This window comes from Haliotis rubra, unplaced genomic scaffold (assembly GCF_003918875.1).
Source record: "Haliotis rubra isolate DU_JTF1 unplaced genomic scaffold, ASM391887v1 Scf4, whole genome shotgun sequence".
Taxonomy (NCBI): Eukaryota; Metazoa; Mollusca; class Gastropoda; order Lepetellida; family Haliotidae; genus Haliotis; species Haliotis rubra.
The window spans coordinates 2,771,556-2,915,734 of record NW_025767079.1 but is presented as its reverse complement, the minus strand read 5'-3'; the positions used below and the strand labels follow the sequence as shown (position 1 = coordinate 2,915,734).

The window sequence follows — 144,179 nt, the reverse complement described above, 5'->3', positions numbered from 1 at the left end:
TGCCTTCAGAACATGCCCCCCTCCATGATAGACCCCTGTCTATCATTAAAACTGACTAAATGGGAGAAGCAAAGGAAAACTATCTATGAGTATGTACATCATTTGCTGTTACAAGCATCATTTCACCAGTTCACCATTAACTCCATTCAAGAGGGCAGACCTTTGTGATAGGCCTTTTCAAGACTGTAGAGCCAACCTGAACATCAAGAACGCGCACGTGACCTTCCTTTCCAGGATAGGTCTTCAATACTCTGCCTAGAGGCCAAACTCCACGAGGAGTATCCGAAGATACTACAATCACAACGTCATCCACCTGTAGGTCTCGGTATGGTGTGAACCATTTCTTCCTGATGTTGAGAGATGGGAGCCACTCTCTCATCCATCTTTTCCACACGTGTCTAATGAGTTCTTGAACTCTTCCCCATCGCTTCTTAGGGCTGAAGGAGGTAGAGTCCAACTCTGGCGCAAATTCCCCACCTACCTGACCATGTAGGAAATGATCATGATTGGGCGTGAGTGGAACATCATCCTGTGGATGTGCGCTTTGATACGTCAAAGGTCTAGAATTCATAAGAACTTCCACTCCTATGACGGCTGTCATGAGTTCCTCATAACTAACATCCCCTGAACTCAAAATCGCATAAAAGCTCTTTTGGCCGACTTCACCACCGACTCAAAGACTCCTCCAAAGTATGGTGCATTTGGGGATTGAAAATCCAGTTGAAACTTTTGTTAGCCAAAGCTGATTTAACTACGCCTGAATCTAGGCCAGCAACGAGCTGTTTCAGCTCTTTTGCAGCACCAACGAAGTTAGTCCCGTTGTCCGAGATTATTTCCTTTGGCCTACCTCGTCTGTGCGCCATACGAAACAAGGCATTCAGAAACGAATCCGTGTCTAACCCAAAAGCCATTTCTAAATGTACTGCTCGTGTTGACAGACATGTGAAAAGGCAGAGATAACGTTTTTGTTGACTCCTACCTCGACCTTGTACCGTGTAAAACGGACCTGCATAATCCACACCTGTTGTCACAAATGCTTTCATTGAACATCGTACCCTAACTTTAGGGAGATCTGCCATTATCTGATGTGCTGGTTTGGCTTTTTGCCTTCTACACCATGAACACTGACTTTCCCACTGACGTATTTCCTCTCTAGCTGAAATAATCCAGAATCTAGTGGACAATGCTGACAACGTACTATTTGTACCCATGTGACTCACCTGCTCATGATAATATTTGACAATCAGTTTGGTGACCCAGGAATGTCTTTGGAGTATAATAGGATGTCTGGCATCAAAAGACAATACATCCGCAAACCTCAGTCTGCCTCCTGCTCTCATTAGCCCATTGTCATCAACAAAAGGTTGTAGGCCGACCAACTTACTGTTTGCTGACAACTCTGATTTTCTCATCAGTGAAGAATAATCATCAGGAAATTCTTCCCTTTGATTTCTTACCAGTATTGCTGTTTCTGCGTCCTCAATGTCCTCCGCATCCAGTTCACCCTTCTTTCTAAGTGAACAGGGAGCTCTAGCATTGTTAAGAAACCTATAGACCCAAGCATACACTCTGCAGAGTCTCTTCCAGCTAGAATATCTATTTGGTTCTAACCTATCAGTGTTTGAGTCAGATTTAGTAAACATGACTACGTTTACTTGAGAAGGCCTTTTCAGTTCTGGATTCTCACAGTTGTCAGAGGCAACTGTCTGTTTTGGCCACTCATCTTCATCACGAGTCAGAAATGTAGGTCCATGCAGCCATTTGTCAGTGGAAAGGGTTTCAACATCTGCACCTCTACTAAGAATGTCTGCAGCATTCTGATTGGAAGGGACGTATTTCCATTGACTGATGTTTGTATGTTCCTGTATGTATGCAATCCTGTTTGCTACAAATGGTTTAAAACATCTACTTTGTCTTCTAATCCACCAAAGGACGTTCTGACTGTCCGACCACAATGTTACACATTGTAGAGGCAACTCTAATGCATTTGCTACTGCAAGAATCAGTCTAACCCCAAGAACAGCAGCGAGAAGCTTCAACCGTGGCATACTAACTGCTTTGAGAGGGGCTACACGACACTTTGAAGCTACCAGATGACTAGTCCTTTGACAATCCCCTTGAGTTGTAACTGAGAAAACTACAGCTCCAAATGCATCTACAAATGTGTGCAACTTCATTCTTGAAGTATCTAAGTTGATCTTGAGTCCCCTTGGAACTCTAAGCGAGCACAAACTTTCAACCTCTTGGTACCAAGTCCATGCTTTTTGTTCCAGATCTGGACTAATAGTGTCATCCCAGTTAACACCCGATCTCTTTGCAGGATAACTCTAGCTCTTATGGTGAATCGACCTAGGAACCCTAGAGGATCAAACAACCTAGCAGTTTCTTTTCAAGAAGTTCCTCTTAGTCATCTTGATATCCTGCTTAGACGACATGAATGAGAACCTAAACTCATCTGAGTCAGCACTCCATAGTAAGCTCAATGCTTTTACAGATGGCAATTCACTCATTTGAATGTTTATCTCTTTAGTCTGTCTTCTTCTGGTATTTGTTGGAGGACTGGTATGGAATTAGAGACCCACTTACGAGCATGCATTCCTGCACTACTCCACAGCTGTTGCAGCTGTTTGTAGAGCTCTATAGCTTTGCTGTTTGTCTCTGCAGAATCAATGTTGTCATCCATGTAGGTTGACTTTTCTATTGTAGCTGCAGCTAATGGAAGTTCTTTCTGAAGTGATTTCGCATGTTCCTGAGTGATATACTGAGCTAAAAATGGAGAACAATTTAGTCCAAATACAACCTTTGAGAACTCAAACACATCTGGCTTTTTGTTTTGATCCATCGATCTCCAAAGAAACCTTAGATATGTACGGTCATCCTGAGCAAGTTCAATTTGGAGGTACATTTCAGCAACATCACAAATGATTGCAACAGGGTGTTTCCGAAACCGCAGCAAGATCTCAAACAGATCATTCTGTACTTTAGGGCCTTGATGAATAACATCATTCAAGGAAATGCCTTTATTCCTTGCCGACGCATCAAATACTATTCTTACCTTTGTTGTACTTCTGTCAGGTTTAATGACCGGAAAATGAGGCAAGAACCATTTACTTTGACCTATTTCAGTTTCAGGTACTTTTCTAATGTAACCCTTTTGTATGTACTGTTCTATTACGTCATTGTAGGCTTCTGAAATGGTTTGATCTTTTGACAACTTCTTTTCTATATTGACAAGACGACTGTATGCCATGTCATAATTGTTTTGCAGACTATCACGACCCTCCTTCCATGGAATGCCAACCTGATATCTGTCTTCTTTGTACACAAGAGATTGTTTTACAGCCTTAACCGCAACATCATCATCAAGACTTCTAACTGTTGTTGAACCCGAAATGCTTTCAGATTCCCAAAATGAATGAATCAAAGACTCAAGATTTGTATCTGCTTCTACCTCTGTATTCTGTATGAAGAATGAACCTGCAACATGTGTTGCATGCCTGTCTAAACCTGGTATCTGACCCACACAAGTCCAGCCTAAAGGTGTCAACCTAGCTACTGGCTCTCTTGGAAGCCCACAGATTTTTTTGAGAGAAGAATGCAGTTCTAAATAGTCCATACCTATTAGGATGTCAACTATGGGCCGAGAACTTACCTCTGGGAATTGAATATTCCTCAAATGTGGCCATTGCTTTGCATGTTTACGCCAATCAATAGCTGCCATTCTACCTGTTACTTTGGAAGTTGTCAAAGCTGTAATGGTCATGTCTACTTAACCATCCATACTCTCTAGGCCAACATCAATAAGCATACTGTCAAAGGTCTCCTGTTTATTATTCAGGACATTGACCGACACTTGTTGTGTATTACCTTGCACACCAAGTTCATATGCTACATCCTTGTTGATGTAAGTATGCGTACTAGCATCATCGAGCAATGCGTTCACTGTCATTCTGTGATTACCATTCTTAAGAACGACAGGAATTGTCCTAAGAGCAAGATAATGTGCTTCCTGTTTAGAAGTTGACAAGGTGGTTGTCTCTGATCTACTTTCATGAGACTTTGTGGTTGTATCATTAACCTCCGCAATACTAGTACTGTCAGCCCTATCGTTCCTGGCCACTTTGCTGTTGTCATGAAGTAACCTGTTATGATTTGCCTTACAGCCATCAAGCCCACATTTCACAATTCTACTGCATGATTTACCCAGATGACCGATGTCAAGACAGCGAAAGCATAAACCTAACTGTTTTGCCAAGGTAGACCAAGAGATTTGAACTGTGCACAGCCCCACGTGTCATGATCTGTTCCATGATAAACATGACATTGCCTTGCCTTAGCTCGGTTATGAGTGTTTGCGAATGTTCCTTTCTTGTAACTATCTCTCCTATCTGTTGTCTTTGATTTGTTAACTATTCCATGTTTTACCTCTGAAGCTATTGTCTGGAACTCTGCCTCTTGTAGTACCCATTCCTAAGTGTCTCAACTGACTCTTGTCTTTGGTGCTCAAACATCCATCTGTGAAACTGCGTTATCATAGCCTCATTCATCTTTTTAACCAGTAGTGAATACAAACACCCACTCCCCAATTCCTCTATCGTGTCAGATTCCCTCAAACTGACCACAGCTACATCAAGCATGTCAGCAAAATTGTCCAAATCTTTAGCACTCCCTGGTCGTATTGGCCTGAAATTATATATTTCTTCCAGTTTCAGTGCTATCTGACGTCGTTTGCCGCCATACTTTCTATCCAACCTTTCTAAGGCCACATCATAGACTGAGGCACTGTGACCTAACTTAGCTACAAGTTGTGCTGCTTCACCAGAAAGATACTGTTTAAGCTGCAGAAGCTTATACTCATTAGTGGCTGGAGCTTTATCAACACATGCCATGAAAGCAGCTTTCCAGCCTTCGTATTCTCTAGTGTCACAATGAAATACTGGGATGGATACTCGCTTCAATTGTTTCCACATGTCTTCACCTAATTTGTGCTGCCTAGATGACTTATCTGAAGAGGAATAATACCCTTCGGTGTTAAGTGGAAGCTTACTAACCACATTTGACTCTTGTGAAACACAGCCTATGTTGGGTGAACTAGGTTTGTCACCTTGACTAACGCCTGAACCATGTTGTGAACCTTTACAGTTCTCATGCGAATGACCTGCGTCAGAATGAAATAACCTTGATATTCCAGACTTAATGATCGATGCCTTTGAACTAGCAGGTGCATTGGTTCTAAGAAACCCTTCAGCATTATCAAGGGCCAGTTGAATCTCATCTTCAACAATTTCAATTTCCTTACTAGTTTTCTGAACTTGTCAGAGTCACCAATCAAGCTGTAAGCCTCTAATAACTCAACTATGATACCTATAGCCTTGCTCTGCAGGGAACTAACCTGGTCTATGGCATTCCTGATTGTTTTACGATCTGGAGTCTCAATTTCAACTAAATTCAACAATTTGTTCTTTGCTTTAGTTAAAGCCGACTTTGATACAGTCTTCTGATGCTTAAGTTTGGCTATTCTCAGTTCTATCTCGCCAGGAGCGACCTCTAACATAGACTTAGCAGTTGGCTTGGACTCAGTTGACTTATTTCACAGTACCTATTTCTATGTCTTAAACTATCTAACTGAACTAAATGCTAACACAACTATAACTGAATATTCTAACCAGAGGAACCATGCTCTGCTACCAAATGTTGCGCAGTGGAAAATAAAACGATTGGGCAGAGCTATGCAAATTAACTGAAATCCTAATCAACTAAAATTGTGAACTTACCTTTTGGTCTAAAAGAGAACTAAACGTGATAACTATTATAAGTGAGAAAACTATAGAAATTTACAAAGAACTAAACGTGATTCTCTTAAGTGATTCTAAATGAACTTTGAAATGAAATGACCCGCTAACTACCGCTAATTGCCTAACCTTCAAACATACTAATGCAAGTTCAACAATCTAACGCCACAATAGCCAATTGAACCTACACATCTAACAGGAAAGTCATTCGTAGTCTAAATGCCTAAACACGAACTGTAAGTAATAGCACCGAATGGCAGAAAGGAGCGAATGTCCCGTGTATCGCTGACCACCGTCTTATATATGCAAAACCTATTCCTTTTCCCGTGCACTTCTCCAGGTGTGTTCAGGCGATACGCCTAGTATGCACTGAGTGCGTTTGAGCAAGCAGTTTAAGTGATAAAACCAAAATGCCTTCAGAACATGGACCAATTTGGAGATTGCTAGAGTTTTTAATACTGTTATTTTACCAATAAGTGTTAACTTTCTTTTTCTCCAAGATGCTAAGAGTCTATTAATTCCCTCCATTCTCTTTCTTGTGTTGATTACCCATAAGTCTTTAAGATCTGGTGTAAATGTAATACCTAGTACATCAAATTCACCAATTACCCATTCAATTTTCAGATCATTACATATTTTATCCATAGATTTAGCTTTGGATCCAATCCAGATTGCTTTTGATTTGTCTAAATTAATTTTCAAGCCTGACATTTTGTAAAACTTATTAATTGTGTCAATAGCAGAGTACAAACTCTCTTCAGTTCCATCAAGAAATAGTTCAGTATCATCGGCATATTGATCCAATTTATATTCATTATCATTGATGACAATACCTTTGATGTTTTCATTATTTCTTATCATGCAACCAAGAATCTCAGCCACAAAAAGGATAAGATATGGGGATAGTGGGTCTCCCTGTCTACATCCCCTTTCATTTGCAAAGAATTCGGATAGATTACCATGTTTGATAACACAAGATGTTGTTTCATAGGTTAATATATTTATCCATCTTATCATTTCAGGGCCAAATTCAAGTTTATGTAAAACCAGGTTGATAAAATATTTTGAAACAGTGTCAAACGCTTTTTCAAAGTCAATCAGAATCAGCAAACCAGGAATGTTTTGTTTCTTTGTTTCAAACATTATATCATATAACAATCTTGTATTTTCACTACCCGGTATAAAACCAGTTTGTTACCAAGCTACTATGCCTCTCATCATCAGCTAATCAGCGTTGATTCTAATAAGTTCTCGGGACGAGCGGGCATAGCCTTTGAAGTTCGAGTCAAGAAAATAACATAAACAGGCATCGAAGTGGCTTGAATCCAAGCTATCATTTATGCACAAATGTTGAAAGTGTCTGGCCGATTTTTCATTGTAGATAAAGAGGAGTTAACTGGGGTATCTTGTGTCTTGAAAGCTATTTATACTACCATTGCGATTGAACAACACACGTGACTGTTACATAAAATAAGCTTTTAAGCTTCAAGAGTATGGTCGTTCTTAAAAAATAACACAATGGTTCTCATCGGTGTCTTCACCTTGTTGTTTACCTTGCAATACCTCAACGCTCAACCCATCGTCGACACCCCTTGGGGTATAGTTGAGGGGACCACGAACGTCACCGAGGACTGGACACCTTATCATGCTTTTTGGGAATCTCCTTCGCAGTACCGCCTACTGGGGGCAGGCGGTTCAAGCGACCACAGCCACATCCTGGGTTTAATCACATCTTTAAAGCCAACAGTTATGGTCCAGCTTGCGTCCAAACTCTCATGGCGTTTGGTGGATATGGTGCCACTGGGGACGAGGATTGCTTAACACTGAATGTATTCACTCCAGCCTCAATTACTGAAACCAGTAACATACCTGTAATTGTCTGGATACATGGAGGGGGGATTCGTTTCAGGAGATGCTTTCTCCTATGACCCTTCATCGATAGTTGCCCATAGACATGTCATAGTCGTCACCATCCAATACGGCTTGGGACCGCTTGGGTTCCTCAGCACAGAGGACCACGTGTCAGCGGGAAACTATGGCCTCTGGGACCAGCATCTTGCTCTGCAATGGGTCAAGAAAAACATTGCATCTTTTGGCGGGGACATCATTACCCTCATGGGACAATCAGCAGGATCCGCTAGTGTGGCATTCCAGGCCTTGTACTCATGGTCCCAAGGATTTGTTTCAAAGGACAATCATGCAGAGTGTGTCTGTTTCGTCCTCATTGGCTCACACAAGGAACCCACTGAAATATGCACGACAACTGGGTCATAAAGTAAACTGTTCCTCCCAGAGCGATTCCGCATCCATGATCGCCTGTCTGAGGACCGTGTCTGCCAAGAGGTTGGCTGCAGCCTCATGGCCAATGGGAAATGAACCCGTCACAGCATTAGCCGAGTTCTATTCTGTACCTACTATTGATGGGATATTTGTCAAAAACTACCCGTTGTTACTAATGAGCTCCCCAGGTTATCTAAAGCAGGTATCCAAGATCTGGACTGCATGGTGTCGGTGGTAAGCAAAAAAGGTGAGCTCTTCAAGAGACTTTCAAAAGCAGCTGATTATCTGTTCCAATCTTCATTATCCTCATCAGTTAAGAACAAGACATTCTACAGGAACATCTTCATCCCAGAGGTTCTTCAGGTTTATTTCGGAGCATGCTCTTCTGACATGACACAGGCCGTGGCTAAGGTGTATGCCCCCTCTCAAAGCCATACTGTTACTCTTCAGGCAGTAATGAACACTCTTGGTGATGCTGGAATGGTTGTCCCAGGGACGCTCTCTGCGAGGGCGCATTCAAATCTCACCAGCAGCTTGAAAACACATGTATGTGTTTGACCACATCCCATCCTTTATGAGCGGTCATGGCAAGGGGATAGATCATGGCGAAGACCTCTATTACTCTTTTGGTCTCAGCAAAGCCATCTTGGGTGCTTTTGCAAAGGTTTTCCCCATCAGTTCAACAGATCCAGATGAATCGGAAAGGAAGCTCTCACAAACATTGATTGGGCTGCTGACAGATTTTGCAAGATATGGGTATGGTTGGTAAAACGTTTTAACAAGAATGGTTGTAAAAATTAGGACGGACGAGTTTAGTTTGAGTGTGTCAGAATGGGAGAAAGTGACCGAGTGAGTAAGTTTAGACTCAGCAGTATTCCAGCTATATGGCGTCGGTCTGTAAATAATCGAGTCTGGGCCAGACAATCCAGTGATCAACAGCATGAGCATCGATCTGCGCAATTGGGAACCGATGACATGTGTCAACCAAGTCAGCGAGCCTGACCACCCGATCCCGTTAGTCGCCTCTTACGACAGGCATAGTCGCCTTTTGTGGCAAGCATGGGTTGTTGAAGACCTATTCTACCCCGGATCTTCACGGGTCGAATGGGAGAAAGCCATCGTTTGATTGTTTCGAACTGCTGAAAGACATCATGGGTATGTTCGCCAAATAATCTTCATAAAAATGTGTATGGAATGCGGTGAGCTTTGTTGGTATGATTCTGTCAGTAAGGTAGGATGAGAGTGCAAATGTGTTGTTAGTCAGCAAGGGATGGGCACATTGAAATACATGTATATAGTAAACTTCTTACACTTACAGAATACGCTAAACTTTCCGCAACACACAATGTATTTCTATTGCCTTGTTTTCCCATATGATTGGGATTTGGGATTACACTTTCTGACTAAAGTACAGATTTTAATAGTTTTGTCAGGTTGAGTCCCATCCGCGATTTGAACCCAGACTCCCAGAGTGAGGCACCTATCCCCAGCAGACATTCATTGCACTATTATAGTTTGTATTTCAAGCTCATTTGGTTAAAGCCAAGATTAATTTGACAAATAGCAAATAGATAGATATTTTTTATTTCCTCCATAAAATGAAGATTACATTTATCTGATAAACAACAGTACAGAAAATTGTCTATTAGTACTTGAATTATACAGTAATGTTCCATTGTGAAAGATCTGTAGGTATTTATGAACATTGCCGGAGTATGCTCATCCAACTGAGGAAGTAATGATTACGATCAGTTCTGACCAGGTGTTACAATCCAATACTAGTCCATCTCTACAGGGGTCAGGTATACCTCCAAGGAGGAATGACAGGAATACGTCATCGTCTTCCATCCACATTTTAGCAAAATGTCTTTGTCAAGGATGTCACAGATTCTTTGAAATAGGGAATCCCTTTCTACTAGGTTATACTTGCATGACATAAAAACATGTTTCATAATGTCGTGAGCAACTGTTTCGCATAGACATTCCTTTGATTCTATTGGAGTTGCACCTAGCGGTATAATTCTCGCAATGTCAGTGAAGTTCTGAGGTCGTTCCAAAGCGAGTATCCATAGTCTATGTTCTCGTCCTGATCTTATTGATAGATAACGTTGGCTGCAGTACATTGACCAACTGCATTTGGCCATATGTACTTACCTTATGCTTGACTAGTTGCGACCAAGCAATGTTCCTAATGATCAAAATTACATATTTTGTTTCACTTTTGAAATTTTTACTTCAGGCTCTTGTGTCATTAAAAGTGACATAACGCAAAGGTTATGTAGCTCACCTCAATGTTGTGAAATATTTTAGGTGAGTTGATAATTATTGAGGGCTGTTCCTACATTTCAGTGATCCAAACAACGCTGTGCAGTATGGCCTGCAGCAGAGTTGGCCTCAGTTCTCGGAGCCAGGGGAACACTATCTACTGCTGAATACCACAATGTCCGTCGGATCCAAGCCCTACAAGGACCGGGTCACCCTATGGACGCAGACACTGCCGCGTCTCCTTCAAGCTGCACAGAACCAGCATCACACGACAAAGAACCCCCACCCTAACATTGTCGGTTAGCCATGCAACGACTGCAAGATGCTGACTTTTCGAATTAAAAAAGTGGGATTTCATTTGTATTTAAATGAGTAATTGAGTTACAAATGTAAAAGCCGTCAGGACCAGATATTATTGTAAACAGTTCATATATCTGATCTCATCGGCGCTCATATGAGTTGAGTTAGTCCGGTGAAGGTCCGGTTTAGAACTGGGCCTAGATTTTCGAATCTCTCTTAGCGATAAGATAGTCGTAAGTAAATGTTAATGTATGGTACTTACGACTGTCTTCAAAAATCTAGCTTCAAAAATTTAGGCCCTGGTCTTCAGCAACCACTGGAATTTCTGGTCCGGATCGATTTTTTACAGACTGAAACCATATTACTGAGTGCGGCGTTACACAACAGACGAAACCATCTGAATTTGGGGTGAATAATTAAAGACACCCATGAAATGTTTCCAAAACCTATAACAGTATTTTACGTACGCTTCGCAAGGCTGCTCGATCAAGTTTGATATCCGTTTAAAAATATTTGTTCCATGAGTTGCGTTGTGTCAATCTGTGCACTTATGTTCGTGATAGTTGTTAAAATATTTCTGTGAACAGCCATATGTTAGTTCGGATCAATGATGATATCTACTGAACACGTCATTTCACAAATTGTGCAAAATTAAGTTGCCGTTTAAAATATACAGCTGATAAATACTCCCCTAGGGCTGATTTGCTTAACGCGGTTGGCAGCTGTCCTAATACATCGCAGTATTCTCTGCCTCAGATTCCAGGAACCGTTAGGCTTTGATTCGAACCAAGATTAGCTTCTATCAAGAGCCTTGGTTTGTTTACCCGACTTGAGGATTCTACATTCTGAAAGTGAGTGAATATGGTTTTACGTGGCTCTGAAAGGAGAGAGAGAAAAGGCACTATGAGAGAGAGAGAGAGAGAGAGAGAGAGCGAGAGAGAGAGAGAGAGAGAGAGAGAGAGATGAGAGAGAGAGAGAGAGAGAACTCCTTAGAGAGAGAGAGAGAGAGAGAGAGAGAGAGAGAGGTGTGATTATGAAACATTCTTGTAAAAATGTGAATTGCACCAAGTGGCTGGAACATTCTGCGATGCAGTCTTAGAAATCCCCTACGCAGTTCCGCCGACATGCCTCTCCCATCACACCGTGAAGAAGCCGCAACATCAGATTATCGGCAGCTATGCAACGACTGCAGCTTCAGATAATGGGTACTTGTAAACGACTGCAACATGAGATTATCGGCAGCTGTGCAACGACTGCAGCTTCAGATAATTGGCAGTTGTCAACGACTGCAACATGAGATTATCGGCAGCTGTGCAACGACTGCAGCTTCAGATTACCGGCAGTTGTGCAACGACGGCAGCTTCAGATTACCGGCAGCTGTGCAACGACTGCAGCTTCAGATTATCGGCAGTTGTGCAACGACTGCAGCTTCAGATTACCGGCAGCTGTGCAACGACTGCAATTTCAGATTACCGGCCGCTGTGCAACGACAGCACCATGAGATTATCCGTAATTGGGTTTGTTCCAGAGGATAGTCATGCAGAGTGGGTCTGCCTCTTCCTCGTGGGCTCACACAAGGAACTCTCTGAAATATGCAAGACAACTGGCTCATAAAGTAAACTGTTCCTCCCAGAGCGATTCCGCATCCATGATCGCCTGTCTGAGGACCGTGTCTGCCAAGAGGTTGACTGCAGCCTCATGGCCAATGGGAAATGAACCCGTCACAGCATTAGCCTAGTTCTATTTTGTACCTACTATTGATGGGGTGTTGGTCAAAGACGATCCACTGGTTCTAATTAACTCTGGATACATGGAGGGGGATTCGTCGCAGGGGATGCTATCATTTATGACTCTTCACTGATCGTTGCCCTTGTACAGGTCATAGTTGTGACCATCCAATATCGCTTGGGCTGCTTGGGTTCCTCAGCACAGAGGACGATGTGTCAGCGGGAAACTATGGCCTCTGGGACCAACATCTTGCTCTGCAATGGATTAAAAAAACCATTGCATCTTTTGGCGGGGACATCAAGAGTATTACCCTCATGGGAGAATCAGCAGGATCAGAGGACAGTCATGCAGAGCAGGTCTGCATCGTCTTCACTGGCTTATACAAGGAACTCTTTGAAATATGCTCGACAACTGGCTCATAAAATGAACTTCTCCTCCCAGGGCGATTCCGCATCCATGATCGCCTGTCTGAGGACCGTGTCTGCGAAGAAGTTGACTGCAGCATCATGGCCAATGGGCAATGAACCCGTCACAGCATTAGTCGATTTCATTTTGTACCAACTATTGATGGGGTGTTTGTCAAAGACGATCCTCTGACGCTAATGAACTCCCCAGGTTATTTAAAGCAGGTAGGACTTCAAAATTTGGACTGCAGTGAAGGTGGGCTGATTCAAATAGTTGCAAAAACAGCTGATAAACAGTTCCACTCCTCATTATCCTCATCAGTTCAGAACAATCGATTCTACAGAAACACCTTCATCCCAGAGATTCTACAGCTATATTTCTGAACATCTTCTTCTGACATGACACAGGCGGTGGCGAAGGTGTATGCCCCCTCTCAAAGCCATAGCGTTACTCTTCAGGCAGGAAAGAACCCTCTTGGTGATGCTGGAATGGTTGCCCCAGCGACACTCTTTGCGAGGTCACATGCAAAGCTGAGCAGAAGCTTGAAAACGGGAAAGAAGACCTACATGTATGTGTTTGACCAAGGGGATGGATCATGGTGAAGACCTCGTATACACTTTTGGTTTCAAAGAATACGTGGTTGCTATGGCAAAAGCGTTCTCATGCAATATAACTGATCCAGACCAATCGGACAAGGAGCTTGCACATACGGTGATGGGACTGCTCACAGATTTCACAAGACATGGGTAGGTATCTCAAATATTGTTTACAAGAACTATCTCGGGAATGTGGCAAACTATTTGAGATTTAATGTGTTACAAAGAGAGTCAGCACATATTTTGTTTGTAAGACTGTTGTGTGATGTACCATTCGGCAGTATTCCAGCCTGTTCATAATCAACTATGGACCAGAAATTACTAAGAAACATTGGCCTCTATTAAGGGTTGACTAGCCCTGGACAAATGAAAAACTCCAAGCAACTCAAAATGAAGTCATGCAAACCACACTTCTTTTGATATGATCAATTCGCAGTCAGGTGTAAGGCCTATTCCATGAGAAATGTCTCCATCCCCTAGGTAATACTTATAGCATTAAGGCTTAGAATGGAACTGGGCACAAAACTTATGTTTCACAAAGTCAAAAAGATGTGTCAGGATGACCATGACGTCCATGTTTTAACAAATATTCACAACAGAGTCGAACAGTCATGACGCTAAGACGGCCTTGTGGAACGGGGCTAAGAACGAAGATCATTTTGGTTGTTTTTGTTTAATGTCGCACTTTGCGATAATACTATCTGAATGTTTATAGAGTGAAAATAATCGAATCTTGTTCAGGCGATCAAGTGGTCAGAATTGTTAGCAAGCAGTTGTTCCTGTTGTGCCTCTCCTGATGTTTGTCCGAAGTGCTTCATCAGCTAATTAGCGCCTAGTCTAATTAGTTCTCGGGACGAGCGGACAGGGCCTTTGCAGTTCGAGTGAAGAAAATAACATAAACAGGCATCAAAGCGGCTTGAATCCATCCTGACTATCATTTGTGAACATTTCTAATGTTGAAAGTGTCTGGTCGATTTTTCATTGCAGATAAGGAAGAGTTAACTAGGGTATCTTGCATGAAAGCTATTTATACTGCCATTGCGATTGCACAACACACGTGACTGTTACATAAAATAATAAGCTTTAAAACTTTAAGAGTATGTTCGTTCTTCAAAACAACACAATGGTTCTCATCGGTGTCTTCACCTTGTTGTTTACCTTGCAATAACTCAACGCTCAACCCATCATCGACACCCCTTGGGGTATAGTTGAGGGGACCACGAACGTCACCGAGGACTGGACACCTTATCATGCATTTTTAGGAATCCCTTTTGCAGTTCCACCTACAGGGAGCAAACGGTTCAAGCGACCACAACCACATCCTGGGTTTAACTACACCTTCAAAGCCAACAGTTATGGTCCAGCATGCCCCCAAACTCTCAAGACGACTGTTGGATATGGTGTCACTGGAAAGGAGGATTGATTAACACTGAATGTATTCACACCAGCCTCAATTGCGGAAACCAGTAACATACCTGTAATTGTCTGGATACATGGAGGGGGATTCATTGGTGGGGATGCTTTCACCTTTGATCCTTCATCGATCGTTGCCCATGGTCAGGTAATAGTGGTGACCATCCAATATCGTTTGGGGCCGCTCGGGTTCCTCAGCACAAAGGACAAAGTGTCAGCCGGAAACTATGGCCTCTGGGACCAACATCTTGCTCTGCAATGGGTTAAGAAGAATATTGCATCTTTTGGCGGGGACATCAACAGCATTACCCTCATGGGAGAATCAGCAGGATCCGCTAGTGTGGCATTCCAGGCTTTGTACACAGGGTCCAAGGATTTGTTTCAGAGGATAATCATGCAGAGCGGGTCTGCCTCGTTCTCATGGGCTCACACAAGGAACCCTCTGAAATATGCTCGACAACTGGCTCATAAGCTTAACTGTTTCTCCCAGAGCGACCCGGCATCAATGCTCACCTGTCTGAGGAGTATTCCTGCCAAGAAGTTGGTTGCAGCATCATGGCCAATGGGAAATGAACCCGTCACAGCATTATTCCAGTTCTATTTTATACCAACTATTGATGGGGTGTTTGTCAAGGACGATCCGCTAAAGCTAATGAACTCCCCAGGTTATTTAAAGCAGGTAGGACTTCAAAATCTGGACTGCATGGTGTCGGTGGTAAGCAATGAAGGTGGACTGATTCAAATAGTTACAAAAGCAGCTGATAAACAGTTCCACTCCTCATTATCCTCATCAGTTGAGAACAATCGATTCTACAGAAACATCTTCATCCCAGCGATTCTACAGCTATATTTCGGAACATCCTCTTCTGACATGACACAGGCCGTGGCTAAGGTGTATGCCCCCTCTCAAAGTCATACTGTTACTCTTCAGGCAGGAATGAACACTCTTGGTGATGTTGGAATGGTTGCACCAGCGACACTCTTTGCCAGGGCTCATTCAAAGCTGACCAGCAGCTCCAAAACGGGGAAGAAGACCTACATGTATGTGTTTGACCACATCCCATCCTTTATCATTGGTCATGGCAAGGGGATGGATCATGGTGAAGACCTCATGTACACGTTTGGTCTCAGCAAAGCCTACCTCGCTGCTATGACAAAGGCGTTCCCCAACACAATAACAGATCCAGACCAATCCGAAAAGAAGCTTGCACATATGATGATGTGACTGCTGACAGATTTTGCAAGACATGGGTAGGTATCTCAAATATTGTTTAGAAGAAAAATCTCGGGAATGCGGTGAACTGTTTGAGCTTGAATGTGTTGATATGTTACAAGGAGAGTGAGTAAATATAATGTTTGTAAGACTGTTGTGTGATGCACCATTCGTCAGTATTACTGTCTGTTCATAATCAACTATGGACCAGAAATTACTAAGAAGCATTGGTCCTCTTTGAAGGGTTGACTGGCCCCGGACAAATTAAAAACTCCAAGCAGCTCAAAATGAAGTCCTGTAACCCCGATCTCTTTTAATATGATCTATTCGCAGTCAGGTATAAAGCCTATTTCACGTGAAATGCCTTCAATTCCCTACCTTTCTTCAACATGATAGGATGAGACCTCCGTAGGTAAGGAGGTCCCCTCAGATGAACAGCCTGATCAAGCAATCAACGTTGAGGTTTATTTGTTCTCGGTACGAGCGAGAAAATCCTTTCCAATTCTCAGTTTGGGAAAATGTACATAAACTGCCATCAGAGAGAATTTAATCCCAACTCAATTTGTGAACATGTGAATTGTCCAATCTGTCTAGTACATGTTACAATGGAGATAAAGTTGAGGTTATCTTCAGCTATTTATACAATCAGAGCGAGTGACTGGCACATAAAATAACCCGAGAGTGTGGTCGTTCCTTAAACAAACACCATGGTTCTCATCGGGGTCTTCACGTTGCTGTTCGCCTTGCAACACATTAACGCCCTGCCTGTCATCGACGCCCCGTGGGGTGTAGTTGAGGGGATCACAAACGTCACAGAAGACTGGACCCCTTATCATGCATTCTTAGGAATCCCCTTCGCTGTTCCGCCAACTGGGAGTAGACGGTTCAAGCAACCACAGCCACATCCTGGGTTTAACCATACCTTCAAAGCTTACAAGTATGGTCCAGCGTGCCTTCAGTCTCTCAACTTGATTGGCAGAAGTAGTGTTACTGGGAGCGAGGATTGCTTAACACTCAATGTTTTCACACCAGCCTCAATTACGGAAACCAGGAGCATTCCTGTAATTGTCTGGATACATGGAGGGGGATTTATCGTTGGGAATGCTATCACCTATAATCCTTCATCGATCGTTGCCCATGGACAGGTGATAGTGGTGACCATCCAATATCGTTTGGGGCCACTTGGGTTCTTCAGCACAATGGACAAAGTGTCAGCGGGAAACTATGGCCTCTGGGACCAACATCTTGCTCTGCAATGGGTTAAGAAAAACATTGCATCTTTTGGCGGGGACATCAACAGCATTACCCTCATGGGACAATCAGCAGGATCCGCTAGTGTGGCATTCCAGGCCTTGTACTCAGGGTCCAAGGGTTTGTTTCAGAGGACAATCATGCAGAGCGGGTCTGCCTCGTCCTCATGGGCTTACACAAGGAACCCTCTGAAATATGCAAGACAACTGGCTCAAAAAGTCAACTGTTCCTCCCAGAGCGATTCCGCATCCATGGTCGCCTGTCTGAGGACCGTGTCTGCCAAGAAGTTGACTGCAGCATCATGGCCAATGGGAAATGAACCCGTCACAGCATTAGCCGAGTTCTACTTTGTACCTACTATTGATGGGGTGTTTGTCAAAGACGATCCGCTAAAGCTAATGAACTCCCAAACTTACCTGAAGCAGGTAGGACTTCAAAATCTGGACTGCATGGTGTCGGTGGTAAGCAGTGAAGGTGGACGGATTCAAATAGTTACAAAAGCAGCTGATAAACAGTTCCACTCCTCATTATCCTCATCAGTTGAGAACAATCGATTCTACAGAAACAGCTTCATCCCAGAGATGCTGCGGGTTTATTTTGGAGCATCCTCTTCTGACATGACACAGGCGGTGGCTAAGGTGTATGCCCCCTCTCAAAGTCATAGCGTTACTCTTCAGGCAGTAATGAACACTCTTAGTGATGCTGGAATGGTTGCCCCGGCGACGCTCTTTGCGAGGGCTCATGCAAAGCTGACCAGCAGCTTGAAAACAAGGAAGAAGACCTACATGTATGTGTTTGACCACATCCCATCCTTCATCATTGGTCATGGCAAGGGGATGGATCATGGTGAAGACCTCATGTACACGTTTGGTCTCAGCAAAGCCTACCTCGCTGCTATGGCAAAGGCGTTCCCCAACACTTTAACAGATCCAGACCAATCCGAAAAGAAGCTGGCACATACATTGATGGGACTGCTCACAGATTTCTCAAGACATGGGTAGGTGTGTCAAATATTGTTTACAAGAACAATCTCTGGAACGCGGTGAATTATTTGAGCTTGAATGTGTTAATATGTAGGTGTGTCAAATATTGTTTACAAGAACAATCTCTGGAACGCGGTGAATTATTTGAGCTTGAATGTGTTAATATGTTACAAAGAGAGTGAGCAAATATTTTGTTTGTAAGACTGTTGTGAGATGCACCATTCGGCAGTATTCCAGCCTGTTCATAATCAACTATGGATGAGGAATTACGAAGAAGCATTGGTCCTCTTTGAAGGCTGAACTGGCTCTTGACAAATTAAAAAATCCAAGCAACTAAGAATGAATGAAGTCATGCAAACCTCACTTGTAAGATTGTTGTGTTATGCACCATTCGGCAGAAGTCCAGTCTGTTCATAATCAACTATGGACAAGAAGTTACTAAGAAGCACTGGTCCTCTTTGAAGGGTGGATTGGCTCTAGACAAATGACAGTCCGAGCAACTCAGAATGAAGTCATGCAAACCATACTTCTTTTAACATGATCAATTCGCAGTCAGGCGTGAGGCCTATTCCATGAGAAATGTCTAAATTTCCCCCTAGGTAATACTTATAGTATTGAGGCTTAGAATGGAACTGGGCACATAAATCATGTTTCACAAAGTCAAAAAGAAGTGTCAAGATGACCATGACGTCTATGTTTTAACAAATATTCACAACAGAGTCGAACAATCATGATGCTAAGGCGGTCTTGTGGAACGGGGCTAAGAACGAAGAACATTTTGGTTGTTTTTGTTTAATGTCGCACTTTGCGATAATACTATCTGGATGTTTATAGAGTGAAAATAATCGAATCTTGTTCAGGCGATCATGTGGTCAGAATTGTTAGCAAGCAGTTGTTCCTGTTGTGCCTCTCCTGGGTTTTGTCCGAAGTGCTTCATCAGCTAATCAGCGTTGATTCTAATAAGTTCTCGGGACGAGTGGGCATAGCCTTTGCAGTTCGAGTGAAGAAAATAACATAAACAGGCATCGAAGTGGTTTGAATCCAAGCTATCATTTATGCACAAATGTTGAAATTGTCTGGCCGATTTTTCATTGCAGATAAAGAGGAGTTAACTAGGGTATCTTGTATCTTGAAAGCTATTTATACTACCATTGCGATTGAACAACACACGTGACTGTTACATAAAATAATAAGCTTTAAAACTTTAAGAGTATGTTCGTTCTTCAAAACAACACAATGGTTCTCATCGGTGTCTTCACCTTGTTGTTTACCTTGCAATAACTCAACGCTCAACCCATCATCGACACCCCTTGGGGTATAGTTGAGGGGACCACGAACGTCACCGAGGACTGGACACCTTATCATGCATATTTAGGAATCCCCTTTGCAGTTCCGCCTACTGGGGGCGGACGGTTCAAGCGACCACAACCACATCCTGGGTTTAATCACATCTTTAAAGCCAACAGTTATGGTCCAGCTTGCGTCCAAACTCTCAAGGCGTTTGGTGGATATGGTGCCACTGGGGACGAGGATTGCTTAACATTGAATGCATTCACTCCAGTCTCAATTACGGAAACCAGTAACATACCTGTACTTGTCTGGATACATAGAGGGGGATTCGTTTCAGGAGATGCTTTCTCCTATGATCCTTCATCGATAGTTGCCCATGGACAGGTCATAGTCGTCACCATCCAATACCGCTTGGGGCCACTTGGGTTCCTCAGCACAAAGGACCACGTGTCAGCGGGAAACTATGGCCTCTGGGACCAGCATCTTGCTCTGAAATGGGTTAAGAAGAATATTGCATCTTTTGGCGGGGACATCAACAGCATTACCCTCATGGGACAATCAGCAGGATCCGCTAGTGTGGCATTCCAGGCCTTGTACTCAGGGTCCAAGGGTTTGTTTCAGAGGACAATCATGCAGAGCGGGTCTGCCTCGTCCTCATGGGCTTATACAAGGAACCCTCTGAAATATGCACGACAACTGGCTCAAAAAGTAAACTGTTCCTCCCAGAGCGATTCCGTATCCATGGTCGCCTGTCTGAGGACCGTGTCTGCCAAGAAGTTGACTGCATCATCATGGCCAATGGGAAATGAACCCGTCACAGCATTAGCCGAGTTCTATTTTGTACCTACTATTGATGGGATATTTGTCAAAGACGACCCGTTGTTACTAATGAGCTCCCCAGGTTATCTAAAGCAGGTATCCAAAATCTGGACTGCATGGTGTCGGTGGTAAGCAATGAAGATGGGCTGTTCAAGAGACTTTGAAAAGCAGCTGATTATCTGTTCCACTCCTCATTATCCTCATCAGTTGAGAACAAGACATTCTACAGGAACATCTTCGTCCCAGAGGTTCTTCAGGTTTATTTCGGAACATCCTCTTCTGACATGACACAGGCCGTGGTTAAGGTGTATGCCCCCTCTCAAAGCCATACCGTTACTCTTCAGGCAGTAATGGACACTCTTGGTGATGCTGGAATGGTTGCCCCAGGGACGCTCTTTGCGAGGGCCCATTCAAAGCTGACCAGCAGCTTGAAAACGGGGAAGAAGACCTACATGTATGTGTTTGACCACATCCCATCCTTTATGAGCGGTCAGGGCAAGGGGATAGATGATGGCGAAGACCTCTATTACACTTTTGGTCTCAGCAAAGCCATCTTGGGTGCTTTCGCAAAGGTTTTCCCCATCAGTTCAACAGATCCAGATAAATCGGAAAGGAAACTCTCACAAACATTGATCGGTCTGCTGACAGATTTTGCAAGATATGGGTATGTTTGGTAAAACGTTTTAACAAGAATGGTTGTAAGAATTAGGACGGACGAGTTTAGTTTGCGTGTGTCAGAATGGGAGAAAGTGAGTGAGTGAGTGAGTTTAGTTTTACGCCGATACTCAGCAGTATCCCCGCTATATGGCGTCGGTCTGTAAATAATCGAGTCTGGACCAGACAATCCAGTGATCAACAGCATGAGCATCGATCTGCGCAATTGGGAACCGATGACATGTGTCAACCAAGTCAGCGAGCCTGACCACCCGATCCCGTTAGTCGCCTCTTATGACAGGCATAGTCGCCTTTTGTGGCAAGCATGGGTTGTTGAAGACCTATTCTACCCCGGATCTTCACGGGTCGAATGGGAGAAAGCAATCGTTTGATTGCTTGTGACTTCTGAAAGACATCATGGGTATGTTCACCAAATAATCTTCTTAAAAATGTGTATGGAATGCGGTGGGCTTTGTTGGTTTGATTCTGTCAGTAAGGTAGGATGAAAGTGCAAATGTGTTGTTCGTCAGCAATTGATTGGCACATTGAAGTACATGAGTATTTTAAACTTCTTACCCTTACAGAATACGCTAAACTTTCCGCAACACACAATGTATTTCTATTGCCTTGTTTTCCCATATGATAGGGATTTGGGATTACACTTTCTGACTAAAGTTCAGATTTTAATAGTTTTGTCAGGTTGAGTCCCATCCGGGATTTGAACCCAGACTCCCAGAGTGGGGCACCTATCCCCAGCAGACAGTCATTGCACTGTTATTGTTTGTATTTCAAGCTCATTTGGTTAAAGGTATGATTCATTTGACAAATGGGAAATAGATAGATATTCTTTATTTCCTCCATAAAATGAAGATTACATTTATCTGATAAACAACAGTACAGAAATTTGTCTATTAGTACTTGAATTATACAGTGATGTTCCATTGTGGAAGATCTGTAGGTATTTATGAACATTGCCGGAGTATGCTCTCCCAACTGCGAACTGAGGAAGTAATGATTACAACCAGTTCTGACCAAATGTTACAACTAATACATCTTTACAGGGGTCAGGGATACCTCCAAGGAGGAATGACAAGAATACGTCATCGTCAGCAGTACATTGACCAACTGTATTTGATCATATGTACTTACCTTATCCTTGACTAGTTGCGACCAAAGAATGTTCCAATGATCAAAGTTACATATTTTGTTTCACTTTCGAGATTTTTACTTCAGGCTCTTGTGTCATTAAAAGTGATATAACGCAAAGGTTATGTAGCTCAGCTGAATGTTGTGAAGTATTTTAAGTGACCTGATAAGGGCTGTTTCTATATTACAGTGATCCCAACAACGCTGTACAGTATGGCCTGCACCAGACTTGGCCTCAGTTCTCGGAGCCAGGGGAACACTATCTACTGCTGAATACCACCATGTCCGTCGGATCCAAGCCCTACAAGGACCGGGTCACCTTATGGACGCAGACACTGCCGCGTCTCCTTCAAGCTGCACAGAACCAGCATCACACGACGAAGGACCCCAACCCTAACATTGTCGGTTAGCCATGCAACGACTGCAAGATGCTGACTTTTCGAATTAAAAAAAGTGGGATTTCATTTGTATTTAAATGTGTAATTGGGTTATAAATGTAAAAGCCGTCAGGAGCAGATATTATTGTAAACAGTTCATATATCTAATCTCACCGGCGCTGATATGAGTTGAGTTTTAGTCCGGTGAAGATCCGGTTTAGAACTGGTCTTCAGCAACCCACGCTTGTCGTAAGAGGTGACTAACGGGATCGGGAGGTCAGGCTCGCTGAATTGGTTGACACATGTCATCGTATCCCAGTTGGGTAGATCAATGCCATTGCTGTTGACCACAGGACTGTCTGGACTGGACTCGATTATTTACAGACTGAAACCATATTACTGGAGTATTACTGCGTGCGGCGTTACACAACAAACCAAACCATCTGAATTTGGAAAGAAACCCGTGAAATGTTTCCAAAACCTATAGCAGTATTTTACTTACGCTTCGCAAGGCTGCTCGATCAAGTTTGATATCCGTTTAAAAATATTTGATCCATGAGTTTCGTTGCGTCGATCTCTGCACTTATGTTCACCATAGTTGTTAAAATATTTATGTGAACAGCCATATGTTAGTTCGGATCAATTATGATATCTACTGAACACGTCATTTCACAAATTGTGCAAAACTAAGTTGCCGTTTAAAATATACAGCTCATAAATACTCCCTTAGGACTGATTTGCTTAACGCGGTTGGCAGCTGTCCTAATACATCACAGTATCCTCTGCCTCAGATTCCAGGAATCGTTAGGCTTTCATTCGAACCAAGATTAGCTTCTATCAAGAGCCTTGGTTTGTTTACCCGATTCTACATTCTGAAAGTGAGTGAATTTGGTTTTACGCGGCTCTGAAATGGGGACATCAGAAAAAGGCACTATGGACCCAAGAAGGGAAAAGATCCCTGGTCTTCGGCGTGACAAGCAAACGCTTTCGACCATTGGGCTACCTCAATGCCCCAACATTCTAAAAATGAACTCCTTAAACATGCACAAGTGCTATAACTGTGTATTCATTTCAAAGACAGGTGTGATTATGAAACATTCTTGTAATGTTACATCATTTGTAAAAATGTGAATTGCACCAAGTGTCATTCTGAACATTCTGCGGTGCAGTCTTAGAAATCCCTTACGCAGTTCCGCCGACATGCCTCTCCCATCACACCGTGAAGAAGCCGCAACATCAGATAATCGGCAGCTGTGCAACGAATCCAGCTTCAGATAATTGGCAGCTGTCAACGACTGCAACATGAGATTATCGGCAACTGTGCAACGACTGCAGCTCCAGATTACCGGCAGCTGTGCAACGAGAGCAGCTTCAGAATACCGGCAGCTGTGAAACGACTCCAGCTTCAGATAATTGGCAGCTGTCAACGACTGCAACATGAGATTATCGGCAGCTGTGCAACGACGGCAGCTCCAGATTACCGGCAGCTGTGCAACGACAGCAGCTTCAGATTACCAGCAGCTGTGCAATGACTGCAGCTTCAGATTATAATTACCGGCAGCTTTGCAACGACTGCAGCTTCAGATTACCGGCAGCTATGCAACGACTGCAGCTTCAGATTATCGGCAGTTGTGCAAAGACTGCAGCTTCAGATTACCGGCAGCTGTGCAACGACTGCAACATGAGATTACCGGCAGTTGTGCAACGACTGCAGCTTCAGATTACCGGCAGCTGTGCAACGACTGCAGCTTCAGATTACCGGCAGTTGTGCAACGACTGCAGCTTCAGATTACCGGCAGCTGTGCGACGACTGCACCATGAGATTATCGGTAATTGTGTTTGTTCCAGAGGATAGTCATGCAGAGCGGGCCTGTCTCTTCCTCGTGGGCTCACACAAGGAACTCTCTTAAATATGCAAGACAACTGGCTCATAAAGTAAACTGTTCCTCCCAGAGCGATTCCGCATCCATGATCGCCTGTCTGAGGACAGTGTCTGCCAAGAAGTTGACTGCAGCTTCATGGCCAATGGGAAACGAACCCGTCACAGCATTAGCCGAGTTCTAATTTGTACCTACCGTTGATGGGGTGTTGGTCAAAGACGATCCGCTAATGCTAATGAATTCCCAAACTTATCTGAAGCAGGTAGGACTTCAAAAACTGGACTGTATGGTGTCCGTGGTGAGCAATGAAGGAGGAATCTTAAAAGGCCTCGCAAATTCAGCTGATAAACAGTTCCACACGTCATTACTCTCATCGGTTCAGAAAAAGGCATTCTACAGGAACACCTTCATCCCAGAAGTTCTGCAGGCTTAATTTGGATCATCCTCTTCTGACATGACACAGGCCGTGGTTAAGGTGTATGCCCCCTCTCAAGCCATAGCGTTACTCTTCAGGCAGTAATGAACACTCTTGGTGATGCTGGAATGGTTGCCCCCGCGACATTCTTTGCGAAGGCACATGCAAAGCTGAGCAGCAACTTGAAAACGGGGAAGAAGACCTACATGTATGTGTTTGACCACATCCCATCCTTTATGAGCGGTCATGGCAAGGGGGTGGATCATGGTGAAGACCTCGTATACACTTTTGGTCTCAGCCAAAACGTGGTTGCTATGGCAAAAGCGTACTCATACAATATACCTGATCCAGACCAATCCGACAAGGAGATTGCACATACGGTGATGGGACTGCTCACAGATTTTGCAAGACATGGGTAGGTATCTCAAATATTGTTTAGAAGAAAAATCTCGGGAATGCGGTGAACTGTTTGAGCTTGAATGTGTTGATATGTTACAAGGAGAGTGAGTAAATATAATGTTTGTAAGACTGTTGTGTGATGCACCATTCGTCAGTATTACTGTCTGTTCATAATCAACTATGGACCAGAAATTACTAAGAAGCATTGGTCCTCTTTGAAGGGTTGACTGGCCCCGGACAAATTAAAAACTCCAAGCAGCTCAAAATGAAGTCCTGTTACCCCGATCTCTTTTAATATGATCTATTCGCAGTCAGGTATAAAGCCTATTTCACGTGAAATGCCTTCAATTCCCTACCTTCCTTCAACATGATAGGATGAGACCTCCGTAGGTAAGGAGGTCCCATCAGATGAACAGCCTGATCAAGCAATCAACGTTGACGGTTATTTGTTCTCGGTACGAGCGAGCAAATACTTTCCAATTCTCAGTTGGGGAAAATGTACATAAACTGCAATCAGAGAGACTTTAATCCCAACCCAATTTGTGAACATGTGAATTGTCCAATCTGTCTAGTACACGTTACAATGGAGATAAGGTTGACGTTATCTTCCGCTATTTATACAAACACAGCGAGTAACTGGCACATAAAATACCCCGAGAGTGTGGTCGTTCCTGAAACCAACACAATGGTTCTCATTGGGGTCTTTACTTTGCTGTTAACCCTGCAACACCTTAACGCCCTGCCTGTCATCGACGCCCCGTGGGGTGTAGTTGAGGGGACCACAAACGTCACAGAAGACTGGACACCTTATCATGCATTCTTAGGAATCCCCTTCGCTGTACCGCCTACTGGGAGTAGACGGTTCAAGCGACCACAGCCACATCCTGGGTTTAACCATACCTTCAAAGCTTACAAGTATGGTCCAGCATGCCTTCAGGCCTTCAACTTGATTGGCAGTAATAGTGTTACTGGGAACGAGGATTGCTTAACACTGAATGTTTTCACTCCAGCCTCAATTACGGACACCAGTAACATACCTGTAATTGTCTGGATACATGGAGGGGGATTCATCGCAGGGGCTGCTATCACTTATGACCCTTCACTGATCGTAGCCAACGAACAGGTCATAGTGGTAACCATCCAATATCGCTTGGGGCCACTTGGGTTCCTCAGCACAAAGGACGATGTGTCAGCGGGAAACTACGGCCTCTGGGACCAACATCTTGCTCTGCAATGGGTTAAGAAAAACATTGCATCTTTTGGCGGGGACATGAACAGCATCACCCTCATGGGAGAATCAGCAGGATCCGCTAGTGTGGCATTCCAGGCCTTGTACTCAGGGTCCAAGGGTTTGTTTCAGAGGACAATCATGCAGAGCGGATCTGCCTCGTCCTCGTGGGCATATACAAGGAACTCTCTGAAATATGCACGACAACTGGCTCAAAAAGTAAACTGTTCCTCCCAGAGCGATTCCGCATCCATGATCGCCTGTCTGAAGACCGTGTCTGCCAAGAGGTTGACTGCAGCATCATGGCCAATGGGAAATGAACCCGTCACAGCATTAGTCGAGTTCTACTTTGTACCTACTGTTGATGGGGTATTTGTCAAAGACGATCCACTGGTTCTAATTAACTCCCAAACTTACCTGAAGCAGGTAGAACTTCAAAATCTGGACTGCATGGTGTCCGTGGTGAGCAATGAAGGAGGAATATTTAAAAACATGGCAAAAGCAGCTGATAATCAGTTCCACACGTCATTTCCCTCATCGGTTCAGAACAAGACATTCTACATTAACACCTTCATGACAGAACTTCTTCAGGTTTATTTTGGAACATCTTCTTCTGACATGTCACAGGCCGTGGCGAAGGTGTATGCCCCCTCTCAAAGCCATGCGGTAGCTCTTCAGGCAGTAATGAACACTCTTGGTGATGCTGGAATGGTTGTCCCCGCGACACTCTTTGCGAGGGCTCATTCAAAGCTGACCAGCAGTTTGAAAACAGGGAAGAAGACCTACATGTATGTGTTTGACCACATCCCATCCTTTATCATTGGTCATGGCAAGGGGGTGGATCATGGTGATGACGTCTATTACACTTTTGGTCTCAACCAAAACGTGGTCGCTATGGCAAAAGCGTACTCATACAATATAACTGATCCAGACCAATCCGACAAGGACATTGCGCATACGGTGATGGGACTGCTCACAGATTTCACAAGACATGGGTAGGTATCTCAAATATTGTTTGGAAGAAAAATCGCGGGAATGTGGTGAACTATTTGAGATTTAATGTGTTACAAAGAGAGTGAGTAAATATTTTGTTTGTAAGACTGTTGTGTGATGCTCCGTTCGGCAGCATTCCAGCCTGTTCATAATCAACTATGGACCAGAAATTACTAAGAAACATTGGTCCCCTTTTAAGGGTTCACGGGCCCTGGACAAATAAAAAACTCCATTAACTCAGAATGAAGTCACGCAAACCACACTTCTTTTGATATGATCAATTCGCAGTCAGGTGTATGGCCTATTCCTTTGAGAAAAGTCTCCATTTCCCCCTAGGTAATACTTATAGTATTAGGGCTTAGAATGGAACTGGGCACAAAAATTATGTTTCACAAAGTGAAAAACAAGTGTTAAGATGACCATGACGTCCATGTTTTAACAAAGATTTACAACAGTCATGACGCTAAGACAGCCTCGTGGAACGGGGCTAAGAACGAAGATCATTTTGGTTGTTTTTTTGTTTAATGTCGCACTTTGCGATAATATTATCTGGATGTTTATAGAGTGAAAATAATCGAATCTTGTTCAGGCGATCATATGGTCAGAATTGTTAGCAAGCAGCTGTTCCTGTTGTGCCTCTCCTGGGTTTTGTTCGAAGTGCTTCATCAGCTAATCAGTGTCTAGTCTAATTAGTTCTCGGGACGAGCGGACAGGGCCTTTGCAGTTAAAGTGAAGAAAATAACATAAACAGGCATCAAAGCGTCTGGCCGATTTTTCATTTCAGATAAAGAGGAGTTAACTAGGGTATGTTGTATGAAAGCTATTTATACTACCATTGCGATTGCACAACACACGTGACTGTTACATTAAATATGCAATAAAGCTTCAAGACTATGGTCGTTCTTCAAAACACAATGGTTCTCATCGGTGTCTTCACCTTGTTGTTTACCTTGCAATACCTCAATGCTCAACCCATCGTCCAAGGGTTTGTTTCAGAGGACAATCATGCAGAGCGGGTCTGCCTCGTCCTCATGGGCTTATACAAGGAACTCTCTTAAATATGCAAGACAACTGGCTCAAAAAGTAAACTGTTCCTCCCAGAGCGATTCCGCATCCATGATCGCCTGTCTGAGGATCGTGTCTGCCAAGAAGTTGACTGCAGCATCATGGCCAATGGGAAATGAACCCGTCACAGCATTAGTCGAGTTCTACTTTGTACCTACTATTGATGGGATATTTGTCAAAGACGACACGTTGTTACTAATGAGCTCCCTAGGTTATCTAAAGCAGGTATCCAAAATCTGGACTGCATGGCGTCGGTGGTAAGCAATGCAGCTGATTATCTGTTCCACTCCTCATTATCCTCATCAGTTCAGAACAAGACATTCTACAGGAATATCTTCATCCTAGAGGTTCTTCAGGTTTATTTCGGAGCATCCTCTTCATGACACAGGCCGTGGCTAAGGTGTATGCCCCCTCTCAAAGCCATAGCGTTACTCTTCAGGCAGGAATGAACACTCTTGGTGATGCTGGAATGGTTGCCCCAGGGACGCTCTTTGCCAGGGCTCATTCAATGCTGAGCAGCAGCTTGAAAACAGGGAAGAAGACCTACATGTATGTGTTTGACCACGTCCCATCCTTTATGAGCGGTCATGGCAAGGGGATGGATCATGGCAAAGACCTCTATTACACTTTTGGTCTCAGCGAAGCCATCTTGGGTGATTTCGCAAAGGTTTTCCCCATCAGTTCAACAGATCCAGATGAGTCGGAAAGGAAGCTCTCACAAACATTGATGGGGCTGCTGAGAGATTTTGCAAGATATGTGTATGGTTGGTAAAACGTTTTAACAAGAATGGTTGTAAGAATTACGACGGACGAGTTTAACAAGAATGGTTGTAAGAAGTACGACGGACGAGTTTAGTTTGAGTGTGTGAGAATGGGAGAAAGTGAGTGAGTGAGTTAGTTTTACACCGATACTCAGCAGTATTCCAGCTATGTGGCGTCGGTCTGTAAATAATCACGTCTGGACCAGACAATCCAGTGATCAACAGCATGAGCATCGATCTGCGCAATTGGGAACCGATGACATGTGTCAACCAAGTCAGCGAGCCTGACCACCCGATCCCGTTAGTCGCCTCTTACGACAAGCATAGTCGCCTTTTGTGGCAACCATGGGTTGTTGAAGATCTATTCTAACCCGGATCTTCACGGGTCGAATGAGAAAAAGCAATCGTTTGATTGCTTGTGACTGCTGAAAGACATCATGGGTATGTTCGCCAAATAAGCTTCATAAAAAATTGTATGGAATGCGGTGAGCTTTGTTGGTTTGATTCTGTCAGTAAGGTAGGATGAGAGTGCAAATGTGTTGTGAGTCAGCAATGGATGGGCACATTGAAATACATGTTTATAGTAAACTTATTACACTTACAGAATACGTTAAACTTTCCGCAACACACAATGTATTTCTATTGGATTGTTTTCCCATATGAGTGGGATTTGGGATTACACTTTCTGACTAGAGTACAGATTTTAATAGTTTTGTCAGGTTGAGTTCGATCCAGGATTTGAACCCAGACTTCCAGAGTGAGGCACCTATCCCCAGCAGACAGTCATTGCACTGTTATAGTTTGTATTTCAAGCTCATTTGGTTAAAGCCAAGATTCATTTGACAAATGGGAAATAGATAGATATTCTTTATTTCCTCCATAAAATGAATATAACATTTATATGATAAACAACAGTACAGGAAATTATTAGTACTTGAATTATACAGTGATGTTCCATTGTGAAAGATCTGTAGGTATTTATGAACATTGCCGGAGAATGCTCTCCCATCTGCGAACTGAGGAACTAATGATTACCACCAGTTCTGACCAAATGTTACAACTAATACATCTTTACAGTGGTCAGGTAACCCTCCAAGGAGGAATAGATCATCGTCTTCAATCACATTTTAACAAAAATGTCTTTGTCAAGGATGTCACAGATTCTTTCAAACAGGGAAATCCCTTTCTACTAGGTTATACTTGCAGGACATAAAAACATGTTTCATAATGTCGTGAGCAACTGTTCCGCATAGACATTCCTTTGATTCTATTGGAGTTGCACCTAGCCGTGTAATTCTCGCAATGTCAATGAAGTTCTGAGGTCGTTCCAAAGCGAGTATCCATAGTCTATGTTCTCGTCCTGATCTTATTGATAAATAACCTTGGCTGCAGTACATTGACCAACTGCATTTGGTCATATGTACTTACCTTATCCTTGACTAGTTGCGACCAAGCAATGTTCCAATGATCAAAGTTACATATTTTGTTTCACTTTTGAGATTTTTACTTCAGGCTCTTGTGTCATTAAAAGTGACATAACGCAAAGGTTATGTAGCTCACCTCAATGTTGTGAAGTATTTTAAGTGACCTGATAATCATTGAGGGCTGTTTCTACATTACAGTGATCCCAACAACGCTGTACAGTATGGCCTGCACCAGACTTGGCCTCAGTTCTCGGAGCCAGGGGAACACTATCTACTGCTGAATACCACAATGTCCGTCGGATCCAAGCCCTACAAGGACCGGGTCACCTTATGGACGCAGACACTGCCGCGTCTCCTTCAAGCTGCACAGAACCAGCATCACACGACGAAGGACCCCAACCCTAACATTGTCGGTTAGCCATGCAACGACTGCAAGATGTTGACTTTTCGAATTAAAAAAGTGGGATTTCATTGGTATTTAAATGTGTAAATGAGTTACAAATGTAAAAGCCGTCAGGAGCAGATATCATTGTAAACAGTTCATATATCTGATCTCATCGGCGTTGAATTTAGTTTTAGTCGGTTAATGTTAAGATATGGCACTTACGACTATCTTAGCGCTAAGAGAGCTTCGAAAATCTAGGCCCTGGTCTTCAGCAACCCACGCTAGTCGTAAGAGGTGACTAACGGGACCGGGAGGTCAGGCTCGCTGAATTGGTTGACACATGTCATTGTTTCCCAGTTGGGTAGATCAATGCCATTGCTGTTGATCACTGGGTTGTCTGGCTCGGACTCGATTATTTACAGACTGAAACCATATTACTGGAATATTACTGAGTGTGGCGTCACACAACAGACCAAACCATCTGAATTTGGGGTGAATAATGAAAGACACCCATGAAATGTTCCCAAAACCTATAACAGTATTTTACGTACGCTTCGCAAGGCTGCTCGATCAAGTTTGATATCCGTTTAAAAATATTTGATCCATGAGTTGCGTTGTGTCGATCTGTGCACTTATGTTCACGATAGTTGTTAAATATGTTAGTTCGGATCAATGGTGATATCTACTGAACACGTCCTTTCAAAAATTGTGCAAAATTAAGTTGCCGTTTAAAATAAACAGCTCATAAATACTCCCTGATTAGGGACTGATTTGCTTAATGCGGTTGGCAGCTGTCCTAATACATCGCAGTATTCTCTGACTCAGATTCCAGGAACCGTTAGGCTTTGATTCGAACCAAAATTAGCTTCTATCAAGAGCCTTTGTTTGTGAACCCGACTTGATCATTCTACATTCTGAAAGTGAGTGAATATGGTTTTACGCGGCTCTGAAAGGGGACATCAGAAAAAAGCACTATGAACCCAAGAATGGAAAAAATCCCTGGTCTTCGGCCAATAAGCAAACGCTTTCACCATTGGGCTACCTCGATGCCCCGGCATTCTAAAAATGAACTCGAATTGCACAAAGTGTCTGGAACATTCTGCGATGCATTCTTAGAAAATCCCTACGCAGTTCCGCCGACATGCCTTTCCCATCACACTGTGAAGAAGCCGCAACATCAGATAATCGGCAGCTGTGCAACGACTGCAGCTTCAGATAATTGGCAGTTGTCAACGACTGCAACATGAGATTATCGGCAGTTGTGCAACGACTGCAGCTTCAGATTACGGTCAGCTGTACAATGACTGCAGCTTCAGATTACGGTCAGCTGTGCAACGACAGCAGCTTCAGATTACCGGCAGCTGTGCAACGACTGCACCATGAGATTATCGGCAGCTGTGCAACGACTGCAACATCAGATTATCGACAATTGGGTTAGTTCAAGAGGATAGTCATGCAGAGCGGGTCTGCCTCGTCCTCATGGGCTCACACAAGGAACTCTCTGAAATATGCACGACAACTGGCTCATAAAGTAAACTGTTCCTCCCAGAGCGATTCCGCATCCATGATCGCCTGTCTGAGGACCGTGTCTGCGAAGAAGTTGACTGCAGCATCATGGCCAATGGGAAATGAACCCGTCACAGCATTAGCCAAGTTCTAATTTGTACCTAACGTTGATGGGGTATTTGTCAAAGACGATCCACTGGTTCTAATAAACTCTGGTTCATGGAGAGGGATTCGACGCAGGGGATGCTATCTTCACTGATCGTTGCCCATGTACAGGTCATAGTTGTGACCATCCAATATTGCTTGGGCCGCTTGGGTTCCTCAGCACAGAGGACGATGTGTCAGCGAGAAACTATGGCATCTGGGACCAGCATCTTGCTCTGCAATGGATTAAAAAACCCATTGCATCTTTTGGCGGGGACATCAAGAGTATTACCCTTATGGGAGAATCAGCAGGACCAGAGGACAGTCATGCAGAGCGGGTCTGTATCGTCTTCATGAGCATATACAAGGAACTCTCTGAAATACGCGAGACAACTGGATCATAAAGTGAACTTTTCCTCCCAGGGCGATTCCGCATCCATGATCGCCTGTCTGAGGACCGTGTCTGCCAAGAAGTTGACTGCAGCATCATGGCCAATTGGCAATGAACCCGTCACAGCATTAGTTGAGTTCTTTTTTGTACCAACTATTGATGGAGTGTTTGTCAAAGACGATCCGAGAACTCCCAAACTTACCTGAAGCAGGTAGGACTTCAAAATCTGGACTGCATGGTGTCGCTGGTGGGCAATGAAGGAGAAATCTTTAAAAACATGACCAAAGCAGCTGATAAACAGTTCCACACGTCATTTCCCTCATCGGTTCAGAACAAGACATTCTACATTAACACCTTCATGACAGAACTTCTTCAGGTTTATTTTGGAACATCTTCTTCTGACATGTCACAGGCCGTGGCGAAGGTGTATGCCCCCTCTCAAAGCCATGCGGTAGCTCTTCAGGCAGTAATGAACACTCTTGGTGATGCTGGAATGGTTGTCCCCGCGACACTCTTTGCGAGGGCTCATTCAAAGCTGACCAGCAGTTTGAAAACAGGGAAGAAGACCTACATGTATGTGTTTGACCACATCCCATCCTTTATCATTGGTCATGGCAAGGGGGTGGATCATGGTGATGACGTCTATTACACTTTTGGTCTCAACCAAAACGTGGTCGCTATGGCAAAAGCGTACTCATACAATATAACTGATCCAGACCAATCCGACAAGGACATTGCGCATACGGTGATGGGACTGCTCACAGATTTCACAAGACATGGGTAGGTATCTCAAATATTGTTTGGAAGAAAAATCGCGGGAATGTGGTGAACTATTTGAGATTTAATGTGTTACAAAGAGAGTGAGTAAATATTTTGTTTGTAAGACTGTTGTGTGATGCTCCGTTCGGCAGCATTCCAGCCTGTTCATAATCAACTATGGACCAGAAATTACTAAGAAACATTGGTCCCCTTTTAAGGGTTCACGGGCCCTGGACAAATAAAAAACTCCATTAACTCAGAATGAAGTCACGCAAACCACACTTCTTTTGATATGATCAATTCGCAGTCAGGTGTATGGCCTATTCCTTGAGAAAAGTCTCCATTTCCCCCTAGGTAATACTTATAGTATTAGGGCTTAGAATGGAACTGGGCACAAAAATTATGTTTCACAAAGTGAAAAACAAGTGTTAAGATGACCATGACGTCCATGTTTTAACAAAGATTTACAACAGTCATGACGCTAAGACAGCCTCGTGGAACGGGGCTAAGAACGAAGATCATTTTGGTTGTTTTTTGTTTAATGTCGCACTTTGCGATAATATTATCTGGATGTTTATAGAGTGAAAATAATCGAATCTTGTTCAGGCGATCATATGGTCAGAATTGTTAGCAAGCAGCTGTTCCTGTTGTGCCTCTCCTGGGTTTTGTTCGAAGTGCTTCATCAGCTAATCAGTGTCTAGTCTAATTAGTTCTCGGGACGAGCGGACAGGGCCTTTGCAGTTAAAGTGAAGAAAATAACATAAACAGGCATCAAAGCCGCTGGCCGATTTTTCATTTCAGATAAAGAGGAGTTAACTAGGGTATGTTGTATGAAAGCCATTTATACTACCATTGCGATTGCACAACACACGTGACTGTTACATTAAATATGCAATAAAGCTTCAAGACTATGGTCGTTCTTCAAAACACAATGGTTCTCATCGGTGTCTTCACCTTGTTGTTTACCTTGCAATACCTCAATGCTCAACCCATCGTCCAAGGGTTTGTTTCAGAGGACAATCATGCAGAGCGGGTCTGCCTCGTCCTCATGGGCTTATACAAGGAACTCTCTTAAATATGCAAGACAACTGGCTCAAAAAGTAAACTGTTCCTCCCAGAGCGATTCCGCATCCATGATCGCCTGTCTGAGGATCGTGTCTGCCAAGAAGTTGACTGCAGCATCATGGCCAATGGGAAATGAACCCGTCACAGCATTAGTCGAGTTCTACTTTGTACCTACTATTGATGGGATATTTGTCAAAGACGACACGTTGTTACTAATGAGCTCCCTAGGTTATCTAAAGCAGGTATCCAAAATCTGGACTGCATGGCGTCGGTGGTAAGCAATGCAGCTGATTATCTGTTCCACTCCTCATTATCCTCATCAGTTCAGAACAAGACATTCTACAGGAATATCTTCATCCTAGAGGTTCTTCAGGTTTATTTCGGAGCATCCTCTTCATGACACAGGCCGTGGCTAAGGTGTATGCCCCCTCTCTCAAAGCCATAGCGTTACTCTTCAGGCAGGAATGAACACTCTTGGTGATGCTGGAATGGTTGCCCCAGGGACGCTCTTTGCCAGGGCTCATTCAATGCTGAGCAGCAGCTTGAAAACAGGGAAGAAGACCTACATGTATGTGTTTGACCACGTCCCATCCTTTATGAGCGGTCATGGCAAGGGGATGGATCATGGCAAAGACCTCTATTACACTTTTGGTCTCAGCGAAGCCATCTTGGGTGATTTCGCAAAGGTTTTCCCCATCAGTTCAACAGATCCAGATGAGTCGGAAAGGAAGCTCTCACAAACATTGATGGGGCTGCTGAGAGATTTTGCAAGATATGTGTATGGTTGGTAAAACGTTTTAACAAGAATGGTTGTAAGAATTACGACGGACGAGTTTAACAAGAATGGTTGTAAGAAGTACGACGGACGAGTTTAGTTTGAGTGTGTGAGAATGGGAGAAAGTGAGTGAGTGAGTTTAGTTTTACACCGATACTCAGCAGTATTCCAGCTATGTGGCGTCGGTCTGTAAATAATCACGTCTGGACCAGACAATCCAGTGATCAACAGCATGAGCATCGATCTGCGCAATTGGGAACCGATGACATGTGTCAACCAAGTCAGCGAGCCTGACCACCCGATCCCGTTAGTCGCCTCTTACGACAAGCATAGTCGCCTTTTGTGGCAACCATGGGTTGTTGAAGATCTATTCTAACCCGGATCTTCACGGGTCGAATGAGAAAAAGCAATCGTTTGATTGCTTGTGACTGCTGAAAGACATCATGGGTATGTTCGCCAAATAAGCTTCATAAAAAATTGTATGGAATGCGGTGAGCTTTGTTGGTTTGATTCTGTCAGTAAGGTAGGATGAGAGTGCAAATGTGTTGTGAGTCAGCAATGGATGGGCACATTGAAATACATGTTTATAGTAAACTTATTACACTTACAGAATACGTTAAACTTTCCGCAACACACAATGTATTTCTATTGGATTGTTTTCCCATATGAGTGGGATTTGGGATTACACTTTCTGACTAGAGTACAGATTTTAATAGTTTTGTCAGGTTGAGTTCGATCCAGGATTTGAACCCAGACTTCCAGAGTGAGGCACCTATCCCCAGCAGACAGTCATTGCACTGTTATAGTTTGTATTTCAAGCTCATTTGGTTAAAGCCAAGATTCATTTGACAAATGGGAAATAGATAGATATTCTTTATTTCCTCCATAAAATGAATATAACATTTATATGATAAACAACAGTACAGGAAATTATTAGTACTTGAATTATACAGTGATGTTCCATTGTGAAAGATCTGTAGGTATTTATGAACATTGCCGGAGAATGCTCTCCCATCTGCGAACTGAGGAACTAATGATTACCACCAGTTCTGACCAAATGTTACAACTAATACATCTTTACAGTGGTCAGGTAACCCTCCAAGGAGGAATAGATCATCGTCTTCAATCACATTTTAACAAAAATGTCTTTGTCAAGGATGTCACAGATTCTTTCAAACAGGGAAATCCCTTTCTACTAGGTTATACTTGCAGGACATAAAACATGTTTCATAATGTCGTGAGCAACTGTTCCGCATAGACATTCCTTTGATTCTATTGGAGTTGCACCTAGCCGTGTAATTCTCGCAATGTCAATGAAGTTCTGAGGTCGTTCCAAAGCGAGTATCCATAGTCTATGTTCTCGTCCTGATCTTATTGATAAATAACTTGGCTGCAGTACATTGACCAACTGCATTTGGTCATATGTACTTACCTTATCCTTGACTAGTTGCGACCAAGCAATGTTCCAATGATCAAAGTTACATATTTTGTTTCACTTTTGAGATTTTACTTCAGGCTCTTGTGTCATTAAAAGTGACATAACGCAAAGGTTATGTAGCTCACCTCAATGTTGTGAAGTATTTTAAGTGACCTGATAATCATTGAGGGCTGTTTCTACATTACAGTGATCCCAACAACGCTGTACAGTATGGCCTGCACCAGACTTGGCCTCAGTTCTCGGAGCCAGGGGAACACTATCTACTGCTGAATACCACAATGTCCGTCGGATCCAAGCCCTACAAGGACCGGGTCACCTTATGGACGCAGACACTGCCGCGTCTCCTTCAAGCTGCACAGAACCAGCATCACACGACGAAGGACCCCAACCCTAACATTGTCGGTTAGCCATGCAACGACTGCAAGATGTTGACTTTTCGAATTAAAAAGTGGATTTCATTGGTATTTAAATGTGTAAATGAGTTACAAATGTAAAGCCGTCAGGAGCAGATATCATTGTAAACAGTTCATATATCTGATCTCATCGGCGTTGAATTTAGTTTTAGTCGGTTAATGTTAAGATATGGCACTTACGACTATCTTAGCGCTAAGAGAGCTTCGAAAATCTAGGCCCTGGTCTTCAGCAACCCACGCTAGTCGTAAGAGGTGACTAACGGGACCGGGAGGTCAGGCTCGCTGAATTGGTTGACACATGTCATTGTTTCCCAGTTGGGTAGATCAATGCCATTGCTGTTGATCACTGGGTTGTCTGGCTCGACCGATCGATTTTTACAGACTGAAACCATATTACTGGAATATTACTGAGTGTGGCGTCACACAACAGACCAAACCATCTGAATTTGGGGTGAATAATGAAAGACACCCATGAAATGTTCCCAAAACCTATAACAGTATTTTACGTACGCTTCGCAAGGCTGCTCGATCAAGTTTGATATCCGTTTAAAAATATTTGATCCATGAGTTGCGTTGTGTCGATCTGTGCACTTATGTTCACGATAGTTGTTAAATATGTTAGTTCGGATCAATGGTGATATCTACTGAACACGTCCTTTCAAAAATTGTGCAAAATTAAGTTGCCGTTTAAAATAAACAGCTCATAAATACTCCCTGATTAGGGACTGATTTGCTTAATGCGGTTGGCAGCTGTCCTAATACATCGCAGTATTCTCTGACTCAGATTCCAGGAACCGTTAGGCTTTGATTCGAACCAAAATTAGCTTCTATCAAGAGCCTTTGTTTGTGAACCCGACTTGATCATTCTACATTCTGAAAGTGAGTGAATATGGTTTTACGCGGCTCTGAAAGGGGACATCAGAAAAAAAGCACTATGAACCCAAGAATGGAAAAAATCCCTGGTCTTCGGCCAATAAGCAAACGCTTTCACCATTGGGCTACCTCGATGCCCGGGCATTCTAAAATGAACTCGAATTGCACAAAGTGTCTGGAACATTCTGCGATGCATTCTTAGAAAATCCCTACGCAGTTCCGCCGACATGCCTTTCCCATCACACTGTGAAGAAGCCGCAACATCAGATAATCGGCAGCTGTGCAACGACTGCAGCTTCAGATAATTGGCAGTTGTCAACGACTGCAACATGAGATTATCGGCAGTTGTGCAACGACTGCAGCTTCAGATTACGGTCAGCTGTACAATGACTGCAGCTTCAGATTACGGTCAGCTGTGCAACGACAGCAGCTTCAGATTACCGGCAGCTGTGCAACGACTGCACCATGAGATTATCGGCAGCTGTGCAACGACTGCAACATCAGATTATCGACAATTGGGTTAGTTCAAGAGGATAGTCATGCAGAGCGGGTCTGCCTCGTCCTCATGGGCTCACACAAGGAACTCTCTGAAATATGCACGACAACTGGCTCATAAAGTAAACTGTTCCTCCCAGAGCGATTCCGCATCCATGATCGCCTGTCTGAGGACCGTGTCTGCGAAGAAGTTGACTGCAGCATCATGGCCAATGGGAAATGAACCCGTCACAGCATTAGCCAAGTTCTAATTTGTACCTAACGTTGATGGGGTATTTGTCAAAGACGATCCACTGGTTCTAATAAACTCTGGTTCATGGAGAGGGATTCGACGCAGGGGATGCTATCTTCACTGATCGTTGCCCATGTACAGGTCATAGTTGTGACCATCCAATATTGCTTGGGCCGCTTGGGTTCCTCAGCACAGAGGACGATGTGTCAGCGAGAAACTATGGCATCTGGGACCAGCATCTTGCTCTGCAATGGATTAAAAAACCCATTGCATCTTTTGGCGGGGACATCAAGAGTATTACCCTTATGGGAGAATCAGCAGGACCAGAGGACAGTCATGCAGAGCGGGTCTGTATCGTCTTCATGAGCATATACAGGAACTCTCTGAAATACGCGAGACAACTGGATCATAAAGTGAACTTTTCCTCCCAGGGCGATTCCGCATCCATGATCGCCTGTCTGAGGACCGTGTCTGCCAAGAAGTTGACTGCAGCATCATGGCCAATTGGCAATGAACCCGTCACAGCATTAGTTGAGTTCTTTTTTGTACCAACTATTGATGGAGTGTTTGTCAAAGACGATCCGAGAACTCCCAAACTTACCTGAAGCAGGTAGGACTTCAAAATCTGGACTGCATGGTGTCGATGGTGGGCAATGAAGGAGAAATCTTTAAAAACATGACCAAAGCAGCTGATAAACAGTTCCACACGTCATTTCCCTCATCGGTTCAGAACAAGACATTCTACATTAACACCTTCATTCCAGAGCTTCTGCAGGTTTATTTTGGAGCATCTTCTTCTGACATGACACAGGCCGTGGTGAAGGTGTATGCCCCCTCTCAAAGCCATAGCATTAATCTTCAGGCAGTAATGAACACTCTTGGTGATGCTGGAATGATTGCCCCAGCGACACTCTTTGCGAAGGCACATGCAAAGCTGAGCAGCAGCTTGAAAACAGGGAAGAAGACCTACATGTATGTGTTTGACCACGCCCTATCCTTTATCATTGGTCATGGCAAGGGGCTGGATCATGGCGAAGACCTCATGTATACGTTTGGTCTCAACAAAGACTACCTCTCTGCTATGGCAAAGGCGTTCCCCAACGGTACAACAGATACAGACCAATCCGAAAAGAACCTGGCACATACATTGATGGGACTGCTGACAGATTTTGCAAGACAGGGGTATGTTCGCTAAATATTCTTTATAAGGAAAAATGGGAATGCGTTGATTGTGTCAAAATGGTAGAATGAGAGTGTGCAAATGTGTTGTTTGTTAGACTGCCCCACCCTATAGTGTTCCTGCCTGTTTACACCAGAGTGGAGTAAGAATTGGTCCTTTTGAAAGAGAATCAAGACCTGGGATGAATGACAGTCCAAGCAGCTTAAATTGAATATATAACGCCAGTACAGAAGAATACCCAGACTTTATTACCTTTGAATATTGTTGGAATAAAGGGAAAATTGCTGTGAAAACTATATAATTGGTTCACTTCAGATCAGTAATGACACCAGGTGTTCGCAAAAAGGGTAAGCATTTCCTGTCCATCCAGTAGCGCCGGCCATTCGCAATATTTTTTCCAAAATGAAAGTATTTTTTGTCTGACAATGCTCACCAGTTCTTCTGCCATGTGAAAGTGGTCTATAAACAAACCAAACAATCAAGTGATCGATCAAACGGGAAATCCAGTTAGATAATTTGGATTTACGACTACTGTGTAGACGTACAGAGATTCCGATGCTTAAAAGTAAAGAAAAACGTTAGAGAAATACATTTGTTTTAGAACACATTCAAAGTCCTATAACTCAACTTTGTCTGCGATCGTATCGCTTCTGATATGATCACTTTCCCATTAATGTTAGCCTTCTTCCACGGGAAACTGTTTCAGTTTCCGCCTGGGTAGTACACACAACACCTGGAACTACAAAGAAATTGGGTTCTTGGTCTTTGTTTGTAACTGTTAGGCCACCCACAGCCCCTATTTGGGATTGAGGAACGCGTTATCATAAAATACTGTCAAATAAGAATATACCACCACCTAACGGAACACCTTGCAATATGAGTGTAGGTATAACTCTTTTTTGCTCAATTTTCGGAAGCAAAATGGCTGTGAAACGAGCAGGTAAATTGTCACAACTTTTGCACCAAAAGACGAACTTGATGAAGTGAAAATCGAAAGTGTCCGAAGTGTCCGAAAACGTAGGTGTCACGTGCCAATTTCCTTGCACAAAACAGATTTATGGTGTGAGTGAGTGAGTCAATGAGTTTAGTTCTGCACCGCAGCAATATTCCAGCTATATGTCGGCAGTCTGTAACAATCCAGTAATCAACATCATGAGCATCGATTTACGCAACTGAGATACGATGACATATGTCAACCAAGTCAGCAAACCTGACCATCCGATCCCGTAAGCCAAGGGGTTAAAGCGTTCGCTCGTCACGCCGAAGACCCGGGTTCGATTTCCCGTATAGGTACAATGTTTGAAGCCCGTTACTGGTGTCCCCCGCCGTAATATTGCTGATATATTGCTAAAGGCGGTGTAAAAGTAAACACACTCACTCAATGAGTGAGGGAGGGAGGATTGGATTGAAAGAATAGACAACAAACCATGAAATGGGAAAAGCCTGGTTACAAAGCCAGTGAACAATAGTGTGAGCATAAACTGATCTATTGTAGAATGACGTCATATCTGACTGGCTACAGCAACAGTAGACAGCAGTCAATCTGTTTCTCAAAGAATGTATTTCTATATTTGAGATATGTTTTGCGTCGCCGTTGCTGGTTTAAAATCACATGTTTTTCCTCGATTCAATACCTTTCTTCAACATGATTGGGGCGGTGGGGTAGCCTAGTGGTTAAAGCGTTGGCTCGTCACGCCGAAGACACGGGTTCGATTCCCCACATGGGCACAATGTGTTAAGCCCATTTCTGGTGTCCCCCGCCGTGATATTGCTGGAATATTGCTAAAAGTGGCGTAAACTAAACTCAGTCAGTCAGTCAGTCAACATGATAGGCCCAGACCTCCGTGTGGAAGGAGGTTCCGTTAAATGAATTTTCTGATCAATCAGTCAGCGTTGAGGCGTATTTGTTCTCGGTACAAGCGAGAAAATCGTTTACAGTTCTCAATTTTGGAAAATTAACATAAACTGGCATCAGTGGGGCTTTAATCCCAACTCACTATCATTTGTTTACATGTGAATTATGCAATGTGTCTGGCACATATTATATTGCAGTTTAAGTTGAGGTTATAAGTGTATCTTCCATATCTAAGCTATTTATACAACCACAGCGTGTGACTGGCACATAAAATAACCCGAGAGTGTGGTCGTTCCTGAAACAAACACCATGGTTCGCATCGGGGTCTTCTCTTTGCTGTTCGCCTTGCAACACATTAACGCCCTGCCTGTCATCGACGAATGTTTTCACTCCAGCCACAATTACGGACACCAGGAGCATTCCTGTAATTGTCTGGATACATGGAGGGGGATTTATCATTGGGGACTCTTTCACCTATAATCCTTCATCGATCGTTGCCAACGGACAGGTAATATCGTTTGGGGCCACTTGGATTCCTCAGCACAAAGGACAAAGTGTCAGCGGGAAACTATGGCCTCTGGGACCAACATCTTGCTCTGCAATGGGTCAAGAAAAACATTGCATCTTTTGGCGGGGACATCAACAGCATTACCCTCATGGGAGAATCAGCAGGATCCGCCAGTGTGGCATTCCAGGCCTTGTACTCAGGGTCCAAGGGTTTGTTTCAGAGGACTCTGCATGTCTGCCTCGTCCTCATGGGCTTATACAAGGAACTCTCTTAAATATGCACGACAACTGGCTCATAAACTAAACTGTTCCTCCCAGAGCGATTCCGCATCCATGATCGCCTGTCTAAAGAACCGTGTCTGCCAAGAAGTTGACTGCAGCATCATGGCCAATGGGAAATGAACCCGTCACAGCATCAGCCGAGTTCTATTTTGTACCTACTATTGATGGGATATTTGTCAAAGACGACACGTTGTTACTAATGAGCTCCCCAGGTTATCTAAAGCAGGTATCCAAAATCTGGACTGCATGGTGTCGGTGGTAAGCAATGAAGATGGGCTGTTCAAGAGACTTTGAAAAGCAGCTGATTATCTGTTCCACTCGTCATTATCCTCATCAGTTCAGAACAAGACATTCTACAGGAACATCTTCGTCCCAGAGGTTCTTCAGGTTTATTTCGGAACATCCTCTTCTGACATGACACAGGCCGTGGTTAAAGTGTATGCCCCCTCTCAAAGCCATACCGTTACTCTTCAGGCAGTAATAGACACTCTTGGTGATGCTGGAATGGTTGCCCCAGGGACGCTCTTTGCGAGGGCGCATTGAAAGCTGAGCAGCAGCTTGAAAACGGGGAAGAAGACCTACATGTATGTGTTTGACCCCATCCCATCCTTTATGAGCGGTCAGGGCAAGGGGATAGATGATGGCGAAGACCTCTATTACACTTTTGGTCTCAGCAAAGCCATCTTGGGTGCTTTCGCAAAGGTTTTCCCCATCAGTTCAACAGATCCAGATAAATCGGAAAGGAAGCTCTCACAAACATTGATGGGGCTGCTGACAGATTTTGCAAGATATGTGTATGTTTGGTAAAACGTTTTAACAAGAATGGTTGTAAGGAGTACGACGGACGAGTTTAGTTTGAGTGTGTCAGAATGGGAGAAAGTGAGTGAGTGAGTGAGTTTAGTTTTACGCCGATACTCAGCAGTAATCCAGCTATATGGCGTCGGTCTGTAAATAATCCTTTCCAGACAATCCAGTGATCAACAGCATGAGCATCGATCTGCGCAATTGGGAACCGATGACATGTGTCAACCAAGTCAGCGAGCCTGACCACCCGATCCCGTTAGTCGCCTCTTACGACAGGCATAGTCGCCTTTTGTGGCAAGCATGGGTTGTTGAAGACCTATTCTAACCCGGATCTTCACGGGTCGAATGGGAGAAAGCCATCGTTTGATTGCTTGTGACTTCTGAAAGACATCATGGGTATGTTCGCCAAATAAGCTTCATAAAAATGTGTATGGAATGCGGTGAGCTTTGTTGGTTTGATTCTGTCAGTAAGGTAGGATGAAAGTGCAAATGTGTTGTGAGTCAGCAATTGATGGGCACATTGAAGTACATGAATATTTTAAACCTCTTACCCTTACAGAATACGCTAAACTTTCCGCAACACACAATGTATTTCTATTGCCTTGTTTTCCCATATGATAGGGATTTGGGATTACACTTTCTGACTAAAGTACAGATTTTAATAGTTTTGTCAGGTTGAGTCCCATCCGGGATTTGAACCCAGACTCCCAGAGTGAGGCACCTATCCCCAGCAGACAGTCATTGCACTGTTATTGTTTGTATTTCAAGCTCATTTGGTTAAAGCTATGATTAATTTGACAAATGGGAAATAGATAGATATTCTTTATTTCCTCCATAAAATGAAGATTACATTTATCTGATAAACAACAGTACAGAAATTTGTCTATTAGTACTTGAAATATACAGTGATGTTCCATTGTGAAAGATCTGTAGGTATTTATGAACATTGCCGGAGCATGCTCTCCCAACTACGAACTGAGGAACTAATGATTACCTCCAGTTCTGACCAAATGTTACAACTAATACATCTTTACAGTGGTCAGGTAACCCTCCAAGGAGGAATGACAGGAATACGTCATCGTCTGCAGTACATTGTCCAACTGCATTTGGTCATATGTACTTACCTTATCCTTGACTAGTTGCGACCAAGCAATGTTCCAATGATCAAAGTTACATATTTTGTTTCACTTTTGAGATTTAAACTTCAGGCTTTTGTGTCATTAAAAGTGATATTACGCAAAGGTTATGTAGCTCACCTCAATGTTGTGAACTATTTTAAGTGACCTGATAATCATTGAGGGCTGTTTCTACTTTACAGTGATCCCAACAACGCTGTACAGTATGGCCTGCACCAGACTTGGCCTCAGTTCTCGGAGCCAGGGGAACACTATCTACTGCTGAATACCACAATGTCCGTCGGATCCAAGCCCTACAAGGACCGGGTCACCTTATGGACGCAGACACTGCCGCGTCTCCTTCAAGCTGCACAGAACCAGCATCACACGACGAAGAACCCCCACCCTAACATTGTCGGTTAGCCATGCAACGACTGCAAGATGCTGACTTTTCGAATTAAAAAAGTGGGATTTCATTTGTATTTAAATGTGTAATTGAGTTACAAATGTAAAAGCCGTCAGGAGCAGATATTATTGTAAACAGTTCATATATCTAATCTCATCGGCGCTCATATGAGTTGAGCTCTAGTCCGGTGAAGATCCGGTTTAGAACTGGTCTTCAGCAACCCACGCTTGTCGTAAGAGGTGACTAACGGGATCGGGAGGTCAGGCTCGCTGAATTGGTTGACGCATGTCATCGTATCCCAGTTGGGTAGATCAATGCTCATGCTGTTGACCAGTGGACTGTGTGGTCCGGACTCGATTATTTACAGACTGAAACCATATTACTGGAATATTACTGAGTGCGGCGTTACACAACAAACCAAACCATCTGAATTTGGGGTGAATAATTAAAGACACCCATGAAATGTTTCCAAAACCTATAACAGTATTTTACGTACGCTTCGCAAGGCTGCCCGATCAAGTTTGATATCCGTTTTAAAATATTTGATCCATGAGTTGCGTTGTGTCGATCTGTGCACTTATGTTCACGATAGTTGTTAAAATATTTCCGTGAACAGCCATATGTTAGTTCGGATCAATTATGATATCTACTGAACACGTCCTTTCAAAACTTATGCAAAACTAAGTTGCCGTTTAAAATATACAGCTGATAAATACTCCCTTAGGACTGATTTGCTTAATGCGGTTGGCAGCTGACCTAATACATCGCAGTATCCTCTGACTCAGATTTCAGGAACCGTTAGGCTATGATTCGAACCAAGATTAGCTTCTATCAAGAGCCTTGGTTTGTTTACCCGACTTGAGGATTCTACATTCTGAAAGTGAGTGAATTTGGTTTTACGCGGCTCTGAAATGGGGACATCAGAAAAAGGCACTATGGACCCAAGAAGGGAAAAGATCCCTGGTCTTCGGCGCGACAAGCAAACGCTTTCACCATTAGGCTATCTCGATGCCCCAACATTCTAAAAATGAACTCCTTAAACATGCACAAGTGCTATAACTGTGTATTCATTTCAAAGACAGGTGTGATTATGAAACATTCTTGTAATGTTACATCATTTGTAAAAATGTGAATTGCACCAAGTGGCTGGAACATTCTGCGATGCAGTCTTAGAAATCCCCTACGCAGTTCCGCCGACATGCCTCTCCCATCACACCGTGAAGAAGCCGCAACATCAGATAATCGGCAGCTGTGCAACGACTGCAGGTTTAGATAATTGGCAGTTGTCAACGACTGCAACATGAGATTATCGGCAGCTGTGCAACGACTGCAGCTTCAGATTACCGGCAGCTGTGCAACGACTGCAGCTTCAGATAATTAGCAGTTGTCAACGACTGCAACATGAGATTATCGGCAGCTGTGCAACGACGGCAGCTTCAGATTACCGGCAGCTGTGCAATGACGGCAGCTTCAGATTATCGGCAGCAGTGCAACAACTGCAGCTTCAGTTTACCGGCAGCTGTGCAACGACTGCAGCTTCAGATTACCGGCAACTGTGAAACGACTGCAGCTTCAGATTACCGGCAGCTTTGCAACGCCGGCAGCTTCAGATTACCGGCAGCTGTGCAACGACTGCAATTTCAGATTACCGGCAGCTGTGCAACGACTGCAGCTTCAGATTATAATTACCGGCAGCTTTGCAACGACTGCAGCTTCAGATTATCGGCAGTTATGCAAAGACTGCAGCTTCAGATTACCGGCAGCTGTGCAACGACTGCACCGTGAGATTATCGGCAGCTGTGCAACGACTGCAACATCAGATTATCGGTAATTGGGTTTGTTCCAGAGGATAGTCATGCAGAGCGGGTCTGCCTCTTCCTCGTGGGCTCACACAAGGAACTCTTTGAAATATGCACGACAACTGGCCCATAAAGTAAACTGTTCCTCCCAGAGCGATTCCGCATCCATGATCGCCTGTCTGAGGACCGTGTCTGCCAAGAAGTTGACTGCAGCATCATGGCCAATGGGAAATGAACCCATCACAGCATTAGCCGAGTTCTACTTTGTACCTACCGTTGATGGGATATTTGTCAAAGACGATCCGCTAACGCTAATGAACTCCCAAACTTACCTGAAGCAGGTAGGGCTTCAAAAACTGGACTGCATGGTGTCCGCGGTAAGCAATGAAGGAGGAATCTATAAATTCCTTGCACGAGCAGCTGATAATCAGTTCCATGTGTCGTCATCCTCATCGGTTCAGCACAAGGCATTCTACAGGAACACCTTTATCCCAGAAGTTCTTCAGGTTTATTTCGGAACATCCTCCTCTGACATGACACAGGCCGTGGCTAAGGTGTATGCCCCCTCTCAAAGCCATACCGTTAATCTTCAGACAGTAATGAACACTCTTGGTGATGCTGGAATGGTCGTTCCCGTGATGCAATTTGCGAGGGCTCATGCAAAGCTGAGCAGCAGCTTGAAAACGGGGAAGAAGACCTACATGTATGTGTTTGACCACATCCCATCCTTTATGAGCGGTCATGGCATGGGGCTGGATCATGGTGATGACCTCATGTGCACGTTTGGTCTCAACAAAGCCTACATGGCTGCTTTGGCAAAAACGTTCTCAAACAGTACAATGGAGCCAGACCAATCCGAAAAGGAGCTTGCACATACGGTGATGGGACTGCTCACAGATTTCGCAAGACATGGGTATGTTCGCTAAATATCCTTTACAAGAACAAATTGGAATGCGGTGAACTATTTGAGCTTGAATGTGTTGATATGTTACAAAGAGATGAGCAGATGTTTTGTTATTAAGATTGTTGTGTTATGCACCATTCCGCAATTTTCCAGCCAGTTCATAATCAACGATGGACCAGAATTTACTGAGAAGCATTTGTTGCCTTTTAAGGGTTGACTGGCTCTGGACAAGTGGAAGAAGCCAAGCAACTCAAAATGAAGTCATGCAAACCACACTTCCTTTAATATGATTAATTCGCAGTCAGGTGTAAGGCCTATTCCATGAGAAATGTCTCAAATTTTCCCCAGGTAATACTTATAGTATTAAGGCTTAGAATGGAACTGGGCACAAAAATTGTTTCACAAAGCCAAAAACAAGTGTTAAGATGACCATGACGTCCATGTTTTAAAATAGATTTACAACAGACATGACGCTAAGACAGCCTTGTGGAATGGGGCTAAGAACGAAGAATATTTTGGTTGGTTTTTGTTTAATGTCGCATTTTGCATCAATACTATCTGAATGTTTATAGAGTGAAACAATCGAATCTTGTTCAGGCGAACATGTGGTCAGAATTGCTAGCAAGCAGTTGTTCCTGTTGTGCCTCTCCTGAGGTTTGTCCGAAGTGCTTCATCAGCTAATCAGCGTCTAGTCTAATTAGTTCTCGGGACGAGAGGGCATAGCCTTTGAAGTTCGAGTGAAGAAAATAACATAAACAGGCATCGAAGTGGCTTGAATCAAGGCTGACTATCATTTGTGAGCATTTCTTATGTTGAACGTATCTGGTTGATTCTTCATTGCAGAAAGAGAAGAGTTAACTAGGGCATCTTGTATCTTGAAAGCTATTTATACTACCATTGCGATTGCACAACACGCGTGACTGTTACATAAGATAAGCTTTTAAGTTTCAAGACTATGTTCGTTCTTCATAACAACACAATGGTTCTCATCGGTGTCTTCACCTTGTTGTTTACCTTGCAATTCCTCAACGCTCAACCCATCGTCGACACCCCTTGGGGTTTAGTTGAGGGGACCACGAACGTCACCGAGGACTGGACACCTTATCATGCATTTTTAGGAATCCCCTTCGCAGTTCCGCCTACAAGGAGCAAACGGTTCAAGCGACCACAGCCACATCCTGGGCTTAATCACATCTTTAAAGCCAACAGTTATGGTCCAGCTTGCGTCCAAACTCTCAAGGCGTTTGGTGGATACGGTGCCACTGGGGACGAGGATTGCTTAACACTGAATGTATTCACTCCAGCCTCAATTACGGAAACCAGTAACATACCTGTAATTGTCTGGATACATGGAGGGGGATTCGTTTCAGGAGATGCTTTCTCCTATGATCCTTCATCGATAGTTGCCCATGGACAGGTCATAGTCGTCACCATCCAATACCGCTTGGGACCGCTTGGGTTCCTCAGCACAAAGGACCACGTGTCAGCGGGAAACTATGGCCTCTGGGACCAACATCTTGCTCTGCAATGGGTTAAGAAAAACATTGCATCTTTTGGCGGGGACATCAACAGCATTACCCTCATGGGAGAATCTGCAGGATCCGCCAGTGTGGCATTCCAGGCCTTGTACTCAGGGTCCAAGGGTTTGTTTCAGAGGACAGTCATGCAGAGTGGGTCTGCCTCGTCCTCATGGGCTTATACAAGGAACTCTCTGAAATATGCACGCCAACTGGCTCATAAACTAAACTGTTCCTCCCAGAGCAGTCCTGCATCAATGGTCACCTGTCTGAGGACTCTCCCTGCCAAGAAGTTGACTGCAGCATCATGGCCAATGGGAAATGAACCCGTTACAACATTAGCCGAGTTCTATTTTGTACCTACTGTTGATGGGATATTTGTCAAAGATGACCCACTGGTTCTAATGAGCTCCCCTGGTTACCTGAAGCAGGTAGGACTTCAAAATCTGGACTGCATGGTGTCGGTGGTAAGCAATGAAGGAGGAATCTATAAGGTCCTAGCAAGGGCTGCTGATAAGCACTTGCACTCGTCGTTTTCCTCATCGGTTCAGAATAAGACATTCTACAGGAACACCTTCGTCCCAGAGATTCTGGAGCTATATTTCGGAGCATCTTCCACTGACTTGAGACAGGCTGTAGCTAAGGTGTATGTCCCCTCTCAAAGCCATACCTTTACTCTTCAGGCAGTAATGAACACCTTTGGTGATGCTGGAATGGTTGCCCCAGCGACGCTCTTTGCGAGAGCACATGCAAAGCTGACAAGCAGCATGAAAACAGGGAAGAAGACCTACATGTATGTGTTTGACCACGTCCCATCGTTTATTAGCAGTCAAGGCAAGGGAGCGGATCATGGCCAAGACCTCATGTACACTTTTGGTCTCACCAAAGCTATCATGGCTCCTTTGGCAACACTTTTCCCCAACGGTACATCTCATCCAGACCTATCGGAAAAGGAGCTCGCACACACACTGATGGGACTGCTGACAGATTTCGCAAGATATGGGTATGTTCACCAACTATTCTTCATCAGAAAAATCTAGGCAGTGCGATGATCTATTTTAGCTTGATTGTGTCAAAATGGTAGGATATCAGAGTGCAAATGCATTGCTTGTTAGCCTGTCCAACTCGGCAATATTTTAGCCTGTTCATATTCGAGTTTGCATCAGAACGGAGTCAGAACGAATGGTCGTTTTCCAAAGGTAGGAAAGTTTCGTTAGTTGGTGGTATTCACTTGTTTAAGATTTGCTTATGATAACTCGCTGGACCCAATCCAAAATATGGTCAGCTGGGTAGCCTAGTGGTTACAACGTTACTTATCAACCGGAAGACCATGGTTCGATTCCCAAGATGGGTACAATGAGTGGCCCCTGCCTTGATATAGCTGAAACCATACTCTCTGACTCACTCGGTCCATAATATGTTGCAGGTAATATCTGTAACAATTCTTTCACTTTTCCAATGTTGATATATGGAATAATCCAACTCATCAAGTCTTTCCACCTGAGCAAACTTGATGCCTCTAATGACCAGCATAGTTTGTTGGGGACATATTCTACCCAGGAATGCCCACGAGGTGTACCCTTGATGATCCGGGTTAGAATTGATCTTCAGCAACCATGCTTGTTATAAAAGGCGACTAACGGGATTGGGTGGTCAGGCTCGCTGATTTGGTTGACACACGTCAGCGTATCCAAGTTGTGTAGATCGATGCTCATATTGTTGATCACTGGAGTGTCTGGTCCAGGCTCGATTATTGACAGACCACTGTCATATAGCTGGAATACTGCTGGGTGCGGCGTTAAACTACCAACAAACCGAGGAGGAGCGTGGAACACTGCTCTCAATGTGGGAGTAAGCCCGATGTGACCCAGGTTGCGGACACCATCGTGTCAATGTGATGACATTGACCGACCGTTGACTTTTATCACAATGAATTTGCTGCATGTTTTGGGGCAGTGGATAGTTGTTCCCTTGACGACTTCACCACATATGCTCCCCTCTTTGTGATCAATGTTTCCTGTGGACAGGTTCAACAAAACAAAGGTTTTTGTGTTGTGTTTGATAATTATACAGTAGGTCTGACATAATACGAGGATAGCAGCTCACCTGCATGGAGTGAAATATTTACAGGAACAGAGATGGGTTCATTAATGAATCCCATTCCTTCAGGTGGTCTGTCAGTCGGTTTCACAAAGAATGTTTTTTCTACGTGTGTGTTATGTTTTGCAAGGTTATTGTTGGTGAAACTTTAAAACCACATGTGTTACCATGATTCAATATCATTCTCCCTCATGATAGGACAAGCCCTCCCAAGGAGGTCCGGTCAGATGAACAGTCTGATCAACCAGTCAGCGTCGAGGCGTATTTGTTCTCGGTTTGAGAGAGCAAATCCTTTCCAGTTCTGAATCTGGAAAATTTACACAAAGGAGCCACAAAGCAGCCTTAATCTCCCTCACTATCAGTTGCTTACATGTGAATTGTGCAATGTGTCTGGCACATATTATATTGCAGTTTAAATTGAGGTTATAGGTGTATCTTGCATATCTTCAGCTATTTATACAATCACAGAAAGTGACTGGCACATAAAATAACCCGAAAGTGTGGTCGTTCCTGAATCCAACACGATGGTTGTCATCGGGGTCTTCACTTTGCTGTTAGCCTTCGAACACCTTAATGCCCTGCCTGTCATAGACGCCCCGTGGGGTGTAGTTGAGGGGACCTCAAACGTCACCGAGGACTGGACACCTTATCATGCATTCTTAGGAATCCCCTTCGCAGTTCCGCCTACTGGGAGCAGACGGTTTAAGCCACCCAAACCACATCCTGGGTTTAATCACACCTTCAAAGCCAACAAGTATGGTCCAGCTTGCGTTCAAACTCTCACGCGGACTGTTGGACATGGTGCCACTGGGGACGAGGATTGCTTAACATTGAATGTATTCACTCCAGCCTCAATTACGGAAACCACGAACATACCTGTAATTGTCTGGATACATGGAGGGGGATTCACTGGAGGGAATGCTTTCGTCTATGACCCTTCATCGATAGTTGCCCATGGACAGGTAATAATGGTGACCATCCAATATCGCTTGGGGCCACTTGGGTTCCTCAGCACAAAGGACGATGTGTCAGCCGGAAACTATGGCCTCTGGGACCAACATCTTGCTCTGCAATGGGTTAGGAAAAACATTGCATCTTTTGGCGGGGACATCAACAGCATTACCCTCATGGGAGAATCTGCAGGATCCGCCAGTGTGGCATTCCAGGCCTTGTACTCAGGGTCCAAGGGTTTGTTTCAGAGGACAATCATGCAGAGTGGGTCTGTTTCGTCCTCATGGGCTCACACAAGGAACTCTCTGAAATATGCACGACAACTGGCTCATAAAGTAAACTGTTCCTCCCAGAGCGATTCCGCATCCATGATCGCCTGTCTGAGGACCGTGCCTGCCAAAACGTTGGCTGCAGCATCATGGCCAATGGGAAATGAACCCGTCACAGCATTAGCCGAGTTCTATTTTGTACCTACTATTGATGGGATATTTGTCAAAGACGACCCGTTGTTACTAATGAGCTCCCCAGGTTATCTAAAGCAGGTAGGGCTTCAAAATCTGGACTGCATGGTGTCGGTGGTAAGCAATGAAGGTGGGCTGTTCAAGAGACTTTCAAAAGCAGCTGATTATCTGTTCCACTCCTCATTATCCTCATCAGTTCAAAACAAGACATACTACAGGAACACCTTCATCCCAGAGGTTCTTCAGGTTTATTTCGGAACATCCTCTTCTGACATGACACAGGCCGTAGCGAAGGTGTATGCCCCCTCTCAAAGTCATAGCGTTACTCTTCAGGCAGTAATGAACACTCTTGGTGATGCTGGAATGGTTGCCCCAGGGACGCTCTTTGCGAGAGCGCATTCAAAGCTGAGCAGCAACTTGAAAACGGGGAAGAAGACCTACATGTATGTGTTTGACCACATCCCATCCTTTATGAGCGGTCATGGCAAGGGGATGGATCATGGCGAAGACCTCTATTACACTTTTGGTCTCAGCAAAGCCATCTTGGGCGCTTTCGCAAAGGTTTTCCCCATCAGTTCAACAGATCCAGATGAATCGGAAAGGAAGCTCTCACAAACATTGATGGGACTGCTGACAGATTTTGCAAGATATGGGTATGTTTGGTAAAACGTTTTTACAAGAATGGTTGTAAGAAATACGACGGACGAATTTAGTTTGAAAGTGTCAGAATGGGAGAAAGACATTATCGTTTGATTGTTTGGAACTGCTGAAAGACATCATGGGTATGTTCGCCAAATAATCTTCATGAACATTTGTATGGAATGCGGTGAGCTTTGTTGGTTTGATTCTGTCAGTAAGGTAGGATGAGAGTGCAAATGTGTTGTGAGTAAGCAATGGATGGGCACATTGAAATACATGTGTATAGTAAACTTCTTACACTTACAGAATACGCTAAACTTTCCGCAACACACAATGTATTTCTATTGCATTGTTTTCCCATATGATTGGGATTTGGGATTACACTTTCTGACTAAAGTACAGATTTTAATAGTTTTGTCAGGTTGAGTCCCATCCGGGATTTGAACCCAGACTCCCAGAGTGAGGCACCTATCCCCAGCAGACAGTCATTGCACTGTTATAAAAAAAATTTCAAGCTCATTTGATTAAAGCCAAGATTCATTTGACAAATGGGAAATAGATAGATATTCTTTATTTCCTCCATAAAATGAAGATTACATTTATCTGATAAACAACAGTACAGAAAATTATTAGTACTTGAATTATACAGTGCTGTTCCATTGTGAAAGATATGTAGGTATTTATGAACATTGCCGGAGTATTCTCTCCCATCTGCGAACTGAGGAACTAATGATTACCACCAGTTCTGACCAAATGTTACAACTAATACATCTTTACAGTGGTCAGATAACCCTCCAAGGAGGAATGACAGGAATACATCATCGTCTTCCATCCACATTTTAACAAAATGTCTTTGTCAAGGTTGTCACAGATTCTTTCAAATAGGGAATCCCTTTCTACTAGGTTATACTTGCATGACATAAAAACATGTTTCATAATGTCGTGAGCAACTGTTCCGCATAGACATTCCTTTGATTCTTTTGGAGTTGCACCTAGCCGTGTAATTCTCGCAATGTCAGTGAAGTTCTGAGGTCGTTCTAAAGCGAGTATCCATAGTCTATGTTCATGTCCTGATCTTATTGATAAATAACCTTGGCTGCAGTACATTGACCAACTGCATTTGGTCATATGTACTTACCTTATCCTTGACTAGCTGCAACCAAGCAATGTTCCAATGATCAAAGTTACATATTTTGTTTCACTTTTGAAATTATTACTTCAGGCTCTTGTGTCATTATGTAGCTCACCTGAATGGTGTGAACTATACTAGCCACATAAAGAAACTGTGCATTGTCAAAATATTATCCCAGTTGATATGTACGATAACAATGTCAAAGGTACATATAAACTTTAATGGAGGGATCATGAGACCATAACAATTTGGGAGAATTTCAATTGAAAAGTCAATCACAATGACGAGTCCACAAGCGGGACAGGGGTCAAACGACCATGTCACAAGCTCAATAACGGGTATGTCCACCATCGGCATTGAGAACAGCAGTGCATCGACGACGCATAGAGCCTATCAAACGTGCAAGGAAGGCTTGTGGGATGTCACGCCAGATTCTCTCGAGTTGTGTTGCAAGGTCAAGGACGTTATCTGGCGGATGAGGAAGACGGCGTAGACGTCGATCCATCTCGTCCCAAACATACTCTATCGGGGAGAGATCCGGTGAATTTGCAGGCCAAGGCAGTAAGTCAACGTTGTGGTGTTGCAAGTAATCCATAGCAACCCTTGCCGTATGAGGGCGGGCATTGTCCTGTTGGAATGTTAACCCAGGGCCATGACGTTGCAGAAAAGGAATTGCCACAGGTCGAAGAATCTGATCCCTGTAGCCCACACCAGTTAAGTTGCCCTGAACAATCACCAAAGGAGTTCTTTGGCATGCTGTTATTCCACCCCAAATCATCACGGAACCACCACCAAAGCGATTCCTCTCCAAGACACAGGCCTGTGCATAACGTTCTCCCACGCGTCTATAGGCACGTTGACGTCCATCACTATGGGAAATGTTAAACCTGGACTCATCTGTAAAAAACAACATTTCTCCACCAAAACAAGGGTCTGCGGGCATGATTTCGGCACCACAGTCGGCGAGCTTGTCGATGACGTTGTGTCAGGATAGGCCGTATGGCGGGACGTCGTGGTCTGATCCCGTGATGACGTAAACGTTGTCAAACTGTGTTGGGGTGGATACGGCGAAGTCCTGGGATGATTCGGGCAGTCATCACTGCAGTCTGAAACCTGTGGCGAAGATAGGTCACCCTTATCCTGCCTGTCTTGGCGTTGTTACACGTGGACGTCCAGAACGTGGCCGATCGATGACGTCATTTGCATTCTGGTAGCGTCTCACCAGTGCAGAAATGGTGTTCTGGTGGCAGTGGAAATGTGCAGCCACTTGTCGTTGAGACATTCCCCCACGGACCACCCCAATGGCCTCATGACGTTGTGCAGACGTGAGCCTTGGCATGCTATGCGTTTCAATAACCGTTTAATTTTTTTGAACGATCGCAAGGGCAGGGGTTGAGCTTTCCAAAGTGACAGTATTGTGTGGCATTCATTTGCTGTTTTCTTTCGCGGAATGCACGTGCAACAACGTATTGCACGTCTCAAGGACGAACCCACTGACGTCACGGAACGTGGCACGTGCATGCATGTTGGATACATGTCACTAATCTCTGAGTTTAAATCCTTATGTGTCTACACAGGTTTGATCAGTTTAGATTTTAAATTTTTGTATGCAGTTTCTTTAAGCGCCTAGTATATTTTAAGTGACCTGATAATCATTGAGGGCTGTTTCTACTTTACAGTGATCCCAACAACGCTGTACAGTATGGCCTGCACCAGACTTGGCCTCAGTTCTCGGAGCCAGGGGAACACTATCTACTGCTGAATACCACAATGTCCGTCGGATCCAAGCCCTACAAGGACCGGGTCACCTTATGGACGCAGACACTGCCGCGTCTCCTTCAAGCTGCACAGAACCAGCATCACACGACGAAGAACCCCCACCCTAACATTGTCGGTTAGCCATGCAACGACTGCAAGATGCTGACTTTTCGAATTAAAAAAGTGGGATTTCATTTGTATTTAAATGTGTAATTGAGTAACAAATGTAAAAGCCGTCAGGAGCAGATATTATTGTAAACAGTTCATATATCTAATCTCATCGGCGTTGAGTTTTAGTTTTAGTCCGGTTAATGTTAAGGTATGGCACTTAGCGCTAAGAGAGCTTCGAAAATCTAGGCCCTGGTCTTCAGCAACCCACGCTTGTCGTAAGAGGTGACTAACGGGATCGGGAGGTCAGGCTACCTGAATTGGTTGACACATGTCATCGTATCCCATTTGGGTAGATCAATGCTCATGCTGTTGACCAGTGGATTGTCTGGTCCGGACTCGATTATTTACAGACAGAAACCATATTACTGGAATATTACTGAGTGCGGCGTTACACAACAAACCAAACCTTCTGAATTTGGGGTGAATAATTAAAGACACCCATGAAACGTTTCCAAAACCTATAGCAGTATTTTACGTACGCTTCGCAAGGCTGCTCGATCACGTTTGATATCCGTTTAAAAATATTTGATCCACGCAACGACTGCAGCTTAAGATTACCGGCAGCTGTGCAACGACTGCAGCTTCAGATTACCTGCAGCTGTGCAACGACTGCAACATCAGATTATCGGCAATTGAATTTACAAATTAAATCAATAGTTGGATTTGTTTTGTGTTGGTTCGGTGATGGCGTGGGGTGCGTTTCGTATTCCTGCCATTTGGAACTCAACACAGTTCCTGGGACACTGAGTGTTCAATGTTATCATCAGGATATTCAGGATACCGCCGTCGTATCACATTTTGATAACTATCCCATTGCCAGTCGTTAAATATACAACGATGACAACACTTGACCTCGTTGTTCTGCAGCCGTCATCGACCTTTTGCAGAAATCCATAAAATGATGAGGAATTTGGTTTTTAAAGCAAATACAACATAAATAAAAATACATAAAAAGTGAGTGGTGCTTTCACCTGATTAATGCTCATGTGTATTTAAATCCCGGTTCATGCTATAATAATAAAATATTTATTAAAAGGTGAGGTTCCTCCATTTTGCATCTCTTGTGATGAAATAATCCTGTTTGACCATATTGATTTTTCCATCACTACTTTTAATGCTACCTTTTACGTAAATGTATGATAATCTAGATCTTTTACAGTTTTTGCCAACAGATTTTAGTCTTAAAATGTATTATTTATGTATGACTTGTTCTAGTCACCGAAATATGGCTGAAATATTGCAGTCGTGACTTAACTTTTAACTCACTCACGCTTCTCTTCCACATTGGGACACAACAAAATACCATCAGATCCAAATATCATGCGCACTTTTGAAAATCACGAAGTACTAGAGAACATTTCTGGCCAAGATCATATGGCCTGCAAATTGGCAGGGATTGGGAACACATTTGGCAGTCAACTCCTTCTATATTCTGGGTTCACCTCAAGTGACCTATTACGTTGGGTTGGCGTCAGGACATCAGGGCGACACATGTGCCACACTCAAACTCAATTTCGCCAATTTCAAACGAGCTGAATGCCCTGTTTTGAGTGAGTGAGTATGGTTTTATGCTGTTTTTAACATTATTCCAGCAATATCATGGCAGGGGATACCAGAATTGGGCTTCACACATTATACCAGTGTATGAAATAAGCCAAAAACCCAGCCAGACAACAGGGCTGGTAACTTCAAACTGTTACCAGCCCAAAATGGATTTAACCAGACCAGACACCAAGATATGGTGGATTTACTCAGATGTATGGAATATCTAAAAAATTACCAGACCATCGGGCTGGCTAGCTGTAAATTTAGACCGTCCGTCAGAAATCTAGCCCGTCGGGGGCGGTCGGACGGAACTTATTTCATTCACTGATTATACCCATGAGGGGAATCGAACCCAGGTCATCGGCGCGAGTGAACGTTTTAACCACCAGGCTGCCCCATCGCCCCTGAACACCCTGATGAACACAAGGACACTGACAAGGGGGACAACTCCAAATAACCGTGCCAAACGGATGTCCCCATTACATGTTGAAACGAGTGTTTTATAATGAATACACAAGGCAAAAGATACAATAAAATATCGTGAAAAAAACACAGAACAGACCACAACTGTTTTGTTTATTGGATTTACTGATTGTCTGCAAGGAGGTATACAGTCTATCAACTTTGCACACTGTACACTGATCAAACTCAACACTTGCCGATCGGCAAAAGCCACCAAAGCAATTAATAAAATATATTTCTCAGTTATAAAGCATTAATTCAAGCCCCGTGTCCTGGGACGCATCTTTGGTTTGCAATGAAACATGATGGATGAAACTAACAAAGGGGTCATGTCAAAAGTTCTAAAGCCATTTTTCACGAAATATTGGCATTTTAATGAAATTTGTATGAAAATGTCATACATCGACACCATGTGAAGCTTAAGTTAAAAAAAAAGGCTGACAGAACTTTTGACAGTGTCCCTTAGCTTTAAGCCACCAAATAGCTTTCACAGGATTAAGCCCTTCTGGGGTATTGTTAATGGATTAAAGGAAAAAGCTAGCACCAGCATGCACTGGTTCAAATTCACAATTATCAATCAGAATTCAGTTTATTGGTTTTTATCTGAAATTACTCAATAAGACAGGAAAGATATCAATTTTGAAAATGACAAGAGGCTAACACCAAATAAGGCTTAGATAGTTCTTTTAACTTATGGAAAAACATCAACATCCATTTTGGCACTGAAGATGTGTGATGTCTTTGATAATGTTCTGAAACTGTACTTGAAACATAAAATGTGCATCACCATCATCATCATCATCATCATCATCATCATCATCATCATCATACCATCCTTTTTTCTGCTGAATCAATTAAAAATTTGTTCGAAATTAAACTAGAACACTACAAGAAGTTTAATCAGAAACAAATTGCAGCAACTTCCTTTCATAATACTAAGACGTCATAGAGAGATTTTTGAGAAATTCTAAAAATTCTATAAAAATGTTATTGATTTTTCAGCATTTCTTTCCTGCAGTGAAAATATAAAAATTTATTTTCACAAGATTCAAATTTCTAATTTTTAATCATGAATGAACAAGAAAGACATCCATCCACACAAAGGACTTCAATGCCAAAATGTCAGTATGATCAACATCCTCTTGCTTCTGGTTCCAAGACAGAACCACTGTAAATTTTTCATGGTTAAGAGTAGAGATCTACACTACGCAACAAAAATAAATGACAGATAAAACTGGTGATAACATAATGATATATATGTGTGAGACAGCGAGTTGAGTGAACATACAACCTAAGGCTAAACAGATACACCTTTTCACATACACATATCTACAGCTGCAAGTTACGGACACAAGGAGGTTTCGGTATTTGTCTTCACAACCATTCGACTTTGATACAAATATTTATCAAATCACAAGATTTGTGATTTTTTCCAAACATTTTTGGGTTAAAAACTCACTATACCAAACTATATATAAACACTACAGCCATGATGAGAGGGATGCTTAATTTGTGGAATTTTCAACAATTTAAAATTAACAACTTAATAAAACAACCGTGCTTACAATAAGACAAGTTTCTGAGCATGAATTGACCGATCGTCATAATGTTCAGGACAGAAAATACTGTATGCCTCACGCTGTCAAGAGCTCAGAATAGGTTAACTTCAGTTTAACTGGGCTTGGCTTCACAAAGCAATCTTAGCACAAAGACAACAGTAACCCCAACACTTAAACAGTCTTTAATCATAGTACTGAGATCATTTTGTGAAAAGAGGCCAAGGACCAGTTCCACAAAGTAATCACAGCCCTACGGCTGTTGTAAGTCTGTGTTCATACCATCATCTTAGTAGTAAGATAACTTTGTGATCAGGGCTCAGGGACCTTCCACAAAGTAATCAGCTCTACGACTGTCGTAAGTCTGTGTTCATACGATCATCTTAGTAGTAAGATAACTTTGTGATCTGGGCTCAGGGACCTTCCACAAAGTAATCACAGCTCTATGACGTAAGTTTGTGTTAAAATACTGGTCTTACGATCGCTTAAGCACTACGATTACTTAGTGGATCAGGGCCCAGGGACCAATTCCACAAAGTAATCACATCCCTACGATAGTCATAAGTCTGTGTTGAAAGATTGCTCTTATGATTGTCTTAGCGGTACAATTACTTTGTAATCAAGGCCCAGGGTCCAGTTCCACAAAGTAATTACAGCCCTATGACTGTTGTAAGTCTGTGTTCATACAATCATCTTAGTAGTACGATAACTTTGTAATCAGGGTCCAGTTCCACAAAGTGATTACAGCCCTATGACTGTTGTAAGTCTGTGTTGAAAGATTGCTCTTACGATCGTCTTAGCGGTACAATCAATTTGTAATCAGGGTCCAGGGTCCAGTTCCACAAAGCTATACGACTAACTGTAGCCTATGTTTTACCATGGCAATTGCACATCTCAGTGCAAAGATCAAGCTATTGAAGGGGCCCCAACCAACATGAGGCACCTTGACCAGTGTATGAAATAAGCCAAAAACCCAGCCAGACATCAGGGCTGGTAACTTTAAAATGTTACCAGCCCCAAATGGACTCAACCAGACCAGACACCAAGATATGGTGAATTTACTCAGATGTATGGAATATCTAAAAAATTACCAGACCATCGGGCTGGCTGGCTGTAAATTTAGACCGTCAGAAATCTAGCCCGTCTCGGGCAGTTGGACGGGACTTATTTCATACACTGCCTTTACTCCTTTCAATCAGAGAGGGGACATCAAAACTTAGTCGACTTTAAGGTAATGGGGAAAAATAGCTGCAGTTTGCCCATCTTATTACATGTTGTACTCATATTTCCAAACCCTACCACTTGATCCTGCCCTTCGATCCAGCCCTTAACAAAAAGAACCTTGCAACAGGACATGTTGTAAGTTGATTTCTCGATAAATATCAAACTTACAATATGTTTCAACAAAATAAGAACCAAAGATTCAAGAAAAAATGAAATACAAAATAATATTTTCATCAGTCTATTTTGGTCAAGAATTTGCGTTTTACAATTTTCAAGAAATCTAAAAAATAAACATTTTACAGTGTATGTTGGAAAACAACTAAAAAATGTATTTTGTTATCAAAAAAGAGAAAATACAACATTCATTTGGTTATCAAATGAATTCAAGCAAAATCGAGCAGGACTGCTCAATTCAGGAACTGTTAGTATTACAATTAAAAAAACCATCAACAATCCATAACTGGGATTAAAATAAACAAAAAGATTCAAATTAAACAAATTAAGCATGCCTCTTAATTGCACATTCATCTTCATTCTCATTAATTTAAATAATCATAAATAATCAAGACATTGATTTAAATCAAAGTGATCATGTTGAAGGCAGTATTACGACTGGGAATCCCTTCAGTCCAAAATAACCTCGAGCCAAAGCTACAAATATTAGTAAAAACTGCTCAAAATTTCAACCATGTACTGAAAAATACATGTTAAGATAACGCAGGAGCATCATCGTCACCAGTAGCCCGTCCCAGGGTATTTTGGCAGCTGTGGATACTTATCCCAGTCTCATAGTCAACACTGTGAAAGGAACCAAAACATGGTCAGCCATTTTCATAAACATATATATCAAGATAACCAACAATTTAAAGCCAAGGCATCATGCATATCATAAGCATTTTGAAATCCACGTGACAAAACAGTTTTCAAGTCAAAAGTAAATGCTTCAAGACTTTCCAGGTCAGATTTTGGTATACATTTCAAAATTAAATATTTGAACTGTTCATTCTTCTTGGTAATGGAACACATACAACTCACTTGTGTTACCGTAATCAATGTAGTTAGTGTACATGTTTTCAACCAAGTCGGATGACTGCGGGTAATTAACAAGATTTGCTCATACCAACACACTATTACTTTTATCCATTGATGGCTTAACTTGAACCTTCACTGACAAAGGCAAAATATCTTGAAATGATAAAATTACTATGCAAAAGCTCAGATGGCGAGTGGCAGGTTTATCTGAGGTGAAACGTATTTACTCTTAAGTAAACATAACCAAGCAAATTAAGGTTAACAAAGAACATAATTCTGCTGTAGACACATTTAAAAATGGAGGATACACCTAAATAAAAAATGTCACATTTTCTTTCAGCAACTGATAATTTAGTCCATCTTCCATATCATATGATCAGTTTGTGATCTGAGCTGAAAAAATATATATACGAGACTTAGATATAAACTGAGATGCAGAAGAATGCGATATTTTTCGACTTCAAACATTTTATTCTACTTTTGTTTAATACCAACTCAATTCTAATGCAAAAAGAATGCTATAACAGCTTAGAAATAGGACAGATTCTGGACGAGGGTAGTAGGTTGTAGGGTGTCATGGCGCTTGTATTTCAGGATGTGGTTATTTGCTTATGTACTCTAACTTCATTGACTACGGTACCATGTAAACATTATTGTCTTGTATAGAAAAACAAAACATCTGTGGTTGCCATGGTGAACTTGCATTTGGAAGATCAATGACATGAGCAGAGATGGAAAAAACGAACAAAATAAGATCTTATCTCAGCTATAGATCAATATCACAAGGTTCCATCTTTCGTCTTAAAAAAACATTGAAAAAAGTTCAATCTACAAAGTCTTTGGTATCGTCTATTAAATACATTCACACAGAGCCTTTACACAATTCTGTGCAACATTTAAGTCTCTATCACCACAAGTGCATTATACTGTATATGAAACCATGCAAGTTTAATAAATGATATGTAGTGACTATCAAATGAAAAAAGAAGTTGTGGGTGTAGTTACTGTAGAAGCTGAATTAAAATTTCTTCTGAGTAGTGACCATGCTTGGTTAATACAGGCAAATTCACTTCACCAAGAATTGACAAAAATCATTCACCTTTTATGGTATCACAAATACAGGGTTATACTCATATTTTTCAAAAAATTCAATTTCAACATTCTTCACTGATATAAAATAAAGTTTAGATTGGACATTAGGAGCATGCAAATTGTTGAAAAATGATTTTTATCAACATCTTTTCAACATCTAGCACTATGGCACAAACATTAAATAATAAATACATTTTCAGCTTTTCAATGTAGTTATCTCCCCTTAACCAGGCTTATGGCTACCTCAGTCTTTGTGATATATTAATTCTTTGCAAGCACTGAATATTCATATTTACAAACTCTTCAGAATAAATATACCAGCATTTAAAATACTTTTACATTAATTTGTAGACATCAGTACAAATCTAAATCCACAGACTGTTCTGCACTTCCAGCGATTTATTTCGCATAGTTTCAATGCAAATGATATCAAACGTGTTTCATGGGGAATAGTGATATGTTTCAATTTGCCATTAAGAAATAAGACAGGTCTTTGGTGAATTGACATCAAAATCTATGAAAAAATAACAATACTTACAACAACAAAAAGATTCAACAGGATCGTATGGTATTAGTTGGGACTCATTGTTGTACGACATACAAACAGACAGTACCCTCTCAAACTGGGATCTTATTAAAAATTACAACATAATAGGAGATCCTACAAAGCATGAATATTAACACCGTACAAAATAGAAAGTTATTATCTGCAAAATAATTTCACAGGTATGTGATTTTTCAATCTTTCCGAGCTGACAAACATTTGAATTGAAATAGTACACATTTGCTTCTTGTAAATGTTTTGTTGCAATTGTTTCACTTTGGCCAAAATAAATTGATTACCACATTTTCATACCCAGCACTAAAGCATGCAGCTCATATCAGTTTGTCCTAGATGAAGGAAAACTCTTAGCATTTTGCATTTAATTTAATTTAAATACACTGTATACCAAGTCATATAAAACGCTGATGAAGTTTTGAAATATGTGAGATGTAATAAATGCCTCAGACTACGATTTTGATTTTTCTCTTCTAAAATGTAATAATTAATTGATAAATTAATAATTAAATTATTGTGGCCTTATTGACACATATTATAATTACTAGTACACCTTACAAATGTATCTGTACATAACACCACATCTAAAATATGCGTCCCGGGAAATGTTTACAAATGTCAGTTTGAAGCTGCAGATACCTTCATACAAAAGAGTAGAAAAAGATCATCGTCTACGTCTGAAACTACGAACGTGAACTACATCTAGATACCATAAGCTGAATCCCAACTAATATCCACCATCATTTCTTAAACAACAGCTGACAGCACAGACAGCAATCAATGAGATTTGGCTTTCTTTCGATCATTATGGAATACTGTTTCGAGTTAGTGTCATAAATATAATTTATTTGTAATAATCATAAAATTTACGGCATAATTTTGGGTTCTCCAACCCACAAACAACTCTAACAATATTTAATACATACGTTGAAACACTGGGACAAAGTTTTGAAAACATTTTGGTTGACAATGGAAAAATGACCAATGACAATATACAACAATGAATGAACACACTGTTTAAAAATACAGTCTCATTTCCTCCATCGGGCAGCTGGGAGGGATTTTTGTCAAGAATTATTTTGATTTTTAAACACAGCCATATATATATATATATATCCTGTCAGGTTTCAAATGCATCCTGACGTTTAGTGTATCTCCAAACAGTCAGGTGACTATATGCAAATATTCGCAAATACGGAGAATACATCTGGCAGTCAAGAAATACCAGTTCGTGTACTCATGAAAATCCTCGTTTTCATTATCCAGCATGCCTGGTTTGGCAATACTGAAGGAATATTATCATTGTGATGGGCAAAAGAAGGGTTTACAGTCATGGGATTAAACCCAGTCTTCAGGAAGTGCTTCACCAACTGAGCCAATCAACATCCATGTACAAAGAGCACGGTTCTCTTCTCTACCAATAGTTTTCAGATACAGAATATCGATGTCTGCAAAAATATGCTTAGTGAGCAATTTTGGTAAGGCCTATACTTTCAGTGATGCAAAAAGGTTCTGATTTACAATGAGGATTTTCTGAGTTCACTTACAAGCACATTTGCAAAGTTTACTCGTTAGACACCTTGTGTCCCTCTCCTAATACTACATCAAGCTGTATCGATGAGCGTTGCCTTAACTCTCCACATTGTTTCCCAAGTCTGCAGTGGGTTGTGTACCCTTTCCCCAAGTTTTCCGTTGGATTTAGATATATGTTTGAAATTGCCCCCCTCAGCCCCCGTGATTGTCAAACAAAATATAACACTCCTGAAAATGGTCACACTGCCACAATTTCAGACATTTTTTAACATTTTCTGCAAAACTGGGCACTTCTTATTCAATGTTTGTGGGTCGTCGCCCTCATTCATAGTGTCTGTTTCATTCCTGACTAGGTGACCACTCTCGTCTCCCCCTGAACCCCCCACCATCCCTTGAGGCCATGACACTCCCAGCATGCCGTTGGCCATCTGACCAATGGGCACATGTGGCTGTAAAGGGTTTGACACAGAGCTCAATTCTGGCTGACCGATCGTAGCACTAGATACTGTTAGACTAACACCTTCTTCTGTAACCTCTGCCTGCCGAGAGGCTTTGGGGCCTGAGGCTCCTTCGACAGACGAGGAGTCCGGAGGGCGTTTCAGGCCAGAGTTCATGGGTGGCAAGTTTGGAGTGTCGGAAGCAACACTGCCTTTTGAACTAAAATGCTGCAAAGATGTAGATTCTTCAGGGAAATTGTCGCGCTGCACATTTGTATCTTCTTCCTCATTCACGATTTCATTTCTCCTGGCGATAGCGTAAAGTTCGGCCTCATTCCGGACAATCCACTGATTCTTGGCCACAGATATGATTTCAACCTCCTGATCACCAAAGAGGAGGAAATTTTTCTCATACTTAGGTTTTGAGGTCTGGCTGGCCTCTTCGGGGACTTTTTCACAAGATTTCACTTTTTCAGAGGATTTCGGTTTTTCAACAACTTTTTCAGGCAAGTTTTCCACAACCTTTTCGATAACTTTGTCAGTTATTTTTTCTTTCATAATTTTCTCTACTTTCTTTTCTTTGGTTTTCAACACTTCAGGACATCTCAAGTCTTTATGAGCTGCCGATAAATCTAATGGAGCACCTGCAGAGCCGTCGCCCCGGGATACTTTCCATCGTTGTTGCAACTGCAGTTGGTGTCCCGGGCATTCGCCAGCCAGCAGCTGCAGCTGCTGCCGCCGCTGGGAAGGGGAAGTAACCCATCATCACATTAGGTGGTGAAACTGTTGGGAAGCGAGTAACTGGAGCTGCCATTGCACCCGTTCCAAGACCGCGGTCAGGGAGATTGTAGTCATAAAGCACTGAACCGAACTTGTCATACTGAACTGCAGAGTATGCACTCGCCATTGTACCATTGGATGGGACTCGGGGCAAAGTGGGTGTTCTGGTTGTGTTCGGACGACTGGGATGAGAGGGATCAGATTTCTTTTCATGAGATTTAGGACGTCCATTCGGACTAGCAGAAGTCTTTCTGGGCGATGTCTTTGGTGATAGCTTAGAAGCTGGAGGTACAATTCCAGCACTTGAGACAGCAGCAGCTAAAGGAGACATGTCAGATCCGGGAGAGATAGCAGCCAGATCACTGGTTCGGGACAAGCTCATCAAAGTCTCGGCAATGTTAGCAGGACTTAGACTTGAGGAATTGGGAGTGGCTGATCCAGATGGTATCTCCTCCTTGATCTTTTCCACGGGTGTCTCCTCATCCTTGACCTCCTCTTTACTACCGTGGGACACCAGTCCAGCCTGAACTTGAGCAAGTTTGGAGATAATGGCCTGAAGACTTGGCTGGCTCTCCAGCTTGCCCTTCCCAGCTCTCGAGAAGCATCTACGTGTTTGACAGTTGTGTCTGGGGCATCTGATACCTCTTCCACAGCACCTGGTGGAGTTTCTGAACATGCCTTGTTTTTCTCTGGAGACACCTCTTTCACCTTCTGAGACATAACTGATGCTGAGGGCCCGTTACTGGATGCAGCAGAAGAGACAGTAGGGGAGACTTGTGATCTGGGAGTTGTCTCCCCTGGGTGACTGTCGTCTGTGGCTGTCAAGGAGGTCGTAGGGAGAACAGGTCTTCTCTGGAGACAGAAAAGTTGAAACTGATGGGCGTCCTGGACTCTCGCTCTTCACATCCTTGGATGTGATGACAGCTGGAGGGAAGCTGCTCGTGGAGGGTATCCCTGGCATCTGGACCATTAGTCTCTGCATGGTCTCTGTGTCCACCGAGATGTCTTCTGCGAGAGATGTCTGAAACCACGACAGGCATATGTAAATGCCATTTATCATAGCAACACAAAATATTGTTTACACGCTTTATTCCATCGTCTGCAATATCCTACTTATAGCATGGTGGTAATTGATTCTGGGCCAGCAAATTTGGAATCTTCAAAGGGAACAAACAGAAAAGTTGCTGTACTTTGTTGCTTATTCAATGAACAATTTAAATCAGGATTTACCAGAAGGGAGAGTGAGTGAGTTTGGTTTTACGCTGCTAGTAGCAATATTCTAGCAATATCATGGCGGGGAATACCAAAATACCTTCACCCATTGTGCCCATGTGGGGAATTAAACCCGGGTCTTTGGCGTGATGAGCGAAAGCTTTAACCACTAGGCCACCCCAGTACCTGATTCTACCCAGGCACCCCCTGCAGGGAGGTATCTAGAGCTGGGTTCGAAATATCCGATTCATAACTGCTTTTACATGACCTGGCAAAAACTATCTAGATTGTAAAACAATCTGATCACAAACACACTCAAGTTGGCTGAAGCCTTATCTTAACACAAATAGGTATCAAGTCAAAAGGAATACATGCATAGTCAGAAAGAAATGCAAACATCAGTGACTTGCAGTATCATCAAACTATAGATCACATGACTAACCAGAACCCACGACGGATACATGAGTAACTCGTCCCAGCCTCCGTAACTACTCACATCTCCATCATCATAGTTGTCGTAGCCTCGGCGGTGGAGGATGGCCTTATCGCGGATGATACGGTTGATAGAGCTAATGCTAGGAATGTTTTTCTCAGTGCAGATGCCATCAGCAATCAGTCTGGAAAGACAAACGTCAAAAACAAGTTGTAATGTTCTTTATGAGTGAGTGAGTGAGTGAGTGAGTGAGTGAGTGAGTGAGTGAGTGAGTGAGTGAGTGAGTGAGTGAGTGAGTGAGTGAGTGAGTGAGTGAGTGAGTGAGTGAGACTGACTGACTGACTGACTGACTGACTGAATTTGGTTTTACGCCGCTTTTAGCAATATTCCAGCAACATCACGGCGGGGACACCAGAAATGGGCTTCACAAATTGTACCCATGTGGGGATTCGAACCCGGGTCTTCGGCCTGACGAGCCAATGCTTTAACCACTGGGCTACCCCACCGCCCCAGTGAGTGAGAGAGAGAGAGAGAGTGACTGAGTTTAGTTTAAAGCAGCTTTTAGCAATATTCCAGCAATATCATGCTGGACACCAGAAATGGGCTTAACACATTGTACCCATGTGGGGAATCGAATCCCCGACTTCAGCTCGATGAGCGAATGCTTTAACCACTAGGCTACCCCAGCGCCCCTTGGTACTCAGTGAATGGGTGAGATGGGTTTAAGACACCAATATATGGGCTTCACATATATTATCAATGTTGAAACAAACCTGGGCCTTTGGTGTGACAAGCAAACACCTCAACCACTGGGTTTTCCCATGAGTGCGTGATGTTTAATGTCACAATCAGCAACATTCAAGCTAAACTTTCGATCGGGCAAACAAGTGACCAGAACATGAATAAGGATTGGTTGGCTGGTTTGTTGTGTAACGCACTCAGTAATATTCGATCTATATGGTAGCGGTCTGTAAATAATCGACAGACAATCCAGTGATCAACAGCATGAGCATTGATCTATGCAATTGGGATACGATGACATGTGTCAACCAAGTCAGCGAGCCTGACCACCCGATCCCGTCAGTCGCCTCTTACGACAAGCATGGGTTACTGAAGACCAATTCTAACCCGGATCTTCAAGAGTACATGAACAAAGACTCAAAGACCCAGTTGCACACTATTGAGAAAAGGAGTAGGAGTGTGGTGTGTGTGTGTGGGGATGGGTTGTGTGGGGGTGATTGGGTGTGTGTGTGGGGGGTGATGTACACACACACCCCTACCTCTCTCTCTCTCTCTCTGGATCCGCGTATGGGACATGCAGTGAGCCAAGACACAGGGTCTGACCATCTGATCTGTGATAGGTATTTAGATTTCAAATCATGGCACAGAGGAATCCCAGTAATGCCAAGCACAGTTAACAGACTCACTTTTGTGTGGAAGCTGCAGTGGCTGAGCGGGTTAGGCAGCTGACTGTGTGCTGGCGATTAGTTGCCTGGCTTTGAGGGTGTGGGTTCGAATCCCAGATTGACTCAACCCAACAAAAGTACTAGAATCTGTACTTTACTAAGAAAGTGTAATCCCAAATATAACATATGTTAGACTCACTTTTGTCGTATTTCCCATGCAAACATTTGTGGGTTTTCTGCCTTGTACTGGCGAACTCGGCTCACAACGTCAGGTGTAGTCACTTTCGGTTTGCTGCCCCCGATCTGTCCAGGGTTGATGCTTCCAGTCTTTCGGTATCTGAAACATGATAAGTAACGAAATATTTAGTCATTTAATATTCTTTCCACAATTTCCAAATTCAATTTCTCATAGAACAGCTTTCTATACCAAAAGTGGACTGAACATCTGAGTGTTCTTCTGTTTCTGCTTAATTATCATATTGTGCCAAATGATTTTCCATCCATGTGTGCCTACATGACATCCTGAACCTGAGAAAGCGATAAAGTTAGTAGAAACATGTCTTACCAGTTTTACGAGTTTGTAAACATTAAATTAATCTATGGAGAAAAATTTGCTGCTCCTGCAAAGTGACCCAGCTTGCATATTCATTGGACTGCGACACCAATTTTAACAGACTTGTTTGTTGCATATACAACACATTTACGTCACAACTGTTTTTACAAATATTCAAAATAGGTTTTCTTTAAAACTAATTTTAATTCTACCTTTGTCAAAAATTAAATAACATATTACCATTGAGCAAGCTAACTATCAACTGAAAAATATTTTCACGCACCAATTATTTTCTACACTATTTTGTCTCTTTTATCTCTCCAAAAACTGATTATGAAATAACTAATTAAACTGGTCTGGAGTGGTTAATGTGAAACGCAACCAGTAGTCAGTCTTGATTTAACAGATTAAGTCTATGATCTATGCATTAAAATGCGTCTTTTTGCCTAAAAGCAGACATTAAAAATGTTAAATTTGGTGCGACTGAAAATTGCATTTGTGTTTTGAACTGAAGGGATATTTCCATCACGCTTCACGCTCATGAAAAGCTGTCTAGACATTTAATTCTCCCTTTTATCAATGATTAACACAATAGTTGGGGACATAATGTATTACATCACGGCATTCCAGCACGGACGCCCTTCTACACATAGCTGAGGTTGTCAATCATGTATGTGGGAAGGTGATTGGGCATGACAGAGTTGTCTCCCTTCAACCAGCCACGCCATCAGGGAAGACAACACTGGTCATGTTTGTTTGTTGTTTAATGCCACACTATACTCAGTGTCAACCAAGTCAGTGAGCCTGACCACCCGATCCCATTAGTCACCTCTTACGACAAGCATGGATTGCTGAAGACCAATTCTAACCGGGATCTTCACAGATCACATTAGTCATATCTATAGGCCATTTTTGGCTTGTTGTTTATGCAGTATTTGTTGATCTTTAAAAAAACAACTCCTCTAAATTTTCACAACCCTTGTAAAAATAGTTCTGTGTAACCCTGACATGGCCAGAATCATAATTGATGAACTTCTTCTTTCAAATAGTCGCACTTCTGTGTCTATTCAGTTAACCTCATTAACATCACATAGCTATCAACATACCACTTAAAGGGGGATAATGCCTGCGTCAAATGACATGCCCAGCTAGTTTTAATCAGGTCAAGCAAACAAGCTCATATCAGGATATATCAACCTAAAACAACTCCACTTATCATAGAGAAACAGAACTTCCTTATCAAACAAGGCATGAGATCATACTTTTAAAGATCATTTAAATACTATGGTGTTCCAGACATATATTGAAAGAAACAAATAAATGATCACAGGAACATTGAAGCGCTCCTTTAATATTTCCAGTTTTCATCACCAGCTTTGTATAGAGCTGTGGTGATGAAAGCTGCAAAATAATAAAAGAATGTTTGAAGTTTAATGTGATCCTTTATTTGTTTCTCTCAGTATATTTACCTGCTGTTTCACAATAGTCAACACTGAAATACCAACACGAATACCACAGACCCTAACCGTCATACAAAAATGTTAAACAGAATGTCTCCATCACTTGTAAATACATTAAATACATACAGATACATAAATCCCATTTACGTCTCACAATGCATGACGATGCATGTCGAAACTTATTTGAAAATATTGTCCACAACTGTCAAGTATAATATTATTCCAAGCCTTCATTCAAGTGACCTGTATATAAGATATTTCAACAATACTGACAGATAACTAGGACCATAAACTATTCAGGGATTGTCGGGATTCAACTTATCCAGGGAAATGAAAACAACCCCCTGTCCCCTCACCCCCCTATTTGGCCTTTAGCACTAACACACTTTTAAAACCTTGTCAACTGAAATCATATTTCATTTAAAACTACATACAAACCATACTAATTTCAAGCACAACATATTGATCTAAAACATATACTGAATGCTTACAAATCATGTTTGCATTCCGCATCAGATATTTCCTAAAAAATTCCATTTGAAGCTCAACAATAATTGAGTACTGAAACTGAAAACTAATTCAGTTTTACTTTTTCACGTGTTAACATGAACACGATGAGAGGACAACACATTTTCCCATAATGATATTCCACTTTTGTTTGATAATAGAACAATAGCACCCCACAGACAATACGGGTTTCCAATCCCACTAATACCTAAATCCTGTTGCTAATTCCACAACTAATAAGCCAATTTGTCGCTGACTTGACATGACTAGAGCATGCTGGGAAGGTGCCTAGGGGGCCAGAGCCTGGATAGCTTCATGCTAGTTGAACTCTGGTTTGACCTGACAATGACCTAGGTTACTGTAAGAGGCCGTGGTTGGGACCATGGCGAGATTAGATAAACAGTTTATCGCTATTGTAAACCTGACCTGCATCACTGGAGCCTATGCAACACATGCTAATCGGTGCCAAATTTCTACCGCAGCCTGGCTGCTTCTTGGTATTTTCCAGCTGATGAAATATGTATTTGCGATTTGTGAAACATTACAAAATGAGAGCAGATCTATTTTGGTAAATCGCTTTGAATCTAAAACACACTAATGATGTCTATAAATATATTCTCAAATTGATTTACTCAGCATCTTAGAATATATTCTACAAATGACAACCAAAAGAGACACTGGCTTTAAAATACATTTGTTACATGAATATATTACAATTTTTATATTAAAGTCACAATCTCCCAGTAGTTACTTGAACAAGTAAACATGTCATCTCCAGTCATTTAAATAAAATTTATAAATATATTTTAAATATATATATGTTTGAATGATCCCAAAAGATTGACATTTGAATTATTTCAGCGCAACCAGAGGCCCAGATAAGCTGTGTATCCGGGTAAAATATGCATAGAAAATTTCCAATTACGCATTAAAAAAATAATTGTTGCGTACCAATTACGCATTTAAAATGTTAGATACGCAAAATGTTTAAAACAAATGCGTACGGAATATATTTATAAAAATTGCTTGCGTAATGAAAAAGACATCGATTGCTATCAAGTTGTACTGTCAGTATAGGATGAGTGATTTTTATGCAATAATTTCCATTATATTAAAGTTGGTTTTGATTAGGTATGACATAAGGCAGAACATACCTGCTTAGTAAACTTACTCAATGACATATACTTAGGTGAGTAAAATGACTGAAATACGCACATATTTGAAAGCAGTGGGTAACGGAAAATGAAATACCCACTCAACATTCATAATACCCACTCCCAAAAAATACAGTGGGTACAGTACCCACATGAGCTAAATCTTATCTGGAGCTCTGAGCGCAACTATAATGATATGCTATGAAATGAAAGTAACTACTGTATTATCTTAATTATATTGGATAAATCTTCCATGATTAAATACAGAAGTTATTTTCAAAGCTAAGATTGGTCTTGACATCTCGTGCGATGACTAACACAGCATAGAACTTGATTATGGAATACTTCAAAATATTGACTAAAGTACTTAGAAATTAACTTTACCTTCAAATAAATTGCATAATGTCAACATGTTCACATATTTATGAAACTATTTGGCTCACTGGTTTAAATAATGTGCTTCTCAAACATTAAGGATATCAAACAAAATGCAGAAACAAAACAACACACTATCTGTCTTGCTTCATTGATTAAAATATTTTTCTTACTCAGACTGATACCATTTTCTGACTAGTGAAACCAGCATATTTTTATCCATGTTATCTCATGGACTCATAAAATATTTCCAAGCTGTTCACCTGTGATTGTCAGACTCACCGATTTAGAATCTTGCTGACACAACCATGGGACACTTGCAACTGGCGACTAATCTCGCAGGGACGAATCCCTTGCAGCGCTAGTTGAAGGATCTGAACGCGAAGATGGTCGGGCAGGGGGCGGCCATTTGTAAATTCGCGGCCATATTGGTTGACGTTGTGACCACCTGCATCAAACATGGATTTCCCTTCTAAATCACATGAAAAAGGAAATAAGAATTATCCTCCTGTATTGAAAAAAACATGTTCAGCAATGTTGTTAATGCATGGGATAAAAAATGACTACATGTATATACATTGTACATCACTGTCATCGCAGGCTCTAAATAATCATGTGTCCAGAACCAGTGATGGCAATTTTTACAGACCAACGATCACCATGGCTGGTCTTCCCGCTCATGACAGACAGAAGAGCACCATCTCACTACAAGCATTAGAGTGCCGTCTTATGGCAAGCATTAGAGTGCCGTCTTATGGCAAGCATTAGAGTGCCGTCTTACGACAAGCATTAGAGCGCCGTCTTACGACAAGCATTAGAGTGCCATCTTATGACAAGCATTAGAGTGCCATCTTATGGCAAGCATTAGAGTGCCATCTTATGGCAAGCATTAGAGTGCCATCTTATGACAAGCATTAGAGTGCCGTCTTACGACAAGCATTAGAGTGCCATCTTATGACAAGCATTAGAGTGCCGTCTTATGGCAAGCATTAGAGTGCCGTCTTATGGCAAGCATTAGAGTGCCGTCTTACGACAAGCATTAGAGCCGCCTTCTTACGACAAGCATTAGAGTGCCGTCTTACGACAAGCATTAGAGTGCCATCTTATGGCAAGCATTAGAGTGCCGTCTTACGACAAGCAGTAGAGCGCCATCTTATGACAAGCATTAGAGCGCCGTCTTACGACAAGCATTAGAGTGCCATCTTATGACAAGCATTAGAGTGCCGTCTTACGACAAGCATTAGAGTGCCATCTTACGACAAGCATTAGAACGCCATCTTACGACAAGCAGTAGAGCGCCATCTTATGACAAGCAAAGCAACAGAACACTGGTAAGCATAATTTAGCATTGTTCCAATCAGGGTATACATAGTAATACACAATTACCTTTTTCCAATATCAACATTAATATTTGAAGCATAGGATTATGTCAGTTTGCACTAGCATATAGTAAAATATCACAAGCAATCACAACAAATTAACTGAGTAAGGATGTTGGGTTTTAAGTCGTCTTTAGCAATATTTCAGTCATATCACAGGAGACAGGAGAAAGGGGCTTCACACATTGTACCCATGTAGGACTTCGAACCCAGACCTTCAGTGCGACCAGCAAACACTTCAACCAAGAGGCTACCCTACTGCTGCTAAAACATATTAAGACCCCATCAGATAATATGTTGAGGTTCCTCCTAAATGTAGTTATAATGTGTGTATCATAATGTATGAGTCAAAAGTTTAACATTGTCAAAATGGTGCTCAACAAGCTTAATGCTTGGAAACATTTAACCCATTAAATATATGGTAAGAAAAGTGTTGCAGCTTAAACAAGATTATCATGCAATCCGATACAAAATAGAATTTTTTTAAATCACTTTCATTGTCGATTAAAAAGTGATAAAAAACCGAACTTCCACTTTCTTTGCATGCATTTTTCATACTAAAGATTCAGACAGCTGACCTACTTTTAAGATATGGAAGAGGGCACATTCGGATTTTATGTACATTAGCATGTCATTAACATTAGTCATTAGATTTTCATCCCCAACTGTCTATGGAAGAATATCATTACAAATACTTTCCAAAAAGACTGTCACTTTTTATCTCGAAAAATTACATTTAAAAATGTTTAAATTGCATTTGATTTTTCTGGAATTCATCAAACACCCATCAAGTATAGTCACATCATTCTGTAGCTCACCTACAGTTATTTCTGGCATATTTGCAGAAATGGGCAAAACATTTTCTAACCTGGTCACTAATGCATGCATTTTTAGAATTTGAAACAAAATAATATTAGCTTTATGGGCCCAGAAATTAAACAAAACATGTCCACAATTCAAAGAATCTAGATCAACATTAAATGAAGAAACAATAAAGGAAGATACAGATAAATTACTCCCATATAATTCTGTAAAATGCATACTAAATGCATATTGAATTTCATGATTATACTTGCAAACATTGCCAAGTAATTGCAAAATGATCATGTGTAATTATCACTGTTTTAAATTTTGGGTACAATGAATATCCATACAATATTTACCAATTAAATATCAACCCTCTCCCAGTATGCTATCCCTGCTGAAAATATTTTTGCAATGAAATACCATATTTATAGTATTAAGAACACTCTCCTCGCAAGCTAATCCTGTCCCCAAAAGTTCTAATTTGCAATACCGTATATACATCAATTAGCACCTCCTTCCAATAAGCAACCCCAGCCCAAAATATTACTGTTTTGCAATTCCATATTCTTAGCATTAATTACCCTCTTCAATTAAGCTTCTTCCTCCCAAAATATTGTTTTGCAATACCATATTCAAACCATTAAGCACCCTCTGCCAATAAGTCAGACATGGGTACATGATTTCGATGAAAACAGTTTAGATTCATCAAGGTTTGAACTATGTTTTATAACAACTTAAGCGTCACTGAAACAAATTTAAATCATTGTGTTTAGATTAATAAAGCACCCATATTTCTCAATTTTCTGACCACCTGAGGCACGTATTACAGAGTATATGGTACATAAAAAGATGTTAAGGCCAAAAATACACACTGGTGTCACAGGTTACAAAAGAGTGAGTGAGTGAGTGAATTAGTTTTAGGCCGCACTCAGCAATATTCCAGCTATATGGCGGCAGTCTGTAAATAATCGAGTCTGGACCAGACAATCTAGTGATCAACAGCATGAACATCGGTCTGTTGAATTGAGAACCGATGACATGTGTCAACCAAGTCAGCAAGCCTGACCACCCGATCCCGTAGGCTCCTCTTACGACAAGCATGGGTTACTGAAGATCAATTCTAACCGGGACCTTAGGTTACAAAGACCGAAGAGATATGGTTGGTAGGCAGAGTTTGTTTGTTTTTATACATAAATAGCTTGATGTTAAGTTAGCTACGATGTGCTTTTTGAATTTGTAGGTTTGCTTCTTTGTTTATTGTTTAACGCCACACTGAACGCAATTTTCCTCTTATATGAAGGCAGTTTGAAAATAATTGAGCCTGGATCAGACAATCCAGTGATTGATGTCATTTACACAATTGAGATGTGATGATGTGTGTCAACCAAGTCAGTGAGCCTGACCCCCCTGATCCCGTTAGTCACCAATTCTAATTCATGACCAATTCTAACCCAGATATTCACAGGTATGAATTTGTATGTAAAAGCTACAGCAATGCAGAAAATCTGAAGGAATTTTGAATTCAAATAATGGTTTTGTTGATAGCTGTTTACACCTGTGCCAAAATTAATTGGGCTGCACCTCCAAACAATGGGTCAGTCAGGTTACCTGAAACACGAGTACTTGTTGTTTTCCACAAAATTTGTTTTGATTATCATAATTATCATTTTTGATGGTTATTGAGTAAAAACCTGTTATGACCAAAGGATAAGGAAATAAAAAATAAATTAAGCAATCATAATCATTTCATTGTCAATATTATTCAGTGTCAAATCCTCAACTCTAACCAGAAATCCCTACTTAATGTGTGAGAAAGTGATTCAGACCATAACGTTGGAAGGGTAGCCTTGTGGTTAAAGCATTGAAATATGCCAAAACCGGGTTTGATTCCAAGGATGGGCAGTGTGTGTCAATCTGCAAGTAGGACACATATCTAACTCACATCAAACAGACGCTAAAACTCAGCTAATTCCCACCACTACCTTCGTTTCTTAATGGCAGTAAGCAATATATCGCTTTACTGAGGTAGATATGGTTTGGGTCAGGCAAGCAAGTGTTTGATAGCAAGAGCAATGCTTCACACTATTCTGGCAATGCCCACCATCAGCTGAACACACATTTTGTCCAACTAATCCACATTCTGTTAACTCTCCCGAATAGCGATGATGCTGGTGACCTATTCTCCCGAAGACACAAAGATTGCACACACCTGAATGTCGGATCCTCCCATCCCCCTTCTTCTTCATCATATCTTCCAGTTCTTCATCAGTAAAGAGGTTATCATCGAATTCCATGCTATCATCAGATGCCGTGTCTGCAGTTGTCTCCCCTGTCTCAGTCGTACTCTTCCCCCGGGGACGCTCCCGTTCGGGAAACGCCATCCCGCCCAACTGGTTCCCTCATCCGCTTGTTCTGCTAGTCTTGCTGTCACATCAACTGCATTCAACATCTGCTGATGCTGTTGTAGCAACATCGTCTGTTGTAGAAAGTGTAGATAGGGCTGTGGAATCACCAGTGGAGTACCTGGCACTATTTGCCCACTTCCGTTCTGCTGAATCATGGATGGCGATAATTCTTTGGATTTTTCTCCCTCCCCATCAGGTGATTTTAATTCTTTTGGCGATTCGACACGACTGCTGTTACCTAAATTATCAGGTGAAACTGTTCCAACGACGCCATCTTGGTTCACAATAGGCGCGCATTCCCCTCGTCATTGCTCTCTCCGTTCCCCTTTCCTGTGAGAGAGTTACCTCCCTTTTCATGACTCTCCTGTGTCTCAAGTTCCTGTTTAATCTGCATTGTTTGTGCTTCTGCCGGCATAGTCCATCACCATAGCATAGCTATATACGAGTTGCTACGTCACATTGTAAACTCTGCCCTCACAAACCATGCATTTTGTCGCTCACAGGGACGTGTAAAATGATGACATTTGATTGTGTTCCACGTCTGAAAAAAATAAAAGAAACATAATTTCAAAATTCAATGGGACACACAATATAAACTAAATCAGGGAATTATGTTCATGAATGTGAAAACTTGCAACTTGGATATATTCTCTCAATTAAACAGAAGAATAGACTTTCTCACGAAAATGACATGAAATAAATCTGTTGTGTCATTTTTCCTGCAATATAATAAGAAATGTAAATAAAAAACCACCACTATTCAATAATACTTTACCAATAACAATTCAAATTTTACAGTTTTCCAAAACAGGTTTACTTTACAAATGACATTCAGATAGTTACACTTCAAATAATTGTAGAATCAGGAGTCGCAGAATCCATTACAAAACACAAATAGATGTTGAGCAGTGGAAAATATCTCCTGTTTCTCACTTGTTCTTCTCATGAAGCAAGTCTCACACACGACTGACAACTGCTTATTCGTGAAACAATGAGTATTCACTCAAACATATGTGAAAATGACAATTTTCACAGAATCAGAAACAGTAAGAAAATCAATGCATGTGTATGTGTGGATGAACAATTGAAAGTGTCATGACGAAATTGGAACCGTCAATATCTCCAACAACATACCATAAAGGCTACCAGAATGTCAGTGAAAATCCATGAGCCAATAAATGATGCAGAACGCGGCCGAGCTACTTTTGTCAGTCGACGTGAGTAACGGCATCAACAGTGAATTCCATCATGTATGTCAAACAGAGTACGATTAACTCTCACATCGGAGTTCAACATAACATACTCAGTGAAAATTTACCACTTTGCCTTAAAACACCCAAACCGAAAGAATCGCAACAGGGGTGCTCTACTTCAAACCATGGCAAACACCCAGCTTGTCAAACACCCGATTTTAAAACCAAACCTTTTCTTTCCAGCCATCCAAGCTTGAAACAGAACAAAACCCATGCCAAGCTCATAATATCTGAGGCCATTTCATTGCAAACACTTGAGTCCTTCATGAAATGATTATTACTGAAAGACACGGTTCCGGCTTGGTACACTCAACATTATCAAAAGCCTACGCAACGTGCAGAAACTGAAAAGAAAGACGAGGACCGAAGCCATGCAGATGGGGTCTGTGCTCTCAAGGCGTAACATAACACCATACCCCTTCCTTCTCTTCGTCACGGTCACCAATCACCAATGCCTCCACTTCATAATGCGCTATTGAACAAGCTCGGTAAGCGCTTCACGGCTGTGCTCAATGAAACTGGATCAAAGGCGGCCATATTTATTTACCTGCACTGCTTGACAGTGTTCAGCACTAGTGCGTGGCCAGGCCATGGAAGCTGAATTCAATACAGGTCAATGTAAAACTGTATCTGGCGACAGCATTCCTCAACCTATAGACAAATAAACTACATTGGTGTCAACACTACTGCCCCACTGTGGCTTCCACAATGCCAGACTGTAATTAAAACCAAATACATCACCATACAATTGATGAACTCTGTATATATTTATCATCCAATTATTGTTAAACTGAAGGTGGTTCCCTTGTTCTAATTTTTCCAATTATTGTCTCAGCACCTTTTTTCGCTGCTTTTACCCGATTAACTAGACTTGTACAAGTCTCTAAGGTAATAATTAATAGTTTAAATGATAATTTCAAAAAAAATAATAATTGACTGGCTCTTGTCCCGTTATCTGGACTTGCCTCTTTAACGGATAGAATTACAATACATACATGGGCTTAGCACTCAGTACCGCCTTGGAGCAATGCTTCCGATTGACTTAAAAGACTTTTTAATGGCATGGAATGAATAAGTTACAATATTCCTTTACAACTATATATTGTCAGGAGGCTTGTAAATAGACATGGGAATGAACATAGATGAATCAAGCAAAAGGCCTAAAACCTCATCTTGTATCAGGTTGTATTGTGACATATAAGTAACATTAAACCTTATCATAAGCACAATATTTACATAAACGACATGTGGTCAAAACAATCTATTGTTTAATTAGAAACAGAAACCCAGCAATTATCAATCAAACAACTGGACCAAGACCCCAAATGACACTGATTATGAAGCAATAATTTCCTCAATAAACATGTTGTTGAAACCTAAGCTAAAACTTGTGATTCACATTTATTGAAAGTTAAAGACAATTGAGAGCTAACAGTCAAAGCACTTTCTTAATCTCATGGCTGTAACAATACCTGAGTGAGTGAGTGAGTGAGTGAGTGAGTGAGTGAGTGAGTGAGTGAGTGAGTGAGTGAGTGAGTGAGTGAGTGAGTGAGTGAGTGAGTGAGTGAGTGAGTGAGTGAGTGAGTGAGTGAGTGAGTGAGTGAGTGTGTGAGTGAGGTTTTATGCCGCTTTTAGCAATATTCCAGCAATATCACAGCGGGAGACACCAGAAATGGGCTTCACACATCGTACCCATGTGGGGTCTAACAATACATGACAGAGCCAGACAATTTTTATTTTTCATAGCAATGATCACACTTTTTAAAGCTAAAAGATCCAAGACAGCTGTCAAATGGATTAAAAAGGACATAGCAAATTTATTTCCCTGTCAGAAGGCTGCACCTGTAGATCTGAGAACACTATCACAACAATTAAGTCTAAACATATGTTTTATATTATTGATTAAGTTAAAGAAAATCATTTGACACATGAAGAATACCACATCACTGAAATATATTCAACAGCAGTTTTAACAATGGTTAGAAATTCCTGGCCTTTTCAAAGAAGATGATTGTTTAAGACCATTCAAAAGTCAGACAGACAATCAAGGCTTTTATGGTCTGCAAAACTTGGACATTAAAGTTTTTGGGCAAGCAGGAAGCGCCATTTTGATGCTATTTGTAATATGTCTGAACTTTGTAAAAAACATACCTCATTCTTAAGACAAGAATCCTTCATTGGTTTTATGATAAATGTGATTAACAGTGAAACATAGATGTTTTTTATAACCAACATCACTGTGTTTTATTCATACTTCAAACATTTATAATGTTATATGCACTGATATGTCAAACTTATGACAAGAAATAATTCATCAAGGATTTACTTCCCCTTGGATATCAATACTATGAAAATTCTAAAAAGTTCACATTTAAAAAAAATTCAAGGTGTTTAACAGTTCAGTTTAGTTTAGTCACTTCCTCTTTATTGACCTTGTTACCTGTGAAAGATAAGTTGTAACCATAGCAACATGAATTCAGAAATATTTAACTCCAATAGGGAATTTTGACCCATATTTGTTGCACAAACTTGGCCACATATCGACTTCGGAACAGGTTTTGATGAATGAGTGAGTGAGTTCAATTTTATGCTGCTTTTAGCAATATTCCAGCAATGGGGTGAGAAAACACCAGAAATGGCTTCACACACAGGTCTTGATGAATTCCTGCAATTCCACACAGAAAGGTCATTCTCAGTTATCAACTTTCCAACATTCAACCTTTCACAAAAATATTTCCATTCATCAAGTAGACCAGTTCTCAGTTATCAACTTTCAAACAAAAATACTTCATCAAGTAAATCGGTAAAAACTTATAGAGTCTCACTATCACAAGAAAGGTATGATACAATAAATGACATCTTCTTTAGCATATTATGACGCTCTTATCCATAAAGTATTATACCTTTGTTATCATTCATCAATTTGTAAAATGTCAATCAAACAGATTACGTCTCACCATCTTTGTCCAAAGAAAAGATATTTCTTAAACATTCTGATCAAGATGAGTGCTAATTGCACATTTGCAATGTACTCGTTTCAGCATCTATGACATCGTCAGGCAGCATCCTTTTCGCACAATCATAATTAATGGAGGTTAATGCTTTCTCTGCTTAATGATTTCCTCGACATTTTTACGCTTTTCAGCCACAGTGAATCTGCCTGGAGATTACTGAAGCAGGTAACGCTACCTACCTAATGACAAACTCTCCAACCAGTTTATTGATTTTGAGATGTCGCTGAATGTATGGCCAGAACACAAACTAGTACTACCTGTTCACGTATTATGCACAGAGGAATAAAGATGATGACATTTATAATGGTAAACGTCCAGACGTAAGCTGATAGCTTGAGAAATTAATGATCGTGCTTCAATACAGCAATACCGCCATATCGGAAAGGGAGACAACTGTTTCAAGAAATATCAACGCTAAAATTTATTTTCAGACAATTTACTGTCAGTGATTCAAATCTACCTGAACTGTGAAATTCACTTCCAATAATTTATATTCTGGTACATTCAGCTGTAAATTTGATGTATAAAATTGCCATGTACTTACAATCCAAATTATGATAAACTGTATGGTGACTCAGCTGAGATTAAACCACAGGTTGCAATCACTGTACGCCCATAGAACCATAAACCCATCCTAGATTCTACATACTTCCTTTGACAATGGCAGAAAATCGCACAATCGCTCAAGTGTGAATGGGCAAGGATGTGCGATTCCCTCATTTGTTTTGGCCCACTAGACAAACAAAGCTTTTTCTTGTTTCCACGTAAACGAAAATACACTGAGCGAGGCATCCTCTGTTGAACGACTGTGCAAACAGACTTGTTTTAACATAGACTGAGTTCGCAGTTTCACTTCGCTGACCCCGAAAAGACTCTGCTTCCTAACGGACGAAATAATTGATCTGCCCACTACAGAAATGCAATAATTGTCGCACCTGAACAATGCTCGCTATACTTTTTTGCAATCATCGGTACTGCATATTTTACAATTGTGTTTATCTACAGAACATCGAGATAGATTCTTGCTTTATGTCTCACTATTGATTTCCAACACCTTCGACAGTTGCTATTGTGTGACCACCAGGCACACACAGGATGACTCTGTCTTGCCATGACTCCTGTGTCATTTTTTAACTGATTCAGTTCTCCCTGTTTCAACACGGGCCACCGATAATGTTATAACATGAATCCTGGAGAGGTTCTTGAGCCTTCGTCTGGTCTTACAGCCAATTATGAAATGATTATCAAATATTAACGAGAAACAAATTCACATTCAAACACAAATGCTTCCCAAGCCAAAGAAACAACTGTGCTAATTAGACTTGAAACGATAAATTCAATAGATGCTAAACTGTACCAAGGATTTTGATTTTTCTCTGTATATTGCTATGATCGGGAATGAATACATTCAACTTTTGGGAAAAAACTTCCTCGAACAAAACAAAAATTGATGTTCAAGTTCATCTTTACAACAGACTTTTTAACACAGTTCTCCCTCACCTCATAACAATATGTGTTCAATAACTCTAAGTGTGAACAACATCTTTCATTATACAGTATAAACTCAAACTATTCTTGAGTGAGTGAGTGAGTGAGTGAGTGAGTGAGTGAGTGAGTGAGTGCACACTGATTTTGACAAGTGGGCCATCACTACAAAATAATGTAGAAGAAAGGTCACTGTGCAATGATTCCCCAGGGCTGCAGTCCTATATGACACTTATTTCCAGTGAGTGAGTGAGTGCTGTATCAGCTATTTTGCAGCTATTCACAACAAAACACAGGGAACATTAAAACATATTCAGAGGAGTAAAACAAACAAAACATCTGATACCTGCATGCACAGAAATACAAATCAGACCACATCCTCCAACAACACTTCTTCCATCTCAACACAAAATATTACCCATCACATCGTTATCACACTGATCCCCAAATCTTAGAATAAAATAGAATAGAATAGAATAATACTTTAATGCCTTTTCAGGAATTTGTGTTACCTCAGCAGAGCTACTGACACATTAGAGAGATACCAAACATATTTACATAAATTCTTTGATTTAGGTATCTTCACATTTGTTTAAGAGAGATGTGGTACTTGGAATAAAGGATGTACGGGCTCACTTAGTTTTCACAATTGCAACTTCGTAGCGGCGGCCTGAAGGGAGGAGGTTGTATTCTGAATTTAAGTAGTGAGTACGGTCAGATATGATTTTGACAGCTTGATTCACGATTTGCCGCTCATATATTGATGATAAACATTCAAATCTGATTCTAGCGATTTTACTTGCGACCTTCCAAGGAACACCCATCTTACCCACCTAACTACAAATGCCCCCAGTCTATGTCATCCTTTCTGATCTACCCCCTCTTGCCTACCCTCCCTGCCCCCCATGCTCGCCTCAAGTGATCCCTCTTGACTTCAAGGCGCCCTTCTTACACCAAAGGGCACCTGTCTTTCTTCCTGCTCAGTCAAGCATGTCCACTACACCTGGCCTTGTCCACTCTCGTTAGCACTTAACGGCCCCGCCCATTGTCCCCTCCTCCTCTCTGTGTTATCTATTATGGCCAAAGTCCACTTACATCATTAAATCAAGTTGTCTCTTTGTTGGGGATCTCTCACCACTTAATCACATTCAACAAGGGTGATAAACCCACTCCTTGCAAATTAAGCAGTTTTTGTGTGTATTTGACCACTGGCTTCCTGTATCAGGTGCCATTTGTTGTACAACTAGCTTCAGGATAATGGACCCTATTTGTTGTACAACTACCTCCAGGATAATAGACCATATTTGTTGTACAACTAGCTCTAGGGTGGACTATTTAAAGATGGACACTGATATTCAATGCAACAGTCGATAAATTCTGTGTATAAACTGAGTACCTGTTTTACAATCATTTCCACATTAAAAGATCCTACTTGAACATGACAATATCATTAAGTATAAAATAAAAGATGGAAAATGTTCAGGGAAATGAATAAAAGAGTGTTAAATTGATGCTGGACGTGGCCTTGATAAAAGGTACAAATGTCTGCAGTCATAAAGATGATCAGAAGTACAAAATAAAAAGACTCCTCAAAGTGATTGATCTGAAAATATTCCATGAGTAAACATGGTCCCTGGTACTGTTTCTATGAGTTAAACTGAATCATTTGTCTTATTCAAAGCATAAACTCTGTCCAAAATATGACTTGAACATTGACAATATCTTTTTTAGGTTACTAAAACTTTACAAGCTGATGCCTTTTAATTCAGCTGCTTTTCAAAATTGTTGGCCTAAATTCATTGAATGCGCTCAGTCACATTTCTTTTGAGAATTTAATATTTTGCCTAACTGTTAAAAAAAGACATGGTTCATGAGTGAATGAGTTTAGTTTTACACTGCTTTTAGCAATATTCCAGGAATATGACGGCAGGGGAACACAAGAAATGGGCTTCACACATTGTACCCATGTAAGGGAAACGAACCCGGGTCCTCAGCGTGACGAGGGAATTGCAAATTTGTAAAAAATGTACATTTAAGAACATCATCAGTATTTTGAAATGATGACCACATGAACAACACAGATCGGGAGAAATGTGCCATTGATATCTGTCAATGTCTTCACCTTTACCTTAATACCTCAATTTTGAGGCCTCCAATTTGAGGTCAACCCTCTCTTCATTGCAACAAGCTGAACATAGGTTTTGTACTTGTTTTCTGTCTTTTGAAAATTTCAACTTCCTTATTTGTACAACAGGCAAGTTTGAACATGGCAAGATTTTTATGCCCATTTCTTGTTTTCACTGTTTTACATGTACCCTCCATTTTGTGGCCTCCTCAATGAGGTCAACACTCACCAAGATGGACACAGGCTTAATTCAACTTAACCCATGTCCTCTAATCAGCTAACACACGACCATCATGCATGGAACAAGGTCAGTCCCGCAGGACAAAGGTGTTCTGGCACCACTAATTGAGATCAATCAGCTCCGAGCAGCTGACAAACCAAGCCATGTGGAAATGGCACCTGCTTCAGTCCAGTTGGTCATTACACCCACACAAGACAATGTTGAAACTGCTGCCCCTACCACTAGGTCCATACTGGTCTGTTTCACAGTCCCTGAACCGCATTATTTCGACTTCCGCCCAGCCCTTTCTGTAATGCTAAAGCCCAAAATGAAGCCAGTCTAGATTTACTCAGGTTCTTTCAATTTTAAAAAAAGGAATTGTTTCTGTCAAATAAAAATATATTCAGAGACTGGGTGTTAGTCTATGTCCATATGAGCCTGTCACAGAGCAGAGCATTGTAGCAAGCTAACCCTGAACACATGCAGCACCAGCTATGAGTGTTTTTTGCACAGATTGTTTAACTGATCCATGACCTTGAAATGCTTAGTTGCATTCTTTCAACAAATTTTATTGACAAAAAGCTTTAAAAATTGTGTAAAAGATTATTAAAATTTTTGACTTGACACTCAATAATGACAACATATATGGTTCTTTCACTTGAAGTATTTTCTAATTTCATCACAAAATTAGATATATAAGGTTAGATTAGATGAAAAAGAGTTAACGTCACGCTCCTGACTGCACCTTTACTGCCATGTGCGTGTGCATGTGCATCTACTTGTAACAGTCTGTCCACAGATGGTTTTATAGTGCTTCCCACCAAGATACTATGCCCCAGTTTACACACAGAAACAAAATTCTGACTCAGAGCTGACCAGGCATGGTGTTATTTCCTCAATGCCAGGCAGAAGGCACAGTAACAAAAAAGCATCATATTTTAACGTCTTTCAGTGTGACATGAATGACATTCCTCTCTCCAGGCACATGGAATTCAAAATATGACATCACTTCCTTATAGCCACTTCTTGCAATAGTGAGTGAGTATGGTTTTACGCCGCTTTTATCAATATTCCAGCAATATCATGGCAGGGATGCCAGAATTGGGCCAGAGACCCAGATAAGCTGTGTATCCGGGTAAAATACGCATAGAATTACGCATTGAAAAATAATTGTTGCGTACCAATTACGCATTTAAAATGTTAGATACGCAAAACGTTTAAAACAAATGCGTACGGAATATATATATAAAATTCGCTTGCGTAATGAAAAAGGCATTGATTGCTATCAAGTTGTACTGTTAGTATAGGACAAGTGTTGTACTGTCAGTAAAGGATAAGTGATTTTTTTATGAAATAATTTCCATTATATTTAAGTTGGTTTTGATTAGGTATGACATAAGGCAGAACATACCTGCTTAGTAAACTTACTCAATGACATAATACTTGGGTGAGTAAAATGACTGAAATACGCACATATTTGAAAGCAGTGGGTAACGGAAAATGAAATACCCACTCAACATTCATAACACCCACTCCAAAAAAATACAGTGGGTACAGTACCCACATGAGCTAAATCTTATCTGGAGCTCTGATGGGCTCACACATTGTACCCATGTGGGGAATCAAATCTGGGCCTTCAGTGTGCCAAGCGAACGCTTTAACCACTGTGTTACCCCAATTCCCCCTTCTTGCAATAAGACTTATCTATTACCTTAGGAAACAGCCCATGCATGTTTTTGAATATAAGAAGATATCTTAGTCTGCTTGGGCAAGATTGGATCAGTCTTAGACTGGTGTGCTGTAGGTTAGAAACTGCTGAGGACTAAAACTACATACACTCCAGTTATCAGCAAATAATGCAACAATTCAAGCATGTACCTAGCCAGCTCCTGCAACACATGAGTCATGTCTGTATACAGTAAACTACTACACCACATCCAGCTGTTTACTTCAGACAGGTCGTGTTCCACAAAGCGATCATAGCGCTAGGACTCAACAACCTGATTTAAACTGTGAAGCTCACAACTCAGTGTGTGCTGTTTAACGCAGCAATATTCAAATGAGTGTATGTGTGCTCAAATGAGTACGATGCATATGAGTGAGTGAGTGTGATGCACCAGAGTGTGACGCAAGTGAGTGAGTTAGATTTTACTCTGCTTTTATCAATATTGGCGGGGAGGGGGGGGACACCAGAAATGTGCTTCATACATTGTACCCGTGTGGGTAATGGAACCCGGGTGTTTGACGTGATGAGCAAATGTTTTAACCACTAGGCTGTCCCACCAGTGAGTGAGTGAATGAGTGAGTGAGTGAGTGAGTGAGTGAGTGAGTGAGTGAGTGAGTGAGTGAGTGAGTGAGTGAGTGAGTGAGTGAGTGAGTGAGTGAGTGAGTGAGTGAGTGAGTGAGTGAGTGAGTGAGTGAGTGAGTGAGAGAGTGAGTGAGCAAGCATCCTCGATCCTGAAACAAAATTTACTGAAACAACCAACAGTCTGACTTGCATTTTTCTTTAACCATTTTATTCCTTCTTAATTTCAAAATCATCAAAAGCAATTATGCCTATCACACAAATAACATTTCCAAATGATTATTGAGTATGAACTGACCTTTCCATTTTTTTCCATCAGCCTATTCACCTAACAAGTCATCAAATTCCATGAAGCGCGAACCAATATAAGGCTGGCCTTAGACTTAAATCATGATTACAACGCTGGCCAATGTCTGGATCAGCCAGCAGGGCAGTCAGGTCAAAGGTCCTTCCAATGCATAAATTATTCAATCCATTGCGGTCATACAATCCCTGTTTGAGTCTGCTTCTCTTCACCACAGTTTGCTTTCATCAATATTTACCATTAAACCAAAGAATACATTTTTTCACAATGGACTCAATCCAATTATATCTTTTGCATAAAACGTTAAATTATTTTCTTATAATTATTTTCTCCAGCAGTTAAATAAATAAAATTATTTTCAAATTATATCCCATTATAGCCATATAAGTACTCATTAAAAAACATATGTTCTTCGGCTTCTTTTGAGAAGTAAATGATGCTAAACAAATGCATCCCAGCTTCGCCTCCTCACAAACTTGCATATTAACACTGACTCAGGGATTTATGTAGACATGTTGAGATGCTGACATCCTGTACCATGTCTCCGGCAAATGTCAGTAAACCGGACTTAAATACTTCCCCGTTCAATCTGTTTTAGTTATATCTGATTTTATGTACTCGGAGAGTAAATTGTACAATCTGATAACCATGAAGTTAAGAAAGAGACTTTAATGCTTCGTAATTGTTACATTCATACCGTATTTGTATCGCGGAGCAGTATTCAGATAGGCAACATACTGCTTGTTTACCAATCTGGTTCCACTTCTGAAAATAAATATGTTTAAACCAATGCTTCGTATTATGTTATGCACTTTATCAAATGATATAATTCATTCTAAACTACCTAAGTTTAGGAAATAAGAGGTTTAAAATCTCAGTTTTGAAGATGATAACAATATTTCCCTGTTTGCCTGCCTAGGGCACATGGTTTGGAATCCAAGATAAATCTGTGTCATCTGCATCTTGTTTAACTTATTGCTATTGTTTGACCATATGGAGTCAAATTGTGCAATCACTGTTTTTAATAATGTCCTAATTATCCCAGCCAGAGAATAAACCCAATTTGGGCTGTTACATGGTATGCCACCTCCACCCCCAAGATTATTATTATCTGCCTACCTGGACAGAACAAAGCCTGACGAGCACACACCTGTCTCCCTTTATCTGGGGAAACAGCTGATATTGCCAACACTTAGGAAGGGGTGGGAAGGCTGGGTGGCAGGTGTGAATGTGTTGGGAGGGAGGTGAAGTAAAAACATGAGGTCGGGGCGGGGTTGGATGGGGTGTCGAGCGAGTGTGGTAAGGGTACGGGTAGGTAGGGATGGGTATGCATGTGTGTCTGTGGTGGAAGTATAGTCAGGGTAGAGGTAAAAGGGTAGGAGGCAGAGTGAGTGAGTGAGTTTAGTTTTTCACTGCTTTTAGCAATATTCCAGCAATATCACAACAAGGCACACCAGAAATGGGCTTCACACATTGTACCCATGCGGGGAATCAAACCCAGGTCTTCGGCGTGAGGAGCAAATGCTTTAACCCCTTGGCTACCCCACCACCCAACCCTTGGTGAGTGAATGAATGGCTCTGTTTCACACACTGTTGGGGTAGTGGCGAAAAAGCAAAAGACATCCCTTTTCCACATCATCAGTTGATTCAAATACTTGTTCACTGTGGCATAGGAAGCTGGACGTCTTTAATAGTTCAGGGGACATAACTCTTACTTGTTTGTTAATGTTCTTTGGTCAAGTGGGATTGAGTTTAAATAATTGAGAGGAGATAAAATGCACCTTATTTGAGGTCAGCAGTGAAAATATGAACAGACAAACAAGCATCAATACAACCAAAACCAGGCCCCAAACCAAAACAAACAGCTCAGCGAACCATAAACATTCTGCAAACCATGACAGCAGAAGCCAAAATGCAGTTACCCAACCTATCCAATCCTTGACCCAAATTCTATCTGTTCACAAAGAGCAACCACCAAATATTATGTAATATTTATCAACTCTGCAAAGCTGGATGCACACAGTGTTGGGTGCACACTGCAGCCTGCAAGCTTTGCACACCTGATCACTGCAACAGAGCTGCACACCTGATCACTGATGCATTCAGAGCAGACTGTTTCAAGCATCGGCATGTCACTTAAACCTCACAACATACACAATCCGAACATTAATAATTCCCCAATATGACATGTATGTTTAATTTGGCTGATCACAAAAGGTGGGAAATCATTGATTTCGACACCATTCCATTCTGTTACCTAAACCTTTATTGATGCTGTCAGAAATCAGTGTTTGTATTTGTCGAATCTTTTTACAACTGCTGTGACATTTTGACGGTTACACGACACCATCAAACTTCCTCGCTGAGTCGGAACTGATAGGGTGAACTGAGGTGTAACGCTGCTCTGAACCCAGTATCAGTTTTATCATGACAACCTAACCAAGGAGGAAATCCTAAAGTGATAAAGGCTGTAAATATTTCCCACAAGTCAAAAATATCATCAAAACCATGGATTCAAACCTATGATTAGTAGATCCTGGCATAACTAAGGGAGACAAGTCCGCACAATAAAAGTGGACAACATAGAAAAACATTTACCCATCCAAAAATATGGTGACCTGGTTCAGAATAGATCTTAAAAGACTGGCCCAGAAGTAAGAGTTAAGATTCTGGGAGCAGCCGTCAAATGAGCCTTATGATTAAACCATAGGCTCGTCACACCGAAGAGTGAGTGAGTGAGCTTAGTTTGACGCTGCACTCAGCAATATTCCAGCTATATGGCAGCAGTCTGTAAATAATCGAGTCTGCACCTGACAATCCAGTGATCAACAGCATGAGCATCGATCTGCGCAATTGGGAACCGATGACATGTGTCAACCAAGTCAGCGAGCCTGACACTGATGTTCACTGGTATCACGCCGAAGACCCGGGTTCGATTCCACACATGAGTACAATGTGTAAAGCCCATTTCTGGTGTCCCCCCGCCGTGATATTGCTGGTATATTGCTAAAAGCAGCGTTAAACCATACTCACTAACTTACTCAAAGAAGCGCAGAGGAGCTTGTTGGCCAATCCATTCATGGACTTGAATATGCTCATGAATAAGATATATTTAAATCAAGTATGATTTAATTCAAGTTTTGATCTGGTGCTGCAGCATAGTGACTGAACGGAGCATGTCATTATACCACACAAGCAGTGATGTTTGCTCATGCTGTTGATCACATGTTTGTCTAGTCTGAACAAATACTGCAGCTTGCAGCAGCAGCATCAAATATCATTCACTTACTGACATTTTGTGTCGACTTTGTTCTCTTTAGAGGAATATCATCAATAACACATCTGAGGAAGCAAAAACCATCAGGATCATTCTTGCATGAGCGAAACAATACTCTCAACACTGCTTTAACTATTCAAACCTGACCTTTTAAGTGAAAGAGCACATCCATCCACAGTGAATTCATTATGACCTGCTCAAAATTAATTGCCTATGTAAACCACCACTCTGACCTACATACCAGTCATGTTAGTCTGGCATGTCCGTTTTCTTACCCATCAGAAACAAAGTCTAATTAATCGTCACTGACATCACTGAATGTAATACATCCAGATTGTATGAAGAAAAACAACCTTCAAATTTTTGGAAACAAATACAGTCCCCTGACATTCTCTCTCCCATCCTGCATCTTCATCACCTTACACCCGACCCTTCCTCCACCCAGCCCAATACCCGACCCTTCCTCCACCCAGCCCAATACCCGACCCTTCCTCCACCCAACCCAATACCCGACCCTTCCTCCACCCAGCCCAATACCCGACCCTTCCTCCACCCAGCCCAATACCCGACCCTTCCTCCACCTAGCCCAATACCTGACCCTGCATCCACCCAGCCCAATACCTGACCCTTCCTCCACCCAGCCCAATACCCGACCCTTCCTCCACCCAGCCCAATACCTGACTCTTCCTCCACCCAGCCCAATACCCGACCCTTCTTCCACCCAGCCCGATACCCGAGCATTCCTCCACCCAGCCCAATACCCGAGCCTTCCTCCACCCAGACCAATACCCAACACTTCCTCCACCCAGATCAATAACCGACCCTTCCTCCACCCAGCCCAATACCTGACCCTGCCATTCACATCTCCCTCCACCTGACCTTCCCTCCAACCTGCCATGCACCAGTCCCTCCGGCCTGTCCATAACTTGTCTGCCATGCAACTCCGGTATTTGGTGACAAGAATTTTAAAATGTCAAAAGCTGACTTGAAGTATTGCAACATCATTGTCCCATATCGTCCTCTATGGCATATTATTATTTTTGATATTAAATTAAGAAATTAAGTAGGGTGGAATCCTGCTTCTGAAGTATATGAATCTAAGGGGCCCCCTTTCACTCTACTTTTCCCTATTAGTCATGCCAAGGACCCATTGACTTCCTCACTTGATTTCCTGCTCTTTCATCACACTTACTACTCCATTTCAATTGAATTCCTTAAAATCACTACCTGTTAGTACATCTCCTTTCCATGATACAATATAATGGAGACAAAGAGGTTGAAGTTAATTTTAAATTCACTCTTGTGAAGATGCATTTAGCAAAAGGTAACAATTTTAGTTATTTCTGCATGCAAGTGTGTGACCGAAACATTCTTTACAAAAAGTATGTTCCAATCAACTATGCATTTGTGAAAAAATATTTTAAATGCTTCTTTAAAAACATCAACCAACAAATAAACCCAAACCAACACTGACAACTTATTTATTTAAAAAATACAAGTAATTTTTATAAATAATGGTTTTACATTTCAGGTCATTACTCACTCCTCGACTTTCCCCACCCACAAATAACTCCCTCCCAAGCATCACATACTCTGGTCACCTTGACAACACCTCTTTCTTCTCCCCATCATCACTTACTCCAGCCATCAATACCATTTAGACAGGAGACTCAACTTCGACACTTTACAAAATGGACTACACCTTCAGTGGTTCAAAGACCCACATTTGTTTAGGAAATAGGTTGGCTGTAGACACAGACCCTGTACCGAGCTTGGGGGTCACATGGAAGAAATCATCTCCTTGTAGCCTGGCATTGACACGGTGGCTGGGCTATACACACTGATATACACAACCCCAGCCATGATATACCTCTGGGAAAAACACTAGGAACTGGGGAATACGCAACACAGACGGTTTATCCACATACTTACCCAACTCCACCAGCGACAGCGGTTGAGTCAGTCAGTTCATCCAGGGTTGTCCTTGTTTCACGGTTCACACTGGTATTACCACACACAATATCTTATCTCACTCCCTTCATTGTAATACATCCAGAATGGGTGAAAAATGAACAAAATTTATATTCCATCCACCAAGGACTCCCTGCTCTGGCCACGGCTAATTCTGTTCTGGGGCAAAACAAGGATCTGTGACTATCAGCCTGAATGATTAAGAATAGCCAGTCAGGCGGGACGCCTAACATTTGGTCGTGCGAAGGGTTAAGGCATGGATAAACATACCCTACACAATGCAGGAGCCTCTGTTAGCGAGAGAACCATGGAAGGGGGTCAAGATTACATGCACGCTGTGTCAGGGCACATCAGCCATTGTGTTTAAATATGTCCATCTTGTAGAGGATTAAATGCTAATCTGTTGTCTATTAAGTTTACAGGGTCCGCAGAATCTGTGAAAACAGGCCATTGTGGTGTCATGTTTCACACAAAATGGACTGACTTTTTGCATATTTCAGTGAATTTCAGTGGATATATGACAATAATTATACCACAGAGGTATGTACCATAATTAAAAAATATACGGGTTATATATCATTAATTAATACATGCCATTAATATAACATATGATTTATCAGATCATAGCATTATGCACCATTGTTTGTGAGTACCATGTCCCTGTTTGTTATATACCATTAACTAATACATTATTACATACAATTAATATAACATATGATTTATCAGATCACAGCATTATGCACCATTGTTTGTGAGTACCATGTCCCTGTTTGTTATATACCATTAACTAATACATTATTACATACAATTAATATAATATATGATTTATCAGATCACAGCATTATGTACCATTGTTTGTGAGTACCATGTCCCTGTTTGTTATATACCATTAACTAATACATTATTACATACAATTAATATAATATATGATTTATCAGATCATAGCATTATGTACCATTGTTTGTGAGTACCATGTCCCTGTTTGTTATATACCATTAACTAATACATTATTACATACAATTAATATAACATATGATTTATCAGATCACAGCATTATGCACCATTGTTTGTGAGTACCATGTCCCTGTTTGTTATATACCATTAACTAATACATTATTACATACAATTAATATAATATATGATTTATCAGATCACAGCATTATGTACCATTGTTTGTGAGTACCATGTCCCTGTTTGTTATATACCATTAACTAATACATTATTACATACAATTAATATAATATATGATTTATCAGATCATAGCATTATGTACCATTGTTTGTGAGTACCATGTCCCTGTTTGTTATATACCATTAACTAATACATTATTACATACAATTAATATAACATATGATTTATCAGATCACAGCATTATGTACCATTGTTTGTGAGTACCATGTCCCTGTTAGTTATATACCATTAACTAATACATTATTACATACAATTAATATAATATATGATTTATCAGATCACAGCATTATGTACCATTGTTTGTGAGTACCATGTCCCTGTTTGTTATATACCATTAACTAATACATTATTACATACAATTAATATAATATATGATTTATCAGATCACAGCATTATGTACCATTGTTTGTGAGTACCATGTCCCTGTTTGTTATATACCATTAACTAATACATTATTACATACAATTAATATAACATATGATTTATCAGATCACAGCATTATGTACCATTGTTTGTGAGTACCATGTCCCTGTTTGTTATATACCATTAACTAATACATTATTACATACAATTAATATAATATATGATTTATCAGATCATAGCATTATGTATCATTGTTTGCTATATACAATATATTATATGCCATTAATTAAACCATACAGAGTTATACATCATTTACTGCTCTATTTAATGAGTTATACATCATTAGATGATTTTTACCAACATAGCATGTATTGCTGTACATAATGCGGTTTATATCATTAGGTAATTCAAACCTGTAAAGCATTTTTTGCTGTATGTAATGGGTTACATGCCAGTAAAATCAATTAAGAATGATATGCAATTAATTAAATATATACCAAGGGTTATAACAACTTCCTTATTCACTCAGAGATATATTTCAGTGTATATTGTATACAATGGGTTGTTAACCAATGAACACAAAAGTAATTTACCATATTCACCATTCATGAATTATTCATACTTTGGAACAGATAACATTTTCCCACTGTTTAACATGTTTAAAGTAAATATTGTATACCATATATAGATATGTTATATATTAGATCACTACAATGGCTCAGTGAATGGTTAATGAATGACAATACCTCTCTTAGAGAAGTTGACAGCAGGCAAGCCACTGTATAAAGATGGATTGGTTAGTTTCTCGAGTGAGTGAGTGAGTGAGTGAGTGAGTGAGTGAGTAAGCAGTTTGAGTACAAAATAATGAGAGAAGAGCCAGTGAGTGAGCAATGAAACTTATTTCCAGTGAGAGTATAGATTTGCTCAGTGAGCAAGCCGCAAGTATAGATTTGCTCAGTTTATGAAAATGAGATTCCTATATACCTCCATGTTATTTTTTAAAGGACAATTTCACAAACCAATTGTGAAATATTTTTATTTGAGTGACTTGAGGTTAGTCCACAATAAAATAGCAAACCAAGTAATGTAACAATTAACTTCCTTGTAGCAGATCCTTAATCACCGCTTCCTCGTCTTGAGCTAATCATTGGACAACAATGTAAGCCTTCCTCTCAGCGAAACCCTGTCTACCACCCCTACCCTACACCCCTTCCCCCCATCCCACAACCAACACATTCTGTACAGATTAACCACAGCATAACCTGCACTTCCAACAGCACTATCCTGTTCTGTTTAAATGTTAAACATACACTAAAGATTGAAATACAATGACTGCTGTCATGCACTGATTCATGCTAGAGACAGGGTGACACGCTGTTTAACATGTAGGCAGTGTATGGGATAACTGTTCACACTACAATACTCCAGCACACTGGATAAACACATCCTGTTCCAGGTTTAGAAGGAGGAGGGGAGGGGAGGGGGAACCAGAAATCTAACCACACCCATCTCCAGAATTTTCAACACACTGATCTCCAGAATTTTCAACATCCTTTACTTCGATTCAATATTAATCTGTAGACTTTTCCATTTGACCAAAAAACATTAATCATGAAATATTTTTGTACAAAATGACACAATATTTGTCATTTCTGATTATATCTCAGGTTAATTTCCATTCATGTCACTTATATTTCTATTCATTCATTTTGGAGAATTAAACTTCAACTGCTTACAATGCTTCAAATAAAACCTGTCCCAAACTGTCACTTAACGTTTATCTTTTTTTTTTTTTTAATATTTCTGAATCTAATCAACTTCTCAAAAGACAACAAAATCGAAATGAAAACAACAGCTGAAACATGCACGAACTGAAATGAATAATAAACTTTTAAATTAATCTGACTTACAATCGAAAATGGATAGTTTTCCCCAAATTGATTCACTTACACCACTCTCCCTCAACACCAGTACAATAAATTCACTGAAATTGCCGAGCAGACGACAACCACCAAGGGAGTTAACTCTGGGTGAGGCAGCTTCCTGGCAGCTGGCTGAGAGGGTGGAGAGTGGATTGTTTACACAGTCAAACAGCCTACCTTACTATCTCACTTGACCTGTGTTCCGCTTCACAGAAATAATCGGTGCAAGGTCCAGATCAGCTACCTTCCAGCTGACATTGCAACGTAGTCTGGATTTTACTGTTCTAATTTCCTTGACACAGACGAAAGCAGGCTATCAGTGAAAAAACAATCGTCTGCTGTTCTCTATCAAATTCCTGTATGTCAGTGAGCCACAATCTCCACTCAGTCTAAATGGTACACCACAAATTCTCCACTTATTTTCTCCAATGGTATCTGTAGGTTGCCTCTTTGGCTTGACAGAGTATTTGTGAATACAACTCGTCTCTCTATCTCAGCTCAGGGACTGAGCTAGCCGGGACTAAAATAAGAGTGTTACCGAATGGCATCATGTTCCGCATGAGCTGCTGTGCGAAATAAGCAGGAGGCATTTCAGAAGCGGCCAGGCGTGAAAAACCAGCGGCTTGGAAACACCAGGCTATTATGCGAATCTCTGCTGCGTCATTAGTGTTTTCGCGATCTTTTCAATATCATGACCAACCCCATGCAACCGTCTAGAATACCGTTTCTCTCTATTTTTTTCATCATTCTTTATTGCTTAAAAACGGACTGTGACAATTCATCTGCGAAGTAAAATTCTATAGATTCCCTGCAGATGCAATTCCATGGACGCATTGTCGTCTAGCACGGCTTTCAGCCAACCACGCAGGTTCCATAAATTCTCGTCAGATAATTAACGCTAGCCCAGTGCCTGCAGACAAGCATGAAATACCTCTATCCTTTTTCGTCATGGAGGAAAAACAACTGCAGCTACTAGGTGAAGCAGCAGTCCGATCGTGACAAATCTGCAATCATGTCATGAAAGGCTCCCAGACCCTTTCTATAAATTCTAAGGAGGATGCAAACGATGCATGCTCGGGAGACCTTTTCAAGATAGATAAGCTCAAGGCTGAACCACGGTGCAATTTAGCGAACCTTGGTTTCCGCAACCTCGTGGTGGATTTGGGCTGCAATTTCTGCGAGATGAATTAGTCAATTGTGGCCGGCTGACATGTGAAGAAACGGGCCACTGCACACCGTAATGGGAGAATCAATCGCACATAAAATACTGATATTGCCCGCCAGCCCTTCTACAACGACTGACATTGCCTTGCTCGAGTCAAGTGCATAATAAGTCTCCGCTACCCAACGGCACGCAAGATGGACTCTGAGACATGATTCTTCCCTGTGCCCACTATTTTCATAATTATTCTCCCTTAAAAAACACATTAATTCCACAAACAAGACAATCAGAGAAAAGCCTTCTATTTCTCCTCATCAACACCTTGTCCAACACTTTGGTACTGGTAGATAGGGGAGCATGGTTACATTCCTGTATGTTCTACCACGTTCAATCTGATTAATCTATTCATTAACTTCCGACACATTTCATCTGATAAACTCTTAACGACCTTGACAGCATGGCATCTGTTCCAGTCCATTCTCCTTTGATAAACTTTGTTTTCATACAATAACCTCATTTCTCACCATAAACCTCATAACATGTCTTCTGATAAATTCTTATTGGATAAGTAAACTTTTTTTAAAACAATTTTTAAATTTTATTCCTTTACAAATTGTTCACAAATAAATAAGTGGGAAGTTCACTGACAATCCAGGAAGAAGTCATGATGAAAACTTATGATGGAAAACTTGTATACAATATTTAAAGTAGTAATCAACTTAAATACACAAAAACATATTCTCCATTACATCTCATATAATACTTCCTCCATTCTTCAAATTTCACAGCATTTCATACCATGGACTCCTTTCTAAATTCAGAGTCCACCAAATTTAAATCTGATAAATTCAAATTTCATCTATAAACTTCAACTGCATTTCCTAAAATAAAATTCTTACTTAAATTATAAATTTCCTCACAAATAGAATATTTAGTTCTATAGTGAAAAGACAAATAATCCATAATTGCCTTGTAAACTGGTGATCCCGGTCATATCGACAAAACCACCTTTAAAAATAGTTACCACTCTTTTTAATGCCAGACTTTACAACCAACCTGATAAAACTGAACCCGATATATATATCTGTGTAATAATAACAATCAGATATCGTTATCTTGCAAATCAACACTGGCATACATTTCAAATACAACTTGAAATGCTACAAATACAATTTATGGAAAGGGTTTTGTTGACTCAATATTTTCATATTGTCATGCAATAATGTTGTGAATATTTGCCACATATTAATGCGCAACTTTCGTACCATGTCCAAAATGTTTGTTTATGTACAATAAACTCTTGATTTCTCATTCTGAAATTTAACCTTCTAGTGCCTATATTCTCTGAGTTGCTGATAACATACTACATCCTTGTACAACTATTTCTCATGACAGTGAGTGAGTATGGTTTTACGCCGCTGTTAGCATTATTCCAGCAATATCACGCAGGGGACACCAGAAATGGGCTTCACACATTGTACCCATGTGGGGAATCGAACCCGGGTCTTCGGGAAGTGATGAGAGAACTTTAACCACTAGGCTACCCCATCGCCCCGGGTGACGCAAGAAATGGGCTTCACACATTGCTTCATGTAGGGAATCGAACCCTGGTCTTCGGTGTGATGAGCCAATGCTGTAACCACTAGGCTACCCCACCCCCCACCGCCCCATTTCTCATGACAAGAATAGGGTGGTACTTTGTGAACAGAGCTCCACCTTCATTTGACGAACATATGAAACAGCATGTGGCTTCCATATTCTCCCAACGTCATACAGAACTCATTGTATACCATCAAACATGAATGACACCTGATCGGCTGGAGCATTGTCAAGCTCTTTTTGTAGCAATATATGGAGCAGGTATTTTACAGACAAACAAACAGCGTGTCATCACAACATGACAGGGCTATAAATTTTACTTGTTTACAAAAAGGAAATATGTTGCTTCATTAATAATATATAAATATTTTTTAAATGAAAATTTCATTCCACACCAATTTTAAACTTATTAAAATATGATTTTTATTATTTTCATTCCTGAATTATGAACACTTATTTTTGAAATTTAGTTGAAATAATTACAGTGAAAATCAACAAAGATATGAAAACATTTTCTTCACAGATTACCAAAACTTCTATTATATGGAACTCAGATTTCCCACGAGTGACATAATGCATCAAATCTCTAATTGTGTTCAAATACTGAAACAAAATAGAAACTTCCAAATATACAGTACATTTTTTGGAGCAATTTCATTCAAAGGTACATACATTAAAATATGCCAAACAATGTAGGAAATGGACAAGTACTTGAATAATTTTGAAAATTAAAGGTATCAACGATGTAGACAGAAACTTCCAAATGTACAGAACATTTTTTGAGCAATTTCATTTAAAGGCAGATACATTAAAATGTGCAAAAAAATGTAGGAAATGAACATGTACATCAATAATTTTGAAAATTAGATGATGTTCTTGTTTTGACCTAACATTATCCCCTAGGTGACAAAAGATAAACTGTCCTTTCATTCCGTGAAGGAATTTGCCAGCAACTTTCACTAACAACATAGCTATCAGCACATACCAGATCATATTGTTCACCATAAAAATCAATTTTCCTGTTCTTAATCCCACGTGTTCACCTTTAGCCACTAATTAGCAAGACAACAAATACAGGAACAAATGGAACTCCTCCGTCCAAGAGCTTACAGGAAATAGTGGCGGGCACACAGGTTCCGCTGTCGTGGAAATGTGTTCGAAGAGCGGAACGGAACCCAGTACGCTGGAACTGGCATAATGCAGTGATCAGTTCTGTCTGAGGCCTTGTTTGAGTTTGTGGGGCCTTGTAAGGGTTTTGCTTCAAGATCCGTCATTAAATAGCCTCTGCTGAATGAGGGCTCGTGCAGATTGTCAGCTATCAAATATAAGGCCTTTTTAGGGGCCTTTCAAGGCCAATCAACAATTTTAAGAAACTGTAGAAACACATAAGTGGTGGAATACACACAAGGTTGGTCAAATGTGGACCGACTATCGGAAGGAAATAACTACATTGCTTCACTGGGAAAGTTTTGCTTCGTTAAGGATATTAATTAAGAGCCACTGTCACTGCAAGGTATATTTATAATGCATAAGATTCCTGTGAAATCATAACTTCACAAATTTTGCTAAATATAGGGCCTTTTCAGGGAAAATAATTGGCAATTAGGCTTTTCAAGCCTGAAACAAATTTAAGATAAAATGCCCGAATTTCATGCTTTTTTAAGCCCCAGCGAACCCTGCAAATGGACTTAGCGTCAATTTCATAAACAACAGTACTGTAAAAGGTCTCATGTACATATTTTTGTTTTCATATCCAATTACATTAATAAGACGCTAATAAGAATAGTGAGTGAGTATGGTTTTACGCCAACTTTAGCAATATTCCAGCAATTTCACAGCAGGGGACACCAGAAATGGGCTCCACACATTGTACCCATGTGAGGAATTGAACCCGGGTCTTCAGCTTGACAAGCGAATGATTTAATCACTAGGCTATTCAACCGCCCTACTTATAAGAATAAATAACAGGTGTCAATTTTAGCGTTTATCACGGCATGAACAAAAAACAACAGTGAGTGAGTTAAATTTTTTTAGCAATATTCCAGCAATATCATGGCGGGGGACACCAGAAATGGGCTTCATATATTGTACCCATGTGGGAATCGAACCCAGGTCTTCAGTGCGACAAGCGACCGCTTTAACCATGAGGCTACCCACCACCCGGTGATGTAATACAACACACAGAAAGTATCAGCGTGTGTCTTCGAGATTTTCAAATACATTATTGATTCACAACATCCGTTTAGTCTGTGATATTTCAAAACTCGCTTAAAGACATTCTTTAGTGAGCTTTATTGAAGCATAAACTTCAGGTAACAAGAGACGAACTGCAATCTGTTTGGCAAATCATTTTGAAACATATCTATTTTCTATCAAATAATTCTTTCAGTATGACACTGTTCCAGCAATCACTAAAGAATGTCGAAACCTTTTTGGTAAGGTCTGTAGTTTCTTACTCACAAGACCTTCCCACCACTCTGAATCCCCTACTTCATATTCACATCATTATGTCTGAACATATACTACTCACACTTTGCTAAGGATCACAAAAATTCACAACTTTACTTAAACATAGATTTATAATTTGAAATTCTATCCATTTAAAATTGGATAAATAATAATATGGTAAGCCCTCTTTAGGCAAGCAACCACTTTAATCTAACCATATGCACTTGATACATGAGTAACCATAAAAATGGTTTTCATGGCGCCAATCAACCATTTTGCAAATCATGGAACGAGTGATTGACAAATAAACAACACATGTCAATAGCAGGTTTATGATCCACAAGATGCAATGACATACTGAAACCTAGGATCCATGCTTACAACAAGCTAAGGTATTTAAACCAAATTTGACCCCACATTATAGTTTTTTGTTGAATCGATGATTTGATCCTTATCAAAGTGTGAATAGTATATATGGACAGTATTTACTATGTGCGTTTGAGAGGTCTGTGAATAGACAACAGGTATTTCAACTGAAAATCAGCTGGAGATTGTGAGTTGGCTGGGTACTTGAATTCATATCAACTTATTGCAAATAGTTACAGAAAAATGAAAGAAACACACACTTGAATATATTTGTGTGAGTGAGTATAGTTTTATGCCACTTTTAGCAATATTCTAGCAATGTCCCGGTGGGAATATATTTGAAAGAGGGATTATTTTGGACCTTTGAAATAGTTTGTTATACCCAGAAATATGTGACAGTTTTGTATGTCAAACATATTAATGTTAACAAATGTTTGTTAACAACTTTGTCTAAAGTCTTGGCCCATCATACTGGCTTGGATCTTCATACTTGGGCCATCATTAAGGGCTTGGCCAATCATACAGGGTCTTGGCCCATCATACTGGCTTGGCCCTTCATACTTGGGCCATCATTAAGGGCTTGGCCAATCATACAAGGTCTTGCCCCATCATACTGGCTTGGATCTCTATACTTGGGCCATCATTAAGGGCTTGGTCAATCATACAAGGTCTTGGCCCATCATACTGGCTTGGCCCTTTATACTTGGGCCATCATTAAGGGCTTGGTCAATCATACAAGGTCTTGGCCCATCATACTGGCTTGGATCTCTATACTTGGGCCATCATTAAGGGCTTGGCCAATCATACAAGGTCTTGGCCCATCATACTGGCTTGGATCTTCATACTTGGGCCATCATTAAGGGCTTGGCCAATGATACAGGGTCCTGGCCCATCATACTGGCTTGGATCTCTATACTTGGGCCATCATTAAGGGCTTGGCCAATCATACAAGGTCTTGGCCCATCATACTGGCTTGGATCTTCATACTTGGGCCATCATTAAGGGCTTGGCCAATCATACAGGGTCTTGGCCCATCATACTGGCTTGGATCTCTATACTTGGGCCATCATTAAGGGCTTGGCCAATCATACAAGGTCTTGGCCCATCATACTGGCTTGGATCTCTATACTTGGGCCATCATTAAGGGCTTGGCCAATCATACAGGGTCTTGGCCCATCATACTGGCTTGGCCCTTTTTACTTGGGCCATCATTAAGGGCTTGGCCAATGATACAGGGTCTTGGCCCATCATACTGGCTTGGCCCTTTTTACTTGGGCCATCATTAAGGGCTTGGCCAATCATACAAGGTCTTGGCCCATCATACTGGCTTGGATCTCTATACTTGGGCCATCATTAAGGGCTTGGCCAATCATACAAGGTCTTGGCCCATCATACTGGCTTGGATCTTCATACTTGGGCCATCATTAAGGGCTTGGCCAATCATACAGGGTCTTGGCCCATCATACTGGCTTGGCCCTTTTTACTTGGGCCATCATTAAGGGCTTGGCAAATCATACAAGGTCTTGGCCCATCATACTGGCTTGGATCTCTATACTTGGGCCATCATTAAGGGCTTGGCCAATCATACAAGGTCTTGGCCGATCATACTGGCTTGGCCCTTTATACTTGGGCCATCCTTAAGGGCTTGGCCAATCATACAGGGTCTTGGCCCATCATACTGGCTTGGATCTCTATACTTGGGCCATCATTAAGGGCTTGGCCAATCATACAAGGTCTTGGCCCATCATACTGGCTTGGATCTTCATACTTGGGCCATCATTAAGGGCTTGGCCAATGATACAGGGTCTTGGCCCATCATACTGGCTTGGCCCTTTTTACTTGGGCCATCATTAAGGGCTTGGCCAATCATACAGGGTCTTGGCCCATCATACTGGCTTGGATCTCTATACTTGGGCCATCATTAAGGGCTTGGCCAATCATACTGGCTTGGATCTTCATACTTGGGCCATCATTAAGGGCTTGGCCAATGATACAGGGTCTTGGCCCATCAAACTGGCTTGGCCCTTTTTACTTGGGCCATCATTAAGGGCTTGGCCAATCATACAAGGTCTTGGCCCATCATACTGGCTTGGCCCTTTTTACTTGGGCCATCATTAAGGGCTTGGCAAATCATACAAGGTCTTGGCCGATCATACTGGCTTGGATCTCTATACTTGGGCCATCATTAAGGGCTTGGCCAATCATACAAGGTCTTGGCCCATCATACTGGCTTGGATCTTCATACTTTGGCCATCATTAAGGGCTTGGCCAATCATACAGGGTCTTGGCCCATCATACTGGCTTGGCCCTTTATACTTAGGCCTTCATTAAGGGCTTGGTCAATCATACAGGGTCTTGGCCCATCATACAGGGTCTTGGCCCATCATACTGGCTTGGCCTTTTATACTTGGGCCATCATTAAGGGCTTGGCCAATCATACAGGGTCTTGGTCCATCACACAGGTCATGGTAGGAGCATTTTTCATGTAAACTGATGGCAGATTTTCAATGGCTTTTTTCAGTTTCAATTTGGCTCCTTGAAACTGGCTCCTAAAACGTTGCTTGCTCCAGCATGACAACTACATTAGGAGCCTCGTGCCACCCTGTTTGATAATTAGGCTAAGGGAAGGTACAACTTACCTTTGTGTAAGGGTCGAGACAACATGGGCACATCAGAAAAAGATAGGTTTGTTCAGCGTCAATATGGCGGTTTGTGTCTTTATCCAGAAGAGGCTTTAGATCTGGAATCAGATATGAAGTAGTTGTCAGTGGGTCAGTTCGAATATAATAAAAACAATTGTCATCTGGTAATATGATGTTAGATTCGTGAAAACAAAATATTGAAATACAATTCATGTCAAAAAACAAAAAAAGTTCCTCAATAAGTAAGAAATATACACAATTTCACACACACAGCAAGCAGTAATTTTTAATTTAGCCTTGCAAAGACCTGGCTCAACTGAGCCACAATAAATACATATTTCTATCTGGGTATTAAAGGTAGCTTTGGAGACCAAGCAATAGCTTGTCATGCTGAAATTCTGGGTTTTATTCCCTGAATATATGTGAAGCATATTCTACCCCTCAATCTGTATGGTTTGAATACCATATTCATATTGATACTAATTTTTAAAATATTACCGCCATATTCAGGAATCCTAGTTTTTATGTGCTGGTATTATTGAAGTGCTAGCTCCCAGGGATATCATGCTACCGTGTAACATGGCCCACGTGTGTGGGTTATTTGGGTGGGTGGGTTATTTTATGCATGCCTGAATTAGCGAGTTTAGTTTTACGCAGCTTTTAACAATATTCCAGCAATATCACGGCAGGGGACACCATAAATGCGATTAACACATTGTACTCAGGTGGGGAATCGAACCCAGGTCTTCGGTGTGATGAGCGCCCCATCACCCCGGACATGTACAGACATCAGAAACAATAGTCTCCATCATTCTCCCTTTTTAATATATGAATCATAGGAAACTTGACTCTGATGACACAGAACATAACAGACATATGCTAATAATGTTTGTACATCCAACCCATTCTTTTTTTTTCGGATCTCAGGAACACTTCATGCTATGGGCGATGGATTGAAAATATATTTAAATATTGCAGAGTATATCAATATTCACCTGCTAACCAAGACAACAATATACAAATGGAGAAGCCTCAATCCATTAATTTTCTGCTTTAAGAAAATCAATTATAAGAAATACAATAAAAGATCGAATATTTTGTTTCCACTGTTTAAAATATTTTTGCAGGAAATTAAAATAAAATTCAAATGATTTATTTCTCTAATTTATGATGAAAGAAAATATGTTTAAAGTGTTTTGGTCTTTCAGTTTTGTTTCAAAGTGTTGCAATGTTTCAAAATGACAATGGCAGATATGGTTTTGTTTCACTATGTTACAAACTTTCTCAAAGACAATCATAATGGGTTACCATTGTTCCACATGAAAACCACAAAGATGGTTTTATCAGAATGTTTAATGTTTCTACAAAAAATTGTTTTGTATCTATGTCTAGCTTTATTATAATGCTTTCAACTTGCTCGCTGCATGAACAAAAACACAACTCCCAGTGATCACTAGGTTCATCATCATCATCATCATCATCATCATCATCATCATCATCATCATCATCATCATCAACACCAACACCAATACCTAACCTAACCGTTGCAATCATTGTCACACTCTTCCAGATTTCAAATATTTTGAGAATACCTAAAATCAAAATAAATTGTCACTGGTGCAAACCAACAATGAACCTTTCCTAAAAGTGATCCAAATTTGCTCGAGTAATGCATTATACTGCAGCCTGTTGTATGCCTTATGCATGACTGGCCAATCTGTTTACAAGGCAAGGTCGAACCCCTAACACACCATCACAAAGTGAGCTATGATCTCAAATAAAACTCCATACACAACAACGAAAGAAACCAATGCCGTAAAATTGGGTATGCTTTTATGTTGGGGCCATTAGCGGATCATATTAGCTAATGTTTGAACAAAATTAACCAATAAATCACGCAACATTTTAAAAGCTCCCGAATTAATTCAAATTAGAGGATTTCCATCGTGGGATCAAATTCCAAGCAGTGTGAATGGGGGGAAAAGCTCACCTGCTCGACTTGTCAGTAAAACACCTCGACAGGGCCCAGTAAGCAGACCCCAGCGAGTGGGTACATCCATTGGACACAATCAGAGCGTGCAAAATCCGTGATTTTTTCACGGTAATTGCAAAGGAGACACACCTTGTGGAGATCGTGTTGATTACACAATGGTGACTGGGAAATGTGGCGGCTGATCCTGTTACCGTCTAGCTCACCTGGACTGACGCAGGAGCCATTAAAGCCAAAAAATGTGTTTGTAAATACAAACACCCAAACATGATATTGTATGCGGTCTTTGTGAGTTTTGTCAGTCACTCTGTGTAAAATATTGTTTTCAATTCAAGTCATCACTCCTTACCCAGAATGTGAAATTCTTTTATGCTGACAACAGGAAATTTAAATAAATATACAAGTTTCATAGTTATGAAATCCATTATGATTTTCAGACTTAAGATTAACACTGACTGACTGAGTTTGGTTTTACGCCGCTTTTAGCAATATTCCAGCAACATCACGGCGGGGCACACCAGAAATGGGCTTCACACATTTTACCCATGTGGGGATTCGAACCCGGGTCTTCGGCGTGACGAGTCAACGCTTTAACCACTAGGCTACCCCACCGCCTCCTTAAGATTAACAGATACCTCATAACAATATAAACAATCCAACTCTGTTTGAATAGTCTTGTTGGCATTGTTTGCCACAATATGTACTGGCAGGCATTGTTTGCCACAATATGTACTGGTAGGCACTGTTTGCCACAATATGTACTGGTAGGCATTGTTTGCCACAATATGTACTGGTAGGCATTGTTTTGTCACAAAGATTGTGTTTGTATACTGAAGGAAACACAAAATAATTTTATATTCCATACAAATTCACTGAAAAAACATCACCAAACAAAACAAAGCAGGGATTTGTCACAATTGGATGATATTTGGATGATGAATCTGCTAAGCATACTCTCCATGTGGTGCACATGCAGGTTGTCACATGGTGCTTACACTTAATAGCTCAAAGAAATACTCATATCACAGGATCTATCCACAATTCATGTCACCAGATCTATCCACAATTCATATCACAGGTTCTATCAAACAATTCATGTAACGGTTCTATCAACAATTTATGTCACAAGATCTACCAACAATTCATGTCACAGGTTCTATCCACAATTTATGTCACAGGTTCTATCAAACAATTCATGTTACAGGTTTTATCCACAATTCATGTCACATGTTTTAGCAACAATTCTTATCACAAGTTCTACCAACTTTTCATATCCATGACATTGTTATACATATAATGTTCAAACAGCTATTCATAACGTTACATATTGCAAGAGGGGCGGTGGGGTAGCCTAATGATTAAAGTGTTGGCTCGTCACGCCGAAGACCCGGGTTCAAATCCCCACATGGGTACAATGTGTGAAGCCCATTTCTGGTGTCCCCCGCCGTGATGTTGCTGGAATATTGCTAAAAGCGGCGTAAAACCAAACTCAGTCAGTCAGACATATTGCAAGATCATAACAATATGCACATAACAAAACATTGCATAAAATATCATGTGTCCATGAGTGAGTGAGTGGGGTCTTACGCTGCTTTTAGTACTATTCCAGCAACATCAAGGTAGGGACACCAGAAATGGGCTTCACATTGTTGGTGGGGATTCAAACCTGGTCTTTCAGCATGACGAGCAAACGCTTTAACAACAAGGCTGTGCCACCACCCCGAAACAGTCCATGAAGTACATGATGACCACTGATAGACTACAACAACCGGCAATGACCTGTTATGACCAGCAATGACCTGAAATGACCTGTAACAACCTGGAACACTATAATTTATACCACACAAAGCATAAGAGACAAATTCATCATAAAGAACATGATCACAGATATACTACAATGACCTGTGATGACCTATGATGACCTGTGATGACCTGTGACAATATCTAATAAATGACAGACAATGACACATTATCGCAACATATTCAGAACAAGAGATCAACACTCCATGAAAGGAGGTGATGTTCACGGGTAGACAACACGACCGATGACAATCTGGGATCTCATTAAATACGGATGACGGACCATGTCATACCCTCTCCACGCCCATAACTCAGAAAAGGAAGTCTGTTCATACACCGAACTCCCCAGGATTTGCAATTAATACAATATGGTTCTTGCAGTGGTTTTACAAAGAAATGATTCCACACGCTGGTAGACACAGCTGAAGCTAAGAGAGCACTGTGTAATTCCTCCACGACAGAGATAGTGGGCCACATGTTGTGGCAGGGGATATATGGGATGCCAGTTAACCTCTCTGATGATGCAGCCGTGATAAGATTGAGTTCCACATGAGCGAGTCTCTTTGCTCCACCGCACACCTGGCTTACTTACCCAGGTGATTCCTATTCTGTTCCCATGGAAACGAAAAGATTTTGAGTTTTTTCCTCAACATTTGTGAAACAGACTTGTGAAACTTGACTTGCTGGTCAATCTGGAGCTTTAAGTATCTACCACACAAAACCATCAACAATATATTATTTCCACATTATTTCCAGAGATGCAGCTGTATGTGACACCTATTTCGAGGAGTGAGTGAGTGAGTGAGTGAGTGGACTTTTAGCGAATCATTCAGCAATATTCCAGCTATGTCAGAGCTTATAAAAAATCGAGTTTGTAAAAGGCATGTGCTAATCAACATCTCCTAAGGATGATTAATACACAATCAGCCTAGTTACATACTGAAACACTGGTTCTTTAAAAACTATGGGGCGGTGGGGTAGCCTAATGGTTAAAGCGTCCGCCTGTCATGACATCGATTCCCTACATGGGTATAATGTGTGAAGACCATTCCTGGTGTCCCCCGCTGTGATATTGCTAAAAGCAGTGTAAAACCTTACTCACTCACTCACTTAAAAAAAACTATTAGGTTTGTAGACAATGGGGGTTTAGGAGTTTAGTTTTACGCTGCACTCAGCAATATTCCAGCTATATGGCGGTTGTAGACAATGGATTCACAATTGAGCATACCTCTTAACAATGAATAATCAGACTTGTTGCCACTACCATCAGGGTCCACTTACACAATGCAATCTCAACACAACAACTATTGTAATTCTGTGTTGAGAGTATGGGAGTATAGTCCGGTCTGATTCTAATCGCAATCAACTTTGATACTTTTTTTCAACACTAAGTATCTGTAATATCAAAATACAGATGGTATTATAAATTTTCATTGTCAATTATAAAGATAACCTTAAGGTTCATCTGGGACCTCAGAAAGGTGAAATATCACAAGTATTCTTTCTGAGGTTGTGGTCACATTGAAGGCGTTAGGTTTTACTATAGTGCATGTATGGTTGATTGGTTGGTTGGTTTAATGTCTGAGCAATATTCTAGCTATATGGTGCCATCTGTACATAATTGAGTCTGGATCAGTGATCAACAGCATGAGTATTGATCTACATGATTGGGATATGATGACATGTGTCAACCAAGCCAGCGAGTCTGACCACCCACCCGATCGCGCTCGTCACCTTAAAACAACCATAGGTTGCTGAAGATCAATTCTAACCCGGATCTTCATGGGTGGGACTTCCTATGAAGATGATGTATCCATTATTAGAACTGACTCATCAAGGTATGTTTTCATCGTTAACATCATGACCACCTGCCAGTTATTTACAATCCACGTTATCCAACATCACAACAAGCCAACACCTCCAAACATACAGCTGACACAGATAGATACAGATATTCAGATACACAGCATGCATAATCATAGCATTTAATTCCTATGTCATAAATTCATATCATTACTCTGCAATTATCCACAAATGATCTAAACACATGACAATCAATTAATATTATCAGTCACAATCATCACACCTTCCTCAAATTTCCTTGTTTCAGGCATTCTAGACAACAAATTTCTTCCTGAAACAACCCAAAAGGCCAAGGTTCAAGTACAGGGGCTAAAAACATTAACAGGCAAAAAAATCAGTTTCGCAAACCACAAATACTGTCTGGAAAAAAAGTTGCAGGTTGCAGTAGGTGAGCATGCCCAGAATATAGAGGCAAAGAATTACCATGCCAGGCACAGAGGGCGACCACGTTTCTCCGCCACACCTCATGCCTTTCCAGTATTTGTAACAGACTCAATTTTCTGAGAATCGCTGATCGAAACCCTCCTCACCCCATGTGTGGCAGGGAATATTCATGGCTAGCAAAGCGTAACTCGTGGGGACGAACAAGCCATGCCGAACAAATCGAGAGCACCCAGTGGAACCTTTGTGAGGCTGGGGAGGGGGAGGCTGAGCCCACGCAGAACAAATTGCATGGCCGAAGCCATCAAGGGGAAAGACGTGTTCTGTGCAGTTCACTCAGCGATTTAACTTTGGTTCCTGGAGGAAAAATTGTTTCAGAGTTATAAATTGTATTGGAAGTTTGTGAATTTGAGTGAGTGAGCGAGTGAGTTGGGTTTTACATCGCTTTTTGCAATATTCATGCAATATCACGGCGGGGGACACCAGAAATGGGTTTCACACATTGTCCCATTGTGAATTTGAGACAAACAGGGAAGTATAATGAGTGAGTGAGTGAGTGAATTTGGTTCATCATTCAAAAAAGGCTTTCATGGGAGATTATCACAAAGGTGAGATCATCCCTACAATTAAATCACATGTCAATGCATTGCAGGCCATCGTGACATCATCAGTTTCTATGACATCACAGTCAAATGACATCACTCATCATTTGACCACTGAGGTTGGTCAGCAGAACTATTTTCACTGAAGATACAGGTTGTTGTTACCAGCTACTGGTGAGAATCTGGAAAGGTTGGAAGACTGATCTTGGATGATAAACAGAATCTTACCCTCTGGTCTTTTCTATAAAATATTCCCAAGTGAGATTCTTCATTCAATCTTTCAAGACACAGACTTACATATACATATTCAGTAACCATTAATGTTTGGCTGTAACCATGGACACCACACAAACATATTGTTTTCATTTAGTGGACAAGCCCACCTTCAGTTTTGCACACCAAAAATTGAATGCATGGATTTTTGAATGAAGTTTTTAAAAACTTGGGCTTTTTGAAGGGATTACTTCAAATTTACCATAACAACATATTTTCCCATTACATATATCACATCCTGTTTACCCACAATAAATAGGAACATCTACTCAACTAGGGTGTGTGAGTGAGTGAGTATGGTTTTATGCCGCTTTTAGCAATATGACAGCAGAGTGAATTGGTTTCACACACCCAGATTTGGGCGTGATGAGCTATAACCACCAGGCTACCCACCAACCCCTACCAGACAAAAAGCTGAATAGAAATTGTCAAAGCTGACAATGGAACATCCCAGTCGATAAACTCAAAAACAGTTCATTCAGACATCAAGCATTGAATTTTTTTCAAAATAAAGTAAAAAAAACAAAAAACCAAAACACGATCCCCAAATCATAGCCACTACCTCTCTGATAACACAAGCATAAGTACCCGCAACATGAAGTATCTACACGTTTCCTATAACAGGAAGATATTTTGTATACATATTCCACGAATGGTGATAACCAGCCATATACCCTCCTCCGTATACCCCCACACTGGGGGGCTCTAATCCCTGACATCCCTCCTACTTAACGGATTCCCATTCGCATGCAGATCTCTAATTAAATTAGAGTCAACATTTTCCTTATGTGCTGTATCAAGCTGTTTACGTCTATCTTTCCTGGTACGTTTTTTGCTGAAACAGGCTTAAAATAACTGATCACATTACTCACAGAATTTCTCAGTTTTCACCATCTTTGCTAATGGGATCAAGTCCAATTGCTGGAGCACACTTAGCTGTGAAAAAAATGTTGCAACAGGCTTGGGTTACTGGTGTATATACCTATCATAACACTGCATTTTGTTGAGGGGATACGCAACAGGTATTGGTTACACTGTTAATCCGTTGTATAAATAAGTGTGTTTGCGATATGTTTTGCAAAGGTGAGTGTTGAGGTGTTTATTTTCAATATTCTCAACTGGTACTGAAGCTTTGCGGTTGAATTGTATGGGCTATGTTTTAGAGAATTACTGAGTGATTTGAATTTAATGTTGCTTGGAACAGTATTTCAGTATTGCTGTTTATCAGTTTGGTGTGAGCGGAATGCCCACAGTGCAGGTCGTAGATATTCTTGACTTTGGTGGGGTGGTGGGGTAGCCTTGTGGTTAAAGCGTTCGGTCGTCATTCAAAGAACCTATTTCCCATATGGGATACAATGTGTGAAGCCCACTTCTGGTGTCCCTTGCGGTCATATTGCTAAAAGCGGCGTAAAACTAGACTCATTCACTCATGTCATGGTGAAAGGATGGTGGAGATGGTGCTGGTCAAAGACATGCAACTGGAGGCGGGAATTTGATTCCACAATCGTAATATTCTGGCACATCTAAGAGATACAACTCTGTACTGTAAATGGGACATGATGAATGAGTGACCATGAGTGAGTGAGTTCATCAGTGATTGTCTGAATGCATAATTTGAGTTGAGTGAGTGAGTGAGTTTAGTTTTACACCACACTCAGCAATATTCCAGCTATATGGCAAGCGGTCTGTAAATAATTGAGTCTGGACCAGACAATCCAGTGATCAACAGCATGAGCATCGATCTACACAATTGGGAACCGATGACATGTGTCAACCAAGTCAGCAAGCCTGACCACCCGATCCCGTTAGTTGCCTCTTACGACAAGCATGGGTACTGAAGATCAATTCTAACCTGGATCTTCACGGGTCGAGTTGAGTTGAGAGCATGAGTGAGTGAATGGTTCTGTGAGTTGGGATAAGTGAATCATTAAGTCAGTGGAACCTGTATCCTACCAGTCAGCAATCTCCAAGCTGGATCAGGGCAAACAGTAAATATTTCAACCAAAGGCAAATCAATGGTTGACAGCATAAGCACCACCACCATCATGATATGACAACAATCGTTCCACACCAAAATGACATCATCCATACTTTCAGTTGGCTCTTATCACAAGAAATCATGAGGAAATGAAGACCAGTCTTGCTTGGAATTCCAGCAGGGATTATTCTTGACAGACAGCATTCAAATGACACCATCAAACCCAAACATCATCACCCAGATATCCTATCCAGAGCAATGCCAAATCTCAACACCTTCCATGTTTTAGGAAAGCTTCCAACTCTGATAAACACAACATCAACAGTCTAGCGAAAACGAGAAATTTTATGTCACCTTCATAAATCAGGTAGTTCCATGCGTGCCCAAGTGCGAGTTCATCGAGGACTTTCTTATACTTCACGCTGAATTAAAATACGTTTTTCCAACACATGCAAGATCCATCTGGGAGAGCCCAGCTCGAAGCCATTATCATGCTACCATGTGTTTTGCAAAATCATAAAAATGCCGACTTGTCTAGTTAGGGCTTATTTACAGACAAGCTTCCAGCACCATTTGTCGTTTATCAATTCAGACGTTTACTCCTACGTTTACTCCTACTTTTAAGACTTCCTGTTACCAAGCTCGGATATATGGTTAATTACAAGCAAGACTTCCTCCCTCTTCACGAGATATACAACGATATCCCAGTTGCTAAGGACGATACTTGGATCGGACACAGCTGAAGAGAGGCGACTGTGAAGATGCCAGGCAGATTTTTGGGGATTTCGGTGCATCAATTCTTGGCAGTGCTTTTTTGTCCATTTTTTGACTTGACATACACTACATGGCGTACATGTGTTTGAGTGATTTTCTAGCACAACAACGTTGTAAACAATATGACGTAAGACAGGGTGCTATATTCCCTCCCACTGGGTCAAGCTAACTGTGATGGAAAATAAATCCTGCATGAAATTCCCCAAAGAAAATAACTTGTCATTTACGAAAACATCATAAATCCTCAATAAGAAAGTACCACCGTGGGTGGGTAGGCTTGCCTTGTCTCATGATGCCAGCAGCCATAATCCTGCCGGGTTACACAGACCTATAAATAATTCAGTCTAGACAACGCAAACCAGCGGTTGATAGCATGAACATCCAACCTTGCTGTCAGTCATTCACACATTGTGACTACCTGATCATTATCGCTCTTTAGCAATGCGGGCATTAGGGTAACCTCGTGGTTAAAGCTTTGGCTCATCATGCCGAAGACCCGGGTTCGATTCCCCACGTGGGTACAATGTGTGAAGCCCCGCTGTGATATTGCTGGAATTTTTGCTCGAAGCGGCGTAAAACTAAACTCACTGGCTCAAGCTATACAACCACTGACTGTCACAATCAACATCTAGACCAGACAGTTCATGGTAGCAACGATACTGTAATTCTTTGTTCTGTTTGTTTAATCTTGTTATTTGCCTGTAGTCTGTAAAATTTCCAGTCTTCACCTGACAATCCAGTGAAAGACATTATGAACAATTATTTATGCAAATGGGATATGATGATATGTCTGTCTCACAGTCCCTGAATGGCATTATTTCCCTTCCATGAAGCCCTTTCTGCAATCCTAAAACCCTAATTGAAGCAAGGTTCTGAATGTCCAAACTCATTGAGTCTTCTTTTCAATTTAACATGGAACTATTTGTTTCTTTCAAAATATATATATATTCAGTGACTGAGCATCGGTCTATAACCAAGTCAACAAGCCTGACCATTTAATCCTGTTAGGGCAACAGAGGACCAATTCTACTCTGCACCTACGCTGGGTAAGCATGGAGTACAGCAGAACTTAGACATGCAGGAACACCTGATGGGCAGTGGGGAAACCTAATGGCCAAAGTCTTCATTTGTTATGCATTCACAGGGGTACAATGTGTGAAGCCAATTTCTGGTGTTCCCCACCATGATATTGCTCGAATATTGCTAAAAGTGGCACTTAATGGAAATTCACTCACTTCAAAAATGCAAATTTATAGGTAATACCTGAATGATTGGCATGATCAATACAGTCACTCAAGTGATGACCATTCTGAATTAAAAAAATTTGAGTGGGTTTTCGTTCCTTCTTGAGAATCTGTCAGACATCAAGATAATAAAATATTTTAAGATAAAGGTGATTAAATTGTACTCTCAATCAGGAGAACACAATGAAGAATAATCATCCTCATCATTAATGTCCTGCTCAAAATTAGTCTTTACAATTTTTTCATGATTCAAGACAAAATTAGTCTTTACAAGAGTCGCTACACGTCTTCTTTATCAACACCAAGTCAGAATTCTTCATACTTATCTACTCCATCGGTACACAAACTGCCACACAAACAGCAATCCATGAGATTCTCCAAACATTTTCTGCTCAATCCAGAACCATACACATTCTTCAAAATAAAATATAGAAAATATATTTTGTACTGGCATCAGAATGTCCATTTTCAGAAACAAAATCTTTCTTCTGCCCTAATTGGGGTTTCCCAATAATTAACTGATTTCAACACAATTTAATTTTCAAAATGTGAAAAGTTGTTACCAACTTTGAGAACAATCTCTAAATAATGTTTATGATCATCTCCTACTAAGACAGAAAATAATCTCTACCAGAGAAGACTGACTGACTGAGTTTTGTGTTTTTTACGCCGCTTTTAGCAATATTCCAGCAACATCACGGCGAGGGACACCAGAAATGGGCTTCACACATTGTACCCATGTGGGGATTCGAACCCGGGTCTTCAGCGTGACGAGCCAATACCAGAGAAGACCAATAATTTTGATAGCAACAAACTACCACATTTAAAGTGAAAAGGAGCCCCAATAAGACTGGAGTGAAAAATCTAGACTTTGTTCAAAACACATCATTATAGTCAAGGCAAGGATGAAGGGAAGGTAATATGGTTCACAGACTCTGAAACAGCCTAGTATCCATTTCCTCAAGCCGTAACAATTTCCATTTGTCATATGAGCGAAATATTCGCAAGCACGACGTTAACCCAATTTCACCTCACCTCACCAGAATAATACAAAGCTGATTTATATCCCATTGCTGTTTTCATTTAGCAGAATATTTTCCAAGCCAAATGTGTATTTTATAGAATCAAAGACAATCCCATATCACCATGCTCATTGCATCTTGCGATCCTGATGGAACACGTCATTATCATAGGAGTCCTGGCTAGCCCTTGTTGGCTGCCCCATCAAAACACTCATATTGTACCAAACAAAGCCTGTGTCGTGTTTCAAACCTTTCATGAAATGTATAACAAGACGATCCCCTATGCAGGTGAAGAGAATAATATGCTTGAAATGCATACCTTATTAGCGTGCTCGTCTCTGATCTTCCCAACATCCTCAACCCACTGCAGCCAACATATCACCGACCATTCAGGTGTGGCATTTTATTTCCACACACAAATCTATCTTTCACCAGAACCTTTCATGCATAAAGTGAGCGTTTCAAATTTCAGTTTATTCTAGAGCTTCATCATTGCGCTACCTGCTGTTGGTGCTTCAACTTGCCTGTACCAGGGATATCACGTGGATGGCTGTTGGAGCGACAGGCCATTGAAACAATGAGGCTATCAGTTAAACGCGTGTCATGGATTATGTATTTGGGAAATCAAGAGGGTTAAGAATACACGAAAACTTATAGCTGTAGCTCATTAGCTTTGTGTTTGTAAACCATAAACATTAAACAGCGTATACAAGTTTTAAAATGATTTTTTAATGTTGCAAGGAACAATATCCGTTTCAATTTCAATGGTCATACCGTGAGAACAGTAAGAAGAATCTATAGAATATCATATATTTCCATGGCAACCATGATGTATAATGATCCTGTGAAGCCTATTGTGTTTACAGCCTATCCATCCCCTAAGGGTCAATTGATGAAGAAACCTATTGGTAACAACTAGCTGACAATGTATATGTAATATTCTGTAACAACCTGTCAATGAAGAAGATCACCAGGCTTAAAGGTACTCAGAGACACCTCAGATACTATCAACAGTTTTCACATTATTTGGGGGAGAACATTGTACCTCAAATATATATAGAGAGGATATTATATGAGTGCCCATGTCATACTATGTTTACGACACGAGTGCCTAAATGTTGGTATTTCCCGGCCAATATAATATTCTGTTTATTACCGAAGTCGTCAAATTGAGGAAGATAACCCAAATCTACTTTCAAACATAGGCTGGCTACCCGCCATTGCCGCATGTAGAACGCAAGTCACAGAAGAAACGTGACGTCATAGCATTATTCATGACGTCACGTCACCATGACAAAGAGATATTTTGCCCTAGGGCATCGTATGAAAAATATGAACCCCGATATGTTCGCCCTCGTAGGTAATAAATATATATCTTGGGAAAACTAAATCTCAGTAACACTTTATCTCAGGAAAAATGTATCTTGGGAACATTGTATTTCAGCTCAGTATTTCACTGTACCTGAAGAGTGAGTGAGTGAGTTTAGCAATATTCTAGCTATATCGCTGCGGTCTGTAAATAATCGATTCTAGACCAGACAATCCAGTGATCAACAGCATGAGCATTGATCTACGCAATTGGGAACCGATGACATGTGTCAACCAAGTAAGCGAGCCTGACGACCTGATCCTGTTAGTCGCCTCTTACGACAAGCATTGGTTACTGAAGATCAATTCTAACCTGGATCTTCACGGGTCTGTACCTGAAGAACATTCTAGCTCTATTCTATGTTGTCGAGAACGGAATCACTAGATCACTGTAGCTAAGGAAAATTGTATTTGGGGCTTTGTGTCTCAGAGACATTGTATCTCAGGAACACTATCTCAAGAATGTTGTCTCTCAGAAACATGGATTCTCTAGGCCATTAGAGCTCATTAAAATTGTATCTCTGGAAATCTCAGGAGCATTGTATCTCTGGAACATAACATCTCAAGAACACAGGATGTCAGTAACACTATTTCAGGAACATTTTATCTCAGGATGGAATGAGCATGCATAGTTCTACACTGCTTTTAAACTGTTCTTTCTATACATGGTATATGCTAAAGAAGTCTAGTGTTGTTAAAAAAAGTTATCAAAATATTGAACCTGGCTTTGAGTGAAAAAGGACTGCTTCAACCACCAATCCATATCTTCATGTTCATATGCAAGGGATTTGTGACAAGTTTGTTTAACTTTTTCAAGAGAAAAATCAGTAAAGGTTCGTTCTCATGGAGCAACTTGCAGTAACAACTTTTAGCATCCAACACAGTTGCAATCTCGGAACACCCCAGTCTTAACGATTTGAAATTGCATGCAACTAGTTGCAGCCAATTTGTAAAACATAGGACGCATCCTAATTACCACTTAACATTGCAGGATCTCGACCAATGAAATCGCTTAGATCTGTGTCCACTTCAGAGTAACGTCCCTTTGAGCTGACATGATGTTGGAAAAAATTCATCTCAACAGAGACTAAACTGAATGGTGTTTTGCCCGAGAATCCAGTTGCAAACCTACACTGATTTCAGCTTTCTTTTCTTCTTTTTCAGTGACTATGATGTAAATACTAACATTGGTGAATGAGTTAATTTTAGAGTCACATCCACAATATCTCAGCTCAGCAATATTCCAGCTATATGGCGGCGGTCTGTAAATTGACATCAGACAATCCAGTGATCAACAGCATTTCTTCTTGGGAACCGACTTTGAACCAAGTCAGCTTAAACTGTGGTCCCGTTAGTCGCCTCTTACACAGCCAGGAGAATCAATGCACAAGAGTTGTATGCAACTTAATAAGTACACAGGAACCAAAGATGTTATGATCTTTGTTGTAACTACAAGCTGTACGCTACATGCAGTTACTACAAGTTGCACAGCGAGAGGTTACCTCAAGATCACAAAGTGTCCACTCCACATGGAGTTACCATACTTGCGGAACCAACACACACAGTATCAATCTGGACTAACTGTTTAATTGTAGAAGTGCCCTCGGCAACCTATATGACAGCTGTTTATAAATAATTGATTCTGAACCCAAGAGTGAGTGAGTCAGTTAGGTTGAGTTTTACTCTGCTTATTAGCAATATTCAAGCAATATCAGAGCAGGGGACACCAGAAATGGGCTTCACACATTGTACCCATGTGGGGAATTGAACCCACTCCTTCGGTGTGACAAGGGAACGCTTTAACCATTAGGCTACCCCAACAGGATTGAGACCCAAGAAACCAGTGAATGCGGGCAACAACGCATGTTGACTGGACACGACGACTATCTGCCAAGTCCCTGAAACTGACCACCTAATCCACAGAATCCCCTCTTTGGACAAGCGTAGGTTTCAGGGTACCAAATTAAACCTGGAATGTCCATGGTGACTGTTGCAAAACGGATGGTTGCAATCAGGATGAGTGAGGTATTTCATACCCACCGTTGTTGAATCCTGCACTGGTAAGGGATTTGATATATGGTGCTGTACATTCCTTGCCACCATTGCAATAAACCTTTTCAAGTGTACATCTTTTTAATTATTTTTAACCTGTTGAACAAAAAAAAATTCCACCAAAGGATGAAGGTATTTTGACAAATTTTTCTACAACACAAGTCTGTTTGGCCACATACCAAGAAAGACATGCAAAGTTGACCTGATAGCCCCCACGGTACCTACCAATTTCCATGGTTGCTCGATGCTGTTATACACAAGCATACCAAACAATTAAGACTTTGTCTAAAATGGAAATAAACAAAATCAAGCTTATGATGCCATCTTTAACTTTAAAACGTCTTCCGCAGAGTTAACCGCAATAATTCAACATCAGTCCACTTTCCATGGAATTCAATTACAGCAATGCTAATACATTTCGAAAATCAAACAGGACAATTCCCAAAATCTGCAAATTCAAACATGGCACATTCGCACCCCTTTTCAGAAATTCGAAAACATTGATTCCCATATTCAAAACCTCAATCTACATTTCCAATATTCGTCATCCTTAGACTGCATCACCCAACCTGCTAATATATTTCCTGCCCTGCTTGCATGCCATAATTTGGCTGACAATCAGCTGGCGGCCATGTTTTCTACATCACTTCAGTTCCTGAAATTCTGGAAGCTTGCCATCCTGCGGTGCCAGTGAAGCGCGAGGCTGTTTATGGTTGGCTGAACACAGAAGAAGTAGAATTACCTCTGGTGTGGAAAGGCTCACTGAACCGAACATAGACAAGATACAAATCCATATTCATTGGCAGGGAGGGACTGAGACGATGCTGGGGAACCTAAGAGGGGGGTCAGGGATGGAGGAGGGGGTGAGGTAAGGAAGAGGGGGGTGAGGGGAGAGATCATTGGAAATAGAAGGAATTATTGTTATAATTGAGGTCAATAAGCTAAAAGGTTTAATAGAATAGACGAAGTATGTATTTACTCAGGGGAAAGGAATATTGTATGCTGTCATTCGGTTGGGGTAAAAGATTAATTGCACTGTAGCTCACCTACATAAAAGGTTATTGATTGTTTGTTTGACACAGTGACGTGGATATTAGGACTAACAAAAGTTTGCTTGTTTGTTTGTTTCATGCCTCACACTCGGGATATTCCAGCTATGTAGCGGTCTGTAAATAATCGAGTCTGGGCCAGACAATCCAGTGATCACCAGCATCAGCATCGATCTACGCAATTAGGATACGATGACATGTGTCAACCAAGTCAGTGAGCCTTACCAACCAATCCCGTTAGTCACCTCTTAAGACAAGCAAGGGTAGCTGAAGACCATCTAACCCGGATTTTCACTGTTATTGTGGATATAGTGTTGCAACCAACAGGAACTTAAAATAACTTTTGCCCAATTTTTAAGACCTACACCAGTGTTTCTACTTCACAAGAATCACATTTAACTGTAAAAAATATTCTTTTGTCCACTGGGAATGATTATTTCAACTTCTGTTGAGTAGTACACACTGTATATAACAATGGGGCGGTGGGGTAGCCTAGTGGTTAAAGCGTTGGCTCGTCACGCCGAAGACCCGGGTTCGAATCGCCACATTGGTACAATGTGTGAAGCCCATTTCTGGTGTCCCCCGCCGTGATGTTGCTGGAATATTGCTAAAAGCGGTGTAAAACCAAACTGTCAGTCAGTCAGTGTATATAACAAAATTATGTTGGCAACTTTCAGACAATCCTTAAAATACTTTCCAAACAGTGGAAGTAAGAAAAGGGAGGTAACTGATGCTGTCTGTCAAATTTCCAACAGAAAGATTGTCATACCCCACAGGAAATTTTATATGAGGCTAAATTTTTTAGGATCTTTTTTAAGAAAAAACCTCAAACTCTCTTCCTCATGATTGGTTGCAATCCAACAATCTCATAAATGTTTGGACATTTCTTAGTCTCTTGAGACATTTGTGTTAATTTTACTCAACACGAATCGCCAACAATTACAAGTTACAAGTCGCTAGGTCCCTCATGTCGTCATGGCGACACGGACCTGTCACATGAGTTTAAGTCAGGTATGACTGGTCCAATATGCCTGTCAATCAATTTGTATCTGAAGATGTTTTGGGACACGACATAAAACTTGATCATTCTAGGATATGTAGGCTATAAGTTCAATGAAGACATAGCTTTCAGTTGAGACAGTTAACAATTCTTTCCATTGTCTTAACATTATTAACTGGAAATAAATATATATATGGTCAATAAGCTCATTCTGTCACGGTCATTGACAGTCATCAGATAAGATGATATGATTAGAGTGAGTGGCATAGGTGCTGGTCTGGAGGTCACGGTTAGATGAATGTGTTTGAAGTTCCAGTTGGTGGGGTGGGTGGGTGGGTGAGTGAGTGAGAGTGAGTGAGTGAGTGAGTGAGTGAGTGAGTGAGTGAGTGAGTGAGTGAGTGAGTGAGTGAGTGAGAGAACAACATAAAAACATTTTCTAAATTTAGACAAACATCTAATTAATCATGAGCAACCTTATCAAGCTGATATCAATCTGTTTCTACCAAAAAATTATACATAAAAATTAGTCGTAAACATACAGTATCATATATCCATCCTTCAGTTCTGTCATCAACACTGTTAACTTGAACAAAACATTTGTTAAACAGCACATTTTATTTGCTCTGCGACTCAGTTTAAGTCTAGCTGTGAACTACAAGTTTAATATAAACAAACACAACAATGTTTCAGCGCTTCAAACCGAACTGCCATGACACTGACCAACTGTATGCAACACGACGGGGATCAATTCTACATGTACTAATTTCTAGGTTACATAACCTCTCCGCGCACAAGCTTACCAAGCAAGTGATAACAACGTGGTAGTCATTTATGTCCTGCCATCCCTCGAGTCAATACCAGCCCTACAGCAGAACGCAGCACGCATAGCAGAACAATGTGCATTTAAGCTTGGCATCAGTTACCAAGGTTTTGCATCTGTGGGTGCAGTGATGCAAGGAAATGAGTTGCAAAAATAAACCCTCGATGGAGCGAAGAATTCTTCGGTGATGTTGGTGGGAGCAGGCGACTGACAATGGCCAAAACCTTGGTAAATGTTATGATTCTCGCTGTGGGAGAATTTTACGTGCTGTGTTGCTGCAAAAACAGGAATTGGTTCTGTAACTTTTCATGTTGTTGTTAATATGTTGTTTGGGGACATGTAAGTTCAGGGGGAAATATATACATCATTGTTTTTTATCAACAGGTATCTCAAACAATATTCTGTGAGTGAGTGAGTGAGTGAGTGAGTGAGTGAGTGAGTGAGTGAGTGAGTGAGTGAGTGAGTGAGTGAGTGAGTGAGTGAGTGAGTGAGTGAGTGAGTGAGTGAGTGAGTGAGTGAGTGAGTGAGTGAGTGAGTGAGTGAGTGAGTGAGTGAATTTCATTCATCATTCAAAAAAGACTTCCATGGGAGATTATCACTGAGGTGAGTGGGGGAACTACATACTCATCTTCCACACGTGCCCGCAAAGGATATTGTGGACGTGTCTTGTACGTCAATCCACCCAACCAGACAATCCTAGCATCCTGGGGGCCTGTCTACCTCCAACATCCCCACAAACAGACAACCCCAGGATATTAGGGACCAGTTCTACTCCCACTTGTCCCAGTCAAGCTTAAAGTCTCTGCTCAATGGTAAATTTTCTACAATTGTAAAATTTCTTTTGGGTTCCAATGGTTCCAAGCTATTTCCGACACCAAGCCATAGTTTAAAAATATCCATAACATTATCTTGACAATGTGAAATTTGAAATAAAAGACACAAAATGATAATTCATACATATAATAGATGACAGCTATGTCTATGTTTATGACTATTTAATCATTAACAGCAAAATCAAGAATTTATGAATTATTTCCCCAGATTTAATGTCTTAAATTAAAAAATTGTCAGCAAAAGCATGAACAGAAAATATTGTGAATGAGTGAGCCAATGAGTAACAAGGAGACAAGCTGGAGACCTAATGTTTAATGACATTCCCACCAAACTCATTCATAAGATCTTAGTTCTCGCTACCACTGGACACAGACCTGAAGATAACCCAGTACATATCATGTCACAATGACCATTCATCTGACCAATCAGAACTTTCTTAACAGACAGGTAAAATATATTTTGTATTATCTATAGTTTTTTTCATTTAAATGCTCGTTTTAATCTATAACTGTGAAAATCTTGCTGTTTTTACTGTCCCTTGTTCTGAGTTAATGTGTCACAAAATTTTAATGTATAACTTGTGTTAGTCACGACATAGATGAAATACTGCCGATGTAACTTAAAGTCCTAACTCACTCACTCAGATAGTGTTGGTTGATTTGTTATTTAACGCCGCACACAGCAATATTCCAGGTATATGATGGCAGTCTGTAAATAATCAAGTCTGGATCAGACAAGCCAGTGATCAACAGCATGAGCATCCACACAATGGGATACGGTGACATGTGTTAACCATGTCAATGAGCCTGACCACCCAATCCCGTTAGTTAGATCCCTTTTTACAGCATGAACTCAGATGGGGAAAGTGACAGACCAAATGTGTTTTCTGATCATGCAGACCTGAAACGGTTAACACAACGTACTCCAAGCATCATTTACCAGTGGTATGACAAGATTACATCATTTGAAATGGAAGAGCCTTTTTGTGGGAAGTACTTCCTTTCAATCTCAGACATTCCAGAATTTTTTATGGTTCAGTTTTTACATCTCAAATCAATATTTTTCAAAGCATCGTCTGGAATGGAAGTTGTCAGTTTAAATTTAGTGCCTCAAGCTTGGGGAAGCTGAGTTCTGATTGCCGAATGTCAAGTTCATTGGTCAGAAAGTTGGTGAAAGGTAGTTCTGACAGTAGTGACAGTAATGGCATTTCCTCAGATCTCTGTTTATTGTCTGTAAGGACAAAGATATAATTATAATGAGATTGAATTACCACAGGGAGACAAGTTGAGGGTACTAGGGAACTATACTAACTGGGGACGTAGCCTTCTTGGAGATTCCCACAATGGGACAAACAAGTGGAACAGGGGACATAGCCTTCATGGAGATTCCCACAACGAGACAGGCAAGGGGTAATGGGGAAGTAGCCTTCTTGGAGATTCCCACAATGGGACAGGCAAGGGGTACTGAGGACATAGACTTCTTGGAGATTCCCACAATGAGACAGGCATGGATTACTGGGGAAGTAGCCATCTTGGAGATTCCAATAATGGGACAGGCAAGGGGTACTGGGGACATAGCCTTCTACGAGATTCCCACAATGAGACAGGCAAGGGGTACTGGGGATGTAGCCTTCTTGGAGATTCCCACAATGAGACAGGCAAGGGGTACAGGGGAAGTAGCCTTCTGGGAGATTCCCACAATGAGACAGGCAAGGGGTACTGGGGATGTAGCCTTCTTGGAGATTCCCACAATGAGACAGGCAAGGGGTACTGGGGATGTAGCCTTCTTGGAGATTCCCACAATGAGACAGGCAAGGGTACTGGGAGGGAGTAGCCTTCTTGGAGATTCCCACAATCAGACAGGCAAGGGGTACTGGGGATGTAGACTTCTTGGAGATTCCCACAATGGGACAGGCAAGGGGTACTGGGGAAGTAGCCTTCTTGGAGATTCCCACAATGAGACAGGCAAGGGGTACTGGGGATGTAGCCTTCTTGGAGATTCCCACAATGAGACAGGCAAGGGGTACTGGGGAAGTAGCCTTCTTGGAGATTCCCACAATCAGACAGGCAAGGGGTACTGGTGATGTAGACTTCTTGGAGATTCCCACAATGGGACAGGCAAGGGGTACTGAGGATGTAGCCTTCATAGAAATGTTCACAAGGCGACAGGGGAAACTGGAAAAGCTACCACAGGCTCATTACAACCAGTGAAACCACAAAATGAGCTTCACATATTTTACCAAGTTGGTGAATCGACCTTCAACCCGAAACCAACCAATGTTCACCAGCCTTCTCATCATTACAGAAATTCTTGAAAGACTGCGATCAGATGAAGGTCTTAAATCCCAAAGTCTTGTAAAGGTCCATAACTCTTTGATGCCTGACGAAATAGATCACAGCGCCTCAATTACCATGATGTCTTCTAGAGATATATCTCATTCATCACACTAAAAGTGCAGCACCACCACCCATCAGCCAGAAACCACCTTCAGTTTCTTTAGAATTAGACTGATACATTCCTAAGCCTGCGACATGAAGCAATTGCTCCGTTCCGCAACTTGATGTGCCCTATAAACTAGGGTTAGACTCTTACGGAAAAGGGTCTTACAAGACTTTTTTATACCGAGCCTTAAGAACTTTCATGGATGACACAAAAAGAAGTGCCCCCTTGTGTATACTATGCAAGATATCAAAGGGACTAACGTCATCGGCGCTTCTTATTTTCTGTTCCAGTTGTTCAAATTATTATCATTGAAAGGTCATTGTTTTTATTTTATAGGTCATTGATTTTTACTAATCTATCAGAATGAGCCTAAAACTATATATGGGTTGCTCAATATGTTTTCTTTTCATTTGGCATTCAATTATTTGGGTCAGTTTAAGAAAAAATACATGCCTCTTCTGTATAAAGGCAGATTAACACATAATCTCTGAAAATATATGTAATTTCAAAAGAAAGAAGCATCCACATGTTTATTGAAAACCAGACCAAGTCAGTCTGCGAAAATTCTAAACCTCCTTCATATGGAGGGCAGCATGAGCTGGTGGGAGAGAAAATAATATGGCTTGTGATATAAGCATTTTGACATAGTGATATGATCTATATGGGTTGGTATATTAAAAAATACATAAATAAGTGTTCGTTTGGGTTTTATCAATAATTGATAAAATTAAAATCTTCCAGCTACGGCTAATGTAGACAAAACTAATATTTCTAAAATGCTATTTGTCACCGAATGAACTCTCATTGTTTGGCATTACTATTGTTCAAAATATCAGTTTGTACTCATGCTATGAGATCGTCTCCAATAAAAAGGTGATGAAAGATAATGTATAGTATTATTTTTTACTTGAAAAAAATAAAATTGATGAGAAATGTTAAAAAATAATGCTAAAAGATAATGCCATTGTATTGCAGTACCGGTATGCATCACAATACTGATTTTAGTAACGCAATACAATATTCCAGGTAGTAACCATGCCAGCCTACGTAACCATGGTAACACGTATATGTCTTTACTTCTCTGAAGCCTTTGTCTTCTTTCAAAAAGATCTGCAGTGGCCAACGACTGCACACAATGCATGTGATCAATAATAGTTTTAAAAAGTTATTACTTATTTCAGTTGGCAGCAATTTTTTCAGTCCCACCGTTTTCAGTTTTTTGTAGATCCATCAAATATTAGCCAGTTTAGGGGATAAAAATATATTTCAACCATTTTCTTAGTGTATATATAATATTTTTTTAAACTTCAGTTAGTTGAATCAGTGGTCTGACAAATAGTGTAAGTGTTGCCTTCGGGCAGGCTTCACAAAACACAAAACAAGTACCGGGTCCTAACAAAACAGGTTATATCATGGTATGTCAGCTTGATGTTTGAGGAGCCCAAGTGAGTGAGTGAGTGACTTTAGTGTTACGTCGCACACAATATTCCAGCTATATGGCAGCGGTCTGTAAACAACTGAGTCTGGACCAGACAATCAATGATCAACAGCGTGAGCATCGATCTACACAATTGGGAACTGATGACATGTGTCAACCAAGTCAGCGAACCTGACCACCCGATCCCGTTAGTCGCCTCTTACAACAAGCATGGGTTACTGAAGGTCAATATTCTAACCCAGACCTTAACGGGTGAGGAGCCCTAGGGGGCGGTGGGGTAGCCTTGTGGTTAAAGTGTTTGATCCTCACGAAGAAGGCCCAGGTTAGATTCACAACATGGGTACAATGTGTGAAGCCCAGTTCTGGTGTTCCCTGCCGTGATATTGCTAGAATATTGCTAAAAGCGGCGTAAAACTAAACTCACTCACTCAGCGGAGTAACCCAAAGAGATGCAGGTCGGAGGAGTTAACCACTTTGGTAAAACCAACAATCATGGGCATGGGTATGTGACATTGAGCATGAACTGATGAGGTGCGTGCATCATCAGTCATGTGGAGTCGAGCTTCCAACTTCCAATCCATTTCAGTCGATTCCTACAAGGTGAATAGATTGTTAGAGACCAACTCAAACAAAGGCCATTGAGACACATACATAGCGATCTGTGTACCAATTTGATCGTCACTCCATAAAGTGATTTTAGCAATTTGACAATCGTAACTCCAATCCTTTAACACAGACTTACGACAATCATTTATTACTCAGGTTGTTTTGTACAATCGCACCCTGGGTTCAACAACAGAAAGTGATCTTAGTGATCTCACAATCATAATTCCCATATTTTAGCGCAGACTTACGACAGTCGTAGCACTTAGGTTGTCATGTACAACAACATCATTGGTTCACCTGCACAAAGTCATATTAGCGATATGATAGTTGTAAGCCCCGTACTTTACCACAGACTTACGACATTCGTAGCACTCAGGTTGTCTTGAACAATTTCACCCTTGGTTCAGCAGCATACATCACTTTGTGCTCCGATGATCGTAATTCCCACAACTTAAAATAGACAGTCAAAATGCTCACACTGCTTTATGCAACGGCACCCTTGGTTCACCCGCAGAGTGATCTTAGCGATACGATGATCGTAATTCCAATAACCCATAATAGACTTACGACAGCTACAGCATTCACATTGTTTCATACAATGGCACCCTCAGTTCACCTACACAAAGTCATCTTCATGATACAATGATCGTAACGTCCACACTTAAACATACTCAACATAGACTTATGAATGTCAGAGTGTTTAGCCAGTGGGTACAAGAAGTGAAGCTATTTCCTCGCATCCACCAATTTAGGATCTTTGAAATACTGCTGAAGGCTGTGAGATCCCAACTATTTTTTTACCATTTTTTACATAAAATATAATAATAATAACTTATGACGCCAAGGGCATATATATCACTCTTGAAACTGTCATCTCTCATTTCTTCATCTCTCAAAATATTCATGTTTGTAAACATATCCTAACTTGTCTGCCAGTTGCGTGTAAAATATTATGTTCACTTGATTAACATTTCAACATGTCAACAGAACGGAAAACTCAACAGTTCATATTGGGAAGACATGAACTGGGACACGTTTATTACCCAGCTACAATGCAAATGAGATGAAATGCAACACTTTTCAATTAAACAGTCTACACACCAGATCAGTTAAACACATGGCACACATAAACATTAAAATATCGCAAGCTACATTCTGTATCAAACTCAATGTCTGATTATTCATATCAGTCAATAATTGAAATACAGAACCATCAATATGTGAAATTAGCTGGGTGTCTGTGAAAACATGGAAACAGACGAAAGATGTCCTATTTTACCATTTTGTTTAGATTCAGTTAAATTGGTCATGTTTGTTTGATTGCCTCGTGTTTGACGAAACATTCTGCAAACATGACCAATTTATCATCAAAACAGAATGGAAAAAATAAGACATCTTTCGTCTGTTTCCATGTACCTCGGCATCATGTAAAACATTAAGCCTGGACCATACAAGGTTGTGATCCTGGTGATTGACATCATGAGCAAACTTCGGTGTAACTGTATTCCGCACTTTGTGTAACAATTGTGGAAAATAGTCACCAAACATTTTCACATGTTTCACATGAGTTGCCAGGATTCGATGGTTAGGCTCGCTGACTTGGTCGACATGTCATTGTATCCCAAATGTGTAGATCGATGCTCATGATGTCAAGCACTGGATTGTCTGGTCCAGACTCGATTATTTACAGACTGCCGGAAACTAGCCGAGTGTGGCGTTTAACAACAAAGAAAACAGAACAAACAAACAATTAGTCATGAGTTCGCACACAAAGCAAACAGTCCATGAATCGTGGCTTGATGTGGTATAAGTAGATTTAGTGTGAAAATACAAATGTCCATGTTACCATGGTAACCCACTTAACGTAGTGACCTGTCACTAAGGGTCATGTTCCTGATGTACAGTCCCTTCCAAATCAATACATTCAACACTAAAACACAGTGTGTCAATTAGGACATATGTTTCCATGCTGAGCTAGTTTACCTGTAGATTCATCCACACTAAATTAAATTTGGAACAAAATGCAGCATGAGGTTTCAGATGTTAAATTTAGCATGGTTAAATGTACACGTAAACTAGCTCTACATTGAAAACACATTATGTAGATCGCCATGCTACCATGACAAAATAGAATGTGAACTGTTCGGTGTTTTGGCAGAGATACTTAGTGAAGCACTGGCTGAGTCCAAGGTGTTCAATTTTGATTTAGATAACACTTGTATATCCTTAATAACAAAGTGTGGTACTGTATATTCTCAAACATGGTTCTCTATTTTCCTTGCATATATGTCGGTCATTGAAAGCGCAGCAGATTCTTAGTCAGCCAAAATATAGATGGAGTCCTTAAAGAAAGTAATGCAAGCCTTGCAAAATTTAATTCTACCCAATTTACCACAATTATGATGGCATGCTCATTGTGACAGTGAACATTAGGACAGGTAAAAATGTGTTTGTTTGTTTGTTTGTTTGTTTGTTTGTTGTTTAATGCTGCACTCAGCAATATTCAATCTATGTGGCGGCGCTCGCTCAGTAAATGATCGAGTCTGGACCAGACAATCCAGTGATCAACATCATGAGCATCAATCTACCCAACTGAGATGCAATGACATGTGTCAACCAAGTCAGTGAGTCTGACCACCCGATCCCATTAGTCACCTCTTACAACAAGCTTGGGCTGCTGAATACCAATTCTAACCCACATCTTCACGGGTCACCTGGAGAAAAACTAAGATAATTGGAAATACTGGCAGTTTAAGTTACTATTCTATGCATAACTGTGTCACCACTCATAAGTAGCTTGAAATATGCTGATTTCGATCTGACTTAGTTGTTAAAATTATTTATTGATAATCCATCAATATTTAGTTAACAGTTATCAATCTCTGGGATCTATCAACACAGAGGTAGACTAACAACCAGTCTCAAATAAACATATTTTACAGAAAAAAGTCTAGAGTAAAAGAAATAAAATATAATGAAAAGGAGCCCTGAGACTTTCTTCATTCTAGACTTGCCACACCTTCTAGACGTGCACTTTCTAGGATATATTTACTACAGGGTCTGTATGACAGATTATCTGAGAAGAAATGACATCTTAGAAATGATTCTAATTTCAGTGGTGCCGTATTTCAAGCTCACTTTGTCCTCTAAACTTGAAATACTCAGTCAATATTGTGTCTTCCTTCAAAGTTATATTGCCACATAAACTGTGATCTTCGAATCAACCAAAACTCTGCAACTCGTCAAATATAATTGCAAAGATCATTACGTCCAAATTCCGTGAATTCCAAATGATTGAGAAAGGACTCCTTTTTGACAGATAAATATTACCTTCTGCTCAGAGGCAGTGGTTCCTATTGTCAAATCAGCAGTTTCAATCAGAGGTGGCTAGTATAATTTGAAACCTCTGATTCACCAATCAGAATTGAGTATTTTCCAAATTCATGCTGGAATTTGCAGATGTACCTTTGGACATGCAGATGTCATGGAATTTCATTTGCCTGAAATTTCAACGTCTTAAATGTCACTTGGAACCTACTGCAAAAGGTTTTCCACTTCAGACCCTAAACTACCTGTAAGGAAACATCATATTGAAATCTATAAGTCAACTCTTTTACTTATCATGTACATACTTAACAGTCTTGGTATATCATTGTTGTGCTACTTTTCTTCTACTCCATCAAATTCAGCAAATGAATTTCAATTTTTATTTGTATGATATGAATTACAATTATTATATTCTGATTATGGAGCTTGGCACCGGTTGGTCGAACATGTAAACAAAAAACTTAAAATAATCTGTCCAAGTAACAATCTCTTACTATGCTAATGTATCACAGAATGTGCAACTGCAGCTTTTATAAACCAATTGAACTCATTTTGCATGTTAATTTATTCAGATTATTTATATGTAATGAATAAAATTGCACCATTTAGCATATGTAATGAATTCAGTCTATTTCCTTGCACAGACGACTGAACTGCTACATCAACTACGGTAATAGCCTCTTTGAAAATGTGAACAGGCTACCTGGCATACATGAGGTGTGCAGAGATTACTGCCTGCTGTGTCTGATGCAAGACGACTAAGCATCATAATATGACATGCATTCCTTGACATTTTCCAGTATCGTGTTTGTTGGTTCCCCGAAATTCTATCACCAACAAAAGCAACTAACATCCTCACTCCACAACCACCCCACACTCCACAACCACCCCACGGTCAACCACCACCCCACTCAACCTTCCCACCACACTCAACCCTTTTCCCCCCCATACCCAACACACCCCCATACTCAAACCTCCCACCCCACTCAACCCTCCCACCACACTCAACCCTCCCACCCACATTCAACCCTCCCCACACTCCACTCCATTAAATACTCTCCCACCCTCCACATCCACTCCACCCAATCCTCTCTCCCTCCCACCCATCCCCATCATACCCAACCCTCTCCCTCACTCAACTTCCACCCAACCCTCCCCTCACTCCATCACCACCCTGCTCCCTCTCACTCCACCCACCCACTCAATTCCCCAAACACTCCACCCTCCCCTCACTCCACCCACCCACTTTATTCCTCCACCCTCCCCTTTACTCCACCACCCTACTGCCACAACACACCTTCCCCACATCCCAACAAGTCACCGAGTCCAACCACCCTATCCATTTACTTACTTCTCACCACAGGCATAAACACTTTTTCCCAAAACTTTTAACATCTTCATAAAAAATCATGGTAACATGCGCTTGTATTTACGCCTGTCAGCATCAAGGTTAATTCCTTCTCTGTATTCCCCTGTGAAGATCCGGGTTAGAATTGGTCTTCAGCAACCCATGCTTGTCGCGAAAGGCAACTATGACAAGGTTGGATTTGTGTAGCTAATGTCTCATGTTCATATGGATGGAAATGGGTCAGTGATGGAACAAATGCTAATATTGTTCCAATTCTAAGACGAATAGCATTTTTACAGTGAGGTACATAAGTATTTATTTACAAGAAAGATTTGTACGTGTGATGAGAAGATTGATAGGCCTGGAAAGGTCAGGTAAATAAAAATAAATTTAAACAAATTAAATTCTATTTTATCACTGTGGCCTTTGGCTCTGGTCAGTCAAATAAAGCAAACTTAAAAAATTGTGATCTGATTGAGCTTCAGTGATGTACAAATCCACTCACCCCTTCAGGGCCCCTTTAGCATTGTGTCCCAAAGCGAATCCAGTGGGAGTTGAGGTCACAGCTGATAAGCACACAAAACCTAAATTATTTCATGAAAAAATAGACTAGAGGTAGGACATAGTAGGGATAAGGCCATTTAAATTAAGTCTTGTTTCTAGTGACACTTAAAAAATGACTGGAAGAAAGGGAGGATTTACATTTTTTAATTTTTTATTTAATAAAAGTAAACTTCATCTTACTGCAACATGTGACCTCTAATGGCTTCTTGAGCCTAAGCGTCACAAAGATGTTATGACAGGTACACTTGCACAAGTCTGGGGAAATTATTATCAGTTGAAATCATAATTACATAAATGATAAGAGCCTGTTCCTGTATAACACTGACATCCTTATCATGTCAGGTTATGTAGACTTGCCGATTACAAGGACAGACTTGGAGCCAGGCTGGCCCCAAGGCCATATTGAGGACTACAAGATTCCCCTTCGGCTAATGCCTAGTCTCTGAATCTATATAATTTTGATAGAAACAATTAATTTCTTTTAAATTATAAAGGAGACCCAGTAGATGGGATATTCAGAACCTGAGGAAATCTAGACTTGCTTCATTAATTCAAAGGCTTTAGCACTACCGAAGGGCTTGGCAGAAGGGAAAATGGTTCAGGGATTGTGAGAGACACTGTTCCACTGGAATCTCACATACCATAAATGACCAAATCAGTAAAAATTTGGAATTTGGTGTAAAATTGAAATTTGAGTTTCAAAGTCTTTTCTCAGTGCCAAACTTCTTTTTAACATTGTTTGAAATAGTGTGTGAAAAGAGACGACTATTTTTATTTCGATTCCATGATAAGTTTGATTTGGTCAGTCAGCGGTCACTCATCCAAATAATCAATTCCTCTCATTCTACTGAACCTTCCGAGTTGGTGGAACTGTGATATTGGACCTGTAACTGCATCAGTGCCACAGACAAAGCGGTTACCTCATACCAATAATTAGAATTCTGACGATGACGGCACTTAACGAAGTCGTGTGTAAAACCAAAATGACTGTTATTTTGTATTATTTACAGTTCAGTCCTTTTTAGTACAATAAACTTTAGTACAGAAATCATGACCGTGACAAAGTGACTAGTGAGTGCATTACCATTAATGTTTCAAGCCTGTAATGACTTCAGTCAGTGAATGACGTTTTATGTCACCTTTATGAATATTTCAACAATATAACAAAAGGAGCCCTCCAAATATGGGTTCACAATGTATCATGTGTTCCAACATGACCCATACTCTTGAACAGAATCAAACCCAACTTTTCAGTGTATAAGGCTAACGTTTTACCCATTATGCCACCCGACATGTGTTATTGTGTTCCAACACAACCAAACTCTTGCACAGAATTAAACCCAACTTTTCAGCCCATAAAGTAAACATTTTACCTACCATGCCACCCAACATGTGTTCAAACATGACCATACTCTTGTTCAGAATCAAACCCAGCTCTTCAGCATATAAGGCTGACGTTTACCCACTATGCCACCCGACATGTGTTCCAACACAACCCATACTCTTGTACAGAATCAAACCCAGCTCTTCAGCATATAAGGCTGACGTTTACCCACTATGCCACCCGACATGTGTTCCAACACAACCCATACTCTTGTACAGAATCAAACCCAGCTCTTCAGCATATAAGGCTGACGTTTACCCACTATGCCACCCGACATGTGTTCCAACACAACCCATACTCTTGTACAGAATCAAACCCAACTTTTCAGCGTATAAGGCAAACGTTTTACCCACAGAGCCACTGGACTGACCAGCCTGTGTTAACTCAATCCCATCGTCTTTTCATCATTAGCCCCACCCACCCTATATGCTAACCCCCACTCCCTTCCCCCACCCCAAGTTCTTGTGTTTCAGGTAACATGACCTCCCCATTGTTTCAAGAGCGACCCAAATATTTTTATCACAGCTGAAAACAGCTGTCAGGACACTCTTATTGGAAACTAGCCATCTGTCCAAAACAATCATAATAAATTTCAACATAAAAACCACCCCATAGATGTTGGGCCCATGTTAGCTAAAAAAAACAACCAAAGAGATAAATGTTTTACGATTTCACATTTGTCTTGCGATAAATATGGTATTCCCCACATGACCATTATTTGAGCACTGGATGTGATGTGCTTTCAGGTAAACAGTACAGGCCTTGCATGAGTTTCAGTGAAATATTCACATACAGTAATTTTCGTAATTAATCCAAGCGTGTTTAACCATATTTGGGGGTGACGTAGGGAGAGATGATGGTTATGTTAATTCCTGACTGAATCAGTACAGCATGGTCACATGACAAATAATGGATCATGTCATTTTACATCACAATACAACCTGTGACTGCTACAGATTAGTATTTTAATGTAACGATGCTGCTCGTCAGTGAACTGATATTATGAACTACACATTGCCGTCAATCAATACTTGCAATAATACAAGGCAGTAAAACATGACCAATGCTGACAGGTTAAATATTTTTCTTATATTTTCATTTATACACCACAATGGATTTGCTTGAATTTTAATTAAATTTACGGTAGTTAGGTTCACCGCTTCACAAGCCGAACGAACTCAACACTCAGTATTTAAAAAAGTTTTCAGAAATATGAATGTTTCATATCATGAAAACAATCTAAATTTCAAATGTATATTTAATGCTTATCAGTTAATGGTAAATAATTGGGTCAAGATTGCTGCATGAATTATTGCAGACACTGGATGACCTCAAGCTAGTTTGTTTTCATTGAAAAGGATGACGAATGAATGATAAATGCACGAAGCATTTCAAATGCTGACTGAACTTTCCCACCAAAACACCCCCAGCAAGAAAACGAAAAGAACCACTCAAAACTAAGACAACTGTAATGTGTGAGGTTTAATCAGAATAATTCAATGAAGGAACCCTTGAGTGTTAAGAAAACAGTCTTGATTTCAGAGCTGAGAAGATGAATATGGGATGCTAGAGCTGGGATTGGGAAGAGTTGGGATGTTAGAGCAGAGACTGGGAAGAGATTGGGATGTTAGAGCAGAGACTGGGAAGAGATTGGGATGTTAGAGCAGAGACTGGGAAGAGATTGGGATCTTAGAGCTGGGATTAGGAAGAGATTGGAATGTTAGAGCAGAGACTGGGAAGAGATTGGGATGTTAGAGCTGGGATTGGGAAGAGATTGGGATGTTAGAGCTGGGATTGGGAAGAGATTGGGATGTTAGAGCTGGGATTGGGAAGAGATTGGGATGTTAGAGCAGAGACTGGGAAGAGATTGGGATGTTAGAGCAGAGACTGGGTATAGATTGGGATGTTAGAGCAGAGACTGGGAAGAGATTGGGATGTTAGAGCTGGGATTGGGAAGAGATTGGGATGTTAGAGCTGGGATTGGGAAGAGATTGGGATGTTAGAGCAGAGACTGGGAAGAGATTGGGATGCTAGAGCAGAGACTGGGAAGAGATTGGGATGTTAGAGCAGAGACTGGGAAGAGATTGGGATGTTAGAGCAGAGACTGGGAAGAGAAGGGATGCTTCGACTGAGATTGGGATGTCAGAGCTTACATTGGGATCCTAGAGCTGAGATTGTGATGCCAGAGCAGAGACTGGGAAGAAACGGATGCTAGAGCTGAGATTGGGATGCTGGAGCTGAGATTGGGATGCCAGAGCAGAGACTGGGAAGAGAACGGATGCTAGAGCTGAGATTGGGATCCTGGAGCTGAGGTTGGGATGCTAGAGCTTACATTGGGATGCCAGAGCTGAGATTGGGATGCCAGGGCTGAGAGTGGGAGGATGGAGCTGAGTTTGGGATGCCAGAGCTTACATTGGGATCCTAGAGCTGAGATTGGGATGCCAGAGGTTGGATTGGGATGCTGGAGCTGAGATTGGGATGCTAGAGATGAGATTGGGATGCCAGAGCTGAGATTGGGATGCCAGGGCTGAGATTGAGTGAGTGAGTGAGTTTAGTTTTACGCCGCACTCAGCAATGTTCCAGCTATATGGCGGCGGTCTGTAAATAATCGAGTCTGGACCAGACAATCCAGTGGTCAACAGCATGAGCATCGATCTGCGCAATTGGGAACCGATGACATGTGTCAACCAAGTCTGACCACCCGATCCCGTTAGTCGCCTCTTACGACAAGATAGTCGCCTTTTTATGGCAAGCACATGGGTTGCTGAAGACCTATTCTACCCCGGATCTTCACGGGTCAGGGCTGAGATTGAGATGCTGGAGCTTGGATTGGGATGCTGGAGCTGAGATTGGGATGCTGGAGCTGAGATTGAGATGCCCAAGCTTGGATTGTGATGCTGGAGCTGAGATTGGGATGCTGGAGCTGAGACTGAGATGCCAGAGCTGAGATTGGGATGCTACAGCTGAGATTGAGATGCTGGAGCTGAGACTGGGATTCTAGAGCTGAGATTGGGATGCTGGAGCTGAGACTGGGATGCCAGAGGTGAGATTGGGATGCTGGAGCTGAGACTGGGATTCTAGAGCTGAGACTGGGATGCTACAGCTGAGATTGAGATGCTACAGCTGAGATTGAGATGCCAGAGCTTGGATTGGGATGCTCGAGCTGAGATTTGGATGCTGGAGCTGAGATTTGGATGCTGGAGCTGAGATTGAGATGCCAGAGCTGAGATTGGGATGCTGGAGCTGAGATTGAGATGCCAGAGCTTGGATTGGGATGCTGGAGCTGAGATTACAATGCTACAGCTGAGATTGAGATGCCAGAGGGGAGATTGGGATGCTAGAGCTGAGACTGAGAAGATAACGGGATGCAAGAGCTGAATCGGGGAAAAGAATGGGATGCTTGAGCCGAGAGTGGGAAGAGAAAAGGATGCAAGAGCTGAGATAAGGAAGAGAATGGGATTCTGGAGCTGAGATTGGGAAGAGAAAAGAAAGAAAGCTAGAGCAGTGAAGGTGATGATTTTTCATCAAACAATTGAGGATGTCCAGTATTTGGGTGCAATGACTCCCATACCAACCTCTTAGTAACCAAAATGTGGCAGTGCACAATATTACAATGAGATAATGACAATGTAGATGTGATTTGGACCATTTCAGAGGATATCATGGAATATACAAAGACATTGTGACTGTTTCCTAATATTATGTGGATAAGCTGTTACCTAAGAGAATATCATGCTTATATACACATTATAGTGACTGTTTTCTTACATTTCAATGAAAAACAATTTTCTAAAAGGATATCATGGCCATATACAGGTCATTGTGACTGTTTCTTTATATTACATGGATAAGCTGTTCCCTCAGAGGTTATCATGGCTATATACACACCCTTGTGGCTGTTTCCTCATATTACATAAATAATTTGTTCATTTCTGTGTTGGCCACACTGAAAACAATCTACAAACAGTAATTTTAATTACAATGATTTGAAATGCTTATCAAACGCAATACCAACTCAAGATGTTAAATTTTAAAATGAGACAAATTTGAACATGGGTAAGAATTGTGTTTTGAATTTTATAAACTTAAAATAGCTGATAAAATTATTGTAACCATGGCTGTTTGTGTACATAACTACGAGTAATATCTGGACAAATTTACAGCCATCCTGCAAATATTGAAAGCCGGAATGTTGAGGTCAAGGAAGCCGGGGACTGTTGTCCATGATTTAATCACGTGTAGAGGGACCCGCCCACCTTTAACTTGCTAAATCCGCTACTAATACTGGGAAATGGTATAACGTGTTATATCACAGTGTGAGAAAATGAATTGTAATTCTATTGTACAACAATGTTACTAACTCGCCGTCTCTGCACGCGACCAGCTCGCGATAGAGATGTCGATGTCATTATCAGCTGACAGGGTCGCGACGCATGACATATCAACGTGAAACGAAGAGAAAATCGGTCAGGGCGTCCATTTTGCTCTACAATAGAAGCGTAGCTCATCTAAATTCAGTAAACTGAACGGGAGTTCATTAAAACACCGTTATATTTCAGTACGAAGCGAGGGCACGGCACCCCGGTAAATCGCTCGGCCGATTGTTTCCCTCAAAACTGCTCAGGCGTGAGACACTGAAATCGACATGCTAGGGTGCACATGTACTATTCTCCCTTTAAATGACTGAGAGCATCCATAGCACACAATACTTACTGTAGTGGATGTACGTCTAACAGCTTGCCTCGGTTCAGTGAATTTGCTGGTTGGGCGAAAATAAACAAAGCCAGGTCACCTTGTTCTCGATGATAACAGATATTGTTCAAATATGAGGGGTATGGTGCCCACCGCCATATTGAAAGCAATGACAGTGCGCAAAGCAATTCGCGCATTGTGACGTCACGGTGGATCAACTTTGATGAGGCTAGTCAAGTGTTGAGAAATCGCTGAATTGATTAGCCACAACCATGAACCATAACAGAATCGATAATTAATAATGTTCTATATGGACTCTATAATTTCCAGATCCAGTTTATGTATCATTGTAATTTATTCAAAGTTGCACTGAAGCGTGTAAACAATCAATAACACTCACGGAGACATAAATTACTCGTACCTAATAAAGATCTACGAGTTCAGTCTACTGGGTTTGGTCATTGTTATATTTGCGAAAATCCATAGTGTGTATGGCACCTGCCTGTAAAAAGGGTATTGTGAAACGAAACATAAACATATTCCGTGTTATGTTAGCTAGGCCAAAACAAGAGAGTTTTGTTGTGTCTCCTTCCACATTTGTGTGAGATTTCGATGAAAATATCACAATCGACTTTGCAAGCTAGGAGTCGTTAACACAGTGCTATTTTGTACACTACTGTCGACGATGTGCAAAATTAAAGTTTTTTCACAATACGAAGTTTTGGTTTGAAGAGTGTAAAGGAATTATGAAATGTTAAAATTTGAAACAATAAAATTTATTTTACTTGCGATGTAATCAAAAGTAGTCACGTGTTGAGAAAATAATTGTTTGTTCAAATTAACAAGATATTATGTCTCATTGTGAAATTTAGTCTTGAAAATCCTAATAAATCTCTTTCCCACACGGGTTCTTCGCAGACATTGAATGCTATTGTTTGTGACATACTGATGACGTCATTGAACAGTTAAAGAAATATTTTCGTATATTATCCATATGGTTCAAGATAAGTAAGTTATACAGTTACACCTAACGCAAATCTAATAATAAATCATACATCTTTCTTTATCGCTGCAAGGGGGTGTCGGGGTGGGGTAAAACTTTGTGGTTAATGCGTTCCCCCGTCACGCCGAAGCACCGGGTTCGAACTCTACCCGGGTACAATGTGTGAAGCTCATTTCTGGAGCAGCATCAGGGTGAGGTACATACAAGACAAGATGTGTGTCTGCACATACACCCAACAGCACCAGGGTGAGGTACATACAAGATCAGATGTGTGTCTGCACATACACTCAACAGCATCAGGGTGAGGTACATACAAGACCAGATGTGTGTCTGCACATACACCCAACAGCATCAGGGTGAGGTACATACAAGACCAGATGTGCGTCTGCACATACACCCAACCACAGTACCAGGGTGAGGTACATACAAGAGCAGATGTTTGTCTGCACATACACCCTGCAGCATCAGGGTGAGGTACATACAAGACCAGATGTGTGTCTGCACATACACCCAACAGCACCAGGGTGAGGTACATACAAGACCAGATGTTTGTCTGCACATACACCCAACAGCATCAGGGTGAGGTACATACAAGACCAGATGTGTGTCTGCACATACACCCAACAGCACCAGGGTGAGGTACATACAAGACCAGATGTTTGTCTGCACATACACCCTGCAGCATCAGGGTGAGGTACATACAAGACCAGATGTGTGTCTGCACATACACCCAACAGCACCAGGGTGAGGTACATACAAGACCAGATGTTTGTCTGCACATACACCCTGCAGCATCAGGGTGAGGTACATACAAGACCAGATGTGTGTCTGCACATACACCCAACAGCACCAGGGTGAGGTACATACAAGACCAGATGTGTGTCTGCACATACACCCTGCAGCACCAGGGTGAGGTACATACAAGACCAGATGAGTGTCTGCACATACACCCTGCAGCATTAGGGTGAGGTACATACAAGACAAGATGTTTGTCTGCACATACACCCTGCAGCATCAGGGTGAGGTACATACAAGACCAGATGAGTGTCTGCACATACACCCAACAGCACAAGGGTGAGGTACATACAAGACCAGATGTGTGTCTGCACATACACCCAACAGCACCAGGGTGAGGTACATACAAGACCAGATGTGTGTCTGCACATACACCCAACAGCACCAGGGTGAGGTACATACAAGACCAGATGTGTGTCTGCACATACACCCAGCAGCACCAGGGTGAGGTACATACAAGACCAGATGCGTACCTGCACATACACCCAACAGCACCAGGGTGAGGTACATACAAGACCAGATGTGTGTCTGCACATACACCCAACAGCACCAGGGTGAGGTACATACAAGACCAGATGTGTGTCTGCACATACACCCAGCAGCACTAGGGTGAGGTACATACAAGACCAGATGTGTGTCTGCACATACACCCAACAGCATCAGGGTGAGGTACATACAAGACTAGATGTGTGTCTGCACATACACCATGCAGCACCAGGGTGAGGTACATACAAGACCAGATGTGTGTCTGCACATACACCCAACAGCACGAGGGTGAGGTACATACAAGACCAGATGTGTGTCTGCACATACACCCAGCAGCACCAGGGTGAGGTACATAAAAGACCAGATGTGTGTCTGCACATACACCCAACAGCACGAGGGTGAGGTACATACAAGACCAGATGTGTGTCTGCACATACACCCAACAGCACCAGGGTGAGGTACATACAAGACCAGATGTGTCTGCACATACACCCTGCAGCACCAGGGTGAGGTACATACAAGACCAGATGAGTGTCTGCACATACACCCTGCAGCACCAGGGTGAGGTACATGCTTTGGTCAACGGGTTTCACCACCAACAAGATACCAGTTTCCCTCTTCACAAAGCGACCTTATCCCTTGGGTGATCATATCTCCGATGCCTTAACAGAGGCGTACGATCACCGAAGCAATAAATTCACGCATACATTTTTCAGTTATCCAGGTCATCCGAAAACGCTACGATCGATCTT

General features: G+C 41.3%; 10 protein-coding genes across 11 annotated transcripts in view; 9 read left to right on the top strand and 1 right to left on the bottom strand.

Annotated features, from left to right (window-relative positions):
* Positions 1 to 10,694, top strand: part of LOC124287233 (cholinesterase 2-like) — a 14,785-nt gene extending 4,091 nt beyond the window's left edge. Inside the window, exon 2 of the mRNA XM_046723732.1 lies at positions 10,422 to 10,694. Within this exon, the coding sequence (XP_046579688.1) occupies positions 10,422 to 10,641 (220 nt within the window). The 3' untranslated portion in view covers positions 10,642 to 10,694. The remainder of the gene's footprint in view (positions 1 to 10,421) is intronic.
* A 1,169-nt stretch (positions 10,695 to 11,863) lies between these two features.
* On the top strand, positions 11,864 to 16,004 carry LOC124287091 (bile salt-activated lipase-like). The gene is made up of 4 exons (XM_046723570.1): positions 11,864 to 12,146; positions 12,516 to 12,721; positions 12,807 to 12,882; positions 14,815 to 16,004. Exons 1-4 carry the CDS (start codon positions 11,864 to 11,866, stop codon positions 16,002 to 16,004), a joined length of 1,755 nt encoding a protein of 584 aa, XP_046579526.1.
* A 9,839-nt stretch (positions 16,005 to 25,843) lies between these two features.
* On the top strand, positions 25,844 to 31,148 carry LOC124287234 (cholinesterase 2-like). The gene is made up of 2 exons (XM_046723733.1): positions 25,844 to 27,429; positions 30,876 to 31,148. Exons 1-2 carry the CDS (start codon positions 25,892 to 25,894, stop codon positions 31,093 to 31,095), a joined length of 1,758 nt encoding a protein of 585 aa, XP_046579689.1. The 5' UTR covers positions 25,844 to 25,891; the 3' UTR covers positions 31,096 to 31,148.
* Positions 31,149 to 33,338: 2,190 nt separating this feature from the next.
* On the top strand, positions 33,339 to 37,582 carry LOC124287090 (pyrethroid hydrolase Ces2a-like). Its single transcript, XM_046723569.1, has 2 exons — positions 33,339 to 33,883; positions 37,328 to 37,582. Exons 1-2 carry the CDS (start codon positions 33,339 to 33,341, stop codon positions 37,545 to 37,547), a joined length of 765 nt encoding a protein of 254 aa, XP_046579525.1. The 3' UTR covers positions 37,548 to 37,582.
* Positions 37,583 to 38,812: 1,230 nt separating this feature from the next.
* On the top strand, positions 38,813 to 39,758 carry LOC124287089 (bile salt-activated lipase-like). Its single transcript, XM_046723567.1, has 2 exons — positions 38,813 to 38,945; positions 39,295 to 39,758. The coding sequence occupies exons 1-2, from the start codon at positions 38,813 to 38,815 to the stop codon at positions 39,756 to 39,758; spliced, it is 597 nt and encodes a 198-aa protein (XP_046579523.1).
* A 469-nt stretch (positions 39,759 to 40,227) lies between these two features.
* LOC124287235 (acetylcholinesterase-like) lies at positions 40,228 to 45,372 on the top strand. Its single transcript, XM_046723734.1, has 2 exons — positions 40,228 to 40,335; positions 45,100 to 45,372. Exons 1-2 carry the CDS (start codon positions 40,235 to 40,237, stop codon positions 45,317 to 45,319), a joined length of 321 nt encoding a protein of 106 aa, XP_046579690.1. The 5' UTR covers positions 40,228 to 40,234; the 3' UTR covers positions 45,320 to 45,372.
* Positions 45,373 to 47,157: 1,785 nt separating this feature from the next.
* Positions 47,158 to 48,027, top strand: LOC124287088 (bile salt-activated lipase-like). Its single transcript, XM_046723566.1, has one exon. It carries the CDS (start codon positions 47,158 to 47,160, stop codon positions 48,025 to 48,027), a length of 870 nt encoding a protein of 289 aa, XP_046579522.1.
* A 921-nt stretch (positions 48,028 to 48,948) lies between these two features.
* Positions 48,949 to 56,757, top strand: LOC124287311 (cholinesterase 2-like). Of its 2 annotated transcripts, none has more exons than XM_046723809.1 (2): positions 48,949 to 50,525; positions 56,485 to 56,757. In XM_046723809.1, the coding sequence occupies exons 1-2, from the start codon at positions 48,961 to 48,963 to the stop codon at positions 56,702 to 56,704; spliced, it is 1,785 nt and encodes a 594-aa protein (XP_046579765.1). In that variant the 5' UTR covers positions 48,949 to 48,960; the 3' UTR covers positions 56,705 to 56,757. The 2 variants fall into 2 exon arrangements, with proteins under 2 accessions (XP_046579765.1, XP_046579766.1); XM_046723810.1 differs by lacking the exon at positions 48,949 to 50,525 and adding an exon at positions 52,106 to 53,687.
* Positions 56,758 to 64,026: 7,269 nt separating this feature from the next.
* On the bottom strand, positions 64,027 to 141,313 carry LOC124287047. Its single transcript, XM_046723514.1, is given in 9 exon segments — positions 64,027 to 66,801; positions 66,803 to 67,975; positions 68,663 to 68,783; positions 70,205 to 70,342; positions 74,337 to 74,526; positions 78,450 to 78,630; positions 78,633 to 79,186; positions 106,290 to 106,390; positions 141,165 to 141,313. Coding segments are annotated over 7 exon segments (2,781 nt in total). The 5' UTR covers positions 78,801 to 79,186; positions 106,290 to 106,390; positions 141,165 to 141,313; the 3' UTR covers positions 64,027 to 65,991.
* LOC124287087 lies at positions 126,685 to 127,552 on the top strand. Its single transcript, XM_046723565.1, has 2 exons — positions 126,685 to 127,158; positions 127,205 to 127,552. Exons 1-2 carry the CDS (start codon positions 126,685 to 126,687, stop codon positions 127,550 to 127,552), a joined length of 822 nt encoding a protein of 273 aa, XP_046579521.1.
* Positions 141,314 to 144,179: the final 2,866 nt, after the last annotated feature.

Excerpts from the sequence above, each read along its gene's own strand:
- LOC124287091 (XM_046723570.1), top strand. The coding sequence starts at position 11,864 with ATGAGATTATCGGCAGCTGTGCAACGACTGCAGCTTCAGATAATTGGC. Across the intron at positions 12,147-12,515 it reads ACAGCACCATGAGATTATCC|GTCATAGTTGTGACCATCCA; the intron begins GTAATTGGGTTT and ends GCCCTTGTACAG. Across the intron at positions 12,883-14,814 it reads TGCAGCATCATGGCCAATGG|CCTCAATTGCGGAAACCAGT; the intron begins GCAATGAACCCG and ends TATTCACACCAG.
- LOC124287234 (XM_046723733.1), top strand. The coding sequence starts at position 25,892 with ATGGTTCTCATTGGGGTCTTTACTTTGCTGTTAACCCTGCAACACCTT. Across the intron at positions 27,430-30,875 it reads ACAGATTTCACAAGACATGG|TGATCCCAACAACGCTGTAC; the intron begins GTAGGTATCTCA and ends TCTACATTACAG.
- LOC124287090 (XM_046723569.1), top strand. The coding sequence starts at position 33,339 with ATGGTGTCGCTGGTGGGCAATGAAGGAGAAATCTTTAAAAACATGACC. Across the intron at positions 33,884-37,327 it reads ACAGATTTCACAAGACATGG|TGATCCCAACAACGCTGTAC; the intron begins GTAGGTATCTCA and ends TCTACATTACAG.
- LOC124287089 (XM_046723567.1), top strand. The coding sequence starts at position 38,813 with ATGACTGCAGCTTCAGATTACGGTCAGCTGTGCAACGACAGCAGCTTC. Across the intron at positions 38,946-39,294 it reads ATCAGATTATCGACAATTGG|GTCATAGTTGTGACCATCCA; the intron begins GTTAGTTCAAGA and ends GCCCATGTACAG.
- LOC124287235 (XM_046723734.1), top strand. The coding sequence starts at position 40,235 with ATGGCAAAGGCGTTCCCCAACGGTACAACAGATACAGACCAATCCGAA. Across the intron at positions 40,336-45,099 it reads ACAGATTTTGCAAGACAGGG|TGATCCCAACAACGCTGTAC; the intron begins GTATGTTCGCTA and ends TCTACTTTACAG.
- LOC124287088 (XM_046723566.1), top strand. The coding sequence starts at position 47,158 with ATGCAGAGCGGGTCTGCCTCTTCCTCGTGGGCTCACACAAGGAACTCT.
- LOC124287311 (XM_046723809.1), top strand. The coding sequence starts at position 48,961 with ATGTTCGTTCTTCATAACAACACAATGGTTCTCATCGGTGTCTTCACC. Across the intron at positions 50,526-56,484 it reads ACAGATTTCGCAAGATATGG|TGATCCCAACAACGCTGTAC; the intron begins GTATGTTCACCA and ends TCTACTTTACAG.
- LOC124287087 (XM_046723565.1), top strand. The coding sequence starts at position 126,685 with ATGGGACAAACAAGTGGAACAGGGGACATAGCCTTCATGGAGATTCCC. Across the intron at positions 127,159-127,204 it reads CCACAATGAGACAGGCAAGG|GCAAGGGGTACTGGGGATGT; the intron begins GTACTGGGAGGG and ends ACAATCAGACAG.